Source organism: Tachypleus tridentatus, chromosome 3 (genome assembly GCF_004210375.1).
Source record: "Tachypleus tridentatus isolate NWPU-2018 chromosome 3, ASM421037v1, whole genome shotgun sequence".
Classification (NCBI taxonomy): Eukaryota; Metazoa; Arthropoda; class Merostomata; order Xiphosura; family Limulidae; genus Tachypleus; species Tachypleus tridentatus.
The window spans coordinates 82,943,766-83,070,857 of NC_134827.1; the positions used below are offsets into that span (position 1 = coordinate 82,943,766).

At 34.9% G+C, this 127,092-nt stretch overlaps 1 protein-coding gene across 18 annotated transcripts; it reads left to right on the forward strand.

The window, feature by feature from the left end:
* The first annotated feature begins 779 nt into the window (after window positions 1-779).
* LOC143247363 (uncharacterized) lies at window positions 780-63,429 on the forward strand. 18 transcript variants are annotated; one of them, XM_076495316.1, is made up of 6 exons: window positions 1,092-1,281; window positions 11,672-11,756; window positions 13,919-14,079; window positions 26,388-26,482; window positions 55,733-55,808; window positions 61,860-63,429. In XM_076495316.1, the coding sequence occupies exons 3-6, from the start codon at window positions 14,010-14,012 to the stop codon at window positions 62,063-62,065; spliced, it is 447 nt and encodes a 148-aa protein (XP_076351431.1). In that variant the 5' UTR covers window positions 1,092-1,281; window positions 11,672-11,756; window positions 13,919-14,009; the 3' UTR covers window positions 62,066-63,429. The 18 variants fall into 18 exon arrangements, with proteins under 18 accessions (XP_076351424.1, XP_076351423.1, XP_076351421.1 ...); XM_076495315.1 differs by having other exon boundaries at window positions 1,092-1,273; XM_076495314.1 differs by lacking the exon at window positions 11,672-11,756 and having other exon boundaries at window positions 973-1,273.
* The last annotated feature ends 63,663 nt before the right edge of the window (window positions 63,430-127,092 follow it).

Sequence of the window (127,092 nt, forward strand, 5' to 3'; positions counted from 1 at the left end):
TGATTCGACTTTATAATAAATATGTTGTCGAACCTCCTGTTATTAAGTAACAGAAACTACACCATTGCTCTGAATTTAACTTATTTTTACCTGAATATACCACAACTCTAGTACCTTAGTGAATCGATGATAATCTCATAGACTTACAATACTAAAATTTGGGATTCATTTCCCTGTGGTGGAAAAGTGTAGATAATTCAATGTGTAGTTTTTATGATAAAACATAGACACACAAAAACTCATCCATATATTAGTAGTAATGTAAGGTTATGACATTTTGAAATTAAACTGTCTTGGTGTGATAGGCAAGTTTATTCAGATTAGGAGGTTCTGAGTTACTTAAGGGATATCTGCGCTAGCCATCCCTAATTTAGCAGTATAAGACTAAAGGGAGGGTAGCTAGTCATCACCACCAATCGCTAACGCTTTTACCAACGAATAGTGGGATTAACCGTCACATTATACACCCCCACGGCTGGGAGGGTGAGATGTTTAGCGCGACGCGGGCGCGAACCCGCGCCCCTCGGATCACGAGTCGCACGCCTTACGCGCTTGGCCATGCCAGGCCTAGTTTCATAGCATTCATGTAATTTATAGAGCATCTGAAGAATTTGTTATTAGAAGTGCATATATTTTTTTTATTATAAGCTGGATCATTTGAAACTCAAGTGAATTAACTACTCTCCAAAACTTTCTAGTTTTGGTATATCACCTGTAATATAACTTAATCCATCATTGTTATTAATTTTCATCAGACATTATCGCCACATTTATATGATCAATTACTGCAAATAGGAGTAAAGTGTTTCGTCCTACAGTTAAAAGGGTTTATTTCACCTGTCAGGTTCATTTCTAATATTAAAACCATTTTGTTTGTTGACTGTGACCTGTGAGAATTTCATAGTATAATTAATTTTCATAAATATTTTTTACTAAACATATGTTGAAGGTTTTAGGTTTTCGCTCTCAAGGGTGTAAACATCCCTGAAAACCTGTTTGTTTTGTCAATGAATTCTAAAAATGTATTATATATATGATAGTTAATAAGAAAAAGGGATAAATAAATATATGCATACTCCCTATTTCGCATTCTTTGCTGAAGTATTTTCAGTAAGGGAGCAAGAACGAATAAACTAGTTCAGTCATTCTGTAATGAAAGTGACAGTATTACATAACATTATTGTAAAGAACTTGGGTGTGGAAAGATTACCTTCGCTTTTAGTTTGACCTTTCGTTAGATAGATTGAATGAACTATTTTTACAACTGCTAGTGGTATGTATGTAAGTTTTGACAATAGGTCTAAACATTAAGGTACAATTAGCTGAATTACAAGGCAAGCTTAAAATAACATTATCTTAGTAGTAATAATGCCTTGTAAATCAAGAATGTATACTTAGTCACACGAGTTGCTAAGGGTAGTGTTAGGCCTTGCTAAGAATTTTGAGTGGATCTGAGTTTGAACTTATACCAATATTCAGGTTATTACTTACCCACTACAACTTAATTCACTACAAGGCTTTATATCGTACGATATATTTTAATTCACGTTTCAACTAACATCGGGACGCTAGTATTATTGCTACTACTACTATTACAGTACTAATTATTATTATTATAATGGTGTAATGTGTTATTGGTGTAGTTAAAATAAAAATGGAATATACTGGTAGTAGTAGATCCAGTAGTTCTGGTAGTAAATACTGTTTACTTTTAGTTTTAAATGTAATTAAAATTTCAGTGTTAAATGACACAATTTGTTTTATGAGGTAGTAATTTTAGGAAGTATTTTATTAAAAAAAATGTTTTTGATTTCAATTTCCAAAGCTATCATATCAAATTTAAAGTTCAAGACGACAAAGTTTAGTTAGGATTTCTAATAGAAATGACTGTAACTTGTAAGTGATGAAGCAACAATTTTCATTGTTTATTACGATAAAATTCATAAGATGGAGTACAGTGTAGCTCATAATGTTCAAGTTTTTTGTCGTTTTTTTTTCATATCAAATTTAGACCATTTTGTTGAGTAATGTTTAAAATTAAGAATAGAAAAAAAGCTGAGCAAATTTTTCAAAAATTAAATTATCATAGGCAAATTGTGGATTTTGTTGTAAATGTAATTCTTTATTACATTCATTTATGCATTATGATGAATTTGTTTTGTAAATATTTTCATAGCACATGATGACTTCCATTCTTTTTCCCCTGTAGATTTGAACAGTATCTTTGAGCATGTGCAAATTTAAATGTACTACTTTGCATAAACTTCAGCAAGTAAACAGTTTAAAAGAGGAATGACGCATTATCAAAATAATACTTCATTCAGTGATTTTGAGGCATTTTCTGATAAATTGATGGACCAGTTTTGTCAATATATGTGCATTGGAATAATGACGCTGTTATTTAAGTAATAAAATCATGTACAAACAGGTGGTGCATTCTTAATAAAATTTCTTTATACAGGGTGTTCGGAAAGTCACTGTGCAGTTTTGTAATCATATTTTATTCAGTCTATTTCAAGCCAGCAACTGATTGCAGTGTTTAGAAAAAAAATAAGAAGGATCCAGGCCTGTATTGATGCCAACTGAGGTCATTTTCAACATTGTTTATAATTGTCATTCATATTTACCTCCTGTATTCTATATTGAAACATGTCTGTTGATAAATGTATAAGTGCACAGTGATTTTCCGAACACCCTGTAGTATTTTTGACTAACAGTTGACAGGTAAAACATGTTTTTAAATATACGTGACTGTTTCTGCTTAAGTTCAGTGTGAGAGTTATGATTTAACTAGTTTATATAGCATTAGTGTCACATTTTGCTATTTTTGGAACTGGTAGTTTATCTCCTGTTTGTTTTACATAATTCTTTATGAATCATATGCTGTGTAGTTCAATAGTTATGAATTGGTGGTTGTTATGTTATTGCATCATATTACTTTAACCTTCTGAGTTTTTTTCATTGTTGCATTGAGCAATTATTGCATCATAATACCTAGTAATAATTGGAATGATCTATACCTCTATTGAAAATTTAGTTTGAAAGATGGATCCAGACAGTGTGGTTGTAAGTTTAGCCATAAAGAGTGTGTAGTGGTGAGTTTTGAAGTGAACTGTTCACAGATTGAATTGTAATAATGAGGCAGGAAAATTAGTTTTCTTCAAATTGTGTTCTCAGGTAACAAGCAGTCTATATGGTAAAAAGTTAGATATTTAAAGCTGTTGAAACAACATTGTAAAAAACATTTCTAGAAATGTTTGACTTGTTTCAATATATTATTTTAAAACAAGTGGACTGTGTGCTGTTTGTTTATTGTTGAAATTTATCACAAAGTCCCAGACATGTGATACACACATTACATAGATGCCTCTTCCCATATGTATAGAATCTGGTCCATACATAAAACTTGATGCATGCTAATTTTTTATCAATGATGTAATATCACTTGGTGGTAAATCAAGAGTTGATGTATTACCCCAGTAATTGTTCTCACAACTAATATATTAAGGCATAACAAACTAAAACAAAATGCTGTTTTAATTGTCATTGTACAATAAACAATTTATTGAAATGTATCGTTAACAGAAATTTAAAATAAAACTTTTGATCTGGTAGGTGTGGATTCCTGTATGTGGTGACGGGACATCCCAGGGAAGGTTCTGTTCTTTCAGTTTACCTCCTCTGGGATCCAAACATCCACCCACATGTTTGCTGTGCGTGGCAACCCATGAAGGGGAAGAGAGGATCCTGGTAGTTGAGGGGTCCTACCCTAACACACCACTTTGGCCTTGAATTCTTGTAGACGGGTGGCCTTGGGGTGATCCCCCTTGGGTCAGTCGGCTGGACCACTAAGGCTAGGGTCAATCAAGTACCAGTATTTGATGTTTTCAACAGGTATTGTGGACATTATATCTGATGCTGTTGTTTGGGTATAGTGGTCACGAAACCCTGTTATTACTGCAGTGTTCTTGTTTGACATTCTAGTTCATCCTCTTGTCAGACTCCATGATGAGTGGGGTCAGTGGGCACCAAAATTTTCCTTTCTTTATTATGGATACTCCAATTAAAAATCTTAATAAAATAGTGAAAAAACAGTCTACAGGTAAATGACCACATCTTGAAGATTCTGATCAGCAATCCTCACTGTTTGTATTACCTGTTGTACCTCATTTTCTTATATTGCACTAACTTTCAGACAAACCTTTAGGGCAAATGTCCCAGACATGTGATACACAGAAGGGACTAGAGGGACTTGCTGGCTCTCCAAAGTCAGTAAAAAACCTTTGATCTAGTGACATATTGGTGGAAACATCCACATCTCAACACAGTGAACTCTTGCATTCAAAGGCAATTGGGGATATACCTATTGTGGTTACACCTCATGCTACTTTGAATTCATCACAAGGAGTTATTGTTGAGAGGGATCTGAAGAACATCCCAGAGTCGGAGATTCTTGCTGGTTTCTTCACCCAAGGTGTTTCTGCAGTAAGGTGTATCTCCACTCGTAAAGATGGAATTATGATGCCGACCAATGTCCTCATTCTGACATTTATGTCACCACGTTCGCCTGCCACCATCAAGGCAGGTTATCTTAATTGCAGAGTACTGCCATACATTCCAAACCCTCTCCGATGTTTCCAGTGTCAACGATTCAGTCACTCGAAGACATCATGTCGTGGTTCCTTGATGTGTACTTGTTGCAGTGGCAAGGACCATGATGCCTATGAGTGTGAAACAGACCCTCATTACATCAATTGCAATGGCTCTCACCGGTCCTACTTTTGTTCTTGCCCTAAATGGTTGGAAGAAAAAGAGGTGCAACATTTGAAAATGACTCATAAAATTACCTGTCCTGAGGCTCGAAAATTGCTGTCCATCACCTTATCTAGGACATATGCTGCTGCACTTCATTCCACAGCTACTGTGGGTGTGCAGGCAGATCTCTTTGTGCCTCTTAAAGAATTGTTCTCTGAACAAATGAAAAGTCTTTTGATCTCCATGGTTAAAAAAGTTGATGACTCAACTTCGACACTTATCTCTGTCCCTTATATACTTTTCACCAAACCCCAAGATCCACATCCTTTGGTTCCAGGTACAGGCACTTCTTTGGATCCATCTTCCTCTCTCACCCCAAGATACAAAACAATCATTCACTCATGTTCTCAGTATCTGGAATCCCCTTCCAACAGCAAACACCTGCCCAGTTGAACCATGGTAGGATCCATGGAGGTCGATAGACCTCCCTTGAATAAGGAAAGTAAGGTAAAAAGACGTGGTCGTAAACAGAACGGTTCTCTGCCCAATTCATCTACACGTAAATAAAAATGACCACCCTGATACAGTGGAACTGTCGAGGTTTACGTTCTAATCTGGATGACATCAAAACATTGATTGCTTCTTACCATCCTGTTTGTCTCTCCTTACAGGTAACATTTCTGAAACCTGCCAATACAGTTATCTTTCAGCAGTTTTCTTTATATAGAAATGACAGGCTGTGTGATGGAGAGGTGGCACTGTTGGTTGATCAGCATGTGCCCACCTGTCTTTTCCACTTGACACACCCTTGGAGGTTGTAGCCATCTCTGTTTCCTTGGGTCATATCATCACTGTTTGTTCTCTCTATCTGTCACCTGGAGAGACATGTGATCAATCAGACTTTGATGCTCTCATTGAACAGTTGCCGTCTCCCTTTTTCATCCTGGGGCATTTTAATGGACATCATCCCTCTGGGGAAGTACTAATATTGATAGGAGGGGTTGCTCTGTAGAGCATATGCTTTCTGATCACAACCTTTCTCGTTTCAGTACTGGTTCTTCTACTTATATCCATGTGCCTAGTCAGTCCTTTACTGCTATTGATCTCTCAATTTGCTCCCCTTCATTATTGATCCTGCCATTGTCTGTAAGCCATCAATAGATGACTGTGTGGCAGCAGTAATTGACTGTATTATACAAGCAGCTGCTCAATATATTCCTAAAACCTCTGTTTTCCACTATATCTTCATCAATGGTGGAATCCTGCCTGCCACATGGCATGGAAGGCTCAGAAACGAGCATGGGATACTTTCCGTAGATATCCTACACTCTTGAACCACATCACTTTTCAGCACATACTCGATGGGTAAGATGTCTAAGCCAGAAGGAATCTTGGATTAAGTTCACAACCAGTATATCCTCTACCACCTGTTCCAATGTCATTTGGGACAAGATTTGAAAGGTCAGTGGGCAATATCACTCTGTCCCCCTCTCGATCTTGCTCTCTGTGACCAGGAAGTTGCTGATACCCAGAGCATCGCCAGCTCTCTAGATGAAAGCTTTTGTTGGGTATTTAGTGCTTCTGCCTCTTCTTCCACCTTCTTGGCCATCAAGACTCGGGCAGAGCAATCATCTCTTTCCTTTTGCGCTGATTGTCTCTATGACTATAATCTTCCCTTTACACTGGTGGAACTCAAACTGGTCATTCATGTTTGGCAGTACATCGGTTAGACCTGTCGATGTACACTATAAAATGCTGCACTATCTATTTCCCTCTTCTCTTGCTATCCTTCTGGATGTTTTTAACCAGATCTGGCAGAAGAATGTTTTTCCTGATGCCTGGCACCAGGCTATTTGTCCTGCCTTTCTCCAAGCCTGGGAAGGATCCATAGATTCCTTCAAACTACCATCCAACTACTTTGATGAGCTGTTTCTGTAAGACCTTAGAGAGGATGGTTAATGCTCGTCTTGTTTGGTTCCTCGAGTCAATCTCCTCTCACCCACCCAGTGTGGGTTCCAATGACAGCACTTTACTGTGGACCACCTGATTTGACTTGAAACGTCAATCACAGAAGCCTTTCTCAAACGACAAAATCTTGTGTCGATATTCTTTGGCATTGAGAAGGCTTATGATACAACATTGCGGTATGGCATTTTGCAAGACCTCCATATATATGGGTCATGTGGCCATTTGCCTATTTTTATTAAACATTTTTAATGGGCAGGAGATTCCGAGTTTGTGTGGGCTTGACACTTTCCCGTTCTTTTCTACAAGAACTTGGAGTCCCTCAGGGCTGTGTTCTGAGTGTCATACTTTTCAGTATAATAATTAATGCTGTCACTGAATAACTCCCTTTCACTGTTGCAAACAGGCTGTATGTCAACAATTTTCACATCTCATGTCAGTCGTTGAACATGAGGTTTATTGAGCGGCAGCTGCAGAGTGCCCTCAATTGTTTACTAAAATGGACCACAGCAAATGGCTTTACCTTCTCTCTCTCTGAAGCCGTTTGCATGCACTATTGCCGCCAACGTGATATTCACCCTGATCCTGAACTCCGTATCGGTGAAGTTGTTCTGCCTGTGGTCTCTGAGACATAAGTTCTTGGAACTTTGACCATAAGCTAGCCTTTATACCACACATCAAGAAGCTGTGGGTCAAATGTACAAGAGTACTGAACATACTCTGTGCCCTCTCTACCACCACTTGTGGAGTGGATTTACGTTCTATACTAAAGGTATATCATCAGAGATGCTAACTATTTCAAATGACTGAGCGTAATGATTGTAGATAGAGCTTAAATTGATTGTAGATAGACTGAGCGTAATGATTGTAGATAGAGGCAAATCTAAAAGTCCCTTTTAGATTTGCCAGAAACAAGACAATCTGGTGAACGAGGCCGCTTTTTTCCATCTTGTGAACGATCACATTGGTGTTTCTATGCCACTTAGAAAACGAGAAATACCCATCTACGAGAGCGATGATTGGCTGACTAGCACTGATGACGTAACTATGGATTCCCCCACGTACCCAGTATGGAGAAGCACCGCACTCAAAATATTGGTAGACGTCAGAGATACAAATATTTTTCATTATTTCAAGCACAAACATGATTATCGCAAGTAGCCATTTGGCACTGTCTTTTATTTATTATCAAAATTTATTTGTATCTCACTAGAAATTTTCTTTTCACCCCTTTCAAACCCTGGGGGAACAATTTATCACTTTATTGTATAGGCCTATATAATATATAATAATTTGGGAGTTGCAACAATTTGTAATATTTGTCTGTATGAGTGTATAGTCATAATGTATACACCAAAATTGTAACGATTATGCTCAAATTGTAATGGTTGGCATCTCTGTATCGTGCTCTTATTCGATTGAAACTCGACTATGGATCACTGGTTTATGGCTTTGCCAGACCATCAGTCTTAATGAGGCTAGACCCTATTCGTCATCAAGGACTTCGGCTCTGCACTGGGGCTTTTCGTACTTCCCCAGTTCAGAGCTTATACATAGAGTCTCATGAATCTCCTATGCACCTCCACCATTTGCAACTGTTTTTACTATATGCTTTTAAACTTCATTCCTTACCAAAGCATCTCACCTGGGTTTGTGTTTTCCTTCCTTGGTGGGCCATACTTTTTCAGAACAGACGATCTGCCATTGCTTCTTTTGGCCTTCATATCCAGACGCAGTTAGATGAATTGGGTCTGTCCATGGTTAATATTGCTGTATCCACTGGTCAGCCTATCCCACCATGGCTTTTTACAGTCTCCAGTTGTGACCTATCTTCAAGTCATCAGAGAATAGTAGACACTCCTGATTGGAAATACTGTCTGCTATTTGCTGAACATCTTTTGAACCATCCTTCCATTCCTATTTATACAGATGGCTCAAACTCAGGTGACTGTGTGGGCTCTGCCATGGTTTGTTGTGGCTCGGTGGTTGCACGCAGAATCCCCTCTACAGCTTGTGTTTACCTCTGAACTGTATGCCATTTCTCTTGCCCTAGATCACATAGAAGCTAAGCAGTACTTGAACTGCACGATTTATACTGACTTGCATAGTTTTTTATTGGAATTACTTTATCTTGGCAAGAACAGGGTGTGGGCCAATACATTTTTCTTTAACATCTACTTTTATCCAGTTTTTCTGGATACTGAGCCACATTAGTATTCACGGAAACGAGCTCGCTGACACCGCAGCTAAATCTATCTGCTCTGGCACCATCACTGCTGTGCCTGTCCCATACATGGTGTATGGTCCTGTATTGAAGGCTTAGCTCCATGCCAGCTAGTAGTCAACTTGGAGTGAGCAATGTGAAAACAAGCTTTTCCAAATAAAACCCTATATTGGACTTTGGCCTTCTTGTTCCCGTAAGGATCGGAAAGAGGAAGTTGTTCTAACTAGACTAGGCATTAGTCACAGTTTTTTAACTCTTTGCTGGAACTGATGCACCAGGGTGTAGTTTGTGTAACACTCAGATCACAATAAGCCACATTTTACTTTCTTGTCATCATTATGATTCACAACAATGGCACCATTTTAAGCATATTCTGTCCTAAAGTTTGTCCATAACATTAGACAGTGTTATTGGTGATGGTGACACTGTTCACCTTGGTGATGTTTTTGGTTTTTGAAGGCCATTATTCTTTCTAATGCCATTTAAGTTTTTTAATATATACTTTCCACCTTTTTCATGTGGCTTCCTTTTAAAAATAACAGTTTGTCTATTTCAATTAGATATTAGAAACTGACTGTGACATTAAGTAACTTAAAACCAGGACTGGAAATGCCAACTTAAGGTGACCTATGGTGGTTTTTGTACTTACCTCTTAATCTTCCTGGTGAGTTATGATTATTACAGTCATGCTACAGAAAGTCCTTTACATCTTGAGTTACTGTTGTTTTTCTCTTGACATTGTAGACTTGATGTAAACATTGGTTTTATGCTATTTATATTTTAACTTTGTTTTGTTTTACCTTAATTTCCTTTTATGAATTTTACTGAATTTACTTTTACCTTTTTTACCAGACGTTTGGCACAGATAGCCTAGCTGCTTTGTGCCATAAAACACTAAATCAACCAACCAACCAACTTATCTTCTTTCACAAGATTAGCTATTCTAATACAGTGCAGCCCTCTGTATGAAGAACTCATTTATGCATGCTTCAAATTTATACTCCCCTGCTCCTTTTGGAATTACTTCATTCCAACATGTCTATCATGCAAATTATGTATTATTTCTTGATCAATAGTAGCATGATGTGCTTATGCAACATGACTCCCTCTACACTCCTCTACCAAAGCTTCACTTCTCATTTGATAGTGTTCGAGTTCAGATGTCTTCTTTTCTGTGATTAGTGCTCCCTGTGTTATAAACAATTTTTTTTTAATTGCAAGAAATGTTTCCTTTTTGAGTTTATGTTCTTCTATGCCAGTTCATTCTTGTCACTATATTTCAGTACTCGACAACTTCTGTATAGTTTCTTGAATTATGAAGTTCTTGTTACCACTTCGTAGGTCCCACCAACAAACAATGTTTTTTTTCTCAGGCTTTAGTGCAGGCACCTGAGAGTGGATTTTTGTGCTTTTCTACATTGGGAGATTGAATTCTACATGGGTCAGTCTTTGTACCCAGGCATTGCCCATGCTACTCCTGACTTGGTTAAGAGTGATGAGGATCTTAATTGCCTTTTCCTGCCTCTAGAGTTTGCCTTTCCTTCCATATTGCAACCTAATATATTACTTAGGTCTAATTTGGTCTTCATGGGCTTTGTGGCTCAGGTTTGTGGTGTTTTATATATGTATCTTATCTCATCCATCTTTATTACATGAACAATCTTATTAACAGTTTTTGGTATTTATTCCTTACCCTGATAATTGGGTACCTGTGGATCAATTTCTCCAATTTAAGAGGGAATCAACATGCTGTATCCCTGAGGGATTTTGATTAGTTTGCTTGTTTTTACTATTTTGCTAAATATCCATTTTTAGATAGCAGTTGTTGGGTTTATTGTTACACATTTGGGAGGGGGGGGCAGCTTCCATATCTAATGTTAGTGTAACCCACACTCAAAATTCTTGTCTTCATCTTACTGTGAACGTATCTCAGGAATTTTACAAGTCTATAAATAAGTTATGTCTACAAGTGAATTTAGCCTGTAGCAACCATTTTTAAAGAAATAAATTAACTTATTATCATTACATGAACTGGTTTTGGTGTTATTTTTGCCAAATAATCTAATAATGGGCCATGTTACAATAATAGTATTTATTCTGAATTTATCTATCATTTTGTATCTGTGCAGTTTTCCAATAACTTTTGGTTGGAAAGTTGCTTAGTTCATATTGTTCTGGTTACCTTTCTTCCATAAATAATAGCTGTTCTGCCAGTGGAGAGTATTGTTTTAATGTTCTATTTTGTGCAAGGATGTTGACAGCAGGTTTCATATTAAGGTTACATCCTCATCTATGCTTGAATGAGAATGGCTAATAATATGAATAGTGCTAGTTGTTCTGGATAAATTTAACATTACTGTGAAGTGAGGAATATTGAATGTAAAGTGTCTGGTAGTAATCTTCTTTCAGTAAGCAGCTTGGGATAAGATATAGATAATCTGGTAAAAGCTATACTTTGTCATTCCATAAAAGTAAGTAAACACTGTATTTGTGTCATCTTTGTTTTAATAAGTGCTGTTCACTTCCTATCTTAATTTGTGTCTAGCCTTTTTTATTTTATTTTTACAAACATAGTTCTTTCTAGATTCAGTATATTATTCAATGTTTTATAACTTTTTATTGAAAGAATCTATCCCATTGCTCTTAAATTAATTCAGTTTGACTTAGATGTACTATAATTTGGAACCTATATGTTTATAATTACACCATAAATTTCTATTTGTGTAGCTTTGCAACTAGCAATGGGGCACTTTTTTGATATCTCGAGTGACTTAAGTTGCACAAGATATTTAACATATGACCTTTATCCATAGTAAGTACAAGATAATTCATGTGGGTTATTGTAATTTGTATTACATATTTAATATAGATAGAATTGAACTCAACAGAACCTGATGTTAATATTTGTGCAGACATTTTATACACTACATATATATGTGATTGGCCGTGATTCATGAGATCTTTTGTCAAAGATAAAGATGCAGGCTTAGAATGGATATATGTATGTTGTATTAATTTATTAAAGACAGATAAATCTTCAAATTTAATTGCACATTAAGATGAACATATGATTTAATTATAATTATTCACAGGAAACTTGAAAGAGCAACTCACACTTGTAGAAAGCATCTTTCCTTTTCAGAAGATACTAGCTTTCACAAACAACTTTTTATAAACATGAAATCTAAACATGCTGGGAGAGAGTACAGTAATCACCTAGCAAGAATTTCAAACCTTTTAAGAAATTTCTCAAGCTGAGTTTTTAAAGTATGTCAGGTTTTGACAGTGGCCACAACTCTTTTACAGTAGATGTCTGTGACTTTGTTGGCAGTGAAGTTCATCAATAAGCAGACAGCACACATTGAGAAATTCACTTATATTACCCTGTGAGTTATCACAGTTCTATTCAGAATTTTAAATAATTCTCTTTTATATCAAAAAGTTCACGCAGACAGGTTTACAATTACTTTGGAATCCATCTGACAAAAATTATTCTTCCCTATCTCTGCTGTTACTTTACAAATTGTGAAACTTTCTCTTTAGAAATCTCCTCTTACAGCTAAACTGACAATCACGTAGTCTGACAATCATTTTTTCACTTTTAGTTTAACTAAGTTTTCTCCTCTCTGTATCTTTACATGTTTAAAACATGCAACAGGAGAATCTACAAATATCTGCCCCCTAGTAACAACAATGTTAAACAGAACAAGAACTTAGAAGCTTTGAGTAAGATGATGTCAAGAACATTATAAAAGCCTAGTACAGCAACTAAACTGCACTCACATTATATGATTCATACAGAGTTATGTAATGAAACTTGTCAGATCTAATGCTTTTTAAAATGATTAAATTTTATCACTTGTTATGAAAATTAAATAATCACTAAATGTTAAATCACTAAATAAACTGAGTAATGACTCATAAACCAAATGGTCTTGTATATCCAACAAAGTAAAACATAAAGGATTCTGCAAATGAATGTATATGAATTTACATATTGCACAGTAACTTTCCTTAGTTGGTATTGTTAATTTTGACTAAAAGAGTTTGCTTATATCAAGAGATAATACTACAAACATTTTTATGTCTAGATAAAACCTTTTATGCTATCATTTGGTGTTACAGTTTTTCTAACTCTTGCAGGTTTTTCTATTGTGTTAATTGACAAAATAAAATTGATTTTAAAACAACTATTAGGAAGAAAATTTTGTTTCAAATGTTTAGTTATGGAGATGAGTTGGTAATCAGTTTTAGTCAAAGATCTGATAAGATCCAATGATATAAAGCTGAACCCTTCTAGTGGTAGAACACAAAATATTTCAAAATGATTTTAGAATGCAGTGTTTGCAACCAATATTCGATAAATGAAACATAACTTTTAAGTGTAATTACATAATGTTTGCATTGAATAAAAAGTTTTTTTTTCTGTTCATGCTGCTTAAATAAGAAAAAAGCAAACCTGACACAGATTACAGCTACTTCGGTGTAAGTTTATTCATCTACTTAAGATATTGAATAATAATACACAGGTGAGAAGGAGCAGTTAGTATCAGAACACAGCTAGAGTTTACCAGATTCATCAACATGTTTGTGAACATTGTTTTCTTGTAGTATAATTGTGATATAAGTTGAAATGAAAACATCAGACACAAATCAGGCACATAAATCATTAGAATTCTAGTATAAGCTGTATTTATGTGCAGGGTGAGTTATGGTAGGTTTATGTTGAAATTATCAAAATATTTATCTGCTCATTGCTTTGGAGTATTGGAGTAGCTGAGGATTTTGAAAAATCAGTTTGGTTAAGTAGAAAATATCAAGTTAAATTAGTAATTTAGATTGTAGTATATATGTTTATAAGCAAGTACCTTTTTTCAACAGTATTTTTCAATGTGTCTTTCTTATAATATAAGAAAGTTACAAGATCCATGTATTTTTATCTGACCCTTTCAGAAGATTTGATTCAACTTGCAGGGTGAAGTACCAGTGAAGATGCTCTGATTGTTTGTACACATACATTTAAATGGAAATCCTATCTCTACAGCTGTGTATACTATTTTGAAATATGAAGACATCTTTAAGAAAAGCAATTTTGTTTTTAGCTGTTATAAGCATATTTATAACTTATACTCAAGGTAAGATATTTTGCTTCAACTAGCTATTTTCATAAGTGCTTCATATTGGTATTTATGTAGAATGAACAGTGGATGATATATATATATGATAGAGTATTTTTCTTAATATGTACTGAGCTTTGATCTGTTTTTTTAAACCACGTATGTAGGGTTGAGTACTTTATATTAAAATGATTTTCAGTATGCAAGTTTGGCATGCTACATGGCAATCATAGCTTATATTGTCATGCTGGAACAATGTGTTATAATTTCATTTTGAGATTTTGTAGGTTGTGTTATACCACTGTAAAGTTATTGCTTATTTGAGATAGGTATTTAACAATTGTTTAAGCACAAAATATTTATGCATTTGAGACATAGATGTGTTCAGATTGGGGATATATAATTTCCAAGTATACTCTTCAAAAAAAGAAATGCAAAAGGGATATTTTTGTTATTTTAAAGAGAAATATATGTAATAACGTTACAAGCTCAGAGTATGTGATGTTACACGTGTTAAGGCCCCAATTGTCAGACCCAAATGACGATAAAAGTTGTGCACTTTGAAAATGGAGTAAAACATCAGATTTTTTGCCAAAATGCATTCGTGTCCAATAAATTTGTTTGAGAGATCTGCATGTTCTGCAAGTGCAACATGTGCAAAATCCCTATAAAAGTGACGGGTTCTCGGTTTCCATAGCTCAGTGTTAAGCCACCGACACGCAATACAGTTACGCCAAGACTGACTGAAGCACAACGCAACAACGCCATTGGTCGCTTGGAAGCAGGTGAATTTTGATCAGATGTTTCCAGAGCTGTGAATGTCCACCCAAGCACCATCACAATGCTGTGGAATCGTCACCAACAACATGGATCAACTTGTGACCGTCCACGATCTGGCAGACCTCGTGTGACCACGCCCGCACAAGATCGCTACATTCGGTTACGTCACCTTCGGGATAGGACCACCACTGTGACGTCTACTGCCTCAACCATACCAGGGCTGCGTAGGATTTCCGATCAGACTGTACGCAATCGTCGACGAGATTCTTAGGCCCCATGTGCAACCCATCATGGTGAACGTCAACGACGTTTTTCAACATGACAACACCCGTCCTCACACAGCCCAACTCACCACTGTGACACCACAACATCAATGTTCTTCCCTGGCCTTCCGGATCACCAGATTTAAACCCCATTGAACATCTTTGAGACAAGTTGGACTAACGTCTGCGACAGCGACAACCTCAACCACAGACTCTACCTCAGCTTGCAGCAGCTTTGCAGGCTGAGTGGACAGCCATTCCACATGATGTGATTCGTCATCTCATCGCTTCCATGGGCAGGAGATGCCAAGCAGTTATTGATGCTCGTGGGGGGCATACTCGTTATTGACGTTGAGTGACATTAAACTTCAACTTGTGAGTGTGGACTTCGCCTTTGCAGACTTTGGATGTTCAGCAGTGAATGTGCAAAGTTTCACACACGTCATACAGAACTACCTGGAATAAACTTGTTAACAATATGTCTCAAATTTTGCCTTTTGCATTTCTTTTTTTGAAGAGTATATATAATCTCTTGTATATAATGGCACTAAAAAAAAATATGGAACAGCTTTAGGAACCAGAGACATCCAAAAGAGATCTGGAACAAATCGTACCCCAGCCACAGTAAGCAAAGTGTGGCATCTTGTAACAGGTTAGAATTCATAAATATAAAGGTTAATGGCTAAAGCTATCTATGAGCTCAAGGCAGCAATGCACTACATGATTAAGAAAGGCCCCTATCTGGAGGTGTAATGCAAATCACTTGTACATAAGTTGCATCAAAGACATAACCATTGAATTATTGCATACCTCAAGTGGCAAGAAGATGAAATTAGTGTTCATGCTATTCTATGCAGAGGTATACTGGGATGGTCAAACTGCTGAATGCAATGCCTGCTAGATTTCTATACAGTTGGACTGTTGGAACAGTTATTGGGTAGTTGCTGTCCACCCACATCAGATAGAATACTGAAAGAAGCAGTAAAGAGGGATGAGAGCTTTATGGACACTTTTTGCAGTGGAAACTACTACAGGGCTATTGTTAAGATACAAGGTTGTCAGATTGAACATGATCGAGCAGGACAAAAGACTTTAACAACGTGAAAAACACTGAACTTATATGAATGTAACATATTCAACCTCTGTACTATAATCAATAAAAAATGTACTAAAATAACTGTTTTGCCATAGTATGGGCCTGAGATCTGTTGTTTACTTTTGTATTGTGTGATTCAAGGTTTACCAACTGAGCCATCAATCTCAAAGTTTAAGCAGACAATTCTTTAATTTCAAGTGTCACCATTTACCTTCAACTCCATCAAGGCATGTATGGAGGTTTCACTTATCCCAAAATTTTCAAGTCACAACATACTCAGACAGTCAATAAACTAGAAATAAACTGATGTTAACAACACTACTGTGTAATACATTAGTCCACCAGATGAACCAAACATGCACTGTAATTTGAGAAAGCATCATTGTACATGAGATGACTGAAAAATGGAAGACCAGTAATTGGGTAACAAGGTATTGAAAAGTTTTTTGGAATCAGATGCTCTACCAAGGTACTGTGATTTAAGTATCATCTACCTTTCTTAACTGTTATGTTGCATATTGTGCTTTGTGATAGCTCTAAAGTTCTTGCAATTTTGTTCAATGAAACATGGCTATTTGGTTAAAAGCAAAAAAACAGATTTCCGATATAATACCCATCTAGCATGTAAGTTACTGTGCAACAGCTCTTTACCAATAAGAGTGTGACACTATGCCTATAGTACCTACCTCTATCCAATCATGGACATGTTAATTATATCTCAATTGGTAGTACTACTGGTTAGATATGTTTTTTTCATTTGCTGTTTAATTAACATATCTACACATTTGTACTTTTGTAAGTTACTCATCCAGTTTATTTATTTTACAATTTTTATTCTATTTCTTGGAGTATTATGTTTTAGTTTTTCGTTTTGCACCTGCAGTTTCTGGTGGTCATGACTGATAGTGATGTCACTGTAACAGTAAAATTTCCAACCATGTCATATGGATCAAAGCTATGATTTTCAACTTTTGACACGATGGGTCTTGTCCATCAGGAGTTTAACACATTCATACTATAATCCTGTAGGGTACAGTGATCATAGTGTTGACAAGATTTTCAGTGATCTTTTAGTTTTGGATTTGGACAGCCTTTTCTTCCCATTATCCTCCTGATCATGCCTCTTAATTATGTCTCATTTTGTGAGATTTGCTCAGATTTTTTTTTTCCTCTTTGGTGAATTTGTTATTCAGGTATGTTGTGTTCTGTACAGTTGCGACAGAAAGTGTTCGTACCTCTGCGTTGTGAGTAGTTTTTTCTTCATAACTTAAAAAATATCATGATTAGGATAATGAAAGTATAGTATATTATAAATATTATACTAACACACATCTACATAAATTTTTATGTAAATTGAACAACAAATAAACTGTTTATAAACAAATAACCAAACATAGGAGGAGCAGAAAGTGTTTGTGCTTCTGCTTTAATGGTCAGTTGTGTAGCCTTTCAGGTGAATTACTTGGTGCAATCTCTCCTCATAGCCCTCCATGATTGTTTGACAGTACTCGACTGGTATTTTCTTCCATTCTTCTTTACAGAAGGCCTCCAACTCTTGCACGTTTTTCGGATGACACCAATGAACCTTGGTCTTCAACTCATGCCAAATGTTTTCAATTGGGTTGAAATTGGGTGACTGCGATGGCCACTCCAGAATGCTTATATGGTTCCTCTGCAACCAGGATTGCAGATATTTCAGTGTGTGCTTAGGGTCATTGGCGTGCTGGAAGATCCAACAATGCCCAAGCCTCAAATTCCGAGCATCATTCTTGATATAAGTGCCTAATACATCAATGTACACATCTTTTTTCATGATTCCATTGATGCAGTGCAGGCTGCCTATACCAGAAGAGCTGAAGGAACCTATAACATGATTGAGCCACCTACTAACGTCTCTGAGAACCTTCCTCTTGGTGTTCGCTGGAATTTTTGTGGGGTGTCTGGAACGAGGAAGGTTAGCAGTTGATCCTGTAAGCTTGAACTTGGCAATTATGCTTTGAACAGTAGATTTCGGCACATTAAGTTGTGTCGTAATACCGAAAAGAGACACACGAGACTTGTATTTTACAATAAATTGGTTTTTTAAATCACTGGACAGTTGTTTCCTGTTCGCCATGATAACCAAGGAGATAAGGATGGAGACGGCACTAAATTGCCGGAAGTACATTTTGTGCTGGCTAAATTCCAATAATTTAGTGACTAGTTCTGGAATGGTATAATGTAGTTTATTTGCCAAACTAAACAAAATTATTATGGGAATATCAGTTTTTTCACATGTTCTGAACTATATGAACACTTTCTGCTCCTCCTATATTTGATTATTTGTTTATAAACAGTTTATTTGTTGTTTAATTTACATAAAAATTTATGTAGATGTGTGTTAATGTAATATTTATAATTATTATACTTCTGTTAGCCTACTCATGATACTTTTTAAGTTGTGAGCAAAGAACAACTTGGGACGCAGAGATACGAACACTTTCTGTCGTAACTGTACTTATCACCCACTTCATCTGCTCCACCCCAGCCCTTCATGAATGTTCTTATCCTATCTACTCCTTTGTCTGATCAGGGTTTTTCAAAGGTATGTGGCACATATTGCTCCTGTCTATAGTTCCTGAGTATATTTCTTTCCTTCCTTAAATTTTCCCATTACTTCTGGGTTGAACTTGCCAATTCATTTGTCTGGTGTTTTCTTCCCTTTATTCTGGTGACAATTGCTTTTTTTATGTTTTTTTCCTATCAGATCCATCACCTTACCATGTTTCTCGCTGGAAAATGAAAATGTGCAGAGGTACGTACTCCATTCATTTTATTTTTTTCGCAGAGGCCTTTATTGCATCTTTCAAACCACCTCTATGGCAAGTGTTGCTTGCCCAGGTATATCTAGTGTTAAGTCTTCAGTATATGACCTATGAATATGCTAGGTCAATATGCAGATGTTATGTACAATTTCACAGTTTTAAATGCTTCCAGTTGGTGGATGATGCACTCTATCAACATGATCATTATTCTTTTCAATATAGGATATCACAGTCACCCATTGCACCATCTCCAGTGCTGCAGTTCTTTGGACTCACCAGTGCATTATTGCTCTCCTTTTTTAGTGGAGTGTGGGAGTCTTTGTCACCTACCAGTTTCTAGTCTGTAGGTTGGTGGACCATAGAGGACTGCCCTCCTGAGCTTACACAATACCACTCAGTTTGAGAGTGGGGTGATGGCATTCTGGAGGTTTGAGTGGCATGACATTTTTCCTACTGTGGACCTGATGTACAATTCCAGATGCCACCAGGTATTGGCTATAACACTCCACCATATGTATATATATATTGAAGTTTGCTCCTCTGGTTAAGATATTCTTCTTCCTACTACACTCCAGATGTTCCTGGGGATCTGGTGTTAGTTGGAGACAAAAGTAAAAAGAGATAGAAGTATATTGTTGGTCAAATCACCAATGAGTTAACTACACACACACACACACACACAAGCATGCATGCATCTACACATATATATATATATGATAGATACACACACACAAGCATGCATGCATGTACACACACACACAAGCATGCATGCATGTACACATATATATGTATATGATAGATACACATACACAAGCATGCATACATGTACACACATATATAATAGATACACACACTCACACACAAGCATGCATGCATGTACACATATATATGATAGATACACACACAAATACGTGTATGCACATGCACACATACAAATATGATTATACATGCATTATTGTTTAAAAAATAAATAAAATTAAAAATAAAATGAATATATACATAATTTACTATAAAATCTTTTAAAGAGGTGATTAAAACAAGAAATACTACAAAAAGTTAAAATGTTCACTTAATTCATTGGAGTGGAAAGCTCCCAAATAAAAAACAAATGTTTTATTGTAATTCACAGTTACGTCTGTATGTAGAGGCCTTGTTCAAAACAAGTGTTTTGGGGTGGTCAAGGGTATGGGTTTGCAAATTGAAGTGTTGGGCAACTGGTTGATCTGAAGTACAATTTAATATGTTTTTGAGATGTTTTTGGGTACATTCATAATCTATTGGTTTTTCCTACAAATAATTTTTACAACATTAACAAACAAAATAATATATGATGCATTTTGATGTACAGCTATGTTGATCCTTAATACAAAAACTTGACTTAGGATCCTACGCAGTTGTTCTGGAGTCAATGTAAACACATGTGCTACAGCATTTTTTATTACAAGGATACCTATCTGTAATATAATGTTTGTCTTTTGAGGTAGGTGTTTTAAGGCTACTATGAGCTGCTTAGTTCCAAATATTGATATAGTAATGGTAGGAAGTTATGGAAAAATATGTTTAGTGGTGTTAGAGTCCTTCAGAATGTGAAGTTTATTTAGAATAATGTCTGTAACTTGATTGTTTTATGTGTGGTATGTGAGGATAAGGGGTGGCCTGGTACAAGAGAGTTTAGAGTTTGTTTCTGGGAGAGACAAAGAAGAGTTGTGGTCTTGATTTACAACAGAGTTGTGAGAAATGTTTTTGTAATGTTTTTGACATAATCACAATCATGGAAAAAATGATTCCAATCCTGGTAAATGGGCATTGAAATAATCAGGTTTACTACCGAGTTTGCATAGCCTAATGAAATTATTTTATTTTTATTTTTCACACATATGGGGTAGTTAGAATTAAAGTGCAAATTGTTGTGGGTATTGTAGGTTTATAATGAACACTGGTTATTTTATCAGAAGATATAGAAAGAAGAAAATCTAAGAGTGGTATAGATGTATTGGAAATATCATGCACATAAGACAATGAAGGATGGAAATTACTTGTTTAATGAATAAATGTTTCTAGTTCAGGCAAGTTGCCCATGAAGATTCGAACACTGTCATTAATATATCTAATTGTGTAAACACGTGTTTTGGTTTAAAACATACAGGTTTTAAAATTGGGGCCCATTTTAGTTCCTATAGCTATATTTCTAACCTGTTTATAGAACTTATTGTTAGAACAAAATCCACTGCATTTTTATTCTAGTTATGCTAAATGGAACAAAGTTCAGGGAATTTGTCAAAAAAAGTGTCTTAAGGTTATTAAACCCTCCTGTTGCATTATTAAAGTGTATAGTGGTTTGATCTCCATAGCAAATAAAAGGACTGGGTCTGGTTTGAGATTAATAGTAATGGTGTTGAAGAGTCTAAGGGCATTATAAATGTGTTTTTAATGCAAGTGGAGAGTGAGTGGATTAGGGGAGCCATTACAAAATATAAATAACTATAGATAAGTTCAGTAGGTCTACCGGGATTGTTAGGTTTATGAAGTTTAGACAATATATAGAAAACACCAGTTCTGTATTCAAAAAGAGGTAATATTAAATTTCTAGCAGAAGTGGATAATTCCTCAGCATCAGTTAATTCTTCGACAGTGTTGGTGATGACTTCATGATATTTTGGTGGTTTGTTGTCTCAAAGCTATTTGTACAATAGTAAGTCACTCAAATGATGTGATGTTTCCTGAAGGTAGAGATCCTTATGCAATACGACCACAGTTCATCTTCTCTCTGATGGTGTGATGATGATATCAACTCTAGAACAAATATTTTTCAAGGCTTTTTATTCTTCATAGGTGAGGTTGCCCTTAGAGTTCTGTGCTTTGAAGTTAAGTTTATTGATTTCATTATCTCATTTGTCTGTATAACAATCAAGTGGTGGAAGTGACCATTGGAAGAGGTCCATCTGCTGAGAATATGTTGTTAGTTATGAAAAGGGTCTTCAGTGGTACTGGTTTGTGTGGTTTCACCATTTATCTTGGTGCTATTTCTGTCATGTTCTGTAAGGCAGTTTTTATTGGTTTCACTTAAATTGTTGGTATGAAAAGAGGCTTGGACTTTTAAATTCTGAAAAATATAGTTTGAAATTATGCTTTAAGGGAATTTCACTCATGCTTGGTCGAACAAATTAAACTCCTTTTTCCATTGTGGAACTATTTGCATTTTCAAGGTAAGGTCAGGTGGAATAGTTACAACATTAGATTTTAGGGGGGTGTTTTTTTTGCTGTGGAATTATTTAATATGTTATTTTCTATCTATGGTGACTGTAAATTGTTTAAATATTTAATTCCAAGATTCCAGAGTATTTTTTTTCTTTTTTGTCATAGAGAGCAGAGAAATAGGCAGAGTTAAGGAAATACATTTTCAGTTTAGGAAAATCTTAACTTTTTTTACTGATTGCTTATGTGTTTTTTAAGTTTAAGGTAAGATTTAAAAAAGATGATATAAATAGACTGAAATTTGAAAGCAGTTTTTTTTTAAGTATATTTCTCTATTAATATCAAGTCTCTTTTGGTATGATAATTGATCTGTAACCCACTGTAACATATAAGAACATAATAAAGTTTTTCTGTTGTGTCATTTTACACATTAGGCCATCTTGTTTTTAACACAAATTTCTATAGTATGGGGTATGTTATGCTTACAGTATTTCAGATATGCTAATCTCCTCTTTGCATCATAAAGAGCTATCATCTCATGCAGACTGCTGTTTAAATACCTGTGTCAGAATTCTCATACATACACATACTAATGTGCATTGCACCAGCTTATGACATAATTATCATTAGAGTATAGTCTTCCACCAGTAAGAGAGTGATACTTCTTCCACTCACAATAATCCCCATATGTACTAATATTTGAACATAGGCTCATACTTTCTTCACCTCCATCATGACTGTGACTGGGACAACTTGTACGTTTCTGTTTTCCAACTTTGGACTTCTCTCAATTCCCTAGTAGTGGATTACATGGTTTGGGCTCTTAGACACTTTCTCTACATTTTGACTTATTTCCCTGTCTTTGATTCCTATAGTTGCTTCAAAAGGTGGTGTACAGTTTTTATCTCTTTTCTTCAAAGTTGACTACAACACTATCCTTTTTCATTGGGTCTGATGGGTTCTTACTTGATGGCTACTGTAGGGAAGTCTGGCCTATACTTTTACTTTCAGTGTGACTTTCCCTATTTCAACCCTCCTTTTTCTTTAAGAGTCATTTTGTTTGGGGTTGATGGTTTGGCTCTCCAACCCTATATCTTATTCATTTGGAGGTTTTATACTGTGTATATGTAGGGCTGGCTTAGCCTACTTCTTTGTATTTGTGGCATGGGGCTTTAACATCAAGACTCATGTCTCTTTAATTTCATGCATGTCTCTTCAGGGATCAAAATATTACATTCCAGCATTCCTGAGGAATTAAAACTTTCCTTGAAAAACTTCATCTTTATAGTTGTATTTCTCAATTGGAAATACATGATCAACCTGCATTCCTTTAGGTATGACCAATGAAAGTGAACACGTTACCTGGATTAAGTAAAAAAATAAATGATGAGAAAAAGCATCTTTACATGAGAGAGCATTAACTTCCTGATAGCTTTTCCTCAAGTGAATGTAGTTTTTTCATTATTTTTATTTCTGCTCTTGTCCCTCATTCCTCATGGATATTCTTGCATGTTTCCCCTTATGTGGTTTCTGGCCTGTCAGTGCAGGTATTTCCAGAGATACATTGCCTGTTTTTCTTCTCTTGATATCATGATAGCTCACATGACTCTAGGTATTCCTCTACCCCAATCTTACCAAAATTTGTTTACATATGATGGTTTATGTATCCATTTTGAGTGTAACATAGCAGACACTTTATCTTGGGTATTTGCTTTATGACAAAGAACAACACAGTCTGCTTCTTTTCCAGCAAGGTGCAGTTCTGACTACCTGATCTGTTTTTGGCATCTGGTCTACAGGAACAATGTTTCTTCATCTACATTCTTGGGCTGCTGACCACTCCTCGGGCTTGCCATCATATTCCATCTTGTCTGCTTAGTCTTCTTATCATGGTTTATTTAGATACCTCCTCTGTTAAAATAATAAGTAACACAAAATGTTAAAGTAGTTACACAAGTTGACTCTGCATGTTTTATGTTTCAACATCATATCATGAGGAGTGAAATAAAAGGTTTACTGTTTCTGCATAATTCTTAAAGGGTGTTCTGCTGCATCCTTACACAGATATTCATCAGGCCTTCATCTCCAATTAATAATCGGGATTTTTTTATACTTTTATTTCCAAAGATTTACAGATATTATTGTCTCTAACACCCTTTGGTTGATCCAGTTTACTGATTTTTCCCATAATATCTTATATTTTTGAACATGCTCTGTTATGGTCAAATTTTCAATTTTTTTGTTTCATGCACATCCATTATGCTATTTTAAATAATATTCTATATTACATTTTATCTGTACAATACTAAGGATAATATGTAATTAATGTGAAAAGCTTGAATTTATAAACTTAAATGTGAATTGGATATTTTCTCCATTCATCTTTCCTTTCCTTCGGGTCTTTTCAACCAAGATTGTCTCTTTTGTTCTGTATGGCCTATTCATTATTATCTCTTTTTTTTCTGTCCCTTTGTGGAGCACTTGCCATGGTATTTCCATTCCTCTATTAATGGATCTCCTTCCTGTTTGTCCTGTTGTTTTATACACCCTATTTGGTTTGTTTTTTCTTTTATGGGTGATTGCATTTTTTCTCATTTGTCATTTCTCCTCCTATTGTGTTTGTCATCTATTACTTCCAGCCACAAAAGACTTTTATATGAGGTTTTGCAGATGAGGGGTTTGGACAACCTCGTGATATATTAGTTTTCCATAACTTGTACCACAGGAAGACTTAACATCCCCCTGGTTTATCTCTCAATCCAGTTGTCATTCTTCGCTCTTCATTATGGTTGTGATGGTGAGTTGTTTTTCCTGCTTTCATTTTCAGATCTCATAACTACTTTAGTCAGTATATAACATTGACCACTCTGTGGGTTCCACTGTTTTCATAATACATATATGTACAGTACTTCATCAGGCTGTGCAGTTCTGTTGTGTTGAAATCAAGTAAATGCACCCCTCATTTGAGAAGTATGGCTAAGGTGATACCTTGTAGTATAGTACTAGATACCCTAATATATTATGAACCAAGCCCCAATCCCTGTGGTTTGGTTCAGCTCAGTAAGTCTTGAGTTTAACTGAGGACACAGACCTGCGATGTTTTTTGCATCAGATTATTATGGTATCTCAGGTAAGTGTTTCACCTTCACAGAATGGTCTGGCTTTTATAGCCCTAGCAGCACTATGCCCTCATTCTCAACTGTTTGCCTGTGAAATAATGTTCAGTTAAGCATCTTATATTTTAGCCCACCTTAGTGACTTAAGCACCATGTAAAAGACTCTTGGGACAAATTCTTTTGCTGCACCTCCTTTCCTAACAGTTAATACTTTTTCATAAATGTATATGGTCTATCACTAAGTGTAGTCCCATTAGGATACTCTATATCTGTGCCATAGTCCATGGGCTTTCCAACCTTATGATGATGTTTTGGAAAGGAGCTCATCATTTTTTAATTTCACATTCTGCACTGACCCTTTCACCATCTTTAATGTGAGATTATAACATTTTGTGGTACAGAGAGGTGAGTAGTATTTCTAAAGTTAATCTTACTTGTAAATGTATATCAGATACCAGATTTGTATTCCATCTTCTACCCTTCCTCCACAGTTTTAGAGTATTTAATTTGTTTCATCAAGAATAAGTCTATAAACAAATGTTAGTAGTGCTTATGGGTGGAAAAGGGGGTTACTGCACATGGAGGATGTGATGCTCTTCTAGTGACAGAGAACTGATCTGATGATAATTCCATCATACACTGGTGCATTACAAGTTAACACATGTTGGAATAGAAACCTTGTTTAAGAACTTTGACATGTGCAGGAAATTATAAGGTAAAGTGCATGAGATAATTGCTTTTTGTGGTGCAGAGGTGGTTGATATCCATCTGAAATAGCTTTTCAGATAAGGAAAATTATAACTTTTGCATGCTGTACTTTCTGAACAAAATATATTTACTATAAAATAGTTCTAATGTTGTACTAACTTTTAATAATTATTAGTTTTAGAATTTCAGAATGGGCTAGAAAACCAAACACATTGGGTACATGTTTTAATGGACTGTATCTAAGTTATGCCATCCTTGTCTCGTAACTTGTAATGTAGTTGTAGGTATGAACTGTGATGAGATTTTTGAAAATATTGAAGCAATTTTTCTTATGAGTAGTTAATTATTTTTTCTTATTTTACAGGCAGAAAAGAGGCAAAATCAGAAGTAATTTTAACCACACATGTTAAATCTTTTTCACTGATGAACATCAAAGATTTAGATATTTTGGAAGATAATGTAAGTATTTAAGAAAATTAAACTTCCATATATTTTTCAAGATGTCATGTGTATGTATGAAAAGTTTTGTAAAACTTTATATGTTGAAACCATGACATTAATTAGTATCACAAGATTTGTTAATATTGAACTGTTATGTTTTTTGATAAGTTGTATATATTAACACTTTCATCGTGGGCTCAGTCCTTGGAACTAACCTTGTAACCATTTTGTGATGATTATAGTTTTCATGTTGTGATTTTAAAATTAAGTATATGTTCATAAAATTTGGTCGATTATCAATAAACATTACTATGTTTTCATATTCAAAGTATCAATTTTTTAATTAAGTCTTAAGGTTTGTTAGGCATTGTTTTTTCTCATGTCTTTTTTTCTTTTTGCATGTTGCCTATGCAAAGTAAATTTCATTTTAAGTTTAAAAATACTTTTATGCATCAGAAAAATTTTCAATTTCAAATGTGAAGTTGTTATAACATTTATATAGTTATCAAACATTTTTCAAGAAAAACTATATTTTAATCTTTGTATTTTGATTAAAGAATCTGTGTACTGGTTTGATAAATTTGACTGATCTTGTAACCACCATAAAAACAATAAGGAAATAAATGTAAATTGTGCCTTTTTCATTCCAGAATGACTACAGATTTTAACATGAGAACACCAATGTATAGGATAAATAGCATAAATGGCATAACGTTACATATTTATGTTATTATTTTTATTTTATTGACCTTTCAGGCCATGCCTGGTTAATGGAGCAGAAGTTACAATGAGGTAGCATACGTGCATCAATGTTATCATATTAAATAATGTAAAATTACCTTTAGTTTTTACAAAGTGACCTGTCTTAACTGTCTTTTAGTAGACTAGTACTTTGTAAAATACAGTAACATTTTAGTTATTATATGTTATTATTGTTCATAGATATGCTCTTAAACTTATTTTTCTTAAAACATAGAACAGTAAATAAAAATGTAGGGCAAAAAATGTATCTCCTCTAGTTATGACCTTTGTACTCATTTACTGTTTCTTGTCGGTTGTTGGGCATCATAAAATTTTGAAACGAAATAATAATAAAGGTGAAATGAAATAATGCTATTAAAGCCTTACATATACATTTCAAATAACCAAACAATCATAAATTACAGCATTTATATCATAGAATTTTTGTACAATATATCAATCTAAGTCACTAAGCTGTATTCATGTCTAAATAATATGAAATTTTGAGCCAATTAGAGACTCAACTTTTCATCTTGAAGTTTTGTATTGAAAAAAAATATGAACTATGAACACTAGTCTATGTAATGTCATCTGTTACCTGTGTGGAAGAGTAATTTCCTCATGCCATGCTCTCAAATTATGTTACACATGAAGCCCTTATATGTGTGCCTTGTGAAACATTTTATTGTACACAATCCAACCTTAATTAAACAAAGACTCTTTTTTTCTTCAGATTTTAGTAACTTTTATAACAATAAAGAATAAACATGAAAAACAAGAAATAAAGTATTTACTTTTTTTTTTTTGCTGTTGACTGTTGGTGACACTTAATCCTCCTTTTTATGTACTAATTGTAGTAAATAATTTTCATTTATTTAAATAATGCACCAAAAAACATAGAGTAATAACATGCATAAAACAGACAATTTCCTTTAACCACCATAGTTTTTCTGGCTTTCTAACTGTGCACAAGAGCTGTTTCAAATTAATCCAAGCTTGTCATTATCTTTCTTATGAGAATAAAACTTGTACTGCAAGAGAAACTGACAATTCTCCATTCAGAAAACAATGTAATGCAATACTTCATTTTATAGGTGAAAACCTTAGCTTTCTGTTGAATATACATAATAGAGAATTAAGCTAGAGAGAAAGCTATTGCCAAATCCTGAAAGAGAGGATGTCACAAGAGGGTTCTGATCTTTTATTTAATGGCTCTGTAACCAAACAGAATTGAAGGATATAAAAATTGTTGTTTGGCTGAGCAATGTTGATTTTATAGTGAGTGATTTATGTTTAATTTTGTACTTATTGTAGCAGTGGGGAATAAAATGGGAAAGAGGAGATGCCTGGAGAAAATGTGTCAAATGTGATACACAAGGGGAAATTCAATGATTTTAAAATATTGCCTTATAAAATTAAAAACTTAAAACTGAAGCACTATTAAAATATGGATTATTGGCTAAGATGTTATGCTATACTAATTGTTATAAAGTAAAGAAATAGTAGTTTAATAAAATTTTGAATGTAAGTTACTCAAATCTTGTGACATGCATGGTAAATGATACCTGGTTAGATAAGGTTAATTGAGTCAAGAAGGCAGTAACTTGTTTTGATCATAGATTTTGGCTGAGGTTCTACTATTGCATGGATGATTGGCTTTTCCTCACCTCATCACGAGAGAACGGCTTCTCTTATGGCTGTATTCTTCTGCAAAGGCTACTCAGCTGGGCTAGGTTGTCAAGGCTTTTAAATAATTTTTAATGTCTGTATTATATTTGAGCATGTTCTTCATCTACCTTCTTCGTCATACTTAGCCTTTACAACATTGCTTATGAGCAGTGGAATGTTGTAACCAAAGTTTAGGCTTGTATTTCACCCACCCACCCCCTCCCTTACACAAGGTTTTTTTCTTTAAGGAACTTTGGCTTCTCTTGAACCTTTCTTGTGATTCATTGTTCTTAATTATACACTCCCCTTGATTTCCTAATGATTTGCTTTAGAGGTTCAATTATTTCATCACCATTGTGAGCATCCTTTTTCTGCCCAATGACCATATCTCTTTAAAGTTGCCTCTTTGCTAAGCTGGAGAGAATGGAGGGTGTTTCTAATGACTACTTGGTTTTGGCTGTGTAGGCTCTGGAAGAACATTCATTTACTCGCATCAAAATTTTTGAACTTGTACATTTGGCATATTCCCATATCCTTTATCTTCTCATGGATCAGTTGGTTATGATCCACTTCAACAGTTCCACAATTGTTTCTTATTTCAACCAACAGGACTCTCTGCTTCCATGAACTATTTTAGACTTATTCCTATTAGGTTTATCTTGCAGCTTGGTATATTTGAGTGGGTTTTAACTTTGTGGTTGATCATCGTTTTCAGCCAGACAAGGTTCTAACCAATGTGTGGTCTCTTTACCCTCAGCTTTACATTGGGTTTGCTCTCAGTTGTGTATGCCTCTCATTAATGTCTTTATTACTTTTAGTACCAGCTACTCCTGTTTCTGTCCTAAGTTTCTCATCCTTTGGCCCTGTCTACTGATGTTCTCATCCAGGACTGGTCTCAATGTTTTTTGTATTTTATCCTCCTATTCTTCTTCTTTCATGTGGTTCTTTGTTAGTTGAAACTCCTTCTGTTGTCTTTTTTTATGTTTAGGTTTATCTTGCAGCTTGGTATATTTGAGTGGGTTTTAACTTTGTGGTTGATCATCGTTTTCAGCCAGACAAGGCTCTAACCAATGTGTGATCTCTTTACCCTCTTCATTGGGTTTTTCAGTTGTGTATGCCTCTCATTAATGTCTTTATTACTTTTGTACCAGCTTCTGTTTCTGTTAAGTTTCTCATCCTTTGGCCCTGTCTACTGATGTTCTCATCCAGGACTGGTCTCAATGTTTTTTGTATTTTATCCTCCTATTCTTCTTCTTTCATGTGGTTCTTTGTTAGTTGAAACTCCTTCTGTTGTCTTTTTATGTTACTTTTTTTGGTTACCTCAGACTTTTTTTGTAGATAGACATCCAGGCCTCCTTTTCCTCTGCTGTGTTTCCACTTCACCCAGGAGTGTTGTCTCTTCATCTTCATATGTGGGATATTTCCAGTCCATTTTCTCTAGGGCTGGACTTTCTGATTGCTTACCCTTTTTCTGATCTCAATCCTGTCATGCTTCAATGTTGTCTATCAATAGAAGTAGTGGATATTTGGTATTTGTTCATTATCCTCTCCCTTCATCTGCGGTCCCCCAGTGGCTCAGCGGTATGTCTGCGGACTTACAACGCTAAAAATCGAGTTTTGATACCCATGGTGGGCAGAGCACAGATAGCCTATTGAGTAGCTTTGTGCTTAATTCAAAACAAGAACAATCAACCCTTCATCTGTGCTTTCCTACTGTGGCCCACTTTTCAACCTTTTTCACAAGGTTATTTGACTGAATTTTTGTCAGTTTCTGGTTCTTGGATGACTATATATACTACCTTTTCCCTTTTCTGTTACAGTCAGAATTTTTGTCTTCTGTACTCTACAGTTTCTTCCAATCGTTCCTTCCTTTCTTTACTGATCCTCTTGTTCTATACCCATGCTTGACTAGAAGTTTGTGGTTTTTACATGCTGTATTTAAACTACTAGCTTCATATTCATTATAACTTCTTTTTCTAAAGACATTTTCTTCTGCATTCTTACATATGATCACTCTTATTCAGATGTGTATGACATTGATGCTTTTTGCACTCTTTCCTCATACATACTCCTCTATTCAGAATATGATTGTTCTTTTTCTTCATATTAGATTTATCAACTTTCTCACTCTTTTGCAATTCAATTTCACTGACCCTTGGAAGAGACATTTTAGGTTGGAATGAGATAAATCCATACATGTTTGTATCCTGTATCTTCCTAATGTGGCTGTTTTGTCTTCTGCACAATTTTGACTCCTTCCATTTGCATTCTCTAATGAAATCGCATACCATTTTTGTGCAGTGTAAGTACATTTTATATTTCATTACATTTTCCTCTTTCATAGGATCCTGCCAGGTGGTTGATTTTGCCTTCCAGCTCTTGCTTACGTCCTGAAACCTGCATCATGCCAGGATTAGGGAAAAGCACTCAAGGCATTTGACTTGGCTGTATCATTGCCCAGTTTTGTGATAGTGTTCCACAAGTCCACTAGAAAAATCTTTATGGTATTAAAATTACTCAGTTACTCAATCTAGGCCACACCATTACCTGTAATAGTAATCTCAGCAATTCTGTGGAAGTCCCAAACAAGAATTTCTCTTCTATAAATGGACTATGGAAGATCCTTGCCACTTACTACTTCCCAGCCATTGGGGTGGTGGACTTTGGAAAGTTTCCCACTGATTGTGCATAGTGCAGTACTGTGGAAAATAAGGAGATGGCATCTGTGTAATGCGGGTCACCCCTTAAACAACTAGTGTGCTGTCCTTCTGCAGTGAGAACTGTTCATCATTATAGTTTCTGTCTGGCTGGTTGAGTCAAGGAGAGTGACACAGCATACAGTCGAAGTGTGCTGTAACCACACTACATTTATGGATTTACCAATTGTTTGTGTACTGATGCTCAGTTGGTCATGATAAAACTCTCTGCAACACTTGTGGCTCTTATGCATTTCCTTTTGTTTTCTTCTGGTAGAAGAATGTACGTGGTTTAGATTATTTGTGGTCTCTCATCAGTGTGTTCCAATGGAGTCCCTGCTACTGGTTGTCATGCTGCATGATGTATGTCCCTGTTGGTACTTTCATAAGGAGTTCATCTGCATTTAATGTTTATATCTCTCTCTCAACCATTTTAATGTAGAATTCTAGCTTATCTGTGTATGGAGATGAGGTAGCATTGTGGAAACTAACTTCTTCTGTACCTGAAAATCTATTTCCAGATACCTCTACAGACCTTTCCATTTGTCTTCCCCATATCCTGAACACTTTCTTCTTGCCTCATTTAAGAATAAAGTTATTTCGAGTGTAATTGCATAGGGGAAGAGTTACTGTGCAAGAAGGTTGTATTGTCCTCCTGTTATTGAAGGGCTATTGTCACATGGTTATATTTATCATGAACTGACTCAGTTAGTATTATACCTGTGATTTTTAAGTGGGAGTTAGCCAAAGGCTAGTGACTTTTAAATATCCTAAGCTAATATGTACAGGATCAAGCTGTTCTGTGTTTCAGTGTATCTCTTGGAAATACATTTTCAGATAAGGAAAGTGCTAAATTTAATTAAATGTTCTTTGAATCCAAGTTTTATATCAAGTAAACTCACAAGTTTGTATATAATTATGGGTTATCTTGATAATTGTAGTATTAAAAAAATATAGAAAATATAATGCTAATTCAAAGTGAGTGCTATCATGAACAGTAAAATTCCAAGATACAGTTGTTTATATATTCTAGAAAAGGTAAAAGAAAATTAATGAATTCATTGATAAAATTTAAGTTCATGTTTTGAAAGATCCAACTGGAACTAAAAGACTGGGAATAAATTTTTCTTGAGTATTTAATATCTTGAATATCTATTACATTTTTCTTCAACATACCTTTTTCATGGAAAGTTTTAAATATTACTTCACAACCATTTGGATATTTAAGTTGTAACAAGAGATGAAATAGACTTATAAAAAAAAACACTTTTTAAAATTAGAAACATGTTTTCTTCTTGTTATGAATTGTACTTAAATAAACTACGTCTAGATGAGACAGAAGTCTTTTTATGAATGTAGAAGCAGGCAGTTACTAAACCTTGGAAGTATATACAAACCTTTAAGAAAGATTAGACTAGTTTCTGGATTTACTCCTCAGGCTGTTATTTGTATAAGTTTCAACAATGTTTCTGGGGTATTTAAGCAATCATTTTATCGCATTTACCAAAGAAAGCATGGTTCCACTCTTTGTGTTGACATTTTACTATCAGTAAGAAAATTCTATACTTTGAGACATTTTTGCCACCAAAATATAGTAAAGTTTAAATCCAATGATGTTTTAGATAACTGACTTGTATAAGTTGGTGTCATATTTTAACTGCTGAGTTGTTTATATGAATGATTTAATGTGATGTTTTAGCTGCTGACTTGTTTATATGAATGATTTAATGTGATGTTTTAGCTGCTGACTTATATAAATGATTTAGTGTGATGTTTCAGCTGCTGAATTGCTTTCATTAATCAATGCTATATATTGACTGCTGACTTGTTTTAATTAGTCAGTGTTATATTTTAGCTGCTGACTTGGCTTTAATTAGTGTTATGTCTTAACTGATGACCTGTTTATATTAATTTGTTTTAAGTCTTAACTGATTACCTGTTTATATTAATTAGTTTTATCTTCTGACTTGTTTATATTAGTTGGTATTATATTTTAGCTGCAAACTTGTTTAAATTAATCACTGTAATGTTTTTAACTACTCATTTGTTTATGTTAATTTCTAAATACTAAAATTTCATCAAATGAATTTTTAAGTCATATATCTTGAAGACATAGAAATATATCAGTATAGATTTCTCTTTTGTTCAGGTTCACAGTGAAAATACTAATGATTCTTTGTATTAAATTTTTGTATTTATTATTGTTTATATTTTGTTTTATATGTAGAATGAATGAAATTGTAATGAATTAATTAAAACATACTATCACAGAGTCTTTGCTACTGGGATTAGGTAGTTAAGAGAGCCTCGTTTTTTATAAAAAAGGTAAATTCATCAGCATATTTTATTGTGTTGAAATAACCTGTTTGTAAGCGAATAATGTATTCTGAACATTCAGAAAAATACACCACTTTGTATTTATGTTTTAACTAGTATATTATAAATGCTTATTTTCAAATATAACTGTGTACTTTTGTGTTAGATAATTGGTACAAAAAACACTTATATGTGAAATAGCTACATGTTGAACTAAACAAACAAATGTGTGTGCGTGTGTACATATGTATAAACTTTAGCATAATGTTTATAAAGTAAGTTAATTTATTACGATATATTGAAAATTAACATTTAATAAAAGTATTATAAGACCTAAAGATGGCGCTGCGAGATTAACACTATTTCCAATAATAAAGCGATATTAAAATAGACTGACTTGTTGCATGTGTAAAGAATTAAAATGGTCAGACATTAAAATGCGTAAACAAATACGAAATAAATAGATGCCACTTAAACCAGAGCTTCTGCAATTGAAGTGTTGCTAGATACGTAGATTAATCTTCATTATTGAAGAACAATACACTGTAATCAAGCGTTATAAATTCAAGTCATATTTCTTATAAAATCCTTTACTGTGAACTAGGATATGTATATATATATATATATATATATAAAGTGGATTCTATTGGCAGAAATAGACAAAATGAAGATGATGTGTTTTACATAATAGAGGACAACTCATTGTACGTCTTAAGCTTAAATTGGGAGTCTCGGATGTTGCAAAATTGATCTCTCAAATGCTCGTTGAGTAAATACACACCCTTGATATTTTCGCACAACGAAACAAAGGATGTGATTATCTGTGTCCACCTTAACAACTACGCTTACATAATGTAAAATTGTATTTTCAACATGCTCATTCTGTTCAGGTCGGCGTTTACATTTAGAAGCTTTACTTGTACTCAGCGCCGTATTTAGGTAAGGGCTACACGGGACTCAGCCCCAGGACCTTAATGGGGGACCAGTAATAATTTTATTCTATGTAAAATTACATTTTTCTTGGGCCCACAAAAATTATTATCCCCTGGACCCACCCAACCTTAAATCTGATACTTCTTGTATTGGTTTCAATAATGGTGTATATGGACATGTAAGTATAAAAAATCTATAATTAAATGTATTGGCATAAATTTCAAAGAAGTTGAATGATTTTGAGTGTCCAACCTCAATAAGTGTGTGGTTGGCATTTTAAATTTATAAACTTTGAACAGAAATATTTTTATTGGTTCGAGTTTAAAAATAAATTTTAATTTTTAGTAGATATGTTTCGGTATCCTTAAATTTAAGAAGTTCTGACAAATAGCGATAAACTATATGTTTGACCAAATAACTAACTTTCAAATTACAATCTTGTTTAAATAAAGTTTACTACCACAGACTCTTTCATATTGTATTTGTTACTTCGAGTTACAACACTCAGTGTGAAGAACTGGCTAAAACATTTGAGTGAAATCAGTCATTTTATATACCGGATACGTAATGAGATTACTTGCAGTATTGTCAACATGTTTGTTTAAATATTTTTGTGTAACTTGTAAGTAAGTGGGGTTTCTGTAATTAATATTTATGTACTCGCAAGCAATTTATTGCTCAATTAGTTTTGAAAAAATGTGTTTAAGAGATCCGACGAGAATCCATACAGGACAAATTAGTAATATAAGGGCTAGGTTTTTCACTCGTAGTGGAGTTCACTTTATTTCGCTATAATGTTTAGTAATTCGAGGGTCGCGGGTTCGCATCCCCGTCGCGCCAAACATGCCATTGTAGCCGTGGGGGCGTCATAATGTGACGGACAATCCCACTATTCGTTGGTAAAAGAGCAGCCCAAGAGTTGGCGGTGGGTAGTGATGACTAGCTGACTTCCTTCTAGTCTTACACTGCTAAGTTAGGGACGGTTAGCGCAGATAGCCCTCGAGTAGCTTTGCGCAAAATTCAAAACAAACTAAAACCAAATCAAATTTCATATTTGTGAATTAAGTTTATATCCTGTCACTAGAGGACACTAAGAACAAAAACGAGATCTTTAAAATATGAAACTGAAAGTAATTTACACGTTATATCAAATTTGGATGTGATAAAAAATGTGGCTAGAATGGAACGGTTGCACGATTAGAGTTAGGGTATTTAGTGTGTACATTCTAATGCAGGTGGTTTGCGAAAAGAAATAAAAGTTTGAGAAACTTCTCTAAACTGCAGGTTTGTATTTTGCAAGTTGTTTGCACCATGTTTTAACGTTTTACAAATATAGTTTTGTTTTACGCATGTTTTTGTCTTACCTGTGTATCTTACATTTTTGTTTATCTTGTTAAATAGGTTGTCCTAATGTATTGTATTTATACAGTGATAACCTTTAGTATTATATTTATACAGTGATAACCTTTAGTATTATATTTATACAGTGATAACCTTTAGTATTATATTTATACAGTGATAACCTTTAGTATTATATTTGTACAGTGATAATCTTTAGTATTATATTTATACAGTGATAACCTTTAGTATTATATTTATACAGTGGTAACCTCTAGTATTATATTTATACAGTGATAACCTTTAGTATATTTGGCCGAACTCGAATTTGTGCAGCATCACAAAAATATACCCCCTCCTTACTTTTTAAGCAGCACTTGCGTTATATGAGTTAGTGCTAATCCCTTAGTGTGGATGGTAGGTGACTGTTTTCCCTTTGGTCAGTAGTTATAAATTAGGGACAGTGCCACTTTACCTTAAAATACTTGTAATCAATAGGCATTCTTCTGGCAAGGAATTATTGTTAAATCCATCTTTTCTCTCCTTGTTAGAAAGAGGTAATTACTTGGTACAAAGTAAGCACTACTCTTCGTGAAGAAACTTAAGAAACTTCTTTTAACGATTAGTAATGTTTCATCCACTAACATAGTTTGTGTGGTACAGGAGACAAACCATACAACTGTAATTATAGTGAGAGATTAGGCGACTTTGATTTGAGTTTCCCACTGTAACCATTTACGAAGTTTTTAGTTTTACAGTTATTTATTTTTCTAGTGTAATTACATATTATAATGTTTTTCTCTATGAATTGTTATTTTATAAGATTTCGAGAGTAAGTTTTGCTATTTACTTGAACTCTCACTATGAGGCCGACTCCAGTTACTATTTCTTGTAGTATCGATTATTTTTCAATATTAGTGGTACTTAAAGTATTAAAGATATGTTATTATAATTACCTTAGTCAGAGTAATGTTTATTATTTTAGAACTACTTGCACACAGTTCCGCTTTTACTGTGTTATATCGGATTAGTTTTGTTTTACACACACTTCTGTTCACTCTGTTTTAGGTTTATTTCCAGGTACTGTATTATTCTGTTTACTCTGTTAAATTTTATATGTTTTGCACTACGTTGTTTTATGTACGTTTTACTCAATACACCAGTCTAATTACTATGCTGTTGTATACAATTTTGCGTTATGTACTTTTCTGTTCGTGTTTGTCTTGCAAGTTTTGTTCTATACATATTTACCTCAAAATACAATACCCTATAGCCCGAGCTCTTTCGAAACGTGGATATTTCTTCTTCATTTTACCCCTGAAAAAGAAAAATCCACCTTTCGAAAACACTCTCGTCATAGAGTATCGAATTTTTGTGTTAAACTGATTTCTTGAACTTGACGTTTTTTTCTAACACAATAACTTTCACGTACCCATTACTTCTGCAGAGCCTGTCCTGTTAATGGGAACAAATCGAAAGTGTTTAAAAGAATGACATTATAATGTTCATTAAGTGTGGATTTTGGTAGCATATGGAATTGTACCTTTTGTTATACTGGTTGCTTTTACGAAATGTATACCACATGTTTATGCACCTACATTCTCGAATCAGCTATGCTAGAGTGGGTGTTGTAAGATGTGAAACATACAATTCATCTTCTTTTGTGTTTTCCTAACATGTCAACATCTTAATCAACCGTGACCAATAGAGTACAAATGAAAACTTTTGGTTGACGTGGGATCTGTGAACAGTCACAATTCTTGACTTGGATCAACTAAACTTGTCGTCAGGAAAACATTTTATCACCTTTACATTTTGTTAGTAATATGTTTCCTCTTTTCCACTCCTTGTTTTTCTTTTCACTCCCCACTCCCCGCTTTTCTCTTTATTTTTTTTTTTCGTAATGCTACTTTTCCACATGTTTGTTGAGGTTAGTGACCTCCAGATGGTAATGGACAAGAGACACATATGAAATAGATCAGTGTTCTTCACCCATAGTGTCACAGTTGCTAGAAGGAGCTACTGGTGCTTGTTGAGGAAGAGTGAACCAGAACGAGCCCATACAACAGTACTTTCAATGAAAACAGAGAATGTTTTTTATGTGGGTGGTCTCCTCCCGGTTAGGAATTTGTCTAGCTGTGGTAGTATATGTTCTTGATGTGTGCTTAAATGTGAATAAACTGAAGGTAATTTTCATAAAAAGACGCATGTAGACCAACTTTCAACCTCGTATTCTTCCATATACTTCTGTGAAATTGTACTGGCATTTGGTATCCTTTTATTTACTTTTCTCAAAGTTACAATAAACATGTAGTAAAACTGAAACTAAGGCTGTCATAAGCTACCGTCGACAATTACTTTTATTTCAGTGACAATCCGTTGACTTCAGATGATTTCAAATGAAAGAATGACTGTATTGTCGTATAGATTTAATTATAAAATTCCGAAATGTACCAGCTAGTGTAGTTGTGGTTGGTCTAATGATTTGTAGTATCTGTTTAAAACCAGGCACAAAATACGTGTCAAGAACCAGTACTACAGAGTTTTCTGCGCATGCTGATGCTAGTGCGAGTTTTTTAACACGATCTCAAGCATTGGATAATGAGAATGTGATAAGTTACATTAGTTCTTAGATCGCAACTATTAATGCGTGATATATTCTGAAGTTGGTTTATACTTTTTACCAAAATACAAGTCCATCGGTGGCATAGCGGTAAGTCTACGAGCTTATAACGCTAAGATTCAGGGTTAGATTCCTCATTTGATAGACAAGACAGCTCGACGCGATTTTGTTCTAAAAGAAACTAAAGTAGGAAAACTATATAAACAAAATACTTCCTGGGGAGTGATAAGCTTCAGCGATTATAACATTAAAATTTTGGTTCATTTATCTGGTCCCGGCATGGCCAGGTGGTTAATGCGTTTAACTCGTAATCCGAGGGTCGCGGGTTCGAATCCCCGTCGCACCAAACATGTTCACCCTTTCAGCCTTGGAGACATTATAATGTGACGGTCAATCCCACTATTCGTTGGTAAAAGAGTAGCCCAACAGTTGGCGGTGGGTGGTGATGACTAGCTGCCTTCTCTCTAGTCTTGCACTGTTAAATTAGGAACGGCTAGCGCAGATAGTCCTGGAGTAGCTTTGCGCGAAATTCAAAGAAACAGTTTATCTGTGGCTGACGTGGTGGAGTATATTCTGTGGAAACAAAAACACCACGTGCATTTCAAGGCGTATGTTTTAATAAGAAATATCTTAGTTGTATTTTTTGCTGTTAACTGTTGTGATATAATGATACCGAATGAGGACTAGGTTTGAATGTACACTATAATATACAGCTTGCTATTATTTTGTGCGTGCCAAAAGTCAGTAGCTGGTAAGTATAATGTCTACATGTGCTATAATTACACTCGCTCAGGGACATTTGCGAGCATGTAATTGGTAGTCCCTATTGTTCGTGTGTGGGCTAGTTCTAACATGACCTACATCCTCATCTTAGCAGCCCCGTGGGTTATTTGTCTTTTGTTTCTTTAATCAGATATGATTAGACAAAGCTTGTTTATTTGATTTTTTTTCATATTTTAAGCGAGGACATTCTATCTCAATGAACATAAGTTGCATGAAAACTCAGAATATATTTCAGACAAGGTTATGTGTATTAATAAGTCATAATGGATGGAAAGTAACATTGGCGTGATGTAAGATGGTTCTTCCTTCACACGCTTGTTAACTGCTTCGATGTTTGCCCAGTCATGTTATTTATGGTTAATAAGAAGTGCTTATTTGAAATAAAACATTTATTTAAATACCATTAGTGGCCACAGATATGCGAAAACCAACGGGTGTCAAATAAGCTATCATCTTAATTTATGAAAACAATATATATCGCTCTCTCATACCAATCAACTGTATGAGAAAATTATTCACTCAAAACTTTGTATGTACCAGGCTTTTAACTTTTTGGAAAATGGCTCGCAGATATTACAAGTAATTAATATCGTTTAGAAAATGTACAATATATTCGGTTGAAAATACTCAATTTTAACATAGCTATAGTCCAGCAGCATAACTTTGTGAACTTCAGTTCACTCGGGAATTAAAACTTGGTGCCTAAACCTATTTTCGCTGTTACAACAACGGTTATAGGTTTACTTGGATACGTAGCTCGTATAAACAGTAATTAACATTGCTCCAGCGTTAAGCTGACTTTTTAACTTACTAAACCTAAACACTATCTCAGTGCTTTAATAGTAATAAATTGTAATTTTGCTATTTCACTGAAGTTTTCTTGTTTTAAGAATAGTCACTTGTATTTATAACATGGACGAAGTTACAGTTTTGAAAAACAAACAACACGTATTACGGAAGAAATCATCATGTTTTGAAAGGTGCTAAATAAAAACCAAACACATATATTCATCACACATTTTTCACTGCATAAAACTTCTTATTCATTACCATTAAGATAATTTAATATTACGGAAAAAAATAACAGAACCAAGAATGCATCAAATAACTCAACGTTACAAATAGGCATTTAACCTACCAACATAAACAGGTTTTTATTCAGAAGAAATGTCTTTGTTTTTGTGACTAAATCATCATAGTAAACCACGTACAAACGTTTTAGCTTAAGATTAAACACAAAAGTATAGAAGTTGTTGTTTTTTGAATTAAGCACAAAGCTCTACATGCCATCACGGGTATCGAAACCCGGGTTTTAGCGTTGTAAGTCCGCAGACATACCGCTGAGCCACTGGGGGGCGCAAGGTATAAAAAACAGGGTTTTTTATATTCGTAAATAAAAAGGATAAAATCGACCTTTTTTAATTCGAGTTTATCTCTCGAAATTTGGGAGTTTTTCCGTAAATTTTCAAAATACGAACTTGGTTGATATTCAGTCATCAGGAACAACGTTACGAACTTCTAGTGCAAATTGATGAAGACGAGGCACCAGAAGTCGGTATTCCGTTTTCAAACTACCGATAAAATTACAATATTCTACAGACTACTGGCCACTCAGTTGGTCACACTCTTTCAGATGTAGAAGGAAGCCATTTTCGCCTAATGCACCTATATTTGTCTTCGAAAATTCTTTGTTTCTAGTGTTCTTGGTGCTTAGATTAAATAAATGTTCAACCACTAACTCGGTATTATAATGTAAATGTCTTCTGATGTAGAAAAAAACTGACATTTTTTATAACCATTTTTTTAAAACTATTGTTAGGCATAACCTCAGACTGTGTTTGGGAAGTACATGTAGTTGAAGTTTTTTTCATCTAGGTACCTTAGCGTTTGCCAGAACCTTGTTACTTAGTGTTTATTTCGATCTCGTTACCATGGCCGTTATATAGATCATATTATCTTAGTGTTAAAGTCTTCTAATCTTAGTGTTTATTTAGACTTTTAATTTCAATGTTTGCTTTAATTTCGTTGACTAAGAGTTTAAATCTTATTACCTTGATAGTATTTAGATCATGACGTTTGTTTAAACCTCTTGATCTGGGTATTTATTTGGATACCGTTATCCTGTTACCAGATGCCATGAAGAACAACTTTTTTTTTTTTTTTTTATAGATTCAGGAAAGCGAATTTATTGAAGTAAAGATCCAACCAGTAAGTATAGTGGACGGGTTTTAACGCAAGTGTCCAACCAGTAAGTATAGTGGGCGGGTTTTAACGCAACCTCTTTGTGTTCTGTAGTCTCAGTAAGTATAGTGGGCGGGTTTTCTCTTTGGTGTAGTGCCTGGTGATGCCAGTAAGTATAGTGGGCGGGTTTTAACGCAATAGTCTGGTGATGCCAGTAAGTATAGTGGGCGGGTTTTAACGCAACCTCTTTGTGTTCTGTAGTCTCCTGGTGATGCCAGTAAGTATAGTGGGCGGGTTTTTAACGCAACCCCTCTTTGTGTTCTGTAGTCTCCTGGTGATGCCAGTAAGTATAGTGGGCGGGTTTTTAACGCAACCTCTCTTTGTGTTCTGTAGTCTCCTGGTGATGCCAGTAAGTATAGTGGGCGGGTTTTTAACGCAACCCTCTTTGTGTTCTGTAGTCTCCTGGTGATGCCAGTAAGTATAGTGGGCGGGTTTTTAACGCAACCTCTCTTTGTGTTTGTGTGATCTGGGCGGTAACGCAACCCCTCTTTGTGTTCTGTCTCCTATGATGCCAGTAAGTATAGTGGGCGGGTTTTTAACGCAACTTCTCTTTGTGTTCTGTAGTCTCCTGGTGATGATGACATATGGTTCGACTCTTTTATTTATTATTACATCATCAGTTATAAGAGCAGGGAAACGTACAGCTGTTAGGAGCTGAACTAGTAAATTTGATCATGAGATCAAACCGAATTGTCGTAATTACTTTCACACAGAAAGAAAGTATTGTATTAATAGAGAGCTGTTTTGGTTTTTAACTAAATGATGGAAAATACAATATGTTGTGTAATTTCTCATAATGGTAGTAGTCAAACTTAATTTCACATAACAGCGTAAGTCAGTGTATGTATGTGCGTCAGACACACTGAACAAAACACTTTATTTCTAAAGCCGTCCATTAAATACAACATCGGATTTCTTTTAAAAGTCACTTCCACTGTTCAGACCGCTGAGGAAACCGATTGATCCAAAGTTATACATGTCAAGTGTGCAGAACAGTTTGACCAGTGCTTCATATTATATTTTATCTCGAACGAGTTTTCAACTTATTATGTTAAGCATTATAATTTCAAATAGTTTGAAACAGAGTTAAATTTTAACTTTAATGTTAATTAAATGTCGAGACGTGTCAATTTTATATTTGTCAATAAGATAGATACGCAGTTTCTTTTATTAAGACAAACCTATTTTAATATACACACAGTAATACAATTTATAGTTACGATTATTACAAATAATTATGTATATAAAAATGTTTTACAAACTTACAAACAAAATTATATTATATTTAGTTTATAACTGAACATTTTATCAACGGTTCACGATGAGCGAATGAATTTTGAGTTGTTATTGGTATAGTTCACTTAATTGGTAGCCAGCTTGCTTTTCACTGATCACACGTGAGTTTTTCACAGCTGAAGTTGTATAATGTCTTCGCAAAAATACTAATGCCCGATGTTAATCCGCTGAAGTTAAACGGTTTGTAATGTTCGAAATCTATAAACGTTTCTGGTCAAATCTCTGTAGTTTCCCGATTAATAAGCATTAATCACAGTCATAGCTTCCGAAGTTTATAGAAGACAACCAATAATATATACGTGTCGCATTGGTTTATAAACATTAAGCAAGGTTATTGATATTTCAGTTGCCAACAGTACTGGCAATCACTTGTATTTTCTTACGCACATCTTACTCTGTTAATTCGAGAATCTTCTACAACTTAGTGAATAGGTGGGAATTTCTCAATACAAATACAGATTTAACAGTACAAGTTATATGCATTTCTGAATTTATATCTAATTAAAACAAACTTCGATGTTACCAAAAATATACAACAGGGTGTTCGGAAAGTCACTGTGCACTTACATGTGTATTAACAGACAAAACTGCACAGTGACTTTCCGAACACCCTGTATAATAGCAAATCTTTTACATCAGCCAGAAGACAACCGGCACAGTCACGTTATCCGTTATGGTAACTCTTAGTCGTACTACATGGTATCTATTGGTGTAAAATCCGCCTTTTAAAATTACACGCAGTTTTGAATGTCAATGCAATAGATCACAAAGTTTCATAATACTGTACACATCTGTTTCTTGAACGCTATCGTCTGAACAAAATAAGTGACTTTTGAAACATCCGATTTATAGAACAATTTGATTGCATAAGTTTTTTAATACGTCATAAATCAGTTAATAAAATACTGATACCAAAATAATTATATCAACAATAAATCTGAGTACGTAGCTAAATAGCTTAGTTAAAATAAACTGACCCTTGAATGGAATTCATGAAGTGGTTGTAAAATAGTGTTATAGCAAATTGGTAAATGTTAAATTTATCACCACAAAATTCATTATTCACTTGCTTTAAAACCCTGTAATAGCGGTCTTTTTTAGCATATTGATAAGAATAGCAAGAACTATAGGTAGATACAAACTTTATTTTAAAATCTAAAGAAAAACGTCCCCCAGTGGCACTGCGATATGAAACTGGGTTTCGATACCCATGGTGGGCAAAACAAAGATAGCCCATTGTGTAGCTTTGTGTTTAAATCAAACAAACAAACTGAAGGAAAACTATCTCGGAAGCTTTGAAAATCATCTATCTTGTGACGTCACTTGCCAAAATTGTAAATAGTTCTACTTGGCACCTATTACAATTAATTTGACAACTATAATCAGAAATTTTGTAGTTCGTTTACTTGTATTGTTTAAAGAATGCACAAGACAAATTGATCTTTAGTTTAAGCATCAGTTTAATTACGCTATTGGTTGTGTGGTTGTTATGGGGTGTGATGAAAGTGCTAACATCAGTTGGTTAATATTGCTCATCACTCCTTAGCCGTTGGATACAGTAACCTGTTCTGTGTTTATTTTATAATTTACTTCATTCAGAGAAACCACTTTAGCAAAACTTGGTGCAGTTGGTAAAGGATAACTTTTAGATGCGGGCTTTCATGGCCATTTGCTTTCGTAATGTTAATTTTTCATATGTGAGATTTAGGAATAAAGGTTTGGTGGGCGGGCCGTACCTTTTATGAATCTAGATACCATTCTTCTCGTCGAGTCTTGTACATGTAGACAGTATTCTTCACAAGTATTTCAGTTGCACCCAATTCCTTGTTGTGCAGTGACGGATTTTCATTGTGTTTTTGTTACCTATATGTAGAAAACTTGATAAAACTGATAGCATGTTTCATTATCAGAGATTCAGTAGAGACAGCTTTAGTTTATTATTCTTAAAAAATAAATCACAAACGAGACTGCTTTAAATTTCATTGATTTAGTTAATTAATTAATTAATCCAAATGGCTACTTTGAGCGTTTAGTGATTGAGTATGTTTGTATTGTGATAAAGACAGAACTATATTGGTCTTTTTACAGTGAATTCCATGGAGAAGCCCACGAACTTCGTCGCTTTTAACGTACGCAGAATAACCTTTTAGTGTACCATAAACGTTTTTGGAAGTCTACAGAATGTGTGTGAGATTGTTTGGAATAGCTTGGAGAGTGGTTTTCCTCGACAAACTTTAAGGATAAACGAAGCTTTCGAGCCCTGCCTCTTTTTATTTTCATTTTTTGTCAAATATAAAGTCATATTTGGAGGTAGATATACAGTTAAGAAGTTTGTGCTTCCTACCCTCGATGCCTAACGGATATTTGATTGTGACATGAAACTACGAATTTAAAACCTTGAGTGTTAAACCCTTTCTTGTCCCAGTCCACAGTTTATAAGGTAAATTTCCTGATCTTATGACTTTATGGCTTCGTGATAACTTATTATGTTCTGTTAGAGAAGTAATTGGACCGAATGTGGTCTAGCAGTTAATTTGATTCCCAGTTTGCAACTCATAGAATTTAATGTTCAAACCGTGACATGCCACTGAACATTTCTTTTGAAGGGTTTGCGAAAAGTTCATGTTCAGAACCAAAAATAAAAGAGGCATTGGTTCAACTATGATTTATTTTTCAACGTAGTCTTTTCTTGAGTCTGTAACTTGCTCTAAGACCTGTGTGTTCTTCTGAAGGAATTCTTCTTGGTCCTCAACCCATGACTAGACGGTATCCATGAGATCATCATCAGTCTGAATCCTTTCAGAAAGGTTTCAAACTTAGGGAAGAGGTAAAAATCACTTGTTGCTAACTCTGTTAAGTGAGGTGGGTTATTGTGTATTTCGAAGCCAGCCAGCCAGCATCATGGATAATGTTAAAAGCAAAACGTGATTTGTGAGATGGGGTATTAATGGAAGACCACACCTTTTTTCAGCAATACTCTTTTATTTTGATTTATTGACGCAGGTTGTTGTTGAAGAATGCACAGTGATACCTTGTAACGGCTTAACCCTTTTCCAAACATCAACTAGTAAAACGCCTTTAGCATCCAAAACAAATTAATACCCATGACCTTCTTAGTATAGGGTTATGACTTGAACATCTTTGGAGTGAGTGAACTGGGGTGTTTCTATTCCAAACTTTACATTTTTGTCTCTAGGTCGATGTGCTGAACCTACATTTCATCCATAGTTACGAACCTAGTGAAATCTTTCTAGTAGGCATGGCTTTTAACAACACGGATCCGTTTTTGCTCAGGTGATAACATTTTTGGATTAACCTGGCATTAACCTTGTTCGTAACCAAACTGTCACTCAAAATGCTTGCTAGTGTATGCTTATTGAATTCTGATTTTCTACTGGCATATATAAATAAATCATGAGGTTTACTACAGTTTCTTTTGTGGTCGGTGTGAAGGGCGACCTGACCAGTTTTTATTCACAGCTTAAGCTCAGCTAAACATAGTTTCACTGCTGAATATATCGGAGCACCTATTGTTACTTCCATGTGCTCGTGGATTTCTTACGTCGTCATTTCCTTTTCAACAAAATATTTTACCGTAGCACTTCTTCAGAACGTTTAACACTGCTTTCCTTTACGCAACACACAGAATAAGCTGGTTAAGTTACATCTTGTTTACTCATAAAAAAGGTTCAACTTAGTATTTGTCAGAAAAAAAATAGTACATCCTAGTTGTTTCTTTCAGTCAAACCACGAAGTTTTCGGACAATTCTAATATTTTCAGCTGTGAAGCATTCAAATAGAATTGGGGCATGAGCCCGGTGTTTCAATACCTGGCGACTTCTCTGCTGATTAGTCGTTCGACAATTCTATTTAAGTTGTGCCTGAGATTTAGGAGTCTTTAACCTGGCTCTTTAACCCACGAGTCGCTGTTTTTGTTAGTTTGGTTTTGAATTTTGCGCAACTACTCAAGGGCTATCTGCGCTAGCTGTCCCTAATTTAGCAGTGTAATACTAGAGGGAAGGTAGCTAGTCATCACCATCCACCGCCAACTCTTGGGCTATTCTTTTACCAACGAATAGTGGGATTGACCTTCACAATATAAAGCCTTCACGGCTGAAAGGACGAGCATGTTTGGTGTGACGGGGATTCGAACCCGCGACCCTCGGATTACTAAACATTATATTACAGCGAAATAAAGTGACTCCACTAGAAGTGAAAATCCTAGCCCTAATATTACTAATTTGTCTTGTAAATACTGTGAAGAGCGAGTTATTTCTTCTCTTTAGATAAATCGTGTAAAAAAAGAAAACATACGTGTTTTTTGACATTACAGTGTTCTGTTTTAAAACAAAATTACTTGTTTGTTTTCTCAAAATAAACTGTAATTCCCTTAACATAATATGAAAACACGAACAAATTAAACTTGGCGGATGAATTAAGTTAAAAACGTAAGAAAAACCAAAAACCTCCATATTTAAACTCGAAAAAACTTATGTTATAGCACGCTTAGTAAATAAAAAAATATAATCCCTAGAAGTTAATGCTACAATTGGGTGTGGCCTCGTAGTAGATCTCTGAATTTACTAGCGGAAGAACTGGTTTCGATATCATAGGGAACCATATGATCTTCCCAACACCTTAATCTGAGTCTGCTGTTCACCGGCCACCCTTACCTACTATCTTTACTGGGCATTAGTTAAAATTAAGGATGGTGGAACATAAATGGTCTTAGTCTATGCACTTTAAGTACGAATACGTTCATGTTTCCTTAATCACGTGATATGGTTTACGTAACATCATTTGCCTGGAGTAGTGATCCATTTATCTGCGTAATGGGAAAAAAAAATAAAATAATGTTGACGTTACTAGTCCTTTGACTTTTTACTTTCTTATCAGTTGTATATGTTTTAACGCTTAGTCAGTTATATGTTTTAAAATAATAGCTTGGAAGATATCAAACCTGCATTTCGATATTACAGTAGAAGTGAAAAACGCAGAGACGATTTACTTTTTTCTATATCGCATACAGCCTTAAAGAAGAAAGACATCTTTCTCCTCTTCTTCTAAGAAGCTATACTGCGTGTCACAATCTTGATCTAAGAAGTAGAAACCAGTTTTTGTTTTCATGTTCTGTAAGATAATAAGCATCTCACAATCAATCATACATAAACAAAAACCAGTCTTTCTCTTCTTCTTGAGTTAGTTTTGCATACCACAGTCATACATAAACAAAAACCAGTCTTTCTCTTCTTCTTGAGTTAGTGTTGCATACCACAGTCATACATAAACAAAAATCAGTCTTTCTCTTCTTTTTGAGTAAGTGTTGCATACCACAGTCGTATATAAACAAAAATCAGTCTTTCTCTCGTTCTTGAGGTAATGTTGCATACCACAGTCGTACATAAACAAAAACCAGTCTTTCTCTTCTTCTTAAGGTAATGTTGCGTACCACAGTCGCACATAAACAAAAACCGGTCTTTCTCTTCTTCTTGAGGTAATGTTGCATACCACAGTCGTACATAAACAAAAACCAGTCTTTCTCTTCTTTTTAAGGTAATGTTGCGTACCACAGTCGTACATAAACAAAAACCAGTCTTTCTCTTCTTCTTAAGGTAATGTTGCATACCACAGTCAGATATCAAGAAAAATCACTCTTCTTCTCCGAGATAATGCTGCGTACTACAGTCTTACCCAAGAAACCAAAATTAGTCTATGCCTCTTTTATTCTGGAAGATAATACTGCGTACCACAAGCTTACACAAGAAACAACTCGGTCTTTGTGCTCTTGTTAATTGAGATAATAAAGAGTGCCCAGTTTTTTAAAGTGATGAAAAATCTGTTTTTAGTTATTTTATAGGAGAGAGAGGTTGAATGTGAGTTATAGATAAAATAATTTATCTGATTTTCCTTGGGTTATTAAAATTATCGTGGTCGTAGTGCGATTGTCGTTCTGGAACAATTATCTTCATTGTTGATAAACATGTGCTGTGTTATTGATTTATGATGAACAACGTCTGCTTTTTCGCGTGGGATGAAAATGTCGCCAGTAAACTGTAGTTGTCAGTTCCAAATATATATTGTTTTATGATTGCAAGCTAGGGGTTGTACTTTGTAAACAAGTACAAGCTGACTGCTAGAAACTTTATTGATTACACATCGAGCGCTGTGTAGTAACAAAGTAACACCGTTTACTATCACAGGGTTAACAAACAATAATTCGTCTTTAACGTTTCATAGCTATCTGTCAAAATACCGCTCAATGTTTTTTTAAGTATAATAAAACTTAACTTATAAGCATACCAACACATGCCTACAAAGAGTTTTGAACTTGACATTTTACACACATTCACTTCTAGTTATAACAGCTTTATGACACAAGTCCATGTCGACGTCAATCTTACAATTTTATTATCTTTAGAACTCATAGTCTTCATGATGTTTCTCTGCGGAGTTTAAGCAAAATCGAGAAAGGCTTGGTCTAATTCTTAGGGTGCTTTGACTGTGATTCCGAGGGTTTTTGGTTCGCATTCCGCAGATGCAAAGGTGCGCTTTGTAATTTTGGGCCATGGGTGTGTTGCAGAAGCGACGGTCAAATCTCACTTTTGTTCAGATAAGACTAACCCAAGAGTTGGCGGTGAGTGCTATCGATTAGGTACCTTTCTACTAGCCAGTTATTCAGAATGATAGACGACTGGGCGTATAGGGCTGTCATGCTGCTTGGGCGAAAATTCCTAACAAACAACATAAAAAGTAAACAAATGAAATTCGTGCTGGATTTACCATGTTTACTGCTTTCGGTTCACACTATTCTTTATGTCAGAAATATGTAAAATGTACTTCTGAGGAGATAAACAATACATCCCACTTTCTGTAACATAATTTTATATCTTGCGCAGTAAAATCATACATTAGATATTTTTATTCGTAATGTGTTTTCAAAGGTTCTCGTATATTCTAACTATAGGTTGAAAACTCCTGCCTTATATTACACAAAAACGAATTTGTTGATCTTCCAGATGATTGGTCTAATTATCGTCTGGTGTAGTGACGTTCGACTCATCAAAACGCAACACCTGTTGTTTTGTGTAGAAGTAACACAGGCTTTAGTTTCCCTCATTGGGAAGAGTTCTGGAGACGATTTTGTAAAACGGTGACAAAAATAATAATGCGAAACAATTATTATATCTTAGTATACATCTTTAAACAAATATATATTTATATACCCTACTGTCATGACTCCTTCCCTTGATTAAAACCGCAGATGTATTTCTGAGTTCATTCATTATGTGGCTTCTCGCAGAATTATACAAAGTTTATTTAACATCGTGAAAAATAACTCGCAGGAAGAAATACTATATTGCATTAAATAAAATGAGAAGCTCTTATTTTAGGAGTAAAAATATATTACATCTGGCAAATAAAGTTGTTCACTGTAATATTTCATTTGTTAGTAGTATGTATGATTTTATATTACAATGAAGGTATGCAGTAAATTAAATCACATAATTCTTTACTGTTTTAGTATGTATTTCAGATACGATTATGCATAATAGGATTTCAACTGTTTCCTGCCGCTGCTGACGTAATTAACTTGCTTAAGGTAGACCACAACGACAAAGTTCAGGAACTTTGTAGATGGTTCTCATATTTTTTTTTATAATCGACTAACATTTTCCCGCACCATTACACCACCTTCAACACCTTATACTATCAAAAGGACAGAAGTAAATCTAAATAATCCATGTTTTTTTTCCATTTGTAATTAAACATCGTTATAAAAAGGTAAAAAATAATAGCTCTCGGACTATGTTGTGCACTTACAATCATTCGTCTCTCAGTTCAATCTAATCTGAAGTCAGATTTGTGTTTGTATCTGAAGTAAGAGGTTTTCGAACTATCTTTAACTAGAGGGGAACTCGGTAGGGCGCGTACCTCCACAACACAGTGTGTAATATATTTGGCTTTCAAGAAATATGAAAATTTGTTTATGTGTCCGTCGTTATCTTTAGAAACGGATGGTTTTTGGCAGAACAATGAGGTATAATATTCTACATATTTCTACCAAGTTTTATCAAAATTCTTTCAACTGAGTTATAGAGCAAACATAGTGTGAAAAATCGATACCCCATGTTAAAAGATAGGGAATTTTTTTATTGTCGTGATTTTGAACTTTAACCTTCACCCTCCAAAAGCTAAACGCTTCTAAGTTGGGTCTTTGTTCAAATGTGTAGCAACTTGCGACGAAATTTATTCAGCAGTTTTTGAAACATTCTGCTGAAAAACAAACAAACATATACAAGGTTAAAAACATAATCTCTGTCTACCTTCGGTAGTTAAGGTAACAAGGGCGCCTCTGTTAATCCACTACATACTATAGAGTCCCTCTTAAAGTGTGCGATATTTCTGCTCTTTCCCACTGTCCTACATAAATTAACCATCTTCACATTTTGAGACAGTTACCTCGCAAGTCACTTTTAGTTTAAGTTGCTTCTAAATGTGTGTGGATTGTTATGATTATATGAGGGATACAAGTAAAGTGACAATATAGTATCTGTTAGCAAACATACCCTCATATGCATATACTGAAGAGAAATTTTGACTCATTCATTCTATTGGATTCAACTTCATTGATGAAAGTATGTGTATTCTAATTGGTTTTTTACAATATCGTTATATACTGATATCTTTATGATAATTATTGCTGTGTGTATCAACTTACACTTTAATAGTCGTGCTGAGTGTGGTGGTTGTTGGTACGGGTCTTGGTATATTATTAGTTAATGGTAGTAAATGTTAACAGTGCTTGTTAATTGTTATCAGTGCGTGTTTATGAGTAAGTTGGATACGTAAATGTAAAATATTGGTATGTTATTGTTAACAATATAATTATTGGAGTTAAAATAAATAATATATCCTTGACATTGTTGTCCATAGTAATCTGTAGATGTATGTATTGCTATAAGACAACTGATACTAATTTGAAATGTAAATCTTCAACCATAGTAATCTATAGAGGTATATGGTACTATAAGACAACTGATACTAATTTAAAACGTGAATCTTCAACCATAGTAATCTATAGAGGTATGTGGTACTATAAGACAATTGATACTAATTTAAAACGTAAGTCTTCAACCATAGTAATTTAAAACGTAAATCTTCAACCATAATAACCTATAGAGGTATGTAGTACTATGAGACAACTGATACTAATTTGAAACGTGAATCTTCAACCACAATAATCTTTTCCCACCATTATTGATAAACATGTGGTATCAGTCTGCTTGAGGCTAGATTAGATGACTGCCGAATGTTAGTACATGTGAAACATTATTGTCAGGGATGAGACGATGACAAACAGCTTGTTTAGTTTATCTGCATCATAGTGGTTATTACAGAGTTGAGGAAGATAAGACACTTTACTTTGTTTCATTGATGTGTGGTCTGTATTTGGTTTTCTCTTGCAGACAGCCATTTAGTGGCAGATCCGCCACATCTTTAAACACAAATAAAAAAGCTTTAGCATCGACTTCTTTACTCTTGGTAACAACGTCTTGTTCAAATAAGCAGAAGTTATAATAACATACACTGCTGGCCAAAATCTTAAGGCCAATGAACATAAAGAAAAAATATGCATTTTGCGTTGTTAGACTCAACCACTTATTTGAGTAGAGCTTCGAAAGATGAAAATAAGAAAAGGGGGAAAAAAAATTAACATTTAATTGGGAAAATGTGAACACTATGAAATTAACCTAAATACTAGCTGGTCAAAAGTTTAAGACCATACCAAAAAGAAGTCCTAAACAGGGTAGGAAATGCCCAACAAGAGGTCCCAATAGTGAGTTACATGGCTGTCATTGCGAATAACTTCAAACATCCGCTTTGACATGGTCGATATAAGCGTTTGCAGAAAGCTGGCTGGAATGTTATTCCAAGTGGTGAAGATGGCTTCACGAAGGTCATGCACTGTTTGGAATTGACGTCTGTTTCTATAGACTTCCCTTGCCATCCACCCCAAACATTTTCAATGGGGCGAACACGCTGGATGGTCCAAAAGAATCACTTTGTCCTATGGGCATTGTAGATTGCAGCGTTGTCCTGCTGAAAGATCTAGTCATTTCCACACAAACGAGGGCCTTCAGTCAATAAGGATCCTCTCTCTAACATGCCAATGTAGTCAGCTGCTGTTTGACGCCCCTGTATAACCTGAAGCTCCATTATTCCATGGAAGGAGAAAGCACCCCAGATCATGATGGAACCTCCTCCACTGTGTCGTGTAGAAAATATCTCCGGTGGGATATCCTTATCGTGCCAGTAACGTTGGAACCCATCTGGACCATCCAGGTTAAATTTTTCTCATCAAAAAACAAAAACTTTTTCCACTTTTCTACATCCCATATTTGGTGCTTCTCAGCAAAGTTTAACTGAACTGTTTCGTGGTGTGGAAGGAGGCGTGGCCTTTGAAGACGTTTACGGTTTTTAAAGCCTTTCTTTGTAGATGCCGTCTTATTGTTCTTAAGCTGCATTCTGTGTCCTTAAGGGCTTTAATCTGGTTTGACGATCGGCTGGTGTCTTGCTAGACAACCCGTCTAATCCTCCTGCTCAACGCCAGCGAAATTTTCATGGGCCAACCACATGAAATTCTTGTTCCTTATTTCTCATGACCTTTTAAGAAATGTGCAACAGCAGTTTCACTACGCCCAATATCACCAGCAATGGCACGTTGAGAGATACCTTGCTTTTGCAGCTCGACAATTCTGCCACGTTCAAATTTTTCAACTTTCTAATCTTTGTCATATTGTTACCCAATGTAACACAGAAGATGTCAGTGGGAGGTGTTGACAAAGCTAATGCTTGAATAAAAATCACTAAATGTCGTTACGTGTTTACCGATTAACGCTTCGTTTCAGTATGGTCTTAAGGTTTTGACCAGCTAGTATTTAGATTAATTTCACAGTGTTCACATTTTCCCTATTAAATGCTAATTTTTTTCCCTTTTCTTATTTTCATATTTCATCTTTCGAAGCTCTACTCAAATAAGTGGTTGAGTCTAACAACGCAAAATGCATATTTTTTCTTTATGTTCATTGGCAGCAGTGTATATCAGAATATATATTAGTGTCACTTATAGATATGATCTTTCAGATAAAGTGTTATCAAGTTTTTGTGTACAGATAATGTATTTTGTGTTAAAGGTGTTCTTAGGATCATTAAATTGTTGTGGCTTTATTAAAAATTCACAAATCATGTAATCACAGATTCTAGTAACATGTTATCCTAAAACAATAATATGTAACCCAATTAATGAAAACTATCCAAACTGATTTTACAAGCATAAAATATCAATTAATATGAGGATATAATAAAAACCTGTATTACAAACATTCAAGTAGATTATTTATCAAAATAAACCTTGAATCATGTTAACTCATGAACTTAATGTATTGATGCTTGTTATACGTATGGCGTAACTCACATGATGTTTGGTTGTTGATTTGTGTAACAGCAGTTACTGTATACTTTTGACAGTTGGCTTTAATATGATTGGATCGTATCCTCTTTTCAACACGTGTGTGTTTGGAAATATTAATTCTAGTTCAGTTAAATAAACAGTTATAAATTGTAACCACAAAATTACACCTATCTTCAGATGTTTTCTTGGTTTTTCAGTAGTAAATTGTTTAAAAAGTTACAAGTTTAGGCCCCATATTGGCCTTATTTAATTGATCACACATATTTTCATTATTAACTAGCATATTGCAAAAATCCTTGAACTTGGGAACGTTGAACTTGCTATAAAGTATATTTTCAAACTGAAATGAAACTGTAAACGATTCCAGGAAAATATATAAAGTCCAGTTAGTCTATATAGAAATTGTGTCTGAGAAGCTGTTCAGAAGTCCAGTGACAGATCAGTTTTAAAGTGGAAAGATAACTGTTTAGTAGTATGGTATAAGATGATGTGGATCAGTGGTGTGTCTGCGGACGTGTAATGATAGAAACCCGCTGGTGGGCAGAGCACAGATAGCCTATTGTGTAGCTTTGTGCTTAACTTCAAAACAAATAAACCAACGCTGTGATATCATCATTGATAACGTAAGGTCATGTCCTTCGTAAGTTATTAATATGCATTATGCACGAAAAATGTCAGTTGTGGACAATGAATAAAACAAATTAGACGAATAATTATATTATCGCACTAAGATATTATTAACATTTCCACAATTTACTGATCTAAGATGTAAAACAGAAAAATAAGCAATACATTGTACGAAATAAATTATAGTGTGATTAATTCTTAGACCGCCTCACCAAACAGGCTCGCCCTTTCAGCCGTGGGGGTGTTATAATGGTACGGTCAATCCCACTATTCGTTGGTAAAAGAGTAGCCCAAGAGTTGGCGGTGGGTGGTGATGACTAGCTGCCTTCCCTCTAGTCTTACACTGCTAAATTAGGGACGACTAGTGAAGATAACCCTTGAGTAGCTTTGCGCGGAATTCAAAACAAACAATTCTTAGAAACAAGGCTTAGTTAAAAACACTTCGTTTTATTGATTCAGTGTCTAAAACTGTACCTCTCACGACTGTACCTTTTATTGACTTACATTATGTTTTTTTTTTTTTTTTTTTACAGGAAACTATTTCGAAGAAAATTGGCATAAGGAGCTCCGACCGCGCTATTGATGTGTGCTTTGTTGTAAGACTTGGAGGTGTGTTTTGGCTGACCTCTTATATTTATAAATAATAAAATATATAATAATAATAATAAATTTATTAAAACGTCGGCTAAACTTTCGAACAAGTCGGCTAGTTCTTTTGGGTTATTGTTACTTGACGTGTTCGCCATTTCGTATTTCAATTAAATATTTATATTTGATGTTCTGTTCTTTGAAGAAGCCGTCCCTTCTTTGTTTAAATAATGGATAAATGTTTGTACAGAGCACTGATATACATATTTTCTCGTTTGATTTGTTTGAGAAAAGGGTGACGTAACTAGCAGTTACTCAATGGTTATATCACTGGTCTGGCATGAGAGTGTTCGTTGATTTCTTCCAAAGCTAAGGAAAGGTAAGAATTGTAAAACTGGCCCTGTGAGATAAGGCCTATATAATAAGAATGGGCCTTATTTGTGGAATGTGCTAGTAGATTAACACTTTAGTTCATTTGATGGAACTTGTTAATCAAGTGATACCAGGTTTAGTACTACTCGTAGGAGAGAGATTACTACATATGTATGTATGTCTAGACCTACGTAACATTGTCTCGTGGACCAGTAAATGTTTCTTTGTACCCTTCCTTTTCAGAATCTATATACTTCACTTTTCTTTTTGATTTCATTAATACCAGTTAAACGTCAGGCGATACTCCAGAAAAATGTAGTTTAATATATAATCTTTGATATTTATCAAGTTCTGAAAGAGATGTGATTAACTCTATTGACAGTTTTTTTCCCCTTTTTTGGTTAATAGTTGTTAGACATCTGAAGGACATAATCGTAAATTGGCAATAGCTAACAAGATAGAAATGGTATCTTCAGTGAAGTTTCCTTTTTATCTGTTTAAGTTTAATTCACAGCAGTGTTTGTGGTGACGGCAGTGACAAATCCAGCTCGTCATTGTAATGTAGTTGTGTATAAGGTATGAAGTGACGTAGTCTAATATTCGATAGTCTTCATTGCTTGCCGTGCATACTGAAGAGCCTCACTTCTCGTGGCACAGCGACATGTCTGTGGACTTACAAAGCTAGGAACAGGGTTTTGATACCTATGGTGTGCAGAACATAGATAGCTCATTGTGTTGCTTTGTGCTTAATTTCAAATAAACAAACATATTGAAAACCGAGGTAGATCTGGATAAATCTGTTTTATATGCGAGCTTATGTCTTTTTATATGCCACGTTCCTGTTGGTGCCTCTGTGTTAACTTTTATGTTTATATACCATTTTTTACGTATCAAGATATACATCTTTATATGCCGCTTTTTCATTGGTGACTTGGTGTTATTTACCAAATTGCTTGTTTTTATGTTTATATGCTAAATGGATTGATCACTGCTTATTCGTTTTTGTTGTGGCCCGGCATGGCCTAGCGCGTAAGGCGTGCGACTCGTAATCCGAGGGTTGCGGGTTCGCGCCCGCGTTGCGCTAAACATGCTCGCCCTCCCAGCCGTGGGGGTGTATAATGTGACGGTCAATCCCACTATTCGTTGGTGAAAGAGTAGCCCAAGAGTTGGTGATGACTAGCTGCCTTCCCTCTAGTCTTACACTGCTAAATTAGGGACGGCTAGCACAGATAGCCCTCGAGTAGCTTTGTGCAAAATTCCCAAACAAACCAAAACCGTTTTTGTTATTAAATTCTAAATTTGTGAAGCTATTTTCCATATTTATCAGATTTCACGCGTGTTAGATTACACTGTGTAACAAAATGTTTACATTTTCTTGTTCCTGGGCAGAAAGTGTTATTTTCCAATTGCTTATGCCTAAAGTAAAAGGAAAAGACCTATTTTTCTCTTCAAACTTTGCTTTTATGACCTGGGAGCGTATTACGAAAACATGATGGGAGAATATATTTGGGGACTCATACGTGAAAGTGATTGACATTACGGTCGCAAATCTCGAAAAACTACTCACTTCTGAACATTTTTGTGTAACTTTAGTATAAATACATGTAAATCTTGTTTCATATATTGTATTATTCAGATCTTATGTAAATCAAAATGTGCAAATTTACCCGTTTTTACATAGAAAATAGTTTAATTTCTAAATTTCATTATCCAGGTCACAAAAGCATAGTTTGAAGGGAACAATGGCCATTTTCTGTACTTTTACAACATAAAAAATTAAGAAGTGACACATACTATCTAGGAACAAAATTTGTGTTACATAGTGTTATCCTTTAAACTGTTTTTTTTAGCTGCCGCATAGTGTCTCGTAGAAGAGCTCAGAGTGTTATTATTTTTTTTCAAGCACAAACTTTTGGTTCATAGATTCGTCATCTCTTGACAAATTTGAGATGTAATTACAAAAGTCAAGCCCTTTAGATCGACGTATTTGTCCACGCTTAAGGTCTTATAGATTAATTTACGTTAATCCTGCCTCAAAGAATTTCAAGTGCCGCATCAGCTAAGGATTCTCTCTTGTTTTATCTAAGAATGGATTTTTATTTAGTTTTAAATTAGTCAAATATTGTATATTTATATCTCTATTACTACTGTTTCTGCGCCCAGAAGTCGAATCATTTCTGTGTACGTAAGGATTTCAGTACCTTCCTTCCCCCTGAGATAACAAGTGGGTTCTCCTCATTTGTAGATCTCGTCGAACAGTGCCTTCCTGTTGTATTCGAGACATCGTGTAAAAACTAAAAAATAGGCGAGGATAGTCGTTTACAAATGGGACGTATGAAGAAAAAAACTGGTTTACATAAAGGACGATTGCAACTAACTGGCTTCTTCCTCTCCTAACGTTATTTATATGTGGTCTGATGAGTGATGAGACCTAACAGTTTTATATTTCTAAGAATAATGTTCTCGGTATATTAGGAAACTTCAGTTCAACGGAAGCTTATTAATATGATGGATTGTTTAAATGTATATGTATGCAACAGAACTTTTTTAAAATAAATAAGCGGTATAGTTAAGAGCAACAGTTTTTTGTTTACACAATAAACACAGTTAATATTATACTAGATATGTTCTGACGCCCTAACGTGTCATCTTCAGAAGTATTTTTGAACGCCTTTGTTGTTGTTTTGAATTAAGCACAAAGCTACACAATGGGCTATCTGTGCTCTACTCACCACAGGCATTGAAACCCGGTTTTAGCGTTGTAAGTCCGCAGACATTACGCTGAGCCACTGGGGGCTTTCACAACTTTCTTTTATTGTTTTTTTTCGTATCAAAAATTATTTTGTATATATTTGTAAGTTAATTAACTGGAAACGTTATTACCCACAAATCTGTATGATCTTTCCAACTTATCGTATCGGTTATTACCCACAGATTGTGCGATCTTGCTTACCAGTAATATAAGTTGCCACGTTTTGAAAACGTGTAGACTTGTACGCTGTATTTACAACAAAAATTAATTGTTTGAAAAAATAGAAGAAACTCAATACCAAAATTAGTGGTTCCATTCCCTATAGTTGGAGCGCAGATAGCCAGTTTCACTGGTAAAAACAAAACCGAGAAATAAAAACTTTTCAACTTATAGCAGGTGTGTTCACTCATTCCGATTAGCTCCCTCTATGTGAAAAAGTATAAAAAAGTCTGTATTATAATATTAAACAATGTTGGATTAAAAACGTAAAGCGTAGTGTAATACCAGAGCTGTAAAATACTGACAATAATGTACACATGAACAGGTTTCTGACACAGTTTATTTTATGTTTTAACAGAATCTGTTCAAACAGTAATGAGAATGGGCTGAATATTTTGACATTTTTTTCCTTTTCTACAATTTTTATAGATTTTTCTCAGTTATACGATATTTTTTATCTTGTTTGAACTGTTTTGTTTTATTGTAGTAACGTGTATTTAGATACAATTTCTCGGAAATTGTTGATCGGTTGTTTCTAAGATTTCTCCTCGTACCATTATTTTGACTTGTATGGTGATTAACCCATTACAGCTAGAACGCCCAACATAAGTTTTTAAAATAATCTGCTGTTTCGATTTTTTTTACATAAATCCAAGTTTGTAAAGTTATTCTTGACGGCTGTCGTTGTGAATATTTATTTCACAAAGCTTACAGATATTATTTTCATGAATGAACTGCTTGATTGAAAGTTCACGTATCTAACTGAAAGAGAGAATTAAATGACACAAAAAATACTAAAAAAACAACACACGTTAAGTCAACGGTTTTTTTAAAGTTAATGGTCTTAATAAAAATGCCGTTACGGATGTTGAGAAAAGTTTCTTCTTGTAGTGTATATAGAGTTACAGACCTCTCATTAACCTTCCAGTTGTAACTGTTAGATTTAGTGGGAGAAAGCCAAACTGTTCAGTATAGAACAAATTATAAATCGGACAGTGTCGGAGTGCAAACTGGTTGACATCCCTGAAGGTCAGGTGGTTTCTGATTGTTGTAAATAATATTAGTATTTTTATCATGACGTAGAAAACAGGTGGGTTTCCACTTTGGTGTGCCAACCGGGGTATTAAAAAAAGAAACTGCTGTCTTCTAGCAATCTCACGTGGGCTTCCACCTACACATCTAGTACTCGAAGTGCTGTTTCTCCCATTCATAACTGTTTTAATATACAGAGTTAGGTGATGATCACAGTTTATGATGTAATGTAGTCAATCTCACAAATAAAGTGTTCAATCTCCGCCTCCGTAGAATGGAACTAACTGCATAGATACTCTGGTCGTTTTAGATAACAAAAGAAGTTTATGTCGAAAATGATTGCTTCTTCGTTTTCAGTCATAAATGATTTCTTAATGCAAGTTTTCAAAACAAATGTACCGTCTTTTATTAATTTGCATTATTTTTTATAATTCTTTTGAACTAACTGACGTAGTAATATTCTAAGGTGTATACAGGATCAGCACAACTAATTGGTGTAGTAATGTTTTGAGTTGCACGTGCAGTGGATTTATTATACACGCTTTTGTGCATAAACGAACTATCTTCGTGTGATTTTTGATATGACTTTTAGTATTGTATTGTGAAGTTTGTTAGTTCCTAGTTTTAATTCACGCACGGCCCGGCATGGCCAGGTGGGTTAAAGCGTTCGACTCGTAATCCGAGGGTCGCGGGTTCGAATCTCCGTCGCATCAAACATGCTCGCCCTTTCAGCCGTGGGGGCGTTATAATGTGCGGTTAATCCCATTATTCGTTGGTAAAAGAGTAGCCCAAGAGTTGGCGGTGGGTGGTGATGACTAGCTGCCTTCCGTCTAGTATTACACTGCTAAATTAGGGACGGCTAGCGCAGATAGCCCTCTTGTAATTTATCCACATCGTACAGTATTACTTGATTAGATTACGGTTGGTAGTAATCCTCCAAGACGTGATACACATACTATAAAAAAACACGAAAAGGATATTGGGCAAATTATTTTATTGGGTTTGTTAGCTTTCTTATTTATATGATTTTTTTCACATTAGGTGGACATATTTTGAAGTATTAGTTGGTTAGAATATTTTTCATTAATATTTTACACCTATATATATATAATTTTATTTCACTAATATTGAAGCGTAATAAAATATATATGTAAGATCATTGCTCTGACATCATCATTACATTAGCAATTAATGAACATAACTCAGTTTATTAAAATACTTTGAAGTCAATATTTACCCAGCAGTGATCTGTACAGATGTTATAGTCTAAAATCCTGTTAGTAAGCTCGGGACGTCAACGCTAAAATTTGGGATTCGATAGTTACTGAACAAATAGCCATCTTTATTAAATCAGCATCTGATATATAAAGTTAAGTTTGTATTTATCTCTTCGCACCTCCCAGCCGTTTCTTTTACATTTCCACATTTCTTGATCAATCAACGCCACACTTGACACAGGATAACATGAAGAAGGTCATGAGTAGGGGTTTGGACTCCTCCATCAATTCTCATATTGATAGAAATATTTTCATTATTAGTACCTTATGTATTTTTATTGCACTTTTATTGTTTATTATGTTGAGAAAAACACTAAGTATAATTTACTATCATTTGTTATAAGCTATTTATTATTTCACCTGTACAACGGACTGGAACTACAGCTAGTTTTAAATGATTTATGTTGTTTATTTCTATAGACCTCTGGAAGAAAACTTTAGAGAAATCAAATTGTTCTGTTGAACCAATACCAGAAAACTACTTTGCAGAAGACCTAACAGGCAGTGATTTACATCTACTCGTTGCCAGTACAGCGGATCAACACGATAGTGGAGGTCACATATCTTTCTTGAACATATGGTTAACACTACTGATTGTCGCAGTAGCAGCAGCCATTTTATCTTGACCACTTATCTGATGGAGGTGTTTTGGAACGAGAGTCTGTTCAGGTAGAGAGTGCTGGACTTTATCTAATGCTGGGTAATGTGGATAATCAGTTCACCAAGGTTCCACACGTGGGTGCTTGGAAATCTGTGACACGTTTAGTCTGTTAACAAATAATGTTGATCAAATATTTGTTGTTTAGAACAAGAAAGAACAAACTGTTTAACCTTTCATACTTTTACGTTCTACCAGTCTGAAACAGTAGTGAACAAACTGCAGTCTCTACCGCTGTTTACCACAAGAGATTCTTTAAGCCAACTCCTGATATATTTCTAACCACATTTCAGATGGACCAACCTGTAAGGCTGGCTGTAATACATGCTAATCAGTATTATATCCTTTCAGACGTAAATATTAATTGTAAACACGTTCCGACAGGTTTTAATATTTTACAGAAGTGTTGGACGTTGTTGTACCAGCGAGAGATAGAATCTTCCCATGCTATCATGAAGGTACGTCTCACACATGTGATTTTGTATTCTTAGAACAAGAACTTGGCTAGAGTCGGAGTAGTTCTCAGACGTGTGCATCGAAAATTGTTCACTCTTTGTCCAGAAGTATATTTATATTATAAATATTTCTATAACTTGTCAAGTATGTCACTATTAATCTTTATTAAAATTCGATGTTATTTTTGCAGTATTTAGCTCTCTTTTTTGTTAGCTTCGTTTCAGTCACTTCCATCAAAAACTTGTATCGGTCGTAAGGTGTACAAATTAAAACTATTGCTTGATAGATATTATTAAAGGTAAAAATATGATCTCAATTTACTCTGTGATCAAGTTTAGGCAGAGCGCATTATTTAGTTATAACTTTAACAGCAGAACTGTGCCAACTTTTCCTAAGAAATGGTTCTGTATACGTTTGAATGAGCGTACAGCTGCTAGGTTATACTGTCTGGTGAATAAATAATTATCTGATTGTAACAGTACAATATATGTATGTTTTAACTCTGAATTCTGTTCATTTAAACCTCTAGTGGCTCAGTGGTAAGGCTGCAGAATTATAACCCTAAAATACAAGTTTCAGTACCCCCAATGAAAAAAACAGTCCATTCTATGTATTTTTGTGGTTCAAAACAAAGACATTATCAAAACTTATGTACATATGAACGTTGTCATTATGCAACAACTTAAATACCTTGTTTAACTTTCACCTGGTTTGTCTTAAACTTGGACATTTGTAGGTTTATTATATAGGGTGAAAAAATACATTAATTATTCCCTGTTGCATGTAGTGTTATGCGAAGTTAGTACATACTTTGTATATGTTACGATATTACAGATTCAAGTAACTATAAGTTATTAAAATATAATAAACGAAAAACTGATCTTTATTGTCGTTCTTTACACCGTAAGTGCCTCTCAGTCTAGTTGTTTGTATTAATTTGTTTGTACTAATATTGTTGCAGTAACAATTTCTTGTTTTTAACGGATGCATACGTTCCGTAAAAAAAAACAAAAAAAACAATTCATCACGAACATGGATGATTTCCGGGTTTTTACTTTTGAATAAAAGTCGCATTCTTCAAAGCTCTGCAGATAGAGACGTGTATTAACTATTCGTACCTGTACGGAAGTGAAACAAAAACCAAGTTTGTAGGTATACTATCCCAGTGGATATCTATTAGTGATGTTAGTGATATGATACATAAAATAATGAATTTAAGTTTTCCGGAAAATGAATATCAAAGCCATACTTATTCTTAAGTGCATAATACATGCCGTATCACTGGAAACGGGCCTGGCATGGCCTCGTAATCTGAAGGTCGCGGGTTCGCGCCCGAGTCGCGCCAAACATGCTCGCTCTCCCAGCCGTGGGGACGTTATAATGTTACGATCAATCCCACTATTCGTTGGTAAAAGAGTAGCCCAAGAGTTGGCGGTGGGTGGTGATGACTAGCTGACTTCCCTCTAGTCTTACACTACTAAATTAGGGACGGCTAGCACAGATAGCCCTCGAGTAGCTTTGTGCGAAATTCCAAAACAAACAAACAATCACTGGAAATTGGCCATTGAATAGCTTTGTACTTTGGGCCCGGCATGGCTAGGCGGGTTAAGGCGTTCGAGTTGTAATCTTAGGGTCGCGGGTTCGAATCCCCATCACACCAAACATGCTCGCCCTTTCAGCCGTGGGGACGTTATAAAGTTACGTTTAATTCCACTATTCGTTGGTAAAAGAGTAGCCCAAGTGTTAGCGGTGGGTGGTGACGACTAGCTGCCTTCCCTCTAGTCTTACACTGATAAGTTAGGGACGGCTAGCGCAGATAGCCCTCGAGTAGCTTTGCGCGAAATTCAAAAACAAACACAATCTCATGGCGTTTAATGAAGCTGACTAAGTGTGATGCAAAGGTACACATAATGCTCGTCTCATTCACGATTTTTACACTAAATGATAAAGTGGCTAAAAATTGGTAATAAAACTTGTAAGAGGACAGTATATCAACTCCTGATAAGAACAAGAATATAATCTGTTTTAAGCGTATTGTATATTTTAATAGCAATGATTTGTGTCAGCTGCACATAACAGATAATGTAGAAACTGAGTTTTTATGAGAATACTTCTCATCTGTAAACCGTAAAAAGAACGTACATAATGTGACTTAAAAAATTGAAACACGCGTGTTCCACATATTGGTCTCTTTGATACTACAATTAGTATTTGTCGTTTTACAAAATGTCACTCTCAAAAGCCATCAGAATGTTTGACATTAAACCCAGACATATGATGCCCTCCACTCTAACGTCTGGAAAAACACAATAGGAACTTTTTTCTGTAATTGAACCACCTTCTTGTTTTATAAATATATTACATTTTTGTTGTTTTTTTCGTACGCTTCTAAGAACTGCCAAGTGAAACACATTCTATACAATGTCCAAACACTTCCAACAGCTGGCCTTGCATTAAATTATATCCCCGTTTAGTATACTTTTCTCACTAAAAGGTTCTGCCCTTCAGTGGCACAGAGGGATGTTTGTGGATTTACAACACTAGAAACCGGGTTTCAGTGCTCGTGGGGCACGGCACCGCCAGGTGTGTTAAGGCGTTCGAGTCATAATCCGAGGGTTGCGGGTTCGAATCCCCGTCGCACTAAATGTGCTCGCTCTTTCAGCCGTGGGGGCGTTATAATGTGACCTGTCAATCCTACTATTCGTTGGTAAAAGAGTAGCCCAAGAATTGGCGATGGCTCTCATGTAACTTTACTCGAAATTCAAAAACAAAAAAACAAACAGTACTGGTGTTGCCCGGCATAACCAAGCGCGTTAAGGCGTGCGACTCGTAATCTGAGGGTCGCGGATTCGCATCCCCGTCGCGCCAAACATGCTCGCCCTTTCAGCCGTTGGGGCGTTATAATGTGACGGTCAATCCCACTATTCTTTGGTAAAAAAGTAGCCCAAGAGTTGGCGGTGGCTGGTGATGCCTTCCCTCTAGTCTTACACTGCTAAACCAGGGACGGCTAGCAGAGATAGCCCTCGAGTAGATTTGTGCGAAATTCAAAAACCAAACAAACAGTATTCGTGGTGGATATAGCACAGGTAGTTCTTTGTGTAGTTTTGTGTTTAACTACAGACAAACACTGGAAGATTCTTTCGAGGTACAAACAGTGCCTTACCAGGTTGTCTCCTAGTGGTACAGCGGCATGTCCCGGACTGACACCGTTAAAAACCTGGTTTCGATATCCGTGGTGGGCAGAGCACAGATAACCCATTGTGTGTGTAGCTTTATACTTAAGTTAAAAAACAAACTCACCAGGTTTTGGATAGAAGCGGTCAATATCTCACCAGGTTTTGGTCAACTTCTCACCCAGATGGTTTTTTTAATATAGTCTACCTATTTATTTTTTTTATTACTATTGTCGAAGACATCTTAAAAATTTGTTTCTTTGCCATTTTAGGTTTGTTTGCTTCAAAATGATAATTATGTCAGGAAAAGAGTATTTGTTTCCAAATGAGAATTTAATTAGATAGGTAATTTGGTAATTATAGCTTGTATTTTTCAAGATGAGAAATTACACATTGTTGAAAAAGTTCGACACTTTGTTGCATAAAATTGGCGTCTTATTAGTAAAAAATGGTTCTATTTCAATAAAGCAATTGTCAAACACATTTTTCAGTTAAATACAAGAGATTACTTTTTTTGAAAAATGATTGTAAAATACAGAAGACATACGAAAAATACAATTTTGTTTGAACACAAAAAATATGTTGATTCAATTCCTGTAAATAAAAACTTTGAGCAAATGCCCACAATTGAAACATCGTTCAAAAACATCTTGAACATTTAGACAAATTAGAGCAACTTTGGTGGTTGACTTCATTCGATTACCACACTCAAACTTATAGTTAGAATTTTTCACAAAGTATGCATCTTATGCTGTATAAATGTAACGCCAAATTTCTGCAAAACTTTGTATTTATGAATAGGAGTTCGAGTCTCTCTGAGTTGGTATTTGGGTATTGATATTAAATACCCAGGAGGGTCAGGTGCATTAGACCTCTTCCCCCAATCCGAACGTTGATGGCGTTTGTCGTTAAGGGTTTGATAGTTGTTATAGCTTTGGGCCAGAGTATGACACCGTTTCAGGGCACAGTCCATGCATGGACACAAGAATTTTTTTTGTATTTTGTTTTTTATTTATTTTTTTTGTTTTATTTTTCATTTTTATATATTTTTTGTATTTTTAATTTTTTTTTTATATTTTACTTTCCTCCGTAGAGAAAATAGTACTACTACCAGTAGTAATAATAAAATAATAATAATAAACAATAATAATAATAATAAAGAGAATAATTATAGAAAACAAGGATCAAGTGTCTAGTGCGTGGTGACCAGCTTGTGTTATATTCCTAAGATATATGTTAAAAGTGGAGAAGTATTTAGGACTACTTTTATCATGCACGTATTATGAATAGGATTGTTTTGTTTGTTTGTTGGTTTTTTTTTATTTTGCGCAAAGCTACTCGAGGGCTATCTGCGCTAGCCGTCCCTAATTTAGCAGTGTAAGACTAGAGAGAAGGCAACTAGTCATCACCACTTTGGCTTCCAGTGGAGCTGTAAGTTATAGGTGAAACAAACCATTTCAGTAACTTCTTGACGACGAGAAACTCAAATGTATCTCAGAACGGCTAGTATGGATATTAACGATTTTGTTGATAAACAGAGAACAACGTTTCAACCTTCCTAGGTCATCTGCAGGTTAAGAAGTAGGCACACTGGTTTACGGACAAGAAGGAAATCGACGTTTCTGCGGCCTACTTTTCTAGACGTCAAGGAAGTTTAGTCGAACTTTAGAGACAGGTTTGTACTTGATCAGTGAAGGACGTTTTGTGTCTATCCCTTTGACTGGGTTATACCGAGGTTTTGACAAACGCGCTGTCATAAGCAATGTACAAACTTCCAATATTAACGGGTACGGTACCCATCTTTACATAGAGATAGATCGCTACTGCGCTTCTGATATTGTGCCTGCAATGAAGGAATCTCTAAGTTGTGGGAGCGAAGATTTCCTAGTATATTTCTAGATAAATTCTACGTTTGGATACACTTTTAAAAAATTGGATTTTACTTCATTTATTCAGATATTTTTCTAGTCTAATGGTTAACGTGCTCTTACTGTGGATCCCAAGATTCAAGTTTTGCGTTCTGTTACCGCAAAGACGCGATCAAAACTTTGAGGCTGCAAATGCGCTAAAAGAGTAGCATTCAAGTCCTGCTTTCTCCGGGCTGCGTATTCGAATTCCCGTTGTCCAATATGCTCGCTCTTTCAGTCATGGGAGCGTTATAACGTGACAGCTAGTCTTACTTTTTTCTGTTGATGAAAAGTTGGGGGTGGGTAGTGCTGACTAACTGTCTTCCCTCTGTCCTGTCACTCCTAAATTGGGGCCGGCTAGTGCAGATAGCCCTTGAGTAGCTTTACGCGAAATTAAAAGCAAACCAAACGAAGTCATGCAACTTGATAGTTAAACAAGATTATCCAGAGTAGTGGTGGATTAGCTGTCTTTTCTTGGTCAATACAAAATATGAACAGCTATGTAAAGGTAGATCTTGCACAGCTTTACACAAAAGTTCTAAAATGATATTTTGTTTAATTTCCTTTTAAGATATTTCATTTTAATGATCATCTTGTACAATTGCTAGTTTAGTTTGTTCATATATATATTTATAACATATATTAACATATAAGAAAAACAATCAGTAAAATCTTCAGAAATCGTTAAAAGGAAGAGAGAAAAATTTTCAGTTAGTTTGAGCCTAAAATGTCATTAGCAAGTTTGTAACATAGATGGTGCTGAATTTTATGTTTGTTATTTGTTCAATTTGTACGTGCAAAACCCAACAAATAAAATTCTATGTTTATACTACTACACCAATTTAGGCTACTGCCGTATATAAATAACTTGTTACAGTCATTTTCACAATTATCTACATTTATACTGTTACACCAACTTATCAACATACATACTGTTACACCAACTTATCAACATGCATACTGTTACACCAACTTATCAACATACATACTGTTACACCAACTTATCAACATACATACTGTTACACCAACTTATCTTAATTACTGTCCTATATGCATAATATTACATCTGTTTTCATACTTATTTACCTATATACTGTTACATCAACTTATATTAGTGTTTCAAATATTTATAATGTTACACAACCTTTCACTACCGGCCTGTCATGACCAGTCTGGTTAGGAGGCTCGACTCGTAATCTGAGAGTCATAGGTTCGAATTCCCGTCACACATAACATGCTAGCCCTTTCAGCTATGGGAATGATATTATGTAACGTTCAACCCTACTAGTCGTTGGTAAAAGTGTAATTCAATTACTGCCTTCCCTTTAAATTAGGGACGGCTAGCGCAGATAGCCCTCGTGTGGCTTTGCGCGAAATTCAAAAACAAACTAATGAATAATGTGATTGCCAGTTATATTATAATATCCCCGCGGCTGAAAAGTTGAGTATATTCGGTGAAGAAGATTCAAACTTGCGACACTTGTGGCTTTGCGCAACATTCGTCAGACAAACTGAACTTAATGTGACAAAACTCAAATACTAAATGACATACAGAGACGCAAAATAAAATAATGTTTACAAACTCAAAAATTTGAAAGAAATATAGTAAGCATACCATCATCTTGACGACCAGAACATACATCATAAATGTTTGTTACATCTGGTTAAGTTCTACTTGTGCTAAGTCCCATCTATGATTACTTTTATTTTTGTGGTTCATTCAATTTAGTGTTAGTCTAACTTTTCAGGTAAAGTTGAAAGCACAAGTAGTGCTCAAATTGACTAATATGTATTAATTATTAAATTATGTTTAGATTGTTTCTTGTGTATGATGTATTTGTGTTTTCTTTCAGCAAAGCCACATCGGGCTATTTGCTGAGCCCATCGAAAGGAATCGAACCCCTGATTTTAGCGTTGTAAATCCAGAGACTTACCGCTGTACTAACGGGAGTGTGTTATATACTTGAATGTAATATCTACAAGAATTTGCCTTCAATATTGATAAATATAAGTTAGAAACAATCTACAGCAGATATTTGACACCACAATGGGAGAAAACCTTATTCTTTGTTTACATAAAGTTGAGAAAAAATGGTCCTGAACGTAAACAGTAATATATGATTTTCTTAATATGAAAGAGACGTGAATTTATTATGATAATGTATACTACCTCTAATGAGAAACACAAATCCATTATTTTCATTATGGTTGAAGAAGGAATATTTTAAAATTTTGTTAACTGGAGTATACGTTGTTTTTTTTTAAATATAAATGACAAGAATTTATATTGTCAGGTTGATGAAAGTAAAATTATTGTCCCTTTTTGTTTTCCATTAATTTTGATTTAAAAAAAAATTATTGGTTTCTAGAATTCAAAAAAAGGTTATGGGTTTTGAGTATTATCGAATAACAAGATTACTTCTAAGTTACATACTCGTTATGAAGGAACTTCGTGTAAACCACATTTCATAAATTATTTGTATCGATATAACAATTTTTGTACTGGGTAGATGAACATAATTTATGACTGAAATGTGGTACAATTCTACTTATTTATTCACCCAATTACATTTAACGTGTGTCAGAAGGCAAATTGATGTGATGTATATAAAAGTTACAAGGTTTGGAACCATTGATCATTCCTTTCTTCACCGGGACTAAGAACTCTGCTTCTGCAACTAGACAAAGTAGGAGAAATCATGTGAGTTGAGTGTAACTGCAGGCATGGAAGTCCATTATCTGGGGCCATCACGCACAAACATCTGTCTACGCACTGTCCCATAGAAACCACGTGGATTAGACATTATTTAGTGCCTGGGACATGCTCATGTCAATAGTAGAGGGATGCGAGTACTTTCCATTCCTACTGTGAGTTCCCGCTGGATGATATATTTTTTCGTTGGGAGGTCTCAACACTCCTTTTCACCCCACATCCTTAATGTGCTTTACTTTCTAAATATTGCCTGAACATAAATATCTTCATTCAAATTTTGTAATGTCTTATCTCATTTCAAGCCATGTGTTTTCAGTTTGGTTTTAAGTAATTTTTGGTAAGTGGTGCCAAATTTCTTTTCAGTTTTATTGCATTTCTGTATCTTCTGGTAATTCTCCCGATTTACAACGCTAAAATCAGGGGCTTGATTCCCCTCGGTGGGCTAAGCAGATAGCCCTATGTGGTTTTGCTATAAGAAAAAAAACACACTGTATCTTCTAAATGTAATATTTAATTTGTTACAGTTATATTTGTGTAACGTAACCCTAAGTTTAATATAATTTTGTTTTATAGTTTACTACTGTTTTATTTGGTCGGTATTCTCTTTCATTTATCCATTTGTTGATGCTTTTAATTTTACTTGATTTCGTTTGCTTTAATTTTTGATTTTTGCATTATATTATTTACTGTTGTAAGGACGGGTATGGTGTAGTGGTTAACGTATGAGGCTGCGGAGCAGAAAAGTGAAAGATCTGAGACGTGATGATGTTGAACACACTTCAGACTTTCAGCTTTGAGGCATCACAAAGTTTGTTATTGTTGTCTTGTTTTCGTTGAAAGTAATATAATGAGCTATATGCGCTCTGCCCTCCGCGTGGAATCGAATCCCGGATTTTAGTGTTGTAATCTTGTGAACTTATTGCTGACCCATGGGTATCAGTAACAAAAATAGATAGTAAATCAATTTTATTATTCAGTTTGAAGACAGAAAACAACCTTGTGGGGATCGATGCTAATGAGTGTCTAGTCAGTAGTTCAAAACTGGGGACAGTTATATATATACTCATATATATCAGTTACAGAGGTCTGTCTCTGATTTGATCGTTTAGTCTACGTGCACATAAAGGTATTATCAGTCCTAGAGGCCTGTTTCCGACCTGATCGTTTAGTCTACTCACACATAAGATGCCCTTCAGATTGAAAACTTAGATATTGTATTCTGGTTTAATTTATGGTTTTAATTAGCTTTGAACCTAGTTTCATTTTAATTTCTATTCGGTATTCAGCTTTGTCTGCTTAACACTTTTATTTTAATTTTGTGTTTAGTTGATATTGTCTAGTTGTTAAAACCTTGTCAATTAAACTGGTTCAGACTTAAAGGATATAAAACGCTACAATTAAAAAACTATTTGTACAGGTATTCTGCATCTTTTTATTCGATTTATTCGAAAACATAACTTGGAAAGGCCTATAATTGTGCAAATATTTTATACAAAGGTTAATACTGCAAGGGTTCTTGTATAAAGGCTTAAATTTTTTAGTTGTATACGCATCCGAGTTTGATTTATTCTTGGAAGCACGATGACTGAAAGAGTATTTCATTCTACCAAGATATAGAATTGGATCTAAAGTACACTTTGAAGTCAGACCAAAATATTCCACAATTGTAGATTTCCTGTGCCAGTATCAGTCACATTATACACATGCGAGGTGAGATTAATTTTTTCGCACATATTAATTTGTATAAACTTCTAAACACCCCTTCACTTTAGTGTAACACACAAAAGAGAATTTGTTTTGAATTTCGCGCAAAGCTGTACGAGGGCTATCTACGCTAGCTGTCTCTAAGTTAGCAGTAAAAGACCAGAGGGAAGACAGCTAATTATTACGACCAACTTCTAACTGTTGAGATACTCTTTTATCAACGAATAGTAGGATTGACTGTTACGTTATAACGTCCACACGACTGAAAGGGCGAGTATTTTGGTGCAACGGGGATTCGAATCCGCGACTCTAAGATTGCGAGTCGAGTGCCCTAACCACGTGGCCATGCCGGTCCAATTTTGAAGTGATAGACTAAAGAGAAGACAACTGATAGTCAATACTACCCACCGTCAATTGTTGGATTACTCTTTATCAATTAAAAGCGGGATTGACCATAACATTATTATTTGTCCTTTCAGCCATGTATTTATACCTATAAATATTGCTATTTTTGAGCAGGTTTGACAATTTTCACTTTAAATTTTTCATTTGTTAAAACTTTAAAAGGATAGGACCTAGAATGATCTCATTGCATTTTTCCCACGTAAGGCCTATAATCAGGAACGTTCTTAGTTAAATGCGGAGTCCTGTGCATATTTCAAAACGTGGAACTGAAAATAGCGAAATCAATGCAGTGTTTTTCGGTCATGACTAAACTTCCAGTCATCCGTCCTCTATATGAATTTAGTAAACGCTAGATAAAATATTTAAATGTGAAATACTTCATACTATATAATGTTTTAAGACATCTCTGAAGGACGTAACACAAAATCCCGCTAAACATTATGAGAACAACTACAAACTGTTTGTTTGTTGTTGTTTTTAATTTCGCGCAGAGCTACGCGAGAGTTATCTGCACTAGCCGTCCCTCACTTAGCAGAGTAAAACTAGAGGGAAGGCAGCTAGTCATCACCACCCACTGTCAACTCTTTGGCTACTATACGTTAGTAAAATTAATAACGAACAGCAAGAATGACTTTATAACGCCCTCATGACTGAAAGAGTTAGCATATTTGGTATGACCGGGATTCGAAACATGACCTTCAAATTACGAGCCAGATTACTATATCACTTTTAATGGTGCTTTATGAAAAGTATTCCACTAGATAAGTATTTTAACATGCTTTTTTCTTAGGACAACAGAAGGATTGGAAGCAAACGTTACATCAGAGCACCTGTAAGACTATTGAAACGGAGAATACGTTAGATGTAACAATTGACCAAGTTTCAGTTCTTTGTCAGTCTACAAACGTTAATATTGGTCCGGCATGGCCAGGTGGATTAAGGCGTGCGACTCATAATCCGAGGGTCGTGGGTTCGCATTCCCGTCGCACCAAACATGCTCGCCTTTTCAGCCGTGGGAGCGTTATAATGTGACAGTCAATCCCACTATTCGTTGGTAAAAGAGTAGCCCAAGAGTTGGCGGTGGGTGGTGATGACTAGCTGCCTTTCCTCTAGTCTTACACTGCTAAATTAGGGACAGCTAGCGCAGATAGCCCTCGAGTAGCTTTGCGCGAAATTAAAAACAAACAAACACACGTTAATACAGACTTGAGTTTCGCTAGTATCATGCTATAATGAAACTATGCTGATATGAAACTGAAGTTCGTAAAAGATAATATTAAAAAAAAAACGGTACCACTTTTCATATATAAAAACATCAAAGTTTATATCACCAAAATTTATGAAAATTTTGAGCTCTTTACATTGAATTATTTTAATGCAAGGAGTTGTGTATGACTAATGAGCACATTCCGAAAAATGTTCTCTTGCAGTACTTTCTAAAAAATAAAACACTCTTTTTGAAAATGTTCACTTTTTTAAAAAAAAAATTCAATGATGTATGATTATCAGAATTAGTGATTAATTAATAGCATAAACTGCCGCCCGCACAGCGACGTTTCATCTAGTCCGATGTAATCAAAATTACGACACAAAAAATTACAAATTACAAAAATACTAATTACAAATTCTTTGTTCAGTCGTGGAGCTTATAACATCTTGTCCCATAACACCAACATTTAGTTTACAATACCTCTCCTTTTGCTATTTATTTCCTATTTCTTAATTACTCAGTTTATATTGTCACGACAACTTTCATAGCTTTTTAAAATTCACTGTTACATTAAATTATTTTCGTACATATTTCTAGTGTTACTTCAAGACCAGATGTGGCGTAGTGGTTAGCTCACCCGCAATGTGAATCCGATAATTTAGGGTCTGAATGAATCCATTATTCGAGTAGCCTAAAGTAGGTAGTGAATGCTAATGGCTAGATGTTTTCCGTCTACTTTATCAGTTGAAAGTCATGGACAACTATACGCGAAATTTTGAAAATATTGTAAGTTTTTTATTAAATTAGTTTTGTGGTTAGGGTACTCGACTTGCAATCTGCTGGCTACAGGATCGAAACCTGGTGATGAACATGGTCGCCCTTTTGGCCTTTGTAAAATGATAAAGCAGCTATCAATCACACTGTTCTTTATTCAAAATTATGACAAGTGTTGGTGTAGACTGTTGCTGGCTAATCCTACTTGGTGTCCGTGGGAGATAGATAACGTTAGTAACCATAAGTAAACAAAAAGCCTTCCTCTAAACACGTGCGCACATATCTCCTATTACAGCAACTTCACCTATTCTCTTGCTCACATATACTGTTATACCAGCTTCTGCTCTTTCTATGTAAAATGTAAGGCGTTAATTAAAAACAAAGTTTAAAAGTTTATAAAAATAACTACCACTGTGTATTCTTTGAACTGCACTTGTTTGTTTGTTTCGAATTTCGCACAAAGCTACTCGAGAACTATCTGTGCTAGCCGTCCCTAATTTAGCAGTGTAAGACTAGAGGGAAGACAGCTAGTCATCACCACTCACCGCCAACTCTTGGGCTACTCTTTTACCAACGAATAGTGGGATTGACCGTCACATTATAACGCCCCACGGCTGAAAGGACGAGCATGTTTGGCGCGACGGGGATGCGAACCCGCGACCCTCAGATTACGAGTCGCACACCTTAACACGCTTGGCCATGAACTGCACTTCACTGAGACTACATTTTGACATGAACAGCACAATGCCACTCGCTGTATTATTCAAATTGTAGAATTTACAGCACAATTCTTTTGTAAGAATAACTAATGCTGCTCATTAACTTTCTGTTGAAATTCTTTTATATATTATTTTATATTTTTACCTTTTCACTGCAAGATAGATTTTGCCCTTTTAAGACTTAACGTGTTTGCCTTCATTTTTAGATTACCTTTTTTATCATCAGAATGTTTCACTTGCTAGTCAGCACTGAACAGTTTTATTTGTTGAATTTCGCCCAAAGCTACTCGAGGGCTATCTGCGCTATGTGTTCGTAATTTAGAAATGATTGACGAGAGGGAAGGCGGCTAGTCATCACCACCCACTGCTAACTCTTCGGCTACTCTTTATCAACGGAAAGTGGGACTGATCACCATATTATAACACTCCCACTACTGAAATGGCAGGCATGTTCGGTATCGGGGATTTGAACCCATGATTCTCAAATTGCGAATCGAGCACCCGAACTACCAGACCATACATGTAGAGAAGTTGCGAAGGTTGGTGTAACTTTTTTCTCTGACCCATATTGAATGGGGAGGGATTAATTTAGACGTAGCTTTTGTTTAGAACTGCACATGTGTTGAATTTTAATATTTCGCGTAAAAATTGAAACCTTGATCAAGCACCTGATTATATAGCTATCTATATACAGCATTTTCAGGTTATTGTTAGCGTTGGTGCGTTCTTAACAATGTAAATTGTCGCTGAGTCAGTTCATTCTGTTACATTGTTTGTAGAAGTTTTTGTTTTAGCGCCTGGCGCCAGTTGTTTGAAGTAAAGAAACATATTCACTCAATGCGTTGGGGGGGGGGGGGGGGGGGGAAGAAACATCAAAATAAGCTACTTAAAGGTCACATAAGCTTCATCCGTTCACTCTTTTAAGGTTTGTTACTAAAGTCAACAGGTTATTTATAGTACCTTGAAACAACATGCAGACGGCAGGTGGCAGCAAAAGCACATGAATTTAATCACTTCGTGCAGCACGTGCAGTTATTTAGTTTTCCTGTCACCAATGACTACCATCTGCGTTGGGCTGCCGATGGGTAATGATGATTAAAACGTTGCGCGTGGACGAGTTTCGCATGACGAAAGCCGTATTTACGACAGATGTAACTCTTTTACCCACGTTTCTCTGTATTATGAGCATATTGTGTGGCTCTTATTAAACTAATGGATATAATCGATACTGACAGGTTCTTTCATAATTTTGGTTTTTCTTTCAACACTTTAAATATTTGACCGTTGATTTTCACGCCTTGATGACCCACTTGTGTTTTATTTTGCACTTCGGTTTTACAGATCTGTAAATCTAACAGCTACATATGTGAAATCATTAAGTGTTACACCACCACCGTCAAGGATATTGAGTTAATACAGGATCTATACGAAAAAATATAAGAAGTTCTAATAATTTACACAGAATAAACTTTCTCGAATATATATCCAAGAATATCGGTTCAGGCGGTAGTAACTCGTACTTATTTAATTTGGATATATATATATTTAAATTGATTATACTCAATCAATAAACACACATATATCACTAACAGTCATCAACTCAACAAAAACACTAAACGATTATTGTTACTTTTAGTGTTATATTTCCGCTTACAGTAGAAAGTTATAGGATAGAAGCACTTTACTAAGATGAAGAAAAGGTTTGAAAGACATTTTTTGGATGTTAGTCAACTTACTTGGAAGTTTCACCACAAATATTTAAAATACATTTTTGATGCTTTCGTGCAGATCTCTGGTAAACAAATAAGTCTGTTGTGATTAGAGCTATTATTAAGACTGTAGCTAACTAACAATAGTATTCCATAAATATGTTGTGATTAGAGCTATTATTAAGACTGTAGCTAACTAACAATAGTATTCCATAAATATGTTGTGATTAGAGCTATTATTAAGACTGTAGCTACCTAACAATAGTATTCCATAAATATGTTGTGATTAGAGCTATTATTAAGACTGTAGCTAACTAACAATAGTATTTCATAAATATGTTGTGATTAGAGCTATTATTAAGACTGTAGCTACCTAACAATAGTATTCCATAAATATGTTGTGATTAGAGCTATTATTAAGACTGTAGCTAACTAACAATAGTATTCCATAAATATATAACGGAAGAGATACACGCTGTATTTATTCTTTCTTTTATAGAAATATGCTGTAAATTTATTTACCTGATTGAAAAGCCACTAATTAGATCAAAATTACGATCTAACAATAACTTGGTATGAAACAAAGATTAAGAGACAACTGAATACTACCCTTACAAATGGTTGGTGGAGAAAATATTTAACAAAGGGAGCGCTAGTGTGACTGGAGTGAGACCAAACCTGTTGGTGGAGCCGTTCTCTCTTAACATCTCCATCTTGTACACTATTTTGGTAACAAGATGGACAAAATGTATATTTATTTTAACAGTTTGGAATGGTGTTTTTTTTCATTTTACCCCTCCCCCCATTGAGCACTGGCTAGGCTAAAATTCAACTCCATGTTTAACAGCTTAAATACAAAACAGAATTAGAAATAGAACAAACTGATCTCAGTCTAAGTGTTAAAAATGTGATAATACCTATATATAGGAAAAAAAGGTTGATCGCTAAATTTGTGCTCTATTTGAAGAGGGTTTGGCCAACAGATGCGTAAGGTTAAGTACCACAATAAGGCACACTTCTATCGAATGAATAACGAGTTTCAATAGGTCAAGACAAGATCAAACGAAAAGGGGCTGATTCAGTTGTTTCTTCTCAAAATAAAGAAAATTAGTTTCTTTTTGTTTTTGGTTTTACAAAGATCTTGTAACGTGTGAACTAGGCCCGGAGCGAGCAGGTGGTTAGAGCATTCGACTCACAATCTGAGGGTCGCAGGTTCGAATCCCTTTTGCATAAAACATGTTCGCTATTTTAACCGTAGGGACGTTATAATGTGATAGCCAATCTCACTATTCGTTGATAAGAGAATAGCCCAAGAGTTGGCGGTGGGTGGTGATGACTAGCTGTCTTCCTTCTAGTTTTACACTGATAAATTAGGGACGGCTAGGGCAGATAGCCTTCGTGTAACTTTGCACAAAATTGTCAAACAAACAAACGTGTGAACGTCTTAGCCTGTTGGCCAGCTTCAGTGCATGTAGCCCCCCAAGTGGCACAGCGGTATGTCTGGATACTCACACCCTAAAAGTCGGGTTTCGCTACCCATGGTGGACACAGTACAGATAGCGCATTGTATAGCTTTGTGCTTAATTCTAAACAAACAAATAGACAGTAAGTGTATTACATTCCCCGAAGGCAAGTAAACTCTTAACAACTACATTACTAATTATATTAGTTTATATGCAAAAACGGCTCGTTTGTGAACCTGACGATGACCGAAGAAGGCCGAAACGCTGTTCGCTCTTCTATGTAAAATATTTTCTCAACCCAAACGAGCCGTTTTTGCATATAAATTTCTCAACAAGTGGGTTTCTCGACATCACTGATAATTATATTAGTTTGTTCTGGTCTCAGGTCAGGCGAAAATTATGACTAGCAAAAGAGAAAGAAAAAAAGGAACTACTGCTTTGCTTGAATCTGTATCAAAATTCATGCTTGCTAAGGAATTCCCAGATTGTCAAGTCACATACTACAACAACATCAAAGTGAAATTAGAGTTTCTTATGGATATCCAGCAACCTATCACGTACCAACTCGACACACCTACATGGTCTCTGACTTTGGGAGCGTTGCGCTCCCAAAAGGATGTCATGGGTTGCCCATGACATACTGACTCGAGAAATTTACACGATTTCTGACCCTGGCAAACCTAATGGAAAAATTAAACATCGTCCACAACTGAATACGTTCTGTGTAGGTAGAACGTTCAACCAAACACAAACAATCTGCACTGAATATTTGAAAACAAATTTTGCTAATATACGCGAATAAAGATGCATTTATTTTTATGTTATGAAAGGGTTAGAGTCATAACATTTTACGCCATAGCTTCATTTCTCATTATTTCAACCCAACATTTAACTTTAAAGTAGAAAATAAAATTTTGATATGTGATCTAACTTTGACACAACGGAATCATGCTGTGAAGTCCGATCAGCCACTAGACGCTATAGCATTAATTAGGAACAATATCCATTTAAATCTTTAAAGTACAAAAAAGTCTTTAATAATGATAAAAGACAATCAAAGCTTTTCACATTGATAATACATTTTTATTTAATCAAACAACTTGACGTTTTTTATATAAAGCATTACATTTACTTTATAATTTTTGATGTAGTTTAAATATAATTATTATTTTTTAAAATTTCAAACAATAATATTGACGTTTTGAGAATATAGATTTTTAATTTTGATTTACCACCTTACATAATTCTATGTTTCCAGAAGAGGAACTTACAATGTTAGTTTTTACAAAACTTTAGAGTTTCAAGAACAGAAACTCAGTTTAAACTTCATTATATCTGTATTTGAAGTTTAAAAATTCACTTTCACCTTTATACACGTTTATATGTAAAATGTAGAACATCAGTTTAACGCTCAAACATGACTACATTGTAAGTGTGTAACTTTCATCTTCTAACTTTCTCACTTGCATACTTTAACTGCACGAGCCTTTGAGATTCAATATATCTATTTTTAACTACATATTTCGTCTTTTAAGATCCATTCTTTCATAGTGTAAGACCAGAGGGAAGACAGTTAGTCATCACCACCCACCGCCATCTCTTGGGCTACTCTTTTGCCAACGAATAGTGGGATTGACCGTCACATTATAACGAACCCATGGCTAAAAGGTCGAGCATGCTTGGTGCGACGGGAATTTGAACTCACAACCCTCAGATCACGAGCTGAACGCCTTAACTCACCTGGCCATGCCTAGTCTACAGATAATCCATTATGCAATTTTATATTTAACAAGAAACCATTGCATCACATAAAAGTTAAGTTTATATTTCAAGTTTACTTTAAAGTTCTACCTTTCTACTTGAAGTGTATAAATTATCGTGATCAAAACTGACGGGTCATTTCACGCATTCTCATACTTTTCTCATATCTTCCAGTTTTGGAGCCATCTTAGATGCATTGCTAAAATATAGATTTCTCAGGATGTTCGCTGTTTTCTGAATTACGTAAATTCTAGGCTATTGTGAATTAAGAAACCTGGTTTTAGCAGTAGCATTCTAATTGGATTATTGTTCTGGTAGGGATAGATCTGTGGGGAACACTTTGGAGCTGTGGTCGGCATTATTCAATTCCTCTCTCTTTGAATGAGAAGTTGGTAGTTACATTGTTAAGACGTTGGTGATTGTATTGTTGAGAAACTGGTGTTGGTAGATGCATTGTTGAGACATTGGTGGTTGTATTGTTGAGAAATTGGTGGTTGGTAGTTGCATTTACATTGTTGAGACATTGGTGGTTGGTAGTTGTATTGTTGAGAAGTTGGTGGTTAATAGTTGCATTTACATTGTTGAGACATTGGTGGTTGGTAGTTGTATTGTTGAAAAGTTGGTGGCTAGTATTTGCATTGTTGAATTAATCACTGAAGTTCCAGTTAAACAATAATGTTACTTTTTTCAGTGGTATCTTTTGAGAACTAAATATTAGTAATCTTCCACAGCAGCTTTAATAGTATCACGCCCTGATAAGTTGGCGGAATTCATTTTCAGATTTGTGTTTGACAATGCTCAATTTTTCTAAACAGATACTAAGACCAGTGAGCAGGCTGATGGTTACTTTACTGAATAAATCTCCAATTTCACATAAACAATAATATTTCTTCTTCCAGAAAGAGAGCTACTGAGACTTAGAAAGTCCTTCTTTTTCTTGGAATTTCCATTGTGCAGTTGAACCCATATACTTTCGTTTTTTAAGTATATATATATATATATATATATACTTTTAGGTTTTAATCATATAAAATTTCACCTTGAATTCCTTGCTTCTAGCGGATATAGAAAATTGTTTCTTTTTTTGACAAATCATAAGTACAACTCTACCAAATGGCTAGTCAAAGGTTGTAAGTTAGATGCAAGAGTCTACTCAGTTATGGCGTGGACGTCCTCCAAAACCAACGACTTCTCCAACAGCTCTTAGGTTGTTCGTGCCAACATTTGTGTATTTTCCCGAAGACATATATACGGGATCTTTCGTAGTTGTTTGGGAGGCTTCCATCTGTTACGAATAACGAAGAATAAAGTAGCTAGTAGTTAAGAATGTTGCTTTTTGTAAAATAGTTAAGATTTTAAAATGCCAGATACTACATCAATTTGGTCAAAAGTTTAATCAGAAATATAGGGTTAGATGTGAGCTTATTGTTTACTACGGAATCCTCTCTAAGAAACGATAATAAGGTCCTTTCCTTTTCGGACTAGTGGATATTTAGATTAAACAAATTTTAAAATTCATACATTAGCATTATAGAACACTCATTATAGAATACTCATTATAGAACACTCATTATTGAACACTCATTATAGAATACTCATTATAGAACACTCATTATAGAACACTCATTATAGAATACTCATTATAGAACACTCATTATAGAATACTCATTATAGAACACTCATTATAGAATACTCATTATAGAACACTCATTATAGAATACTCATTATAGAACACTCATTATAGAATACTCATTATAGAATACTCATTATAGAATACTCATTATAGAACACTCATTATAGAACACTCATTATAGAATACTCATTATAGAATACTCATTATAGAAAACTCATTATAGAACACTCATTATAGAATACTCATTATAGAATACTCATTATAGAACACTCATTATAGAACTCTCATTATAGAATACTCATTATAGAAAACTCATTATAGAACACTCATTATAGAATACTCATTATAGAATACTCATTATAGAACACTCATTATAGAATACTCATTATAGAATACTCATTATAGAAAACTCATTATAGAACAATCATTATAGAATACTCATTATAGAATACTCATTATAGAAAACTCATTATAGAACACTCATTATAGAATACTCATTATAGAATACTCATTATAGAAAACTCATTATAGAACACTCATTATAGAATACTCATTATAGAATACTCATTATAGAACACTCATTATAGAACTCTCATTATAGAATACTCATTATAGAATACTCATTATAGAATACTCATTATAGAATACTCATTATAGAACACTCATTATAGAATACTCATTATAGAACACTCATTATAGAATACTCATTATAGAACACTCATTATAGAACACTCATTATAGAATACTCATTATAGAATACTCATTACAGAATACTCATTATAGAACACTCATTATAGAATACTCATTATAGAACACTCATTATAGAATACTCATTATAGAATACTCATTATAGAACACTCATTATAGAACACTCATTATAGAACACTCATTATAGAACACTCATTATAGAATACTCATTATAGAATACTCATTATAGAACACTTATTATAGAATACTCATTATAGAACACTCATTATAGAATACTCATTATAGAACACTCATTAATTTATTTCAAGCTTAAAACTTTCAAGCGTTTATAAAGCTTTATTTCTGTTTTATCTCTATGCATATGGGTTGTAAACATAGTACTTTTATTATTATTCTTTTGCTGACTCTTAAGTTCATACTTATTTCCAATAAATGCTTAACATTTTCAATTAACTTGACATTTATTTTGCCACTACATTTTTTGTTTGTTGATCTGTGAACTTATGAGGTGAACTGATATTTATACAACCACAAAAGAAAAAAGTCTTGAACTTTTATTGGTTCCCAACTTTCAAGCTTATAACTGTGAGAAAGGGGGAGATTTTAAATTTAAAGATAAAAAGTCTTCTTTAGTCAAGGAAACTAAAATAAGTCTTGTAAATATACGTTATGGTTTTGAAACTTTGGAATTAGGTGCAGTCAATGGTAAAACCTCAAGACAAAGTTCTAAAGTACTTATCAAATAATTAGGGGGCTGAAATATTTTTATAGTTTCTGATAATGTTCAAACAAATAAATAAATAAATATGTATACATATTTGTTATATATATATATATATTTGCAGCCACAATAATTTTTTTTTCGACAAGACGTCGAAGAAGACATTTGTGTTTAATAACTATAATAAGCCAGGCCTTCAATGAAATATTATTCAGAAACATAAACTATTTTGTTTATTGAATATATATTGCTACGTTTATTTTATTTAAATATCACAAATAATACAATATTTCTTATTTATCAAAAAATAATTATAAATGTTGCATATAAATTAATCTTCAGTAAGAATACTATTGGCGAAATGTTATGTAATTGGTGACGTAATTTTATAAGATGAGATAATTGTTTTTCAGTGATATATTTTTGACAGGAATTTCGTATTTTTATGATCTGTAAGTTGAATGCTTCAATCGACAAAATAAAGTATGGAACGAAGTGTATTAATAAATATCGAACAGTTGAACTGACTAATTATGTAAAATTGAGCTTCCTGACCATCAACAAAATAGAAAATGTAAGACGAAAGGATTAATTTGTTTTGTTTTTTCAAACCAACATTCGAAAATTTCATAATTCAAACACGATGTAAATAAAAGATACGATTTTATTTTTATTTTGTTACGTAAAAACTAAACATATTGAGAAAGTTTTTTTCTTATTACCATACAAGTACAGGAGATATCAGTAGTACTCCACTGATTAAGGAAGGGATACACATATGCACTGGATGTGATGGTGTAGCACATGTAGTAAGGGGCACACAAATATAATCTCCAGATTCTCTGCTGAGACACTGACTACCATAATTTCGCCTGTTACCATGACTCAGCTCTCATACTGACGGCGTCAGCAGAGTGTCATATCCAAAGATAAAATAGATTGAACTATCAGTATGCCAATTATCAAACCCTGTTCAACACATCTACAAGCACTGGTTACGTTTATGTATAAGACATAACAAATCTAATGTTATGAGGTGAAAGTAGAGTGAATAAAATGAAATAATATTATTCTAGTTTACTTCCAAATTCAAAGTAATCATCGTGTAGTTTACAAATAACAAGTATATAACTACACTTCTACAGAATACATATCAGTAAAATATTTAATAGCATCAGTAAATCACAGAAATAGTCGAGTTACATAAACTGAAAGTGTTTATTCTAACTGAAAACTTCGAACAACACTGGGTATTTGTTTTTCTCCGGTTGTTGAAAAACAAGTCAGTAATTTTGATTTCACGTAACTCAAACTTCACAACTATTTTCATTGAGCTTAATAAAAAATATCTTCATCTCCATTAACGATGACACTAGATACACCGTCGGTATGGTATAGGTTGAACAGAATTTGTATCTGTTTAAGTGAAAATTTACGTGCTCATGAAGTATCCAGTTTAAAAATAAAACAAACATGTTTCCCGAGACAAATTAAACATAGAACATATAGTGTTCACCATGGTGTGATTATTGGAACAGTAAACAGCATAAACACCCGTATTTAGTTTCAAACTCTTCGGTACTTAAAACCTATATGTTCAGGTTCATGCACGCAATACCCTATATATGAACATGCTCATGTGAGAACAGCACATTTATTGTAATCCGTAATGTGTTTCGGACCTGAGTATCAAACTATTGAGCCGTCAACAGGCACTAACCAAAAATAAATGAAGTTTATGGGCATTGTCAACCATCAACACTTATAGTTATGGTATCTGTTGCTGTACAGTGGATTATCAAAGTTGCTTCTTGTGTTGTTGAAGAGTAGTTATTTACTTTATATTGATACAGACCTATTGTGCTGAGATTATTGTACATACATACATACTCAAAAGAAGTCTCGGGCAAATATTTGCCATGATTACTTAATTCTCCTGAGTGATCAGAAATAAATAAAATGCTATGTTATTTCAGTGTTTTGGTGTGTTAGAGTTTCCAGTAATTCTCAACAGTCATGCTTATATTCTGGGGCTATGTTTGGTAAGTGCAGTTGTCATAGTCGTAGTAACCTGCTAAGCCTCAGTTCGTGTGCATTATAAAAATATTGCATCACTCCACTAGGCAAATCAGAAAACAGTGATTGCCACTCTCACATTTCATTGTTGATATTCCAACCACCTAGCTGCATATCACACAATAGCTCTAACTGCTGTAACTGAGTGGATACCAAAGTGTTTTGCATGTATTTTACTGTGAATTTTTTTCTTGCCAGTTCAGTAAGCTGGTATGCAACTTCTTTTTGGCATCTGCATTCTACAACTATCTTGATCTCTTCCATCATTCCAATTGGTGAGAGTTTGAATCCCGTTCATAATGTTTCAAAGTTCACTAAAACCAATGTTCAAAATGGGTAAATTTTCTACTGGTTGTTCACTTTCCTTTAATTTTTCATAAATAGCCATGAACGTACTTGTGGTATTTATCACATTATCATTTGAATTAAGTTCATTTGACGCATTGTTGTCTTTTTTAACTTATCTCCCGGACTTCTGATTCCTGACACAAACAGATCTTGGTCAGTATATAACTTTATTTTGTAAACATGTTCAGGACAGTTAAATGCACCTATGCATTGCCATAGGTTTCATGCTGTTGTTACCAACATGCGAAGCTCAAACATAGCTTACTGAATTGTAAATAAAACATAAGTTTGATCCGAATTATTCAGTTGATTGCTACTCTCAAAGCTCTTCTTCATAAAGTCCATCCACTAGAAACTTCATCACTCTGCATGTTGTATTATCACTGTGTCAATGGTCTTACAGCTACATGGTGTATAGAATCTGAGCATTCAATGAATGAGCAAGCTTTTAAAGCCTAACGAAATCACCCATCTCTGTTACTCTACCACTATATGGATAATAATGACAAACACTTTTACTCCTTTACTATTATAATCCAATATGCAATCATCCTGGTTTCATAAACCATTTCGGTTACAAATGGTCCACTTCAATGATGCACATTTAATCATACAAGACGTGGTGGTAGCGTTTGACAAATAATATAAATATAGGTAGTTTTTCTGTTGTATGCAGTAGTGACATCAGTAAGTCATAAACGTTTAACTAACATATATAACAATATGCTCCACACTTCCCCAGATATTTTGCGAACATAAACCAACTTTTATTATCACTGATATCAGTGTTCAGGATGAATGGACAACCATGCAGGATATAACTTTAACATAAAAGGTTTAACTAAAGCACATTTCAGTAATTGATAAAGTTGATCAAGGTTTTCAGCCTATTTGAAATCTATATCGCTCCTGGTCGAAACACATAAAGTTGTGTCTGTCTCAAATTCTCAGGATCGGACTGACTGAAATGTGCAGCCAAACACCATAATGTTATTCATATTGTAGTCTTCACAATATATTCTTTATAAGTTTCTCAAAAGTGACAGATGCATCAAAGAAATTTAAATTGAATAGCATGGAATGAAATACATAAAAGGTATCTAAAGAATGCTTGGATTTCTTAGTTCAACTTTCCAACAGCAGGTTTTGCGTTTTGAATCAATGAGTGCTTTCCAGCACGTCTAAGATATTAATCTGTATATAACAACAGGACAGACATTAATGTTTGTGGTATAATTTATCTGAATGATGACACCTGCACAAAACTTGAACATTATTTTTTCTCTTGTGACTGCTACTACTGGACGTAACTAAGTATCCATTGATGGTTGGATCACTCCATCTTTCGATATTTATATTATTTCAGCATTAACAAAATACCTGATACTCCATGTAATTCTTTATAGAGTTTTTTTATCAATTGCATATAACTTTGTCTGTTTGATATCGACTGTTTTCTCTAGTCTTACAAAAGATGTCAATCTACTGATTTTATGTTACTATTGGAAGCATAAATAAGTTGATCAATTTATGTTCAGAAAACGTAGATGCTATGACTTTGCTCTTGGACATGACACATTTAAAGCAACATTACTTACACCCATCCTGTGTAACTTCTTGTACAGTTATTGTTATAATAACCATGCAGTACTAGAAGCGTTTCACATTTTCCTTCTCTCTTAGCTTTGAAAACTAAACTATTTACCGAAATTTCGAATTCTTAGATATATGACTTTTAGAATACTTTGATATTTTTGATTATACAAAATATATTTTGCGTAGTAGCAACTTTATTTCGTGTCTTTGTTTCATATGGTTAAAGTAGTGTTTCATCTTTAAATATATTTGGCTTTTTATGGTAGAAATTGTAAGAGGAATGTTTTAATCTGGTATTTACTCTTTAATGGCATTATCATGTTGTCTTTCTTTTCATTTCGGACAACCAATAACATCAGTAACACTTGCATACTTAAAAAAGTATGACACTACTATTTTGGTGTAAGTAAAATCATACTCTCTCAGTACGTGAGTATATATACACTGATGGCCAAAATCTTGAGGCTGCTGAACATTAAAAAAAATATGCATTTTGTGTTGTTAGACTCAACCACTTAATTGAGTAGAGCTTTGAAATATGAAAATAAGAAAAATGAAAAAAAACAACCTTTTTAGCATTTAACAGGGAAAATGTGAACACTATGAAATTAACCAAAATACCAGCTGGTCAAAAGTGTAAGACCATACCAAAAAGAAGTCCTAAACAGGCTGGAATGTTATTCCAAGTGGGGAAGATGGCTTCACGAAAATCATGCACTGTTTGGAATTGACGTCCATTTCTATAGACTTCCCTCGCCATCAACCCCCAAACATTTTCAATGGGGCTCAGTTCGGGCGAACACGCTGGATGGTCCAAAAGAATCACTTTATGTGCCATGAAAAAGTCATTTGTCCTACGGGTATTGTGGATTGCAGCGTTGTCCTGCTGAAAGTTCCAGTCATTTCCACACAAGCGAGGGCCTTCAGTCAATAAGGATGCTTTCTCCAACATGCCAATGTAGCCAGCTGCTGTTTGACGCTCCTGTATAACCTGAAGCTCCATTGTTCCATGGAAGGAGAAAACACCCCAGATCATAATGGAACCTCCTCCACCGTGTCGTGTAAAAATATCTCAGGTGGGATATCCTTATCGTGCCAGTAACGTTGGAAGCCATCTGGACCATCCAGGTTAAATTTTTCTCATCAGAGAACAAAACCTTCTTCCACGTTTCTACGTCCCATGTTTGGTGCTTTTCAGCAAAGTTTAATCGAGCTGTTTCTTGGTGTGGAAGGAGGCATGGCATTTGAAAATGTTTACGGTTTTAAAAGCCTTTCTACGTCCGTAAGGGCCTTAATCTGGATCGACGATCGGCTGGTGTCTTGCCGGACAACTTGTCGAATTCTCCTGCTCAACGCCGGCGAAATTTTCTTGGGCCAACCACTTTAAATTCTCGTTCCGTATCCCTCAGGGTCTTTTAAGAAATTTTCAACAGCAGTTTTACTATACCCAATCTCACCAGCAATGGCACGTTGAGAGATACCTTGCTTTTGCAGCTCGACAATTCTGCCACTTTCAAACTCTGTCAACTTTTATCCTTAGCCATGTTATTACATAATGTAACACAGGAGATGTCAATGGGAGATGTTGAAAACGCTAATGCTTGAACACAAATGACTAAATTTCGTTACGTGTTTACCGACTAATGTTTCGTTTTAGTATGGTCTTAAACTTTTGACCAGCTAGTATTTAGAGTAATTTCATAGTGTTCACAATTTCTCTATTAAAAGCTAAACATTTTTTTGTTTTCCCTTTTCTTATTTTCATCTTTCGAAGCTTTACTGAAATAAGTGGTTGAGTCTAACAACGCAAAATGCATATTTTTTCTTTATGTTCATTGGTCTTAAGATTCTAGACCGCAGTATATATAGACACAGAGTGTCCACGTTGAACTGAAACAATATTGAAGCCTTATATGTTTTTTTCTTGAATAATGCAGACTTGAAAATATTCACAGAGCTTGTAGTGAGTTAGCTTGAATTTCATTTTGTATATGGTACATTTAATTTTGGTACATTAAGGTATGTTAGAATAAATATTCAACATATATCTCATTCGTGGCACAAACGAAATCACAACGATACTCAATTTCTTTAACATCTCTGTGGCTACAGAAGTCACCGTCACTGAGATGCGCTCTTTCATCTGAATAATGTCCTACACCTGTGTGGAGTACGCTTCGAACTTTACATAACACCACAGGAAAACACCCAGCAACGCAAGGTCAGACGATCTCAATGGTCAAGAAATGGGTCCGTGTCTAACTAGTAGTAAGTGGTCTGGCACCCAGGCATGAAGGTAGGACCTAACATCAGGGGACCAGCGGGGAGATGCCCCATCCTGCTGGAATATGAAGTTCAGCAAATAGCTGAAAGATGTGATGTCTAAATACACATGACCTATCACAGATTTTTCCACAAAGAAAGTAAGCTGACAGTCCTTTTAGGCATGACTACGTAAGCACATATGGTTAGAGCTGTAGGTGTCATTTATAGTTTGCTAATTGTACTGGCATGGCGGATGAAGTTCATTGAGCTTCTATGGAAGACAGCATGTATACATTTGATATCCTCCTCCGATGTTATGGACTTTCCTCCACCATGCTGCTTTAGAGCATTGACCGTATCTTCATATATTTTCATGTATGCACACAAGTCTCTTCGGGTCAGTGGTTCCCTGCCAAACATTGTACAGAATTGTCGGTTCATCAAGGTAGGTGACTTCAGTTCGGCCATCCATAAAACACATTTTACCTTTTCTTCTTTTCGTCATCATGATTAAGTCTGAAACAGAAAAGGAACTTTAAGCACAGAACCATAAATATGTGATGTGGTAATTGTTCAAGTTTCAGTATTCTTAAATTGATTCAATAAAAAACTATAGGGCTTCAAAATTGTTTCATTTCAATGTGGGTTCTCTATATAATGATGCAGTATCTTGGCTTATTGTGTGCTAATTTTGAAGAGACAAATGTCTGGGAAAATACTTTAATTATGTGCAAAATAAATCAAAAATCAGCAATAATCATTTACTTTGAAATACTTTTTATTGTTTTTCAAAAAACGACAACAACAATAGGTACATGAAACGAAATTCATTAAAAGACAAAATGATAAAGATTTAGAAGTGAACAAAACTACAAGATCACACACCAAACAATGCTTTGTAAAATCCCACTTCACTGGCTAAATATTGCAACCAGATTTCGTAATCAGTGCTCCGAGTAATTCCACCTACGCTCTGTTTTCAGATTTTACAATATTTCAAGTCTTACCACTCACTACACTGGCATATTTTATAATCAGTGCTCCGAGTAATTCCACCTTTGCTGTGTAAACATTGTTGCCAGACTTTACAATGTTTCAAATTGTGCCATTACACTGGGTAAATATAGTTACTAGGTTTAAGAAAACAATACCCCAGTAATTCCACTGTAATAGTGCTAAACGTACTCAATATTTTACTTATTTCACTATTTAGAAATTTTACTTAAACATACACAATGGTAACCAGTTTTGCTGCTCCGAATGTTGTGATAAGGTAAGCTGTTTAAATATTTAACCGGCAGCACTCACTGCTAATTCTTGGGTCTATTCTTGTACGGTCAAATTGTGGGTTTTTGACTTGCACTTATACAAAGCACCTATGACACCAAAGTGTGGAGCAGCAATTTACATTAGGTACAACAACAAGAAAACGTTAACTTTACATGGTGGCAATATCAAAGGTCAAGGTCAAATCCCTTTCATGTCAATATTAAACACAGAATCCAGCGCTGAACTATGGCTTCCAGCAACAACACTATAAAGTGTCCAAGTACATGGCCTAGCATATGAGATGTTAGAGTGTGGCTTTCAGTGCTAGCACTATAAAGTGTTCAAGCACTTGGCCTAGCATATGAGATGTTGAAGGGTGGCTTTCAGTACCAGCACTACAAAGAGTCCAAGCATCACTGGCCTATTTGATAAAAATTTGATTGCAAGTATAGGCTGAATTTAAATACAAATACAATGGCGAAATTAAGGTCGATTTGGTACTTTTTTTATTATGACTTTTGCGTTTGTATAATCCGGTTTGTTAACATAGTTTTTTCCTACAATGGTAGTTTTAACATTCGAAGTTTTTGAACGAGCTGCAGCTTTGTATCATTGCATTTTCCTAAATGGTTGAACAAATTTTTGTGTATTATTTTAATTTTAGCATTCATAATTTGTTCCACAACTTTCTGAGTCCAGATGGTATGGTTTACCTTAGTTAATTTTTTCATTTCACATATTTTCAACACCCTGCTAAACATATGGGTGTTTTCTTCTACTTTCTATGTCGTTCTTCTATCTTTCTTTCATGTTATTGGCTATTATTTCTCGGCAAATCTTTAATGTTTCTTTCATGTTATTGGCCAAGTCTGTTTCGCATAACTCTTTGACACATGTTATGAGTCATTGAGCTCCTAAATTCTCTTGTTATTTAAATTCTGATAAATAAATATCTGGTTTTTCAGTTTTGTTAAAAGGTTTACTTATTTCTACTCCAGAACAATGATAGCTCGAAAAGTTCCAAAGGTTAGGGTGTAAGACTTATATCAATTACCTAACAATTCATACTAAATTAATATACTTGTTTGGAATTACTGTCGAAAATGGCGTTACCCAACAGATAAATATATGTATTTTAATCTTTGCAAGCAGAATGTTTCTTTGTTTGTTAAGTACGAAGGTTACAAAAGAGGTTATTTTTGCCAAACCCACTATGGGTACCAAAAATATCCCATTGTAAGCCTTCATACTTGCTACTGAGCTGTTGAGAGGCTTATAAGTGGGAAACTATGAAAAGTGTATTTAATTAGTTATACCGATTTCCGAGTTGATATTAACTTTGCTCTAAGTACATATTTAGTTTTGATCGGAAATTAATATTGATCACACTACTGGCCAAACTTGACTATTTTGACTTTCAAAACTATTTATCGTTTAAGAATGATACCAAGAAATAACACCACATAACAATATCAATTCGTAATATCTTTGATATCACTACATTACAATATCATTAATACTAGATGTACTAGGTTTCCGAAAGTGTTCTGTTTCATGAGTAAATAAAAACAAAATTAAGAGTAATAAATATTTTTATTTTTTGCTCTTGAAGTTCATATGTCATGCTGTGTTGTAACCTGCAGAGCGCATAATTCTTCTCGTGATTCATGGCATACGCACTTTTTATTGACATCACGATCGTACACTTTAGTGTCTACTGACTGACTGAGAGACAACACATTACTCTATAGTGATTTCAGTGATTAAAACAGGTGACCTCTCCAGGCGATCTTAGACCCTTATCGGGAAAATACGGAAGTAATAATACCAATAATATATGTACATAACAATATAATTAATACTAATAGAAGGAAAGTAATAAATTCAGTTATTTAAAAGTGATGAGTTTTCTTTTTGACTTTTTAAACAAGAAAAACCTATAGCAAGCCGATTGATATTTTCTATTACCTTATATATTTATCAAAAGGTGTTTCTGTGAATACAAAGCATTGTCCTCATCAACTATCCTTATACACGATAATTTACCTAATATTATTGGCAGATCATTCATATAAATTTATCAAAGAAGACCGAGAGCTAATTCTGAGCTGGCTGGCACTCTCTTGATCATTTAGAGCTTGGTCCACGTCTCACTCAGGTCGGTTCGGATCACACAGGAGTGAGTATTATAATCAGATAACAGTCTATAACCCTATCAAACATTTCCGTTTAGTATGCGTGAATTTCTTCAACCTTTATTGTTTGTTTTGATAATATTAGCTGGATTGTTTGTGATTTTCATAAGTTTTTGATTTACAGAAAAAATGCACAGTGGGTTATCTGCGCTGTGTTCGCGACGAATATTGAATCTTTAATTCTAGCGTTCGCATCCCTCAAGCTTTTTGCTGAGCCATTGGAAGCCGTTTCTATAAGATTCGCTATCGTAGAATAATGCTTTGTTTAAAGTCGAGTTTGTTTTCTGTACATAATAAATGTATATCATTTTTATGAAAAATAATAATCCCATAAAGAGATTTTCTCGAGCGTGTCCATTATGGTTGTAGCTCTGAAGTTTTTTGAACATTTTAAAATGGAGTTGTGTATAAAGTGAGGTAAAAATATATGCAATAAAAACTCTCTCGGGAAGAAATAGTAAGCCTTCAATGTAGGATTTTTTAGCAGTTTTGTACTGATAATACTTTATACATTACAAAAAACCAACCACATTTACTTTTATTGTGTGCTTTGTTAACTTATTTAAAAGCATTGCGAGTGTAAAGTAACACAAGTTCTTTAATTCTCAGAACAACACCAGAAGCAAGGCAAACTGGTATCAATGAGAATCGTTGTTCATGTTTTTACGCGAAGTTAATGGCCACACTCGTCTAGAGCCACCAACCACGTGTTGTCTGCGATGTATGAGGTAGCCCGCTGTAATGCTTCCTAAAACCTTACTAAACCTGTCGATGTTCATAACCTGTGCTTGTTTAACTGTTGATTTGTAGAGTTAGAATGTTTTGAAACAGTAAATCAAAGTAGTTTAAGGGTTATCAAATATTCCGGTAGATCATTCAGCAAGAAGTCTCAAATTTCTACAATAGAGTAACATCTGAATAAAGTGAAGTAGCAAACTCACAGGTTCAGTTTATGTTCACAATGTGTACATGAATCTTTCAAATAAAATAATAAATATTTTTTATGAATATTTGCTGGCCGTAAGTTTGTTTATATTTTTGTTCAGATAATTATCGTAAAAGTTCTATTCTACTTGCCTTTGTTCACTGTAGATAACACGACCATTAGCTATTTTATTGTGTTGTTCAAACAATCGTTTATTATTATGTACAATACTGAAAGTAATTCTTGCAGTTACGTTTTTCCCGCAATCATTCCTTCCAATAGATATAAAGTGTGTCTTCAACGGCAGGCATTGCAGGGACAGCCATCAGCTATGCCTAGTCGGTCTGACAGTTTTGTTTGTTTGCTTGTTCTAAAGCACAAAGCTGCACAATGGACTGTCTACGCTGTACTGGACACGGGTTGTAATCCGTGATGACGAGAAACTTACTGATTTCAAGAATGAGATAAACAACCATGTTCCAAACAATAGAAACGTGTTCAGATCTATAGTATCAAGAAAACCCAATGAGAATGGAATATTTAATCGTTTAGCAGTTAATAAACCTTGACTTCGAGCTTCAAATATTGTTACAAGACTGAAATTTACTAAAAAAAACAATAGTTGGACTGTTGATGAGTGGAAAGGGGTGTTATGAACGTATGAGTCCAAGTTTGAAATATTTAGTTCAAAGCTTAGGCTGTACGTCTGGCGGAAGAAAGGTAAAAGATACTTACCTAAATGCAAAGTAATTATCATAAAGCATGTTGCAGACACTGTGATGGTTTGGGGGTGTTTTTCTGCTGAGGCAGTAGGAGATATTTGGAACAATGGACCAGCGCAAGTACTATACGTCATTGTATACCCACTGTTGGGTCCGGCATGGCAAGGTGGCTAGGGTGTTCGACTCACAATTTGACGATCGTGGGTTCAAATCCCCAACACACTAAAATGCTCGCTCTTTCAGCCGTGAGGGCGTTATTATGTTACAGCCAATCCTACTATCGTTGATAAAAGAGTAGTCGAAGAGTTGGCGGTGGGAGATGATGACTAGCTTCCTTCCCTCTAGTCTTACGCTGCTACTTTATGGACGGCTAACGTAGATAGCCCTTGTGTATCTTTGCGCGAAATTCAAAAACAAACAAACGCAATGATTTACGTATTAGTAGTAAATGATTCTATTACCAAGAAGATAATGACCCCAAAGACTTATTTAACCCATGCAGAAATTACTTAGTTAAGAAAGGTGCTGCTGGAGTCATTCAGTTGATACAATGACTCCCACAGAGTCTCCATCTCAACCCAATTGAGCAGAGCTGGGATTTGACAGAACAAAAACTTGACAAATGAGATGTTATTTCCAAAGACACTTTATGAGAGTGTATCAGAGAGATTTGGTGTAAAATCTCAAAAGATACTTTAATTGAAAATGTTGCAAGATTGCTTGAAAGACTATCTGCATTTATTAAAGCAAAAGAGTGACACAAAATCTTAACTGTTTGCTGAACTTCAGGCTAAGTTTCTGTTGTACTAAATAAGAAGATTAATAATATTTTGATATTTCACCTCTGATTTACCTTACATTGTTCTTTGAAAGTAGCCTGAAATCTAATGTTTGAATTTATTTTAACACTTTTGCTCAGTACTGTACGTCGTAAAAAAACAACAACAACACACTTTTGATTTTCTCTCTCAAGTTTGTTGCTTCCGCTGATTGATACATAACTATTAGGTTGTTCAGATATAAATGTTGGAATTCTCACGATGACATTTAGAAGCGGAATATTGAGTAACTTATCGTTGGTCGGTTGGTTAAATCCAACGTTTGTCACTTACAAGGTTTCTTAATTGTCTGCTCTTTCAACTCTGCTCAGAGTAAGTTTCGCAACCCCCAAGGCAGCATGGACAAGAAAGACTTTCGTGTGATTTTCCTCTACGACTTTAAACTTGGACGAAAAGCTACCGAAACTACACGGAACATTAATCAGGCATTCGGCCATGGATCTGTTACTAAACGTGCACTTCAGTGATGGTTCCAAATGTTTTGACATGGAGATGAAAGTCTTGAAGACCACAAATGTCGTGGAAAGAAGACATTCTTAGATGAAAACATATTAAGGGAAGCAGTTGAGACAGGCCCTCGCACAACAGTATGTGATCTTGCAGACAAGCTAGACACAAGCAAATCAAGTATTGCCAACCACCTGAGTGCGAGTGGTAAGACGAAAAAGTTGGATAAGTGGGTTCTTTATGCACTGACTGAGGATCAACAAAATTGGCGTTGTGAGACCTGTCAGGGATGATGCTCCAAAAATTGAACGAATTGGGAATGGAGGTTCTGCCTCATCCACCTTATTCTCTAGGCCTTTCCTCCTACAGATTTTACGTTTTTCAAGAACTTTCAAAACCAGGCAGTTGTAAAAGAAGCTTTCAGGGAGTTAACTGACTATAAAAACTCTGATTTCTACAGCAGGTGCATAAACAGCATCGTTGCACGTTGGTAAAAGTGTGTTGATTTGGTGCTTACTTTGATTAAAGCATGTTTTATAACACTGGTTTATACTTTTCCAAACTTCACCTTTCAAAAACGACATTTATTTCTTAACAACCTAATATATATATATATATATATGTGATACTTACCTGGTAGATATTATTAGGATCTATAGTTTTATAACACAGGTTTAGTTTTTAATTGGTACGTATACGGTATAAAGTATTCAAATTATAATTAGAGTAGGTATGTTTAAATATATAATTAGGCAAAAGCCACTGCTGTAACATAAGTGAAGTTAAGATTTTACCACTGGTGTTTCGTTTGTCACCCTGAGCTGAATTACAAAGTTTATATGTTACAAGTTGTTCATAAGCCGTAGTTGCACCTCAAATAAGACATTTGTGTGTAGTACCCATCTAGAGTCACAGCAGACTGGTGTATTTTAGTTCCAGGTGACTTTAATGTGGAACAGCTTCGAAATAATTGTATAATTAATTAAACACGTGGAGATAAAGCGAATCATTATCTTCAACACAAACAGATGACCACCACTGAGTTGATCAAACACATCAAAGCTATCGCTACAAAATGTTTATTCATGAAAATAAGCCAAAAAACAAATCATTTGAATTTTCGATATCATGATGGATCATCAACTTTCTGATTGGAACAAAAATTAATTTAGAGGGTGAGTTGGCATTATTTGCCCTTGACATGATTTTTACATTTCACTTTCACTTTTACATTACATTTTCCTTTCACTGCTTTATGAAGTGTATATAGTATATGTATCTGAAAATTTCTGATGAAAATAAATATTTCCAGAAATCTAGTATTAGTAGCTTCATACATGAGTTAACACGATAACTTTAACAGAGGGTTACTTTTACTTGATAAAAACGAGTTTTCTTGTTCTGTGTTACACTTAGAACTAGTTCCTTTAGCGCCCTTCTGCTCTGACGTATGGTCATGATTAAGCATTATTTCCTGACGTCACAATTTCCGTTATAACGAATTCCTACAAAGGAGTAGCGAGGTCATTCTTAGGCTATGCATCTTTACAAACTTTCCAGAAATCTTCCACCGAAAAGGTCAGCTTCCAATACGATGTTTAACCAGATCAAAGCTATAGGAATCACATTAAGATTGGAGCTGCATTAGAGAGTTTTACAGGCGTCCTTGAGGTCAAATGGAATTGTTGAAATTTCAGTTTCTCGTAAGGTGTTTCTGAAACCTTTGTAGACTTTAAAATATTGTTTAAGCACCCATTGTCATTAATATATGGTATGATCAACTCCATCGCAATTACGTCTGAAGTTGATAGGTTTCTCGTAACAATTGCTTTCTTTTTGAATATATGAGGTCGCTGCTCTGACATGGTCTACAAATGATTTATTGTGCAAGTTTCTCCTTCCACAAAGAACACTGAATGGTTCTTTTTCAAAATAGGGTATGTTTTGTTTCTAAATCATTAAACAGTTTCAACAGGTGTCTGACCCTCCTTGGTTAGAGCTGGAACATACTCCTCTAGCCATAAGCAAACCATGGTAGCACTGCGTGTTAAGTAGTTGGGTGAACAAATATGTAAATATTAAGCATTTCGCACTTTATGTCACGGCTTGTATATACAGCCATTCGCAATTCTTATTATATGCAATTCGTTTTGTAGCTAATCCAGTATTTGCCTTTTCAGTTATAAGTGTGTATGAAGATCCACATAAAGAACTACCGCAATATATACGTAATCTTGAAATTGTGACATCATGAAACGATACTCTGTGAGTGACATGGAGTGAAATTCTTTCCAACATAAATTTATAATATTTCAACGATGCAAATATGTGTAATAATTTACCTATTTATACCTAATTAACAGTACTTTTAGTATAGAAAATCAACTTGCACGCTCCTGATGGATGTTAACAAAACAAACTGCAATATAGTTTTGAAAAGACAAACGTTAATATACTCTCGTGACTGTGAGTTTCACGCAAGCAACTAGGTTCAACCTAACGAATATTAACAAAATCAATTGTAAATTGCTTTTGTGAAGGTGAGTTTTAAGCAACTCACTAGGTTCAGTCTGATGGATACCAACAAAATAAACTGTTACTTATTCTTGTGGATGTGAGTTTTATAGGACCGCTGTTCTTTATTGTAGGTGCCTATAACTTGTTGACGACAATGGCAGCAGTAAACAGACAGCACACAATCTACTTGTTTCAAAATAATATATTCAAAAGTCAAACGTATGTACAAAAAATCGTTATACTATTGGTTATCACAGTTGAATATAGAGCTTTAACCAATTCTTCTTTTTAACACAAGCTGGTTCAGTTACTTTGGAATACCCTTCAATAAGACAAGTTCTTCTTCTCTATCTCTGTTATTACAATACAATCTGTAATGCTTTCACTTTATAAATCGCCCGTTATGGCTAAAGTGACAATCATGCAATCTAACTTCACTTTCATTAACTTATTTCTTTTCTCTCATTTAATGTGCTTTTCACTTTTACTTTAACAAACTCACTAATTTCCTTTCTGCGTCTTCAATTATTTATAATACGCGTCAGAAAAATCTAGAAATAGCTATTCCTCTATTGACAACAAAATTGCACATAAAGAGAAAGACTTAAAAGCTTGGAGTGAGACGTCAACAATATTACAAAAACTTATTATAACAATTAAACTACAGTTACATAGTTACGCAATAAAACTTGTCATAACTATCGCTTTTAAAATAATTAACTCTTTAACGGACGGGCCTGGCATGGCCTAGCGCGTTAAGGCGTGCGCTTCGTAATCTGAGGGTCGCGAGTTCGCGCCCGAGTCGTGCCAAACATGCTCGCCCTTCCAGCCGTGGGGGCGTTATAATGTGACGGTCAATCCCACTATTCGTTGGTAAAAGAGTAGTGGTGATGACTAGCTGCCTTCCCTCTAGTCTTACACTGCTAAATTAGGGACGGCTAGCACAGATAGCCCTCGAGTAACTTTGTGCGAAATTCCAAAAACAACAACAACAAACTTTAACGGACTTGTTATGAAAGTTAAATAATCATTAAATATTAATTCACTAATGGAATTGTAACATACTCTTGTAACTATGAGTTTCAAGCATTGTACTGAATTCATTATAGCATTACAAGCCTTCTATATATGTAAAAACGGCTCGTTTGGGTTGAGAAAATTTTTTACGTAGAGGAGTGAACAACGTTTCGACCTTCTTCGGTCATCGTCTGGTTCACAAAGAAAGAAAGAGGTAACTGACCGGAAGCTGACCACATGTTTGAAAGGGGTTGTGTAACTGAGTGTCGGAATGTAGAGGGCGGGCTTAGATGTTTGAATATATAATCTTATATCATTTATTTTATTATTTATATTATTTTTTAATATCGGTATAAAGGTGTTCCTTTGTATTGGTTTATTTTGGGCTTAAGTTGTTGTAACTTGGGCTTCTTTAATTTTGCGTTTATGTTTGTGTCTTTATTTAGTATTTGAATGTTTTCTATGTATAATTTTATATTATTTATTAATATAATACCAAAGTGAAACAAGAAAGTGACGAACTTCGGCAAAGATATTTTTGTTGCAATAAACAGAAATTTGTATTAACAAAACTGAACCTTTGCAGTGCAGTATAAATACTCCTGCTCATGTGTTTAGGCTTAAACTGTATTTACTTAGAATTTTGATACATATTCGTTATCACATGGTAACTACTGTTAATTATGATGTGCTTACGTTTAGCTTATGCATTAATAATCCATGTTTTAATTTTAATTTTGTTCTTTATCAGATTATAAGAGCGTATGAGTAAACGTAATAGAGAATGTAATAACATCAACCACAGCTACTATCTCCATTATCATTAGCTTGTCTCTTGGTGGCTCAGGGGCAAACAGAAGGCTTGTAATCCGTGATGTCGAGAAAACCCACTTGTAGAGAAATATATATGTAAGAACAGCTCGTTTGAGTTGAGAAATATTTTTATGTAGAGGAGTGAACAACGTTTCACTCAACGAAAATATATTATATTTTCTCTGTAGTATTAACACTGGGTTAAAACTACGGTATTTGTTCTAAAATAGGTTGTGTGGTTAAGTCTCCTTCCAGTGACTCAGTGGCAAATTTGCGGATTTACTTTGTTAATACTGGATTTGAAAAACCGTGGTAACGGAGCACAGATAACCCGTTGTGTAGCTATTGACTTTTGTGATTTTGTGAATAACAATTTAGACTTGCTCTGGTTATCATAACGGACCAGGTTTCGGGGGAATTTGTGTCATTCTTTAATAACGACTTTTATTTTATTTGTTTGCTCATGTATTTAAATTTCATATCAACTTATCTACCAGCACCGTTTTGTGATTAGATTTAGAACCAACTTTTAAGCAGTTATTATTCGGTATATCTAAACTATTTGAAGCATATTTAACTACATTCTTCAGTTTCAGAGACTTCGGTGTTTTTACCGAGTTTTAAAGCTCGAGTTTGGCCTAATAGGAAAGCCATAAAATATTATTGTTTTTTATTATTTGTTTGTTTTGAATTTTGCGCTAGACTATACCAAGGCTATCTGTTCCTAATTTAGCAGTGTAAGCCTGTAGTGACGGCAGCTATTCATCACCACCCACTGCCAACTCTTGGGCTACTGTTTTACGAATGAATAGAGGGATTAAACGTTACATTTTATCGGCTGAAAGGGCGAGCATATTTGATGTAACGGGGATTCGATGCTGCGACACTGAGATTACGAGTTGAGCGCCCTAAACTCCTGACTTATTTTTTATTATAATTATTAATTATAAATAACTATTCCTGGAATATTAGTATTTTTATGGTACTGTTTTGTATTTTATTTCCTACTTATTTAGGCCCGGCATGGCCAAGTGGGTTAAGGCGTTCGACTCGTAATCCGGGGGTCGCGGGTTCGAATCCCTGTCACACCAAACGTGCTCGCCATATCAGCCGTGAGAGTGTTATAATGTGACGGCCAATTTCACATTCGTTGGTAAAAGAGTAGCCCAAGAGTTGGCGGAGGGTGATGATGACTAGTTGCCTTTCCTCTAGCTTTACATTGCTAAATTAGAGACGGGTAGCGCAGATAGTTCTCGTGTAGCTTTGCACGAAATTCGAAATAAACAAGTTCCTACTTATTTAGAAAAACAATGTAGAAGTGATTACATAGTTTGTTAGTGTGTGTTTTCTTATAGCAAAGCCACATCGGGCTATCTGCTGAGCCCACCGAGGGGAATGAAACCCCTGATTTTAGCGTTATAAATCCGGAGACATACCGCTGTACTAGCAGTGGGCAGCTTGTTTTTGTATCTTAACATTTTTTGTTTATCAAGTTTTGTTCATTCACTTGTTCATAACTAAATACTTTTAACAGAGTTGTAATATATTTTATGATCAACTTTTAAAACAGAATAGAAACTTATATAATTTTCTCCATTTGTTATCTATCTAGATTTATCGTTTATTTTAGTGCAAAACCACGCACTAGGATATCTGCGCTACGTACAGCGTGGAGAATCGAATCTCGAATTTTAGCATTGTAATTCACGATGAAAAACTTCTTATTTAGCCTTTTTCTTTCTTCAATCTTTAAGTTAAACTCTACAAAGTAATACTTTTGTTTGAATGTCTGTTTAGTTAGGCACAAAGCTGGAAAATGAGCTGCTTCGCTCGTGTCACGAATCAAACCCCATATGTTCACGCTATAATCCCTCGAGCTTATCATGTGGGCATTGCACAAAACGTATCCACTTAGTGTTAAATAGTAACGTGAAAGTGTTTACTGAAGGTTATCTGGCACATTCATTATATAACTATTGTTATAACTGATCATAGCAACTACAATCTCTGTTATAACTGATTATAGCAATTACAGCCACTGTTATAACTGATTATAGCAACTACAATCACTGTTATAACTGATCATAGCAACTACAGCCACTGTTATAACTGATCATGGCAACTATAACATCTGTTATAACTGATCATAGCAACTACAACCACTGTTATAACTGATTATAGCAACTACAACCACTGTTATAACTTATCATAGCAACTACAGCCACTGTTATAACTGATCATAGCAATTACAACCACTCAGTGATGTCGAGAAAACAACCACTGTTATAACTGATCATAGCAACTATAACATCTGTTATAACTGATCATAGCAATTACAACCACTGTTATAACTGATCATAGCAACTACAGCCACTGTTAGAACTGATTATAGCAACTACAACCACTGTTAGAACTGACCATAGCAACTATAACATCTGTTATAACTGATCATAGCAATTACAACCACTGTTATAACTGATCATAGCAACTACAGCCACTGTTATAACTGATTATAGCAACTACAACCACTGTTAGAACTGACCATAGCAACTATAACCACTGTTATAACTGATCATAGCAACTACAACCTCTGTTATAACTGATTATAGCAACTACAGCCATTGTTATAACTGATCATAGCAATTACAGCCACTGTTATAACTGATTATAGCAACTACAACCACTGCTATAACTGATCATAGCAACTCTCTTAATTAATTAATTGAAATGTAAACAAATCCTGTATCATCCAGGGCCTACTTACTGTTAAAATGTATTAACTGATAAAAAAATTTCAACAAATACTAATGCAAATAAGACTTTTAATCTTCGTTAACTTGAAGACGACCTAAGAAGGTCGAAATGTTGTTCTGTACTTTATTTTAATAAAAGTTTTTATAATGTACCAGCCGTTTTTAGAATACATTTTTACTTCAAATAGGTTTCTTGTCATCATGTATCAGAAGTTATGGACATACTTGTTTCATAACCTGCGAATAAAGGATATCCATATTTAAACACTTTTACACAGCACCTGTGTTAACACTTTAGCTTGTTTGTTGAGTAATAGTCATTTTAAACAGAATGCAATATCAGAAAATGTTTTTATTTTATCTTCTTAAACCAATACGTATTTCTCTCCCTAGCCCTCTGTTGCATTTGTTTGTTGTTTATAAATAGTGCAGCATTGTGAGTTATAGCTTTTTTTTTTTTTTTTTGACACCAGAGTTATATACACACTAACCTAACATTTGAGTTACGTTTTTGATTGAAACTTCACATGTGTTATCCAACGCCAAAATTAAACAGTAATGCTAACATTTGAAAATAAATACTAATTTTTTTTTTCTCATTACATTGAAACAAGTTGAAAAAATAATCAAAACATCTTCAGTAATTCGGTTCTATATTCTCTTAACTGGCTGAAAACATCAGAATAATTTAACATATTATTTAAATCGTCTAAGTATACTTAAGGAGTTTCTACAAAGGTTCACTGGGCTTATGATTCAAACGGGTTTAACTACTTCCGAAAACTAGAAGGTTTTATGCGAAGTGATGAGTAATAAGATGGAGGACATTTTAAAGGTTTCAACAGGATTTCATGCTTTAATAGTAACATTGTTTAAATGTGAAATAGGTTTCAGATTTTTATTTCTTAAGTTATTTTTATGTTACTTTCCATAAAATTCACAAAATTTACTAAAACTTTAAAGTACTGCACTTTTATTTACAAAATACAAAACCAGTAGATTCGCAAGTCAATGAGATAGAAATGAGTGTTAGATGTTTCTGTGTATACCCACAGTTAACTCATTTCGGGCAGAGAAACCTTTATATTTTTCTTTGTATCCTGGTTTAAAACTCATCTGTGTTAGCATCTATGTCAGTAAGATACGTATGGTTATACGAGTTATACATTCTTTTGGTAAAGTTTTCAGAGTTGTAGGTGGTACTTTTAGAGCTATAAACAACGAGTTGAAACGGTTTCCTGCTTTCTTCTGCCTTAAAGGAGACTCTCGAGATAACCCAATGACCACAAGAGTTCATCTTCTTGAAGTAAGGAGATTGACTTGGCGCCATCACGTTGATTAGGACACGTGGACTGAAGTACAGGAGAAAGAAGCGGTTAAGTCGCGAGTGTAAAAGCCTTACTTTTCCAGACAGGATGACCTGTCTGTCTGAAAAGGCGTGGCCTAAGGGTCGTTTACGTGGTGAAAATGTAGCAACCATTAGCTCTTTGAACATTTTGATTGGCCAGTGTACCCTTTTCAACCGTCGTCCATCTAACTAAGCAAAATAGAAACAACTTGCTGTAAGTTTTCCAAGATGCTTTTTGTCATTTTATGTTTAATCCAGTCATGTACATCGTTGCTACTTTATTTTAATGATCTTAAATTCGTGTTTCTGATGTCGTAAGTACGATTGCACGAAGATGATCTATGATAAATGGAAACTTTGAATATATTTATATTGCAGTAACTAGTAACATAAAGTAGTTTGAAAATTATAATAAGAAAAATTGAAGATGAATTACTTTTATTTTCCTAAAGAGAAGAACGATCATTTTATCTTTAGAACAAACTTCAGTGAAGTATTGAAAAATTTTACAATATGTAGTTCAGAAATTATTTTCGTTGTCCAGGTCAAGGCCCGGCATGACAAGATGATTAAAGCCCTCGACTCATAATCTGAGGATCACGGGTTCGAATCCCCGTCGCCCCAAACATGATCGCCCTTTCAGCCGTGGGGGCGTTATAAGTGACGGTCAATCCCATTATTCGTTGGTAAAAGAGTAGCCCAAGAGTTGGCGGTGAGTGGTGATGACTAGCTGTCTTCCCTCTAGTCTTACACTGTTAAATTAGAGACGACTAGCACAGATAGCCCTCGAGTAGCTTTGTGCGAAATTCAAAAACAAAAAAACATTTGACCAGGTCACGTCAACGAAATAATATTTTAAAAACAAATTGTTGATTTTTGGCACATATCTTTACAAAGAAAATTGGCTGTTAATAAAATATTTATTACATTAGTGGTTCTCTTATCTCTGCAACAACTGGTTTCGTATGACACATTAGTATCTTAGTTACTGATTGAAATTGTTTCTTTAGAGCCTTAAGTTTCAACGAAATAAATATGAGTGTTCAGTATACTGCCAAGTTCATTATTTGTTTAGAAGAATCATAGATGTCACTGTCAGTTATAATAGGGTTTATTGCATCTCTTTTTTTTTTTTTATATGTCGATTGTCTTTATTAACACCAAGGGTCACTAGTATCTTTTGTCAGTTTTTCCAGGATGTTTTAGTATATCCAGTAATTATATAGAAGGTCGAGTACGTTAAAGTAAAATGATTTTGAGTGTGCAAATCAGCAATTCACGAAACATACATAGTAAATGTATAGAACTATGTCTTCATATTGCTTGGCGTTTCGGATGTAGGGTGATGTCATGAAAAATCGATCGTTCTTAGCAAAACGTTTTTACAGCTCTTTTCAACGCGAAATATTCATAAACTCGGATCACAGAAGCGTACTCACATTGGTCATTTAGAATTTCTAAGAAAACGATAACTCTTGCACTTAATAGCACTGGATAAAAGTATATGAATTAACTTGCAAATGATTTTAAAGAGAGAAAAGTTAAAATCGTTCACTGTGGTCCTCTTCAGTAAACGACTGAGAGCAGTTTGTAGCTGATGCTCAATAAACCTCATGTTCGACGACTGAACGAGATGTGGAATCGCCTTCGCATTAAAATTTTTTAACAAGAATGAGCCACACAGCGCATACTAGTAGAAATATTGCAAAATGCCATACCTCCACATAGTATCATAAGCCTTTTCAAGGTCAAAGAATACTGACACAAGATGTCGTTTAAGAAAGGCTTCTGTAATTAACGTTTCAAGTCAAATCAGGTTGTCCACGGTGGAGCGCTGTCGTCGGAACCCACACTGGGTGGGCAAGAGTAGGTTGTTTAATTCGAGGAACCAAACAAAACGAGCATTAACCATCCTCTCTAAGGTCTTACAGAGGCATTTCCTCAAAGCAATTAGACGGTAGTTTGAAGGAGTCTTAAGTTCCGGTTAAAACTACCAGAAGAATAACAAGAGAAGCAGGAGAGATATAGTGCAGCATCTCGTAATGTATATCATCAGTCCAACCGATGTACTGCCAGACCGGTTAAGATCCAGTTTCGGTTTTACCAGTATAAAAGAGCAATTATAGTCATAGAGATAATCAGCCCGAAAGGAAAGAGGTGCTCGCTCTGCCTGAGACTTGATGGCTAAGAAGGTGGAGGATGAAGAAGAAGTGCTAGATACCTGACAAAAACTTTCACCAAGAGTATCAGCGATGCTCTGGGTATCAGCAAATCCTGGCCATCAGAGAGCAGATCGAAACGGGGACAGAATTATACTGCTCACTGACCTTCAGAATCTTGTCCCATATAACTTTGGAATTGGTGGTAGAAGAGATGCTGGTTGTGAATTTAATCTAAGATTACTTCTAGTTTTGACGTCTAACATGCCGAGCATGTGCACGGGCCGGCTGGAAAGTGATGCTGATACGAAAGGTATCACAGGCCCATTTTTTTAGCCTTCCATGCATGCGACAAACAGGATTCCACAACGGACGAGGATACTGTGAAAAACGTGTCGAGGATTAAGAAATACATTGAGCAGCTGTCTTGATAATACAGTCAGTCACTGCTGCCAGGCAGTCGTCTATCGATAGCTTAGGAACGATCACAGGATCAAGTTCCGCAAGAGCAGTGAAATAGGACTAACTGGCTCGATCCAGCTTCCACCGGGGCACGCGAGTCGGGTGGCATCGACAACGGCCAGTCTCTCTCAAGATGACAGGAAAATGATCAATGTCCTGTAGGTTACTGTCAACTCTCAATAAAACTTTGGATAATAGTGAAGGGGAGCAGACTGAGAGATCAATAGCAGTAAAGGACTTGACTAGGTGCATGAAAATAAGTATAAGAACCAGCATTGAAGAGAGAAACGTTGTGATCTGATAGTATACACTTTAGAGAGAGATACCTCCCATCAATATCAGCACCTCCTCAGAGGGGTTTATGTTCGTTAAAGTCCTCCATGATTAAAAAGTTTTCAACGAGATCACCAAAGTCTAATTGATCATAGCTCTCCTTAGGACACAGGTAGAGAAAACAAACAGTGATGGTACGATTCAAGGAATCCAAGGGTGTGTCGAGTGACAAAGATAGGGTGGGTACATGCTGATCAACCAGCAGTGCCACCCCTCCATGCACTCGTCCATCACACAACCTGTCATTTCAGTACAAAGAAACTGCCAAAAGGTTATTGTATCAGCAGGCTTCAGAAACGTTTCCTGTAGGGAAAGACGTATAGGATGGTAAAAATCAATTAGTGTTTTGATGTCATTTACATTAGAACGTAAACCTCGACAGCTCCATTGTGTCAACGTGGCAATGTTTACTTATGTATAAGTGAATTGGGTGGAGAGCTCTCCTGTTCTCGATTACGTCTTTTCTCTTGATTTTAATTTATTCAAAGGAGGCCTATTGACCTCCATGAATCCTGCCCGGGTCGGTTGAGCAGGTCTCTGTCGTTGGAAGAGGACTTCAGTGACTAAGGACATGAACGAATGATTGTTTTGCATCTTGAGGCGGTAGAAGAAGATGTGCTCGAGTAAATTCTCGTGCTCGGAACTAAAGGAGGTAATGAGGGTCAATTTTTCACAGTCATATGCATCGTGGTCCTTGTCACCGTAACGAGCACAGGTCAAGGAACCACGACATGATGTCTTTGAGTGAACGAACCGCTGATATTGGAAACATCTGAGAGGGTTCGGAATATAACCTGCCTTGATAGTGGTAGGTGGACGTGGTAATGTAAACGTCAAAATTAGGACATTGGTCAGCATCATAATTCCAACATTTCGAGTGGGGATACGCCTCACTGTAGAAACTCCTTGAGTGTAGAAACCAGCCAGGATGTTTGACTCGGGGAAGTTCTTCAAATCTCTCTCAACAATTATTTCTCGTGAGGAATTCAAAGTAGCATGTGGATTAACTTCAATGGACATACCCCCAATGTCCTTCGAAGATTGCTGTTCAGAATCTTCAAGATATCATCGTTTACCTATGGACTATTTTTCACTATTTTATTTATATTTTGATTAGGGGAATATATAATAAAGAAAGAATGTTTCGGTGCCCACTGATCCCACCCCGAATGGAATTCTATGAGGGGACGCACTACAGTGCCAAACAAGGACAATGCAGTGACGCCAGGGTTTCCTGACCACTATTCCCAAATGCCAGCATCAGACAATATGTACACAATACTCGTTGAGAACATCCAACACTAGATTTGTTGACCCTAGTCCATGTAGACCAGCCGATTGACCCTTCGTCACTGTGAGATGTTATGATTAACTGTCTCTATGGGATATTATGATAGCTGTGACATCTACTATTCAAGTTCAGATTTAAGTTTTGTTGACTCGTGATGACGAGAAACCCATTTGAAATAAAAATGTATCTCAAGACGGTTGGCATGAGTATTAAAACTTTTGTTAAAATAAAGTACAAAACAACGTGTCAACATTCTTAAGTTATCTTCAGGTTAATGACCTAAGAAGACCTTTTTATTTTTATTTAATGTTGTTGTCTGCATAATAGCGTGTCAGTAAGGTCAAGTGTTACAACTAATAACTTCTGTTATTAATAACATTGCTTCTGTTTCTTAATAAACTGTGTAAAACAAAGAATACAGACGCCAGGTGACACTTTTTTTTTTATCCTAGATCGTTTTGAAGGTGAAATTTGTCTCAAGAGTGACCTCTTTACATCTTATGAAGTATCCTAAGTTGATTCATTAAAGTCTTAGCCCGGCAGTAACTGCAAATATAGTAGTAGTACCCGAGATTTTAGTGCTTATTTTATCGTACTAACACTCTCTGCACTGTCTGTAGCAATTGCTAATTCACAAACACCACGTTGTCAACATTTTCAATTATGTGTGCATTGCAGAGATCCGAGTTCATGTAGTGTAACGTGGTATTTCCTCGGTTAACAATATCAACGTTATATGAAGCCATGGAATTAACCCTTCGAGGAACGTTTGGAAACAATACATCCAAAATATGAAGTTATTATTTCCAGTGCTTCTTTTGGACTTCTGAACTAAAACCTTGTACAACGTATTCGTATAAAATAAACACATTTCAATCTGTCTTAAATAATTTGTGTTTAGATAATGAATGAACACTGAATTAATTTCTAGCATATTTTCTATCTCTCCTTTTCTTTTTCTACAATGACCAAGCTGAAAAATTATTGGTATTTCCATCTCACTTGTACGCTTCTGTACTTTTATGATACACTGCTGGGAAATAATAAATTTTGGTTAGACTTTTTAGATACTAAAATACAATCTTTGGACACCTGGGTTATAAAAATACATCACCAGAACTTGGATTAAGAATTTTCTTTCTGCAAGTAAACATAACTTTCTATAATAATTATATTGAAAACGAAACGTTCCAGAGCAATACATTACCAGCACAATGTTATGTTACTGGCCACAAGAGCATGGAACATTCTGGTACCTTTCAAACACCGTACAGAGACAAAAAAATTAGCTAAAATATGCAATAGAACAATGTGTATAAGGCGATCTGAAACACTACTTGACCATAGTGCTTAGTGTTAGAACACAACGGATATGTTGAATAGATATATCTTGAAGTTTATATGATCAACGATAGCCTACACTATTAGCTTACGACGATAGCCTACAAATTTATCTCAGAAAACTAAATTATCTTTGTACTGGATTATCTGAAAAACTCATAAAACTGATCATTGTTTTAAATATCATCTCAACTATATATAAATAAGTAAAAGTAGGTGAGACTTGAATTTGTAAATATAGGTTCATTTTTCTGGTAATAAACAAGTTTATTCTAACACTCTTCATTCTTAAATACACTTCGATGTAAAGAAATTGAAACGCTATTGTTTTTGCCTAGCGAATGACTTTAAACTGTAAAAAAATTCAGTGTTTTACAAGTAAGTACCATAAGGAAATATGTGTATCTTAACACGTAAACTACCTTACTACATAATAAAACGAAAACATGATCATTTACAGCTAGATTGTTTGTTTGTTTTGAATTTCGCGCAAAGCTACTCGAGAGCTATCTCCGCTAGTCGTCTCTAATTTAGTAATATAAGACTAGAGGGAAGGATCTTGGATTCGTTTTCCCGCGGTGGACAGTGAGAAGATAACCCAATGGGGATCTTTGTGTTAAAATGAAACCAAACAGCCCCACTCTCCCACACACAACAAAATGTAAGGTATTTCAATCCTGTGGTACTCATATGAATATGTACACGCTCACATGTGTCATTCCGTTTAATATGTTTGTTTTTTAATTTCACGCAAAGCTACTCGAGCCTATCTGCGCTAGTCGTCCTTAATTTAGTAGCGCAAGACGAGAAGGAAGGCAGCTTGTCATCACCACCTACCGCCAACTCTTGAGTTACTCTTTTACCAACGAATAGTAGCATTGACTGTCACATTATAGCGCCCCCACGGCTGAAAGAACGAGCATGTTTGGTGCAACAGGGATTCGAGCCCGCGACCCTCAGAGTACGAATCGAAAGCCTTAACCCACTTGGCCATGCCGGGCCCATTTTGTTTAAAAAGTTAACGTAGTTGTAAAAGAATACGTAAAATTTCACACAAACATAGTTCATTAAAGCAGAGGTATTTTATGTTTTATGTTTTAAATTTAGTGTGCTAGCTTTTGCGTCATCACTTTTTATAAATGGTTAATATAGTATAAAGGTCTGGACTAGATATACGTTTCGAGGTCCGGCATGGCCAAGCGTGTTAAGGCGTGCGACTCGCAATCTGAGGGTCGCGGGTTCGCATCCCGGTCGCGCCAAACATGCTCGCCCTCCCAGCCGTGGGGGCGTTATAATGTGACGGTCAATCTCACTATTCGTTGGTAAAAGAGTAGCTCAAGAGTTGGTGATGACTAGCTGCCTTCCATCTAGTCTTACACTGCTGAATTAGGGACGGCTAGCACAGATAGCTCTTGAGTAGCTTTGCGCGAAATTCATAACAAACACACATATACATTTTAGTAAGAATTAAGAATAAGCTAAAGTTGTTATAACATGGAATGATAAATATAAATAATAAGTATCTGATAATACTAAATTTAGAGAGGTTTGATAACGCTAGTAATCGAAATCAATACTTTTCTTTAGCTGTTCGGGTCGTGGTTATCAGAAATAGATTTATTTTGTATTTTATGCTCAGGAAGATTTCGACGTACTATTTATACCAGAAGTAGATTATTGTAGACTTTTAATTTTTTGTTTGTTTTGAATTTTGCGCAAAGCTACACGAGGGCTAGCGCAGATAACACTCCCTAATTTAGCAATGTAAGACTAGGAAAAGGTAACTAGTCATCAGCATTGACCGCTAACTTTTACCAACGTATATGGAATTGACCTTACATTACGACGCCCCTCGAATAAAAGGACGAGCATGTTTTGTGGGACTGGAATTAGAACCCGGGACTCTCAGTTTGCGCCTCGAGCGCCCTAACCACCTGGCCATGCCTAGCCTAAAGATGTCACATACTTGAAATGCTACTATGAGTATGTTAACATAAGGTAAAATGTCCTATCCTTTTATTTCCGTTATTTCATATGATTTGGATTTGATTTTCAGAACACGTTTCTTTTTCTTAATGCTTATATGAAAAGACTTCTATTCTCACAGAAATAACAGAGAAATTCTATTGTTTTTTTTAGTTGAAGCTCATTTGGAATGCAGATTGAATTTCTGCTTACTTAAAGTAAAGTCAGGTTTTTTATGTTATCCTCACTTCCCACTCCAACTCACGTGACTTCAATTTATTGAAACTTTCTCACTCCCAGATTTTTTTTTCTTGATTTAATAGTCGGTGAAACACCCTCACCACAAATTATCCAAGATACAAAGACGATTTTCGGTCACTATGATTACACATCTTTGAATTATTTTTAAGCGCCTGTTTATTTATTGCGTAAGATCTACGTGTATGCATATTCACATTATTGTAAATTATGGTTGTTCTCCTCTAGAAAACTTAGCACTTTAATGTATAATATAGCTCATATGCAAAGATAAATGTAACTAGTAATTCTACTAAAACCGCTAGTCATTAATTAAAGTTCAAAAAGAGAACTAAATTATAAGCGGTATCACATACTTACTATTAATACGATAATTATATAATAACAGGTGATTGGATGGTTGCCGAGTTCTACTATGTTTTATTACTATATGCAAAACAAATGCAGATAAACTCTCTAGACCTGTTGTATTCATTTTCTTGCGTCAATGAAATTAAGCATTAATTTCCATTACCACGTGGGATATAACCACATGAAGTCACTTAACAGTGACATCTACAGTTATGAGTGTTCCCAAACGCTCATCAGGTTGATTAAATTAGTTTAAAATGGCCAACGCTGCAAACAACGCTGTAGTGACTTTTTTTTTTGTTTGTGTAGAATTAAATACAAAGCTACACAATGGGTAATCTGCGCTCTGCCCACCACGGTTATCGAAACCCGGTTTCTAGCGGTGTGAGTCCGCAGACATACAGCTGTGCCACTGGGGCGTGACCTTTTTTGTAAAAGTAAATAAAATTTTAAACTTCTCATGTAATGTACCGTAATGACATTACACAACAGTTAGAGCAAAATAGTTTACACATACATACATACGTACATTTATTTGATGTAGATAAGATAAAACGTTATATTATAGATAATATAAAACGTTATATCATTGTCTTAGTACAACATTCTTCTTTTTCCTCTGCAAGTGTTAACAATGAAGGATACTATCACTGTAGCAACAAGGCTTCCGGTAAGCATAGCATCGCCGCTTTACTGTAGTAAGCAAGATGTCATCGTTGTTATTGAAATAACGAGACTCACGGTAAATCAAACCAAAAAAACGTCGCCACTCTGACTGTGATAATTTTGTGTAGTTCAGTTATTGTGAATTGACGTCATGTTACCCGAGTCTTCTGAAGTTTTTGTTATTGTATTATTGAGTATTGTTACATTATAACGCCTCATAGTTTGTAGAAATTATAGGGTTCAGTCATGTAATATAAATACATAGGCGACCAAGTTACAGAAAATGAAAGTTAGTGAGAAATACTGTTAAATAGATCTAGACTGTATTTCTAAGCTTAGCCATAAAGAGCGTATATAAAATGTAAAAATCGCAGATTGTATTGTAATAACAGAGGAGAGAAAAATAATTCGTCTTGTAAGTCGGGTTCTAAAGTAACGGAACCATTCTGTGTGGATTTTTGATGTGACAGAGAATTATTTATTTTCTGTTAACGAGTTTCTATACGTATTCTTTTTTTAGATATTTTTGAATTAAATGTTTTACTAGTATAATATTGTGTTCCAAAACGTTCTCTTCTAATTACAGTTATTTTTAACAGTTCTTAAGAAGAAGATTATGACACATCCCTATAATGATACTGAAAATAGAAACCCAGTTCATTTTGTTGCACACAAACCAATATTATAGGAGGTATTTTTCTCTGGGTTATTCACTTAGTTAAAAATAGTTTCTAGTTTTGTTTATCTCAATAATTGATAAAACCTTCAACCAAAGAAAAAACAAACAAACAAAAAACTTAATCTACATAAAAACTTTTAAAGCGAGCTTCTTGCGTATGTTTAGAAATGAACTGCTGGTGTTGTAGCTTTCAGAATTATATATATGAAAACATAGAAGCGCGTATGCGTTAAAACAATAAATAATAATAATGATGGTAAACCTAAAACTAGTGTATTTTATGACAGGAAGTATTTTATAATATTAAAGAGGAATGGAAAATATTTTCATAGTAATGGCATGAACCGTAGATTTTAAATTATTACATATATAAATAGTATTTCATAGACTTCTTTGTCTTTCATCAACTAATTTGAATATTTGTCATTGAACGTGGTCGCAGTTTCAGCCGTGGAATCCTTATAATGTGATAATAAATCCCACTATTCATTGTTAAAAGAATAACCCAAGAGTGAGCGGTGGGTGTTTTAGACTTGTTGTTTTCATGACTTTCAATATTAAAATTTAAAGTTACTCTGTATCATGTACAAGTATAAAATGAGTAATGGACCAGCCATTTCAACTGACTTTGTATCGAGAGTCAGTAATAGTCGAGACATGTTTTGACTCAACTTGGTTTTCCTTGTATGTAAGTCCTGGGCTCTTAGTTACATTACATTGATGCCTACCATGACATAATTATGATAAACAAACGTTATAGCAAAAGTCAGGAATGAGTAACTTCCAATTACAGTAATATTAAAGTAATTTTACAGTATACCATTAAATTTTGAAATTGAAAGTCATGTAAGAACCATCTATGTAACCTGTATCGTAATTTGAAGACGAAAGGCGGAAGACTTTCGAAGTGTCGTCCTCTACACTTGTGTCTCCACAACAGGCAGTTGCCGTCCATTCTACAAAGTTTCATCATAAATACTCTGCCTAAACAATCTGTCAAATAAAACCTGTATCATCCTTATGCTCTAGCTTGCATTCTTTCTGGCTCTGACATTCCTACATTTTAAACATTTACAAGATGTATTTTGTTACTTTTTCTGCAACTTTTTTCCCTGAAATGTATTTTAAGAATGAACGTAATAAAATATAATGTGTTTTTTTATTACTTTACCTCATACATAATATAGGGGTTGGATCCTTAAAGACACTGATTGTATTGTGTACAAAGCATTTAGTGTTCTACATTTTACAGTTATTCAATGTTCAGCTACTGTGGGCTGGTAATTCTTGTTTCACACTGTACTTGAGATTTTTAAAGAAATATCAGATTTAGGTAAAAAAAACTAGCTTTATGGGGTAGAAATAACATCGTTTACACCAGAATTATGATTTAAAAAAATTACTACAAGTTATTATGACTAAGAGACAACATCGTGCACTGCCCACAAACGTTTAGAATGGACTTAGGTTTAAATTAATGTTAGTGTTAAAGTACTTGTAGAGTTATCTCGACCGAATCAAGAAGAAGAAAGCTCTACGATTGAGTGGGTAGTAATAGTTTCTTGCCTTGTTTTTAAGCCTGTTGGTAGAGAAAAGAGTGAAAGTGAGTGGTAATCATATTTTATAAAAGCAAAATTCTCTGTCATTGTTGTATTTTAGCATGTTTGTACTGCACTATTGACTACCTCTGTCGTCCTTACATATATTCTCTATCGACTCTAAGATAAGTAAGTTGTTTCACTAATATCGTGAGACAAAAGGCATAAAAAACTAGAAATATAGCATATTGTTAGTCGATTTTTTATTATAATGGCGAAAAAAAAATATTATTTTCTCGATTCTGTGTCCCATATTTTTTATTTTATTTTAGTGGGGGCTTCATAACGTTCTGTAATTGCAGCAAGTCGTAATTTTTAATTAGGAAGTTGTCACCACTAGATGTGGGAGCAAGATTGTCATATGCTGCGTCACAGTGAAAATGGGGGTGTAAGGCAGGCAAAGGGCAACATATAGGAAAGGGCAAGCGGTTCTAAATGACTGCAGCGGTAGCTAAGTTTACTACTTAAACTTGCTTAGTGAACCATACGTGCTGAGAGTAACGAGAGAAGGATTTTTATTTTTAACAGAAAATCTCCAAACTGCCTCTGTTAAGCAATTAGCTGTATGTTGTTTGATTTAAGCAGTGAAATTGTGTTTGTTTTTATATACACTGTCTGTTTCAAAACTGAGCAATTTTTTTTTTAATTACTACAGGAACAAAATTTGTAAGAAATTCATGGTCATCTGGTGTTAAATGTTTCCATTGCAGACGGACTAATCAAGATCATTTCTAATTATTTAAACGTAACAAGGATACACTTACGAAATTCTTATGGATTTTTTTTAAAACTTGTAATTATGAAGTACTCTAGCGTTAAGAAATGGAAGTTATAAAAGTCTCAAGTGTAAAGCAAAAAACATTACACTGCTCGTTAATTGTATTTAATGCGGCATGCATTTGGAAAATTATTTATTACACATGGGTGTAGAATAGTCACACGTGCAACAAAATACAAAAACAATTAATTAATAACAAAATGCGATAAATAAAAATGAACAACTGTATCTGCAAGTGATCAGCTAATAATAAAATTTGTATGCAAAGATTTATGAACAAGGTCTGTCTGCACATTCAAACCAATAACAAAATATGTAAACTTAAATTAAGAGTCACGATAATAAATTATTTTCTCTTTCTCTGTCAGTCCAACTTAAGATTCATTATGTTGTTTATACACGTATATATCTATTATTGCGAGTTTTAGGACATAAGTTTCACTTATTATCCCCTAAGTGTCTGTTCGATTGTTTGTTTTTGTTAAATTTCGCGCGCTGTTCAAAAGACAAACACATTCGGTTAGGAGATTCGAAACCGTAATCTGTAGGTGGTGAGTCGAGCATTCTAACCATCACATACATACACAGCCCATTATATTACTTTTCTCACGATAAAAAGCATACAGTGATTGGTTCTTTTAGATGTTTAACATTGTAGATCTAAGTACATCTATTTGGCTCTAATTCGAAATCTTAATTTAATTTTATATTTAAGGCTTGCAAACCGGGCTTAAGCTAATACATCCACTGTCAGTTTCCTATGACAGATGTCTATACTATTAAAATAATTTTGTTCTGTGGTTTGTACGTTTTCATTGTCTTCTTTGGACGTGAAACACGATATTACAGAGAGAGAAAGAAAGGGAACGAGAGATAAAAGTGGAGATAGAGAGATATTCAAGCAATATGAAGTATATTTAAAATTATTGTTTCTTTCTTTCAGAATTCTCGCGCAGACCCAAACAAGGGAGATTATCTAAATAGCTATCTTTAATTTTAACTGAAGGACAAATGTAACGGGCAGCTAATCAACTCTTCAAATAATATTGCAATGTTGCTGCTATTAATAGTTCCACGTTCTCTGAACGAAAACGTAGCACAAATCTAGTAAGTACTGCATGTGCAAATTATACGGCACTGTTGGAATAATTATAACTAGATATATTTAAATATGTTTCATGAAGCAATTAAAAACAATACTTTAATGTACTACTACCAAAAGAAAATATACAACATTTTAAAAGTATCTTGCCAAACATAAACTGATATTTTGCTCTCTAACTGAATATAAAATATATAAAAACTAAACTTTCAAAAATACTCTTTCCATAGATCAGTTGTAAATTCGAGCTACAAGCGCTAAAAATCATGTTTCAATACTCAAGATAACAATAAACAAAGAAGCCTATAAAAGTTACGACAGAAAGGAAAAAATAAAAACCTAACATTTCCAATAAAACAGCATCTTAGGAGTTATCATACCATTGAAACTTGATCGTTGTCAGGTTTCCAGTGTGAATGTGTGTTTTTTTTAATTTCTTTATAACGAACTAAAATTGCAACGTTTCAGACCATGGTGGTGGGTAATCTTCCTCGAGCTGAAACGTTGCAGTTCATTTCCACTGTAAAGTTGATAACGGCAATAAGTTGAATCAACCAGGATATCCTCACCTCTTAAATAGTATTTATTGTCTTAATGTAAAGATTATAACAGTAATGTCTCCGGAGTTACAACGCTAAAATCAGGGGTTCGATTCCCCTCGGTGGACTGAGCAGATGACCATTTGTGGCTTTGCTATACGAAAAACACACACACTTAAACAAGGCAATTTCATGTGAGAACACTGGCTGGATAAACTTGAATGTCTGTCGGTGTTTGGGAAGAAAAGTTCATACCCTGGAGGATCAGGTTCCCTGTGACCTCTTCCTCCTCCCCGTACTTATGTTCTTGACGGATTAACTTGGAGTAGGTTTTGTTTTTGTTTTGAATTTCGCGCCAAGCTACTCGAGGGCTATCTGCGTTAGCCGTCCCTAATTTACCAGTGTAAGACTAAAGGGAAGGTAGCTAGTCATCACCACCCACCGCCAACTCTTGGGCTATTCTTTTACCGATGAATAGTGGGATTAACCGTCACATTATAACGCCCCCGCGGTTGAAAGGGCAAGAATGTTTGGTGTAACGGGCATTCGAACCCACAACCCTCGGATTACGAGCCTAGTACCTTAACCACCTGGCCATGCCGGGCCAACTTGGAGTAGACAGCCTTATATTCAAAACAAATGTTTTTTTGTGATTTGATTTTTTTTTACTTGACGAATATTAAGTGTACGAAAACCAACTGAAAAGTAAACAATGCGCCAAATTAGTCATTTATTTTGAAGAATAAGTTATTTTAAGATGTTGTTATTAGGTATATAAAAGTATATGTGTAAATTAACGTACCCGTTTTTACTCGTATGCATAAAGTTGAATAAATAATATTAAAATGATTTGGAGTCTTATGATTTCGTTATATTCTATGTTCACGTCCACTTTTGCTGTATCTAACAACCATCCTGACATCTGGAAAGAAGTCTTTGCCTTAAAGCTGTCATTTCCAAAGCGCACCAATCCTTTTTGAGGTCTTTTTGTGACCAATTTAATGTACAAGCACAACAATTCCCCAAGACAAATTTCACCTTCACTATGCCAAAAAATGTCGTTTGTTTCTGTTAGTATTGTATCCCCGTCTTGAAAATCGTAATTCGAAGATCTGATCTCATTTTCGTAATCTTCTTTTATGAAACTTTTGCATTGATAAAGACTCTTACATACTTTTCTTAAAATCAATACGTTTTAAGTGGCGTAGCAATACCTATGAAACGCCAACAGAGACAAAATCTAGTTCTAATTCATGATGTCCCATGGCGAACTTATTTCGGTTGTAATTGTCACGGCACCTGTTGTTTTCCTATACAAAATAATGTAAATACGATATGCTCGATCATAACGAATAGGCCCGGCATGGCCAAGCGTGTTAAGGCGTGCGACTCGTAATCTGAGGATCGCGGGTTCGCATCCCCGTCGCGCCAAACATGCTTGTCCTTTCAGCCGTGGGGCGTTATAATGTTACGATTAATCCCACTATTCGTTGGTAAAAGAGTAGCCCAAGAGTTGGCGGTGGGTGGTGATGACTAGCTGCCTTCCCTCTAGTCTTACACTGCTAAATTAGGGACGGCTAGCACAGATGGCCCTCGTGTAGCTTTGCGCGAAATTCAAAAAAACACAAAAAACAAACAAAAACATAACGAATAATTATCAAATATTTCAAGAAGAATACGAGATATTATGAATTTTAAGCAAAGAACAAATATTTAAGAATGTTATTAATTGTTATGATAAAGCAAAATTAGATCAGAGAAGTATATATATATAAATATATATGAATTTGCAGTAATGCTGTTATTTTGTGCATTTTTGTTTAAGGGCAAATTCCCCTAACATTCAATCATTGGGGGAAGGGGAAAGGCAATTTTCCAAGATAACATCAGTAATAGCAATACACAAATAAGTTATTAATTATACATATGGTGAAAACATATGCGAAGAACAACTGAATATTTTTGTGGTTTTTATTGCTGTGGTTACAATATTATTGTGATTTTTAATGTTTTGATTACAACGTTCTTATGTTTTTTTTATTGCCCTGGTTACAATATTTTTGTGTTTTTATGGTTATAAATAAAAGTGGATAGCGGATGATGTTCCTACTGCTTTCTTTATCAACTGTTATTACTACTATATCGTCAAAGGCTTAAAAGAAAACATATGATTTTTGGTTAATTCTCAAATGTCAATATATGACTTTAGTTATGTGTTGAAGAACAATATAGGACTTTAGCTGCTCCTAGAAGATAAACATAAGACTTTAAGTTGCTTCTTAAGGATCAAGATGTAACTTTCATTGACTTCTCAAGGAATAACGTATAACTTTAATACTTCTCAAGAATAACATACGACTTTGTTACTTCTCAAGGATCATCAAATGGCTTTAGCTGCATCTTGAAAAACAATATATGACTTTAGCTGTTTCTAGAAGAACAAGCATTTGTTGTTTGTATGACTTTTGTACATATTTTGCCAAGAACCATTTGTTATACATATGGCTTTAGCTTCTTCTTGAAGAACAACTTATGACTTTTGCTGGTTCTTGAAGAACAACTTGTGACTTTAGTTGCTTCTTGAAGAACAACTTGTGACTTTCGCTGCTTCTTGAAGAACAACTTGTGACCTTAGTTGCTTCTTGAGGAGCAACTTATGACTTCATCTGCTTTTTGAAGAAAACAACATATGACTTTAGTTGCTTCTTGAAGGTCAGTGTATGACTTTTAGTTACTAGTAGTTAAACACTTGATAACTTCAGTTGTTTTTGAACAAGATACTGCTTTTAGTTGAGGGACCAAAAAAACATAAACATTTCGTAAATTATGCATCAATCCGAGCGTAGCTTGGTGATGTCGAAACTAAAATAATTTAAAGGATAATATCTAGACTTTTAATGTTCAAAGAAGTAACTTCTCCCAAAATACATTGCAGCTGTCGAAGTAGCACGATATGTCAAAGATTTATGAATTGTCCAATCTGTTCAACTTGTGATACTCGTCAGAAGAATCAACGTCACATGACTACGCTGCTAAGGTAACTATTAGGCTGCCATTAGGATGCTGAAAAGAGAGTTAATTATATATCATTATTAGCCAACACTGTATTTTGAAACTAATGTGACAAGACACGCAAACGTTGGTTCAGAGAAGTGTTTAAAAATTCACAATCTAATCTTCAAGTTTATGTTCTGAGCATGCTCAGATTCAAAGACATACAAAATGATTTCCTCTAATCTCACGAATTTTGAACATTTCTAACAAGTTTAACAGCTATGGAACTAATGTGTCCATACTAAATGGCCTTACTGTGTCTTATGGATGAAAACATATAAGAGATTATCTCTTCTTCGAGAAACTAAGTGGCTCTAAAGCTTTTTTTATCAGATCATACAAGCAATGGCGAAAAGAATTAACTTGAAGTATATGCGAAACAAACATCCATCCTGAAAAGTAGTTAATTTGTAAAAAAAAAAAGATATGGCCACAAATTTATATGAATAAACTGAGGAAATAAATGTGATGAGAGAAAATATAAAAAATGAAGACAATGTGACAGAAATGTCTTCTCTGCGAATACAATAAAATTTGTATGAGCCTCATATCAAAAAAGTGATTATAAAATTACTCCAAAAATTACATTAACACATCAAGATTACATTCGGTCAAAGAGTTTGTATATTGGACTGATAATCTGAGGTTTGATGTATGATACTTATAAATACGACTTGTATTTTCAGTTGTGGATGCGTTCCAAGAGTGACAGTCATTCCTGCTATTGGGTTAAGAGTAATCGTTTTAGGCGAAGGGTGATGCTGACTAGTTTACTTCTCTCTGGTCAATATTTTAAGATTAGGAACTGCTATACCTGAACTGTATATAGAAGTTTATGGACCGTTTAGTCCATAAGGAGGTGTATTTCATTTTCTTACTAAAGGAATTGCAAATATTAACTATGATACGTAACTATTCCTTCAGTAAGAAAATGACGTCACTTATTACATCTTAATTCCACATTAAAATAAAATATTTTAGCCCGAAAATACTTTATGATACATATTTCATGAATGCCTGCATTCTTTGAGATATTAAGTTAGTTTGTGAAAATATTTTTAATAGTAATAATAATTTAATTGATCAAGTAAGAATGTGAATCCAGAAGATCAGTAGAAGGGTTCTTGTGGTAAGAGAAGAATGACACCTAGCTTATATTCACAATTATTTCCTAAGTTCTCATTCAATGAGTGCAGAACGAAACATGTATGCATATATTTTATGCACCATAGAATTCTGCTGCTGACTATGCCTATTAACAAGCACTCTCCAAACACTAATTGAGTCTCTAATTCAACTTAGTAGAGCCATAATAACAGGTTGAATCGCCTTATGAAAACGGTAGTGGAATAAAGCAGGCTAACCTGCCAATATCTAAAAAGATGAAAAAGGTGGACCCAAAATTTCTTCCAAAAGCATCGACTCAAAGTCAGAACCTTACCTTACTATGCTGAATATCATGCATTGAGTAAAATCACTACTTGGATCAGTTAGTAAAAAGTCTGTTCTGGTGAAGGTGACAAATTAGATGGAACTAGAAAAGCATATGACCATCTTCACCTTAACAATGTTGTTCACTGGATATTAAACAATGGGAGTGGTGTATTGTGAGTGAACAAATAACAAAAATGATGTTTCGTGGTGTGACATGTGTTACTGTGCAACTTTCTGTTGCAGAAAGACAAACAAAACACACTGCTTTCTGTAAGTCTGTTACTGTGCAACTTTCTGTTGCAGTAAGACAAACAAAACACACTGCTTTCTGTAAGGCTGTAACTTGTTCAAAATTATCCGTCTGTATGATGACGGCCAATGATACTCAGAAATCACAGCGTACACATTGGTGATGGAGGCAAAAGTGATACAGAATAGCATTGTAGGCAACCTCTCTGTGGCTGTACCATGTGCAACAGTTAACACAAGGCTTTCTGGTCATCTGAGAACCATTCTGTAAACCTACATTCAACAGAGAGACGGGGAATTTATTAATATGGCCAATGAAATTGTCGATGTGTTTCAATGACCAAACATACGTATGGGTAAAGTACGAGGATATAGACGGTCATAAAGCTATGAGGATATAAAGAGGGGAATATTTGTCCTTCTGGCAGTACTTGGTCATCTGCAGTATCGATTTTGCGGAAGAATGAATTCAGATGTCTTGCTTGAACTTAAAGCAGGTGTATATGGTATATACATTCATTTGATAACGACAGATAAATTTCTTAGAGTATTGAGAAGAGCCCATTGGTTCATTGCATCACTGACAAGTTGAGCCGAACGGTGAAAGTAGACCTTAGACAGCTTCCACTTAAGGGAAAGGACTTTAGATTTCCTCGTCATGCTAACCGATATAGGTAATGCGCCTGCCTCTTTCAAGAGGCAAATAGAGATTACAGTTACTGGATTACAATGGGAAAAAGAGTCCTGCATGACATTTTAAATTTTTGTTTTGCATTTCTGGCCACCATAAGAATTTGAGAATAGTTTTACAAATTATAAAAAATGAGCTTTGAAACTTAAGCCAGAAAATTTTGTATGTAAGTGAGATTTATTGGCCTTATGATAAGTAAGAGTGAAATGTTCACTAATCTTCAGAGATCAAGAACAGGCCTCAATGAAACCGAATAAGAAGTTTTTCAGTTTCCAAAAGTTTGCTCAGACTATTAATGACTTGTTTTAACTTTCTTCAAAATATATGCATCGACATTCGTACTTTTATGGTAGATACATAAGTTGGATAGAGTTTGTAAAGAAAGATACGAGTGCCTACATATGTATTTTGGTTGAGGCAAGTGTTAAAGTATCCTCATCAAGCTTAGAAACTTCATGTTATATAGGAAGATTGAATCACAACTGCCATAAACTGGTTAGATTAGAAGTTATGTTCATAACATCTGGGGCTTGCACTTATTTGTTTAGTTATGAATAAAATAAAGTGTACTACACTATGTTTATGAGCCGATGATGGGGCCGATGATCACCAGAACTCTACGGTTAGTGTTGTCGCTATTTTAGATATCGTATATTAATTAAAGGCAACATCATAAAAAGCCATTTGCAGCAAAGAATGCCCACCAGTTGTTTTCTTGACTAAATTCACATAAGACATTGACAAATAGTGTTGACAATCTACTATGTGTAGATTGGGAGAATTGGCTATACCTCAGAAAATCATAGCACCTATTCGAAAGTTTCCCTTTCCAAAGAATACGCATGAGTATAGCTGGGCTTATGCCCAAAACTGGTAGAAATTATTGTTATCATATACTTTATCATGTTGGCTGAACAAGGTAATACAACCTAAAACACATGGAAAGATCCACACAGGTCAAAAAGCAACGTCAACTACCAGTTGTTTACAGGGTTATGTTAAGAGGTGAATGTGGTGAAACATGTGCACTTCACTATATTACTGGGGGTTTGGTCGAATGAACAAATTTTGCTGTAAAGTGAATACTTACTAAGTTTGTAAACCTTAAATAAACTAGTTGGATAAGCAAATATTAGTATACCATGCAGCAGAACAAATAATCATATAACTGCTATACAAATGTCTTCTGATATTTAGATGACAAACATAGCCCCAAGAGTTCTAATGTATAATCCCCCACAAAATACAGACCACAGAAAAATGTGGAGGTCAACAGCTGACGCCCACTGGCAATTACACAAACCAAAAGAGATGTTACAGCAAAACTGTAACAGAATAAGAATTCGAACCTGATGTCTTGATATTTCAATGTTTGCTCTGCATCAGCAGCTTGCATCTATATTCATTCCAAGTTATATTGCAGTAACAATTTTTACGAGGAAACACAGCATGTTTCAACACTATAGAATGAAACAACAATCATGAAATAGTGTATCATTAGGAGTGTGGTTGTCTTGAATTAGGTGTGGCTTTTCATCCTTGATAAGTAAGTATTTTTAACGCCATTTTATTTAACCTAAAAAGGTTGATACAATATTTTGTAGTTATATTAGGTTTGATTATGGTATTCTTACTTTTCTTATTCTGGTATTATTGGGCATTTCCAGTCTTCTTCCAGAACAATTAATATTCCCACCACAAACATTGATTTGCTACCATTTTATCACCTAATGCGTTTTTAAATTAAATAAAAATATATTATTCTTTCTCAATTACGTAAAGAATTGTGAGTACATACACTTGTGTATTATGTTTATTATTATTACACTATGTAACACAAATTTTTGTCTTGGATAGTATGTGTTATTTCTTAATTGCCTGTGTTGTAAAAGTAAAGAAAATGACCGTTATTCCATTCAAACTTTGCTTTTGTGACCTGGATAATAAAATTTAGAAATTAACCTATTTTCTATGTAAAAACGGGCAAATTTGCACATTTTCATTTACATTAGGTCTGAATAAAACAACATATAAATCAATATTTACATGTATTTATACTAAAGTCATACAAAAATGAACAAAAATATTTAGAAGTGAGTAGTTTTTCGAGATTTGCGACTGTATTGTAAATCAATTTCACATATCAACCCCCAAATATAGCCTCTCATCATGTTTTCGTTATACGCTCCTTGGTAGCGACGCTCAAAGTCCAGTGTATCTTGGTGGAAGCACTCGCCTTGCTCCTCTGAGTATGCTCCATATTCTCCTTGAATTTATCAAAATGAGCGTCAAGGATATGGACTTTCAGGGACATCATGTAGCCCATTTTGCTGTAGTTCTTCACCAGAGCCTCAACCAATTCCACATAATTTTCGGCCTTGTGATTGCCCAAGAAGTTCCAAACCATTGCGACAAAGCTGCCCAAAGCATGTTTTTTTCTTCCTACTGAGCTTTTTGGAGAATTCTGTGCACTCCAGGATCTTCTTTATTTGTGGGTCAACGAAGACACCACTTTGACCATTCCCTCGAACAGCTTAGGGAAGAAGTCTCGAAGGTACTTGAAGGCTGCAGACTCCTTATTAAGAGCTGTGATAAATTGTTTCATAAGACCCAAATTTATGCGCAATGGTGGGAACAACAACTTCTGGAGGGGCTGACACTTGACATTGTGCCTCCCCACAGAGAACACCGTCCTTTGTGGCCAATGCTTCCTGTTGTAGTGCGCTGCGGTGTCCCTGCTGTCTCAAAGATAAAGGTAACAGGAAACTTAGTAAACCTCCTTGGAGACCCATCAGGAACGCTACCATTTTGAAGTCTCCGATAATCTCCCAGCCATACCCATCATATTTCAAGGCTTCTAGCAAGGTCTTGACGCTGTTGTATTCCTCTTTGAGGTGCACGGAATGAGACAGGGGAAAAGTTGTACAACATTCTAGAATATTCTGGTAAATTCTGTAATATTCTAGAAAGTTCTTGAAAATTCTTGTAAGTTCGAGAAAATTCTCTTTCAGCTACTCACCACTGAATATACCTGAATGTTCTGGAAAGTGGGTAAACTTGAAAATTTCACTACCCAGGTCACAAAAGCAAAGTTTGAAGAGAAAAATAGGTCTGGTTCCATTTACTTCAGGCATAAGCAACTGGGAAATAACACTTTGTGCCCAGGAACAAGAAAAAGTAAAAATTTTGTTACATAGTGTTATTACTCTTGGTCCTTACATACCAACTTTCTGATTCATCAAACATACCGAATACCTAGACACACAGTCATTTAAGCAACTATTTACTTAAATCTTTGGTCACATTTATTGTTGTATATTTCCTAGTTCACCTGCAAACAACCACTCACTCGATCAGGACTTATAATCCATCTTTTTTTTGAGGATTTCGTTTTTTATTGATGTAATACCTTATCTGGCAAGTAAACTACCACACCACGTCACTGTAATACAAGTTACTGACTTCCTTTGATTCATTTCATAATGAGTGTCTACTCAAACAGCTGTGCACTAACCACTTTTCCTCATGCACCTTTATTCATAATGAACAATTTTATTAGAAGTAAAACGACTATAAACTAATCACTTCTCTTCAAACTCATACATATTTATATCACATCGAGATAACCCAGCACATGACCTAGACAAACATATATAAATTGTTAACTGTTTATTGTACTAATGCACGTAAATATCTTTTCATTTTGAGCTATCGAATGACATTACATGGACAAACAACTTTAAACTAATCACTGTTCTCCATTCTCACATAAACCTCTATTGACTTTGAGTTAACCCATGATATACAGAAACAGCAAGGTATCTGCTCATACTGATACACATATCCATGTTGAGTTATC

What these genes read in the sequence shown, in the direction of transcription:
- LOC143247363 (XM_076495309.1), top strand. Translation starts at nt 14,010, where the DNA reads ATGAAGACATCTTTAAGAAAAGCAATTTTGTTTTTAGCTGTTATAAGC. An exon ending in ATTTATAACTTATACTCAAG is followed by an intron (nt 14,080 to 18,946) that starts GTAAGATATTTT and finishes TTTTCCTATCAG; the next exon opens with ATCCATCACCTTACCATGTT.